General features: G+C 60.0%; 5 protein-coding genes and 2 long non-coding RNA genes across 19 annotated transcripts; 2 read left to right on the top strand and 5 right to left on the bottom strand.

The window, feature by feature from the left end:
* Positions 1-11,596: 11,596 nt before the first annotated feature.
* Positions 11,597-14,244, bottom strand: LOC116668125. Its single transcript, XR_004325206.1, has 3 exons — positions 13,297-14,244; positions 13,096-13,182; positions 11,597-12,810 (listed from the first exon to the last, which is right to left on the bottom strand). It is a non-coding gene; the product is annotated as an uncharacterized LOC116668125 (long non-coding RNA).
* A 16,962-nt stretch (positions 14,245-31,206) lies between these two features.
* Positions 31,207-41,228, bottom strand: ICOSLG (inducible T cell costimulator ligand). Of its 4 annotated transcripts, XM_032494558.1 has the most exons (8): positions 40,636-41,208; positions 39,189-39,428; positions 39,056-39,096; positions 37,799-38,158; positions 36,839-37,123; positions 34,512-34,676; positions 33,558-33,593; positions 31,207-32,785 (listed from the first exon to the last, which is right to left on the bottom strand). In XM_032494558.1, the coding sequence occupies exons 4-8, from the start codon at positions 38,130-38,132 to the stop codon at positions 32,664-32,666; spliced, it is 942 nt and encodes a 313-aa protein (XP_032350449.1). In that variant the 5' UTR covers positions 38,133-38,158; positions 39,056-39,096; positions 39,189-39,428; positions 40,636-41,208; the 3' UTR covers positions 31,207-32,663. The 4 variants fall into 4 exon arrangements, with proteins under 4 accessions (XP_032350449.1, XP_032350391.1, XP_032350549.1 ...); XM_032494500.1 differs by lacking the exon at positions 39,189-39,428 and having other exon boundaries at positions 40,636-41,228; XM_032494658.1 differs by lacking the exon at positions 39,189-39,428 and having other exon boundaries at positions 31,207-32,674; positions 40,636-41,192.
* Positions 41,229-45,895: 4,667 nt separating this feature from the next.
* Positions 45,896-59,155, bottom strand: DNMT3L (DNA methyltransferase 3 like). Of its 4 annotated transcripts, none has more exons than XM_032494312.1 (11): positions 59,050-59,155; positions 58,717-58,761; positions 57,996-58,075; positions 57,810-57,922; positions 56,882-57,053; positions 54,909-54,996; positions 53,707-53,795; positions 51,825-51,900; positions 51,160-51,264; positions 47,962-48,047; positions 45,896-46,243 (listed from the first exon to the last, which is right to left on the bottom strand). In XM_032494312.1, the coding sequence occupies exons 1-11, from the start codon at positions 59,153-59,155 to the stop codon at positions 46,019-46,021; spliced, it is 1,185 nt and encodes a 394-aa protein (XP_032350203.1). In that variant the 3' UTR covers positions 45,896-46,018. The 4 variants fall into 4 exon arrangements, with proteins under 4 accessions (XP_032350203.1, XP_032350266.1, XP_032350308.1 ...); XM_032494375.1 differs by lacking the exon at positions 51,160-51,264 and adding an exon at positions 48,484-48,549; XM_032494246.1 differs by having other exon boundaries at positions 45,906-46,243; positions 51,160-51,299.
* A 16,865-nt stretch (positions 59,156-76,020) lies between these two features.
* On the top strand, positions 76,021-85,919 carry AIRE (autoimmune regulator). Of its 5 annotated transcripts, none has more exons than XM_032493968.1 (14): positions 76,021-76,310; positions 76,809-76,983; positions 77,165-77,320; positions 77,671-77,745; positions 78,388-78,501; positions 79,228-79,370; positions 79,552-79,632; positions 80,530-80,642; positions 81,641-81,740; positions 82,294-82,476; positions 83,091-83,212; positions 83,351-83,501; positions 84,944-85,012; positions 85,586-85,919. In XM_032493968.1, exons 1-14 carry the CDS (start codon positions 76,161-76,163, stop codon positions 85,664-85,666), a joined length of 1,713 nt encoding a protein of 570 aa, XP_032349859.1. In that variant the 5' UTR covers positions 76,021-76,160; the 3' UTR covers positions 85,667-85,919. The 5 variants fall into 5 exon arrangements, with proteins under 5 accessions (XP_032349859.1, XP_032349799.1, XP_032349990.1 ...); XM_032493908.1 differs by having other exon boundaries at positions 80,527-80,642; XM_032494160.1 differs by having other exon boundaries at positions 76,176-76,310; positions 76,685-76,983; positions 80,527-80,642.
* A 6,074-nt stretch (positions 85,920-91,993) lies between these two features.
* On the top strand, positions 91,994-117,878 carry PFKL (phosphofructokinase, liver type). The gene is given in 23 exon segments (XM_032493847.1): positions 91,994-92,150; positions 98,541-98,614; positions 101,541-101,618; positions 101,842-102,031; positions 102,749-102,914; positions 103,503-103,547; positions 103,793-103,844; positions 103,846-103,902; positions 105,894-105,989; positions 107,033-107,125; positions 108,662-108,787; positions 109,591-109,655; positions 110,258-110,321; positions 111,511-111,657; positions 112,022-112,092; positions 112,611-112,698; positions 113,393-113,545; positions 114,971-115,135; positions 115,600-115,661; positions 115,885-115,996; positions 116,650-116,749; positions 116,824-116,929; positions 117,300-117,878. Coding segments are annotated over 23 exon segments (2,343 nt in total). The 5' UTR covers positions 91,994-92,065; the 3' UTR covers positions 117,448-117,878.
* On the bottom strand, positions 114,488-115,685 carry LOC116667831. Its single transcript, XR_004324929.1, has 2 exons — positions 115,580-115,685; positions 114,488-114,677 (listed from the first exon to the last, which is right to left on the bottom strand). It is a non-coding gene; the product is annotated as an uncharacterized LOC116667831 (long non-coding RNA).
* A 5,701-nt stretch (positions 117,879-123,579) lies between the features above and the next one.
* CFAP410 (cilia and flagella associated protein 410) lies at positions 123,580-132,551 on the bottom strand. Of its 3 annotated transcripts, none has more exons than XM_032493681.1 (7): positions 132,279-132,551; positions 130,843-130,861; positions 129,244-129,469; positions 127,922-128,151; positions 126,975-127,146; positions 126,134-126,224; positions 123,580-123,997 (listed from the first exon to the last, which is right to left on the bottom strand). In XM_032493681.1, the coding sequence occupies exons 1-7, from the start codon at positions 132,486-132,488 to the stop codon at positions 123,866-123,868; spliced, it is 1,080 nt and encodes a 359-aa protein (XP_032349572.1). In that variant the 5' UTR covers positions 132,489-132,551; the 3' UTR covers positions 123,580-123,865. The 3 variants fall into 3 exon arrangements, with proteins under 3 accessions (XP_032349572.1, XP_032349624.1, XP_032349688.1); XM_032493733.1 differs by having other exon boundaries at positions 129,423-129,469; positions 132,279-132,454; XM_032493797.1 differs by lacking the exons at positions 127,922-128,151; positions 129,244-129,469.
* Positions 132,552-135,648: the final 3,097 nt, after the last annotated feature.

Genomic DNA, 135,648 nt, shown 5'->3' with positions numbered 1-135,648 from the left:
TAGAGCTTGGGAGCGACACTCACAGCTGGCGGTTGCTGGCCACAAAGAGGGTGGTTTTTGGGTTCTTCTCTGTGTTCTTCTGTACTTTCCAAATTCCCCACAAAGTGCATCAGAAAGAACATCGCACATGCTGACAGCAGTGGAAAGGCGTGTCTTGAAGTCCACACGTCTGTGTTTGGAGTGTAGTCTGTCAACAAAAATAACCAGCAAACAAGCAATGATTAGAATAGAAGAGTTTTATCTGAGCCAAACTGAGGACGAGCCCGGAAGCCCGCTTCCCAGCCTCCTCCGAGAAACCGCTCCGGAGAAGCAGGGCTCCCAGCACAGCTTTGCGTCTTGTCAGAACAAAGAGCATTCGGCAAGTCAGGGATGTGTCCCTTCAAGGTTTCAAAAAAAGGAGCAGCCAGGCAGACGCAGCGAGTCAGCGCGGCCTCGGCACCCGGTGGGGTCTCATCACCGAAGGAGGCCCGGCACTGGCGCCCGGGGAGGGCGCTTCATCTGTGTTTTCAACACGGACCTTCTTTCCTTCTGGTCAGCGTGCCCTTTTCTGTGATAACTGAAGCCGATGGACGGTGCGTGTTTGACGGGCCGCAGGTGCTGTTTCGGTCAGCATCAGGTTCAAGGGCGCCCACGCACAAGCCAGAGGGCCCCCTTACGTCTCAGGATGTGAACGTGTGTCAAGTCTCACGGGAGGAAGACGTGCCCTGAGCACGGACCGGCTTCTGCTGTGTTGCTCTCTCCCCCCACCCCCCGTCGTGACTCCACGCCAGGGGCGCGGGCCCTTCTGCGGCCGTGTGGCTGGCAGCCGCCGTTCCCTGCGCCCTGACGGAGTGGCCCAGCATCTGTCGGCTCGCAGGACCCTCTCTAGAACCTTACAGAGAGGCCGCACTGCGCCACACGCAGACACAGGGCCCTGCGCTGGGCAGGCTCGCAAGGCCCGCAGGCCTGGCCCCACCTTCACTTGGGCTTCCTGCGACAGGGAAAACTTAAATAAGAAACCTGAGGCTGGGGGACTCGAAAGGGAGTTACTCACATTCCAATTTGATGGGCAGAAAGAAGATTCTAGGACGAGAGTCTTGGTGTGGCCAAAAGAGGAACCAAGACGCACCCCCCCCCCATGCCCACGCCCGTCTGGTCCCAGGAGGGGATGGCGGTGGCGGCACGGTGTGGGGCGGACTTCTGAGCCCCTGCACCTCTACGTGTGGGTGCATTGCACTTGTGTTCATGTGTGCGGACTCATGTCTCCTCAGAGAGACCCTGCTTTCTGCAGAAACCCTTCTCCGGGAGGGAGGCGCCCTGTCATGCGGCCCAGCTGACCAGAGGTGACCTAGGTGACCGGGGCTGGGGGAGTTCTGGACAGCAGCCTTCCTACAGGTTTCTTGTCATGAACCAGCAGGTTTGGCCCAGAGGCAGTGCCTGGGGGCCCTGTCAGCAGCCCCCCGAGACACGCCAAGTGCTAACCGGCCCCTCCTGCCCCTCCCCTGGACGAACCCGCAGCCCGGGTGCTCGAATGCCCAGGGAAGGCGGCCTGCTCGCCTAGGTGCCCCAGGTCAAGGGCGGCCAGATGTCCTGCTCTTCTCGCCAGGTAGCCCTGGCTCGGGGCCTTCGGGCCTGGAGGGGGCCCACTCACTTCCTCCCTGTGCCCGCGGCTTGCGCTGGTGGAATGTTCTCCTGGAAGCTAATCTCCACGTTCTGGGTGTGGAGTTTCCCTGGCAGGTGGCTCGGAGAAAGTAAACACAGCCGGGACTTGCCTGGAGGAAGCAAATCACCCCAGCAGCCAGTTGGGGCTTCCCTGTGGCCTCTGGCCAGGACCCACACTTTCTCCAAGTGCGCCCTCAAGACCTGGACTCGGGGCCTGTCCAGCCAGCGTGTTTGGGTAGACGGCAGGTTCCAGAACAAACCAGCGAATTGCTTAGTGCCACTGAGTAAAACAGGGAACGCGGCGAATTTCACGTGGCGTGTACTTCGCCACAGAAACAAGTCAGTCAGTCCGCGGAAGAACCACGGCACTGGCAGCTCGGCCTGCAGGTGGGAGGCCTGGCCCCACGTGGCTGGGCCTGGTCCGGGCCTCGGGGCCGACACCCGTGCTGGCCAGGCCACGGCTTCAGTGCAGCACAGGCCCTTCCACGCTCACAGCAGCTGTCGGCAGAACCCAGTTCCTTGCAGGTACTGGCCCGAGAGCCCTGTTTTCCGGTTGGCTGTCAGTCAGGGGCTGCTCTCTGGGCTGGAGGGCGTCCCAGTCCTTCCCTGGTGTCCCGCTGTCCCTCAGCCAGCACCAGCAACGGAAGACTCCAGGCTCCCAGAGGGCTTGTGTCCTGAGGCCGCGGCCAGATCCTCTCCCCGACGGCAGGTCAGCGGGTTAGTTGCGGAATCACGTGCTCAGATCCCTTGGCAGAGTGTCCTGCGATCACGGGAGCAGCCTCGGGCTGAGACCCCCCCAGTCCCCTGCTGACCTAGTGCTGGGGTTGGCCTGCTGTCCCTTCCACCAGAGTCCCATCCACGCCAGGGCTTTTCAGTCACGAGGGGCCCGCGAAACGCAGGTGCCACTTGGAGGTCTGGGGTCACGCTCCCGTGGTGCCCAGGCTGCTATCCACTGTGAGCAGTGTGTCTAGAGGTCACCCCTCCTGACGGGCGCTCTCCAACCCCCCCGAGGGCCCCACCTCATCCAGTCATCAACCTGCTCACCTGCCTGAGGACCGAGGCCCAGCCAGCAGCGGCGCCCCCGCGGGAGACAGGCCTCCGCCCCAGACGGGGAGGCCGCGACGCCGAGGGGCAGGAGCAGGCCCAGCGCTTCTGAGCACCCTGCCCCGCGTTTCAGGGCTGACCCTGGATTCCTTGCCAGTGGCTGCGAGCTGCCTTTGCGGCACCAGGGCGGCCAGCCGGGGGCTGTCGCTGCCCCGCTCAGTGGGCCGGCGGCGTTTCCTGGAGCTAATCCCGAGGTTGCGCTGGCCCCACCACAGGGTGACAGTAGAATTTCGTGTCTCGTGCTATGGTTCAACTCCGCAAACGTCTGCCACAGGGTACTCTTGCCAAACAGAGTTAAACTGGAGTCCAGAAGCCTTCAGAGTGAACTTGCAGCCGCAGGGATGACAAGGGATGGGAAAACCAGCTGCCAGGCCAACGCTGGCTGTGGGCGTTCCACATGACGCCGGCCTGGCTCCCTGTCAGCGCCGCTGGGGCGGCCTGTGCTCCAGGGACCCCACACCCGGGGCTGTGACAGATCACGTGCAGCCTGGGTTGAGTCCTCTCCAGGAGAGACCAGCTGTAGAAGATGTTCTTGGGCCATTTGGGAGATTGGAACATGAACTGAGGATTAGACATTACAAAAGAATTTGCCCTGATTTTGTTAAGCTTATGAAGTTGTTTATGGGAAAAATATGTGTATTTTTTAAGAGACGCAAACAGAAATATTTCAGGGAGGATTGGCATGAGGGCTGTGGTTTGCCGTCCGATTATTCAGCATGAATAAAGTAGCAAGAAAACATGCCAATAGTAAGGGTGAGATTAATGCCGTTAGCGGTCCCACTCCCCTGCCCCAACTGTGTAATTCAGAATGAAACTTCATGGTTTTGAAATGTAATAACAAGTATAGACTCAAGTGGTAGAAATAACCCATGGTGTGTGAGGTAAGATTAGGTGGTCCACTCTTTAGAAAGGAGGATATTTGCCTCTCCTTACAATTTCTGGAAAATATAATTTTTAAAAGATTGATAAGGCATGATGGTTAATTTTATGTGTTGGCTTGGCTGGGCCATGGTCGGTACTCAGACATTTGGTCAAACACATTTGGATGTTGCATTAAAAATTTTTTAAAGATGAGATTAACATTAAATCACACAGGGAACTATGTTCAATATCTTGTAATAACCTTTAATGAAAACAAATGAGAACAAATATATACATGTATCTGCATGACTGGGACATTGTGCTGTACACCAGAAATTGACACACTGTAACTGACTATACTTCAATTAAAAAAAATGAGATATCCCCAAGTTAAAAAAAATTAAATCAATGGACTCCAAGTAAAGCAGATTGCCTTCCAAAAGGTGGGTGGGCCTCGTCTAATCAGTTGAAGGCCATAAGAGAAAACAGATTGAGGTCCCTTGAGGAGGAAGGAATTCTGCCTCCAGACGGCCTTCAGACTTGAGCTGCAATATCAGCTCTTCCTGGGCCTCCAGCCTGCCCTGCAGACTTCGTACTTGCCAGCCTCCACAAGTGCCCAAGCTGATTCTTAAAATAAATCTCCTCCCCCACTTAGATCTATATACCAATATAGCTAGAGATATATCCCTTATTGGTTCTGTTTGTCCTGGAGAACCCTGATTCATACACAGGGAATGTTATAAGAAGCTGCAAATCCACAGGAAGGTGTGGAGGGATGTGGTAGGTCATGGGGGTGGGATGGGGACCAGTGCTCTTTCTTAGGTAAGCTACACCAAAGGGCTCTGGGGTGGGCAGGGGACCCTGAGAGTCTGGTACTGGCTCTGGATGTGATGGCCTCCACACCTCTTCCAGGCCTTACCTGCCATGTCACCCCTGTCTGCTATGAAGTGTGACCCCTGAAGGGCCATTGTTCCTGATAAGGTGGAAGAGGTTTAACTTTAGCAGTAGGTCTTTTGTAACATTCATGTTTTATTCACATAACCTACTTGAACTTAATTCTAGTGTCAATCACCTTGATTCCCCTGTCTGCCCATCACTGTTTGTGGGTCTTCATTTTGACTCACTGCTCATTTGCCCAGATAATTATTTGAGTTGGTTTTTCGGGTAGGATATGTTCTCAGTACAATTTCTGAACCCCCTGTATCTGAGAATTTTTTTCCTGCTGCCTGTACATGTGCAGAATGACCTGGCTGGGTACAGACGTCGTGGTCTGGAGCTGTGGCGCTGTGGCCGCCCTCTGTAGTCTCCTGGTGTTTGCACAGAACTCTTTTGCCCCACTCTGAGTGTCTTCCTTTCATGTTTTCTACTTGAAGATTCTCACCAGATTGTCATTAATTTTGTTTGGTACCAACAAGACTTTTTGTTAAATAGATTGAGATTGGTCTTCAGTTCAAGAAACTTTCTTCTACTGTGTCTTTGATTACTGTCTCTGTTCAGTTTGTTCATGTTTCTTCCTCTGAAAAAGCAAGTCTGCACCTGCTGAGGATGTGTGTCGGTGAGCCTGGGCCGGGGGGCAGGGCTGCTTCTCCCAGATGCACTCCACGGTCCTTACTTGTCACAGGTAAGCAGGCAGGTGAGGGTTCAGGAGCCCAGACCAGAGCCTGGCCACCGGGATGACCAGCTGTCTGGCTGTGGGCAAGCTATCTAGCCGTTCCCAGCCTCAGTTTCCCCACCTGTAGCAGAGGCGGTCACGGGAGCCCTCCGTCAGCTGAGCGGGAGGGCTCAGGGTGCTGTGCACACGCGGCCTCAGAGCTGGTTTGCTCATTTTTGCTGTTATTGTGACCACCAAACAGACGCAGAACACTCTGTCTCCTTGGAGGCCCCCGCGTACCCTTGGCTGACGTGCTTGGCCCAGCTTCCCTGGCCTGCAGTCTGCGGCCTCCTCGGGGGTTGAGGAGAGGGCTACTCTCTGAACTGCCCGTCCCCTGCCCAAGGCCCTGCCCTGCCTGGCCCTGACCTCTGAGCCGGGTGGGCGCCGGGCCCAGCAGGCCCGTCAGACCCCTTCCTCAGGAGTGTGGAGCTGCGGCAACCTGCCCAGCACGCCAGGACTGAGGGCGGAATGTTCTCAGACCGCGAGTGGTCCAGGTCCCCGCCAGGCGGACTCGCGCGTGGCCGGGGGAGGGGAGGGAGGGCGGCATCCAGCGCCAGCGAGGAGCAGAGACGAGGGCTGAGACCAGAGCCCGGGCAGCGGGCATCCCTGCCACCCACTGCTCCTGACCTTGGCTGGGACTCCCACCCCTCCTCCTACGCTCCCGTCTGCACCTGCCAGTCTGAGCTGGGTTCTGGGAGGTGCGGTCAAGCATAACCAAGAGGAGGCCCTTTCCCCACTCAAGTTCTCTGTCGCACAGAGGTTTCCCGGTCCATCTGGACGCAGGACCGATTTTTCACCTCTCCGTGCCTTCATGAGCCCCCCAGTGAGGCCCGCCCTCAGGCCGCCCGGGGGCAGACCGATCAAGGAGCTTCTGTTCTCTGAGTGCTTAGCCTGGGTTCTCTGCCTCTTCTTTCTTCACTCAGTTTTCTTCTTCATACTGACAGACGTCCTGCCCTTGAACTGTCCTTGCACTGCTAACGTAAACCCACTGGGTGGCCGAGCACGATGACTGGATACCTTGGCACCGTGGCTGATAGTTCTGCAGAACATTTTGGCAACTGTTTTATCCAGAATGTTTGCATCTCTGGACTCAAGTGAAATGGCATCATTTTCACACGCTACCGTTATGAAAGCTGTGTTTTCATACATTAGAGGAGGCTTTCCATCTTTTTCCTGTGTCTAGAAAAGTTTACACAAGATGGAAATATCGACTTAAAAAGTAAATAAAATTTAGCCGAATTTGAACTTCAAAGCTGAATTTTGCCAAAGAGAGAGCTTTAGCCACCTTTCTAATTTCTTCTCTGGAAGCTGGACTTGAAATGTTCCAGTTCTAGGACTGATTTTGGTCATTTTAGTCATTTTTTGGTCTGTTTTGCTAGAGAAGCAACCGTTCCCTCCGTGTTCCTTGGGGATGGGTCTGACTCCCTCGGTTACAGCCCCCACAGTCCTGGGGCAGGATGTGCTGCCCAGCCCGGGGTCCTGCCCACCCTCCTGCCGTGCCTCTGGGCAGGGGCCGGGCAGGGACCGTGGGTCCAGCTTGGAACCAAGGCCTCCCTTCGGATTACGCCTCAGTACCACGTGGCTGTGCTTACACGGGGGACGTTCTCACTTGGGAAGCAAACAGTGGGTTGGGTTTGCAGGGCAGTGGTGACAACAGATACTTTGGGGGGAGAGGTGACAGGGCATTGTCCCCCGGGTGCTGCCTTAATCAGCAGATGCCACTCCCGCCTCACCGCTGTGGGGTATTCTTCACCAGACATTATCTTGTTTGAAAACGAGTTCACCTGGTTGATCCAGCTCAGGGCCCAGCAAGCCTGGCCTTCCTAATGCTGGCTTCATGCCTTTTTAGCTTTTTATTAAGTTTAAATTCCCTTTAAGTTCTATTATAATTTAATGTGCCATTTTTCTTTTTAAGCATTTCAAATACCTGACAAGAAACATTTACACCACAAACACACCAATCCTCTTCAACACTTCAATTACTCTTTATCTAATGAATTAAGCTTATAACAGATCACGTTCACACACCCGTTCTGATACTGTCTTACAAGCTTAAATAGTTGAACAACTCTCAGCGTAAAATCGCAACTCTAATGGAAATCATACGTTATTCCTAAACTTACCTTTGAAGATAACTACTACAAAAAGGTTGAAATGGTGCATTCTTTCTACTAAAATTTGTTGTTGTTTGGCTAAATTATAGCTTAATGCTAACTCTGCTGTGTCTATAAAGAAGTTAATGATCTATAAAGCTTAACTTTTTATGATAAAAATAGTTATGTTTTTATGTGTAGCCCGTTTTTTAAAATTATAGTGTATATATATATATATATACACCATGACATTTACCATTTTAACCATTTTTAAGCGCACACTTCACCGCATCGCGTACACCCACACCACTGTGGAACCGCCCCCACCGTCTACCTCCAGGACTGCCTCACGTCGCAGAACTGACACACCACGCCCGTTAGACAGGCGCCCTGGCCCTGGCAGCCGCCGGCTCTCTGCTGGGATTCCACTGCTCTAGGGAACTCAAGTAAGTGGAGTCACACAGTATTTGTCCCCTTGGCGTCTGGTTCATTTCACTCAGCATAACGTCCTCCGGGTTCATCCACCTGGTAGCAGGTGCCAGAATTTGCTTCCTCTTTAAGGCTGAATGCTGTTCGTGGTGTGGATGGACCACACTTTGTTTATCCACCGTCTGCTGATGGACGATGTGCGAGTTCTTTTCCTTCCACCTTTTGGCTGCTGTGAATGTGCTGTGAACATGGGTGTGCAATTATCTGCTGAAGTCCCTGCTCTCACTTCCCTTGGGTATAGACCCAGATGGAGGGTATGGTGACTGTATGTTTAATTCTTTTGAGGAAGCACCATCCTGTTTTCCGCTGCAGCTGCACCATTTTACATCCTCACCAGTAGTGCGCAAAGTTTCCGATTTCTCCACATCCTCGCCTGCACTTTGGTTTTGTTTTCTACCGTTTGATGGTATTGTTGTTTTAATAATAGCCGGCCTAATGGGGGTGAAGTGACACCTCTTTTGTGTTTGCTTTTTTTAATGTTCACTGCATTTTTTCAAAACTCTTTTTTTGGGGGGAGAGGGTAATTGGGTTTATTTACTTAATTTTTTAAAAATGGAGGTACTGGGGATTGAACCCAGGCCCTGGTACATGTGAAGTGCACACTCTACCCCTGAGCTCGCTGTACCCTCCCTCCTTGTGTGGTTTTGATTTGCATTTGCTCCTGATCAGCCATATTGAGCATCTTCCCAGGTGCTTATTTCCAATTCTTTTTATCTCCTTTGGAAAGATGTCTATTCAAGTCCTTTACCCATTTTAAAAATCAGGGCCATTTGTTTTCTGCTGTTGAGTTCTAGGAGTTCCTTGTATATTCTGGGCACTAGCCCCTTAGATGACACGCAAATATTTCCCCTCATTCTGTGGTTTGTCTTTTCACTCTGTTGATAGTATACTTTGATGCACAAGAGTTTTAATTTTGATGTAAATCAAATTTATCTAGTTTTTCTTTTGTTGCTTGTGCTCCTGGTGTCAGATCCAAGAAACCGCTGCCCAACCCAACGTCGTGAAGCTTGTCCTCTGTTTTCATGTGAGAGTTTTACTGTTGTAGCTCCTGCAGTTTTGCCTCCGGTCCAGTTTGAGTTCATTTTTGTGTGAGGTGTGAGGTGAGGGTCCTACTTCATTCTTCAGCACGTGGACATGTGGGTGGGTGTCTTTAAGAAGATGTGGAAACGTTGTAGAAAAAAATGTGTTACAGCTCAGTGTTCCAGCTCAGTTGTGACAGCAGCCTGGATCCGGGCAAGAGACCAAGCAGCACTCGGAGAGTTGGAGAAAACTCAGGTTTATTACACCAGTGGGCCCAGAGGAGATAACACTCCAAGCTCAGGACCCGTCTGTCGGTTTACACCGGCTTTTACAGGCTGCCAGTTTACACTTTGTAACATCATATGCAAATAAGGTATAACAAAAGTTGACTAATTAGGAACAAGCTTTGTAGAAATGGACCAATCAAGAGTGAGAGAAATAACCAATCAGGAGTGAAGGAAATAACCAATCAGAAGTGAGCTCAGGGAACCAATAGAATTTTAGGGGTAAGTAAGCCGTTTCAGAAGCAAAAAGTGAGATAGAGCCTCTGGGCCAGGGAACGGGATGGTGCTGGCAGGAGAGTAGTGGCCGTGCCTGCGGGTCCTGCTAGTCTTTTTATGGGGCTTCCCGCCTCATTCCCCATGCTTTCCCCTGGACATTTCCCTCTGTTCTAGTCCTTCTTCTGGCCGGTTCTGGCTCTGGGATAGAGTGAATGTTTGATGAAGACCAGTTACTTAACCTTGGCTTGGATTTGTGAGTAAACACAGAGACGGACCCAGACATCCCAGAACACTCAGCTAAAAACAGTAAACACGCACATACAGATGGAAGTCAGACAACGTAAGCGGTCTCACTGGCTGCCGCTGTCCCAGGGCCCAGCGTGCTCTGGGCCGGGCCGTGGGAGGCGGGGTGAGTGCGAGGGTTCTAGCAGGTGCTCGGGCGGGCTGCACCCCGTCCCTGCTGTCCAGAGGCTTCGCCTCCGGCCCAGCCCCCGCCTCCCCCACCCCGTCTTTCCTTGGAGCCAGCAGCGCTGCCCACCCCAGCCTCCCACCGTGGCCGCCCTCCGCCCCTCCAGGTGGCCTTGGGAACCTCTGTCTGTTCACTGACCCGGTCCTGCTCAGTCTGCTCGTCACACGTGCGGGGCGTCTGTGCCCCGTGTGTGGTTGTGATGCGCGGCCACTCCCAGTTGTGCTCCCTCCCCTTCGCCCTGCTGGCCAGGCGGCTCCTCGGCTGTGTCCGGGTGGGGCTGGTGTAGACCATGCACGCCCAGGGCGAGGCGAGCCCTGCCCACACTGGGCGCCTGCATGCTGACTGCCCGCCTGGACGCCTGCAGTCCCCATGCAAAGAAAGGTGGGCTTCAGGGCTTCAGGAGGATGACAGGTGTGGGAACTGGCATTGTTTTAAAAGCTGGGAGCCCCGTGCAGCTCACAGTCCAGGTATGGCCGAGGTGTGAGGATCCAGAAAGGCCAGTGGTGGCTTCTGAACGATGCTTCTGGTTCCTCTTCCTCTCAAGGACTTGGATTGCCCCCTCACCACCAAACACACCAGCCAGGCCCCTGGACCTGCTGACCCGTCTCCCTCCTCCACACAGCTAGGCTGGGTTCCTGCTGGGCTGCCTGGTCTGCTGACCAAGCTCACTCTTGATGGCAGGTCGCCATTGGTCTCGTTTGTTACCCGGGACACCTGCACAACGCACAGCTGGCGTCTCTGGTCTGTGTGCTCTGGGCTCGAGCTCTGTCTGGGAAGCTGGGCCCTTCTGCGGCCTGGGGGCTGGGGAGAGGGCCTTAGGCCTCTGTGATGGGAGGACCTCCTCCCTTCCTGGACCCAGGGCTGAAAGACACCTCCCTAAGCATGTCTGTGACACTTCGGTGTGATGGCTTCCCAGTCAGTGATGTCACATGAGTGGATGAAGAGCCCGGACCCTGGGTCCCAGGTGGCTATGTGAGGGGCCTGGGCAGGGGACCCCAGTCGTCTGGGTGTGGTTAGAGTGGGGACACTCGCTGACACCCGGGAGCACCAAGCCGGCTGGCTGTGCTCTGACCCTGTGTGTGTGACACCATGGCAACACCGCACTGACCCTCTCAGCCATCTCTGCTCATTTTTCAAAGGAAGAAAGTAGGAGCAGGGAGGGAGTGGTGGGGTCACTGCGTCCTCATCCTCACCTGCCCCTCAGCCCAGGAGCCCAGGCTGCATTTCACGCCAGCCCCGTGGCCAGGAGCCCCTCCTGCCGCCCTCCCACACCTGGGCCTCCAAACTCCTCCTGGTCCCCACCTAGGTGAGAGCAGGGCAGAGCCACAGAGGGAAGGCGCCTGGTCCCTGAGGGGCCGCACGGGGGAGGCGTCCTGGAATGGACTCTGACCAGGTAGGGTGCAGACTTGTCTGGGGTTAAAGCACAGGCGCCTTCTCCAGTTCCCCCGGGGACAGGGACGAGCCTCTGCCCCGTCGGATGAGCCGGGGGGGTCGGGGAAGACTGAGGTGCGCACCTCCCCCCACCTCCCGTGTCTCCAGGTCCGTTCAGCACCCACAGCCCCCGCTGCCAGTGTGCTCCCCTGCCCACACTGATGGATGGTGCCACCTCCCTCAGCGAGCTCCTTGGCGGTCCCCAGTGGCCCATGGGATGACATTTGGGTGTTGAGGCTGCCGCTCACCAGCCCCCAGTCTCCAGTGCCCCCTCCCATCTGCCGGGCCCCTGCCCAGCCTAACAACAGCGGAGGTAACAAAGACCACCCAAGTCAAAGGCTCTTTATTCAGTGTTCCGGGCAGCCTGGAGGCGGGAAGAGCTGCGTGGGGCAGCGGGGAGGTGGGGGTGGACCAGAAGCGCGTCCCCTGTGACTGTTCAGGGTGTACACCTGGCTCCCTCCTGTAGGTCCTGAGCTGGAATCGGCGACAAACTTAGGGAGGCCGGCGGGCGGTCACGGGCCAAGCTCTGTCGGTTCTGGGCCGACTGTTTTTGCTTCCGGGATGGTCTCAGGAGGCAGCGGTCTGGCCTGGAGCCAGGGTGACTCACACGGCCACCCCGGCTGGTCCTGGAGGCGGCGGGTCGGCCACCTGGGCAGGTTGCTGAAGGCTGAGTCAGAGTCTCATTTTCACGTGATCTGGCCACTCCCGTGTGTACATGCAGTCTCCCACGGCCAAAATTTCTCATCCTAAGTTTAAGCAGTCACGTCAAGATGTAAGAGGTAACTGGTGGTTGGGGGCCGGCTCAGCGGTAGAGCGCATGCGTAGTCAGCACGCAGGAGGGGTTCATTCCCCAGTGCCTCCATTAAAAATAAACTTAGCTCCCCCCCCGAAAAATAATAGAAATTTAAAAATAAAAAAAAGCGACCGTGAAGTCACTCTTTTCAGCGTACTGCCGCGTGTGCTGCGAGCGCCGGGAGGGAGGCGGAGTCGTGTGGAGGCAACCTGCCCGCTCACTACACCGTGAACACAGAAAGTCATCGCTCTTCGTCTTGTCCCCGTGTTTCAGCAACGTGAAGTCCGCGCGGCTGAAGGGGACGCTGTTGGCTAAGGGGGGCCGCCCAGGCTGGTGTCCCTGGTGAGTGTGTGTGAGGCAGTGTTGGGTTCAGGTGTGTGAGCCCAGGAGTGAGCGTGCAAGTGCGTGCGCGTGTGTGCGCCGTGGGTGAGGCTCCGTGCTCACCAGTGATAAATACGAGTCCAGCAGGAAGCAGTTAACACCGCTGCTGCCATCAGCTCAGAGGCCCGGCTTCCCGTGCGGTCAGGGGACGAGGGGATCTGAGTGTCACGACGGCCGGTTGGGACCCCGGGTGGAGGGCAGCTTGTTTCTGTCGGCAGCACGAGTGGATGTGACTTCTGTCCAGGGCGGCTTGCCCACGTGGCCTGCAGGACGTTGTCCCACCCACTTGCGGGGTCAGAGCCTCAGCCTGGACCGTTGGCTGACCGGGCGCTTTTCCTCCCGTGGTGTCACACCCCCGGGAGGGGCACTGGCAGCAGCTGAGAAGGTGGGAAGTTAGGGTTGGGGTCTCCCTAGGGTCTGGCTCCCTGACCGCAGAGCATCACCTCCCCTCCTGGCCCCCCACACTGTGCCTTGGGAGACTCAAAGCACCCGGAAGCCCCAGAGTCCTGGGGACACTTGCAGGCCACCAGGGACACTGGAAGAGAACATAGGGGCCCCTCCCTGTGCCCTCAGGAAGTGCTAGGCATTGCTGCGTCCCCAGTTTGAAGGCCACTGGCCTAGAGAGGCCCCTCTTTTCTGGCCCCCCGGCCCCCCGGGCTCACCTGGCCCTTGGTACAAACTTCTCCACTGCACGAGCACCGGCTGGCAGCACCTTATACACAGGTGCACCTCCTCCGATGACCAGCATCCTGGGAATGGGAACATAGCATTCTTTCTTTTTGTAATTGAAGAAATATTATTTTATAATAACTGCACTTAATAAAACAAACAAATCCGAAGAATGTAAAAGACACTTTGTGTACCTTCTCCTCCCGCCTCAGGCTGGCCCGCCGAGGTGACCACCGAGAGCTCTCATCCGAGGGTCGTCTCTGGTAGCCTTTGTCCGTGTCGGTCTTCAAACCCTTTCCCAGGTAACTGGAAGCTCTGCAGACTCCATCAGGTCCCGTTGTGGAAGCCAAACATCAGTCCCCAGGGATTCGCACCTTCATCTCTGGGATCTGGGATTATGTCATCTGAGAGGGTGAAAGGGACTTTGCAGATGGGATTAAAGTAAAGGTCTTGAGAAGGGAGGTTATCCTCAGAAGGCAGAAAGGTCGGAGAGAGAAGTGGCCATGGAAGCAGAGGCCAGAGGGGGCAGGAGACGTGGTGCCGCCCTTGAAAGGCGGAGGAGGAAGCCGAGGAGGCCGCCAGAGAGAAAGCAGCCCTGGCCGCACACCGAGCTCGATTTAGGGCTTCTGACCTCCTAACTCCAAGATAATAGATTGGCGTAGTTTTAAGCCGCTCGGTTGTGGTCACTTACTAGCAAACTCATGCACAACTGTTCTCCAAATAACCATAAAACACGTTTAAGCAGCGTGAGACTGGAGACATCCGTGGAGCGGCTGCAAAAACTCACATAACAAGACCGCATTTAAGAAAAGCCACATTCAAAACAAGACGCAATTATTTCATAAGTAGCAACAAACAGCTGCAAATCCGTCTTAACAGACGGGTGGCCTTGGTCCAGAACCTTGACACGCATGTTTATTTTGCCACTTGGAAGAGTAAGAGGACTTTCATTCGAGCCGTGTGGTTAAGGAGGCTCCGGCGCCCGCTCTAGCTGGTGGCTGTGAGCACAGCCATCCGAACCCGGCCGCCGGCCCCGAGTGTCCCAGGAGAACGGGCTCCGGCTGGCTCCCGCTGTGGCGGCGCGGTCCCTGCGGGAGGGGACCCGGGCCCTGGGCGTCGGCTCGCGGCGGGGCGGGGGGTCAGGGGAAGGAGCAGCCCCGCTTGCCTCCCCTTCTGCCCCCACGTCACTGGGCTTCAGGGAGCCCCCAGCGAAACCAGCACGACGCAGGCTGCTCTGCACCCTGAGTCTGAACTCCGAGGAGCTGCCGGGCGTGGCACCTCGAAGAGGCACTCAGGCCTGGAACATGCCCATTCTCTCTAAACCTCTCGGGATCCCCATTCTTCACGGTGCTACCCCAGGTGGGCCAGCGTCCCACTCACAGCTGTGGGCCCTGTACTCAGCACCAAGGCCTGAGACTGTTTACAGGACGGAGCAAAGTAAACCAAAGTTCCACTTTTTTTTCCCCAAAATGTGAAATTCCCTTGGAATGCTGTTCTTTGTGGTGATGGGGTCTAATTGTTACCATTCCTGCTGCTTCTTACAAGAAAACAAAAATTAACCCAGGATGGTTTCTAAGACAAATACTGCAATCTTGCAGAGGAGACACTGCCTTGGGAAAGAGCTCGGGCGTCCTCCTTTCTTGCTGCAGTTCCTTCTCCTACTTAAAACCAAAAAAAATTCTCACATCCAAACCACTGGCCTACTCTGGAACGGAAGGCCCCCCCGACCTTCTGGGAGGCTTTTATGTATATATTTACCTAAAATTTAGTCTAACGGCAATCATCTAACCATCTTTTATTCTTTTCTATGAAATATCTCTGCCAGGAAGAATCCATGTACAAACTTGGACGGAACTGATTCTCTTACTGGCCAAATGGAAATACAGCTGCCATGTGCTCCTGGCCCATTCACTGAGAAGCAGTATAAACACCTTATTTGTGGTCTGAGACAGTCAATGTCATTTTTTCTTTTCATGGTATGACTTTTTGACGACAGGGACCCCCGAGGGTCAGCCATGGCGTAGCCCACACCGCCAGTCAACAGGATGGGGAGGGAGGGCAGCAGGGGAGGGGTGGCCACCACAGAGAGGGAAACCCAGGTTCATGTGGCTACTTCTTGGTTTACTGTTTTTAGACCTTATTTGCTGGCTTCTTGCTATGAATGATTGGATTTTAGCTCTTTTGCATCCTAATTTCTCCTCCCCATCCTCTCAATATCATGATTTTTAATTTATAAACAATGTTTGTGTTATTTTGATTGAAGAAATATTGCTTATAGCAAAGGCCAGTGGTGTACGCTGTCACACATCTTTCCCGATACTGCTTTATGTTTTTCCTGGCCTTTCCACATGCCTTTGTTTTTTTCCCTTACACTGTTTTAATCATACCCTCATTTTCCCCCAACTCTCCCTCACGTCAGGTGCATTGGTTTCCTCTGGCTATGTACTCAAGGGCCACAAAGTGGCATGGCTTAAAACAACAGAAATTTATTCTTTCACAGTTCAGGGGGCAGGAAGTCCAACATCAAGGTGCCAGCAGGGCCGTGCTCTCTTTGCAACAATGCTGAGGGAGGATCCTTCCTTGTTTTTTGCAGTTTCTGACAGTTGCCAGCAGTCCTTGGATTTCCTTGGCTGGAAGCCACATCAGCTCGATCTCTGCCTTCCTCGTCACATGGTCATCTCTCTCTGTCTGTTTGTCTCTCCTCTTCTTATAAGGACACCGGTCATACCGGGTGAGGGCCCGCTCTGGCCCTGTGTTGCCGCCCCTTAATTGGATCACATCTGCAAAGACGCTATTTCCAAATACAGTCACCTTCACGCTACCGGGGGCAGGGCTTGCACATTTCTCCCTGGAGGACACAACTCAACCCACAGTATCAGGGATCCTTTCCCATCCCCAGGGACTTCCTTCCAGAGCCCTCCATCCTCCTGCTCCGCGTTGAACTGGCTGCTCTCCACACCTGCTCAGAGGGACTGTCCTGGCTTTCCCAACACTGTCCCCATGAGCTGGAGAGACTGCTTCAGGGACCCACGTCTTTTTCTTTCTTGGTTTAATCTCCTCATTTTGCTAAAGTAGTGTCCTAAGAAAGGGTGTGTGGGCAGTGTGTTTTCTGGGCTTTTACGTGTCTGAAAACAGCCTTAGCCACTTTCGCACTTGACCGACCGTTTGGTCAGTGAGTGAATTCTCAGCAAAAGTAACCCCCAGCAGCATCTGGATGGACCACTCTGCCGACCCCTGCACCTCCAGCTGCAGACAGTCAGTCCTCACTCCTCCGTGGGTGACAGGTATTTTGTTCCTCAAAGATCTTTCAGGACCTCCTTTCCCCCCTTGATATTCTGAAGTTCACAGTAATGCATCTAGTGGGGGCTGTTATTATTGTTGTTCATTTTGGGGGGCACTTAAGTGGATCCTTGTGGCCAGGAGGTGGCCTCCCGGAAACACACCGAGCACAGCGAAGAGAGGGTCCCGCTCTCAGAGCCACCCAGATGGGCCGCCCGGCGCAGACCCCTGCTGATGCTCCTCCCTGCCTCCGAGTGTGGGCGCACCCCATTTAGGGCCTCCTCTGCCTCCTCACTCCTCAGTGTGGTGGCCTTACTCCTTGGGCTGCAAATACACCTGCACCTGCCTGCTTGCCAGGGACTGGGCCCCCGTGTTTCCCGAGTGCCCTGCAGAGCCGCCCCCCATCCTCCTGAGCTCTCCCCTCCCATCCCGGGGTCTCAGAGCCACAGTCCCCCTCCCAGGCCCCTTGGGTTCCTGCACAGCAATTTTTTTTTCTTTTGTTGTTGAGGGGAGGTAATTAGGCTTATTTATTTATTTTAGAGGAGGTACCGGGGGCTGAACCCAGGGCCTCATGAACACTAAGCATGTGTTCTGCCGCTTGAGCTATACTGCTCCCTGCGCAGCAGTTCTTGAAAATAGGGGCCCAACCCCCTCCCTCTGGCTGAGGCCTAGCAGGTGACCTGATGCCCCGTGTTAGGGCACCTGTAGGCTGAGGGGCTTTCCTGGAGGAGGAGGGGTGGTGGGCTGCCAGGGGACAGGGGCGGGGTCCCCCTGCCCACTGCGTCCCCGGGCCAGGCGGGGAAGGCCCCCCAACTGAAAATGCGCGGAGGGGCGGGAGGACAGGCATTTGCCCACCAGGGCGAGTCGGTTGCAAGGGCTCGAGTCGGGCCGGAGGACAGAGGACATGCTGCAGCGCCTGGTCTGGCTCTGTTTGCTTTGCCGGGAGCCATGTATTTGGAGGGACATGGTCCAAGTGTAGACTTGGGACCTGCTTCTCTGGAAAGCAACCCCCGTGACCCCGTCTGTGGGGCTTTCTGAGTCCCTGTGCGTGTAGGGGGCAGAGAAACGTGGATGGGTCTCCTGAAAGCACCTGGAATGTCCCTGGGGACCCCAGTCTGCTTCTGTCCATGGCCCTCCCTGAGCCTGCACTGACGGAGTGCCCGTCCCACCTGGACCGTGGAAGAGGCTTCAGGCACGGCTCCCACAGAAGCAGGGCTCCAGGTGGCCCCCAGGGACAGGCCAGGACCACCCGATTCCCTCCTGCCCCGGGGCCCGCATCCCGCCCTGGGGCCTGAGCACAGCGTGGGCAGTGGGCTCTGACTCCGCAGCCCCTGCGGGACAGAAGGCGCCTGTCGTCCTTCTCTGTGAGCCCACTGCCTCCCTCCCTGGGGGCCTGCTCCGCCCACCCGACGCCTCCCGTCCAGCCTGGTTCCTTGTTCCCTGTAAATAGGTGGTCATTCCCTCCTTCACCCCATCCTTCAGCCCTGGCCGTGAAAGGGAGGCAGCCCCCTGCCGGGCTCTGTGTTCCGAGCCAGGAGGTAGAGGGGACCCAGGTACCATTCCACCTGGGCCGGCGCAGACCAAGTATGAGGAGATGGAGCTGGGCGGGGGTCGGGGGAGGCCAGGAGGGAGCCACTTTCCTCCCAGGCCGGCAGCGAGGGCAGGCCCTCATCCTTGGACAGGTGCTGGCAGTGATGGCTATAGGGCAGGTGCAGTTCTGGGTGCTGGGGATGCAGGGTAGAGAGGACGGAGTCCAGAGCTCACGGCCTGAGGCAGATTCGCAGCGTGTGGCGCAGAGTGCAGTGGGGCTGGGAGAGCAGGTGCAGGGGGCTCCTCTGAACAGAAACCAACTGAAGAGGGGCAGTGCCTGCCGACCCCTGGAGAGGAGCCCATTAGGAGAGCAGCATGCGCAAAGGCCCTGAGGCAGGCAGGCCCTCTGGTAGCAGAAGGAACTGCGGGAGGCAAGGAGGAGAGGGCAGAAGATTGGGGTTGTGTGGTGGTGGTTTGGGCTTTCCAGGTGGGCCCCATGGGCCGCAGATCCCCTGTCCACAGCACAGCTTACCAGGTCCCCTAGGTCCCCCAGTTCCACCAGGTCCAGTGCCTACAGCACCCAGTGGCCAATGGGCATAAAAAGACATGTCTGTCATTCTGAGAGCCTAGACACAATTTTGAGGACTGAGTGTAAGGCAATCCGGAGCAAGCAGCAACGATTCAAAGACGAGGGGCCGTCCCCAGCTCCTCCTGGGGCTTTCGAGTCTACTCTCTTGCACGTTTACACTCTGTAAATGTTAGGTAAACGATAGCAATCCAGGTAAGTCTTATTTATGGACAGTGGGTTGAATGGTGCCCCCAGAGACACGTCCAGGTGCTCACGCCTGGTTCCCATGCATGTGACCTAATGAGACAGGTCTCTGCAGATGTCATCAAGGTAAGGCTTTTTGGGTAAGAGCACCCTAGATTTAGGGTGGACCCTGAAGCCAGTGACTGGTGTGTTCGTAAGAGAAAGGAGAGGAGATGTGAGGCACCTGGACAGAGGAGAAGCCATGGGAAGAAGGAGGCAGCGAGTGGAGTGATGGATTTACGAGACGAGCAGCCCCAGGACTGCTGGTAAGGAAGGAGCCTCTCCGGAGCCTCCAGAAGGAATCAAACCTGGGACACCTGGAGAGGACTCTGGTCTCGGGAACTGTGGGAGGGGAAATCTCTGCTGCTTTAAGCCTCCCAGTCTGTGTCTCAGGAGACTGGCTGGGATGTAGATGAATTCTGCTGGAGAGTGGGGGCGGGAGCAAGGCTGACTTCCCTCTGCCCAACCGTGGACCAGCCAGCTCCATCTATTCCTTTTCTCCCTGTAAATTTATGCTTTTTCACTCTCTTTTGACCTGGCTGGAACATCTTACCAGCTCCCCCACTAAATACGAGTTTAATAAAATCGTCAATATGCATTTATTGTCTGTCTGCTTCAGAGCCATGATTTGGCCTCTTTTTGAAGGCTGTCTTTTAACGTGGATGATTGAGAGATGGCCAGACAGAAGCTTCTGGATGTAAGATGCATCTCTTAGCTGCTGATCTGAGCACCTGCTCCACCCTTGATTCGTGATTTAAGAAAAGGAAAACTAAGTCAGAGTGGCTTTAACCCTGCAAGGCACGTCAGCTCTGGAACCAGAAGGAAATAACCCCAGCAGGTCTGCTTAGGTTTGCTGAGGCCCCGGACCTCGGCCCCCGAGGAGGAGACACACACGGGAGCCTCAGGAAACGGCTGTGGGGGACAGGGGTCAGGGGCCGGCTCAGTGGGAAGGGGCTGGCCTCCTAATGTGGCAGCCTGGCAGGAGGGGGTGCATCATTGGCCCCAGGGCAGCACTGAGGGCCGCCGGCAGGTCTGTGTCCCTGGTGGCAATGTGGGGACATCAGCTGGGGCATCTGGTCAGCCCGGGCCGAGCGCACTACAGCTGGGCGCCAAGCCGCCACCAGCTGCCCTCTCTTGCTGCACCCCTCCCCCTCCCCCACCCCGTCCCCCAGCACTCAGCCGCCGGCTCCTGCGGCCCAGGCCGCTGCCATCAGCAAGAGCAGCACTAGTAACTCCTGCGGGCCTCGGTGGTAGGCGGGGCTCAGGGTCACTCGGGGCCGGAGGCCACTTGTGACCTTTGCCCTCTCCTGGGGCTGGCCCTGTGCTGGGCCAGCGCGGGGCCCCGGTCACAGGGGCCCAGCCCCGCGTCCCTGCTCTGCGCCCAGCCCCCACCTGCGCAGGGCTCGTTCCCGGTGTTCCAGGTGGCTGCCCAGGCGTTGATGCGTCACCGCTGCTTCTGGTTCTTCCCGGGCGTGAACTCACACCTGCTCTTGCCCTAGGCTTTCTGGAGGGGTTTTCCAAGGTTGGGCGCGACCTCACCTCGGGGCCAGGGAGGCAGAGGGCCGGGCGATGCCTCCTGCTCGTGCTCCCCTTTCTCTCACTTGTTCATTGGTAGGGGCTTCGCCCCGAAGCTGTCTTGAAGGGCAGGTGTGTCTGCTCCGCGCAGAGCGTAAACAGCATCACCCCCACCGGTGGCCCGCCTGGTGACCCAGACCCTCGAGGGCAGGCAGCCCGGACAAGGCTGTTGTGTGGGGACGCGGCTTGGCCAACATCCGAGTTCTCACCTGCTGCGGTTTTGACCTGCGACGTCTGCAGACATTTCTGGGTTGTCATTCCTGTGGCAGATGCTGTCACCAAACAGTGGGCGGGGCCGGGAAGTATCAGAGTGACTGGGCCCCAAGCGTCCATGGTGCTGAGTGGGGGGTCCCGCTCTGGACAGAGCTGTGCTGACTTCCTCGGGCTGGGCTGGGCTTGCTGACATCACTGGTGTCTGCCGTTCAGTCTGTGAAGTGGCCGCTCCCACTCCCCCCACCCCCCGCCCCGGGCTATGACCAGCCTCTGCAGCACATCCCCCACTACCCCACTGTTCTCTCTTCCCAGCCCTGCCCGGGGGGCCTGCCGTCCGCGTCTGCCTCTGTGTGGTCCCTCTGCACCCCTCCCCTGGACAAGCTGCTCCCGGCCCTGCTGGGGGGCTTCCCTCCCTCCTTCCTGGCACGCACAGCCTCTGAGGGGACCACAGCGGGCAATGCTGTCAGTGCCCACTTCACTGGGTGCAGCCCGGCTCAGTCAGAGTCCCACGGGGAATGCCAGGCCTGGGTGACCCGCGGGGCCCAAACTGTCATTGTGCCTCCTGCGGAGGAGATGGGATCATCACATCAGTCCCCACTGGAGCGGCGGGGCAGGCTCTGTCTGGACGACGGGGCTTTGGAGCCGGGCAGGCACAGGAGGGGATGAGAGGCAGGACAGGGAAGGGACACCTTGGTGGGAAGCCTGGGGTAGGTGGGACCAGGCGCTGGTGGGGGCCAGGGACGGCCTGAGCCCCTGCAGAGGGGGTGCAGGGGGCCCGAGAGTCCGGCTCGTTCTGCAGGTGGCCCAGAGACCAGCAGGTTTGAGGTGGGAGCCCATAGCACAGCTGTGTTGCTGGAAGGTGTGTGAGGATGGACCAGGGCGGCCAGGATAAAGGCCCAGCCACGGGGGGTTGGCCCAGAGGTTGTCCTGGGCCCTCTTCCTGTTCACACAGGTGCAAATGCCTTGGGCCCAGGCACAGGATTCTAAATCTTGCTTTCTTACACGTCTCCAGGTCAGAAAAAAACTTCTTCCATCACCACGGAGATAGGCCTGAAGGGGGGTCAGGACCACAGAGACAGGCCCTGAAAAGGGGCTGGACCACAGAGACGGGCCCCGGGGGCAGTCAGGACCACAGATACAGGCCCCGAGGGGGCAGTCAGGACCACAGAGACGGGCCCCTGGGGGTGGTCAGAACTACAGATCAGGGCCCCAAGGGGTCAAAACCGCAGAGCAGATTTCTTGTGGGGGTCAGGACCACAGAGACGGGCCCCGGGGGCGGGGGTCAGGACGACAGAGCAGGACCCCACCACTTGCACGTGGTCAACTAATGTGGTTCCTGGGACCTCTGAGAGCCAAGGTCACTGACAGGTCATTTCCAGGCCTTTCTGTAGCTGAAGCCCAGGGCACTGGCTACATCAGATTACGTCAGATCACATCAGGAGTCATGGTCTGGGAGCAGATTCTGGAAGGTTTCTCAGGCTCCTGTGCAGCCTGGGAGAGGCTCAGGGCTCCCTCCTCCCTCTTCCCTCCACCCACCAGGGGAAACCAGACCATAGACTCAGAGCTGCCCTAACACCCCCACCCCCGCCCACCAACAGCGGTTAACCCCAGCCCTCCGGGCAGGCAGGCCTTTCCGATGCTAAGAACCTGAGATTTGAGACCTTTCCAACAGCTGGTGAGGGGGTCAGGAGAGGGTGGGCACCTCCCACCCTGCTTGCCTTGGCAGTGCCCTCCGACCCAACCACATGCCGCCCTCGCCCGACTGCCAGTGCCAGAACACCCCAGGGACCTGGAGCCTGTACAGACAGGTTGTGCTGTGGGAGGCAACACCCCTTCCCCGGAGATGGTTGGGCACCAGGAAGCACTCCGCCTGGCGCTGGGTGACCCAGGACCTCCTGGCAGGAAGAGCCCTCCTTGAGCAGTGGGCTGAGGATTCTGGCAAAACGACAGAGGACGGGAACACTGGAGGGAACCAGGGACAGTCACCACTTCAGTGAGTGAGCATGTCCTGATGGCTCCAAAGAAGTCCGCCAACCTCAAGACAAGCTGGGCCACCCCTTATATTGGGCTGTGGGTCAGTGGGGCCCCCAGCTCACTACTGGGCAAGGCCAGGCCCTCCGCAGTCACCCTCCTCTCCAAAGCCCGCGCCTCTGCAGGCCTCCCAGATCACCATGGGAGGAACATTCCTGGCTTCGCGGCCAGCAGTCAGCCCCGGCGCTGGCCCAGGGCACTCCTTCAGGAGATGATGGATGACTCAACCGGTGTCACCTCTCAGCAGTCACTGCTCCTCTGTGGTTGCGTGGGCGTCCAGGTGCCCAGAATGGATGAGTGAGTGAGTGAGGGAGTGGGGGATACACGGAGGAAGGTCTGGACACACATCACCACCTCAGAAGCCTCTGTGGGACACAGACAGGCCCCTCGACCCCACCCCTCCTTCATGCTCTTCCAGACCCTCATCTCTCTGACATCACCCTCTCTGCCTGGCTCCTGTGCCGCTCACCCACGTCCTGGGTGCCGGGAGCAGTTCCCGCCCCGACTGGGCACTTAGGGAACACGGTCCCCTCTCAGAGGCGGAAGCCAGCGTTCAAGGAGTGAATGCTGGATGAGTGAGCAGAACCAGCACCTGCGTGGCGCCCAGAGGCTGCAGTGGAACACCGCAGGAGCAGAGGAAGGTCCTGGATCACGGACCTCCCAAGAAGAACTTGGGGCCTCAGCTGATAAAACTGTGTCAAAAATAGAGGCCGTTAAAAACAAAACTTTTTTAACAAACTGATGGAAACCCCCTTTATCAAAAGGAGCTGCTGCAGATCAAGCCACAAAAGTGACGTGTCCAGGAGTCAAGGACCATTTCTCGAGCAGATGATGCCACCTGTGGGGATGTCCCCGGGAGGAGCTGTGAGCGAGGGGCTGCGGCTGTCCCCAGGGCAGCGCTCAGGCGGTCCGGTGGAAAGCAGTCACTCAACGGTCATTAAGAAGAAGAAAAAGACACTGACAATGTTCCTGGATTTGGCAAAGAAACGTTGGGCCCCAGGTGGAGGGTGGTTATTTAGAGAAAGTACCCTGGGCCAATTTGTACTGGGGATTTTTTTGGACAGAACAGCACTTTGCCAGGTAGGACATTAGGACAGAAAATGCAAGAACAGATTAAATAATTCAGGGAAGGTCCTGTGCTAGGAGCGGGCAAGAGAGAGCAGGGAGCTTACCTGCCCCCAGCCCTGACGAGTGAACGCCCTGTCTTTCCCACGGCAGTTGACAGCTCTCACAGCTGGCTGCAAAATTCCTGAATATTTAACCACTGTTTCCCACTTCCCAGGGTCTGGTGGTGCCCAGAGAGCCCAGCTGCAGGGGGAAGGCAGGGCCTCAGCCCATGGGTTGAGCCCACCTTCAACTTTGCATCCAGGTGTCCTGCTGGTCTTTGCTGGGCGCAGCCCTGCCCGTGGGCCCGGCTCAGTCACTGCCTTGGTCGCAAAGCCCCTGGGGCTGGTCTTCTTTCAGTAAAATCAGGAGGCAAGACCTGGTTCTGCAGCTCTGATTGGCCAGCTCCCCAATCTCAGAGGCACTAGCAGCAGGGATGCTCAGCGGGGGCCCATCCCAGGCCTTTGGACACAATGGGCCTGGTGAGGAGCTTTGCTGAAAGTTCCCAGAAAGTCCCAAGGTGACCTGAGGTGTGTGTCTGTCATCAAACCCACTGGGGGTCACCCAGGAGCCCCGGTGGTGCAGCGGGGACCTCTTGGGCACGGAGGAAGGGGCTGGGATATGGGACCGGAAGGATCCGCCGTCAGCGGTGCAATGGAGGCGGGGGTGGCGCTCGGCTTCCTCCCTGGGAAGCAGCCATCACGCGAGTCCCACTTGCGTGATGGCTTCCTCCCTGGGAAGCAGCCATCACGCGTGTCCCACTTGCGTGACATGTTATTAGGAAGCTGCCCTGCAAATGCTCCCTAGTCACCGTGAGGCTCCAGGAAGACACACAGGGTGGAACGCAGGAGCGCTCGGGTTTCAAGGTCCGGGATCTGCGCTCACTGAGACAGACGTGAGCGGCTCAGCCCAGCGGCTGAGCACCTGCAGCAGGGCCACCACCTCATCAAGGTCTGGACCAGGACACAGCCAGACGCTCCTCTCGAAGGGAGTGGGGGAGATGCCGGTCCCTCTCCTCCCTGCCCCTCCCACCACCCCCACTGGCTGAGTCCCGATGGAGGAAGGGGGCGGGGCCCGGGGACCCAAGGCCCCCCTACGCGCTCTTGTCCGAATAAAGGAGCCCGGAGGCTTCCGCATGGCATGCGATCAGGAGGCTGGCTGGAGAGTCAGTGGAGTGAGTCTGGCTATTCTGGAATTGTTTCAGAAAAAACTGCAGGTGTTCTGGAGTTTGATAGAAGCAGTTTAAAAACTAGTTTGTGTCCACAGCTAATCACACCCTTCGGTCAGCTGTGGTTTCTGTCTAAACCTGAACCTCTGTGTCTGCCTTGCGCCTGCGTGTGCCTCCCTGACCCACCTGCCACGGGGCGCGCGTCGGCAGGTGGTCTGGTAATCCTTACCTGCTGACCGGCTCGGGGCTTCGGGGGCCCTGTGGCCTGAGGGATGGACCATGGAGCGCCCAGGCTGCACTCCCGACAGGCTGCCCCTCAGGCCAGGCCCAGGGTGCAGCCCCAGGGGACAGCCCCAGGCCCAGTTCCGGGACGGATGTGACGTTCCCACTGGCTGGTCAGACACTCTGCAGCCTCTCTGGAGCACAGTCGAGATGGCACAGAGCTGGAACTGGCAAGCCGGGCACAGGATCTGAGCTGCACGCGTGGAGTGAGCCCAGCTGGCAGGCTGGCCGCCCCCCAGCCCTGACCAGAGGATCTGCCTCTGGAGCTGGGCCTGGAGGTCCCTCCTCACCTGCCTCTACCCCAGGGTGGGGCTGTCATAGCCCAGCCCAAGGCCAGCGGGACACTGGGGACGACAGGCTCCTGATACGTACCCCTTCCCCAGGGAAGCGCGTTCCACTGTGTGACGGTGCTGCCCCTACAGACTGCTGGCCTGGCCCCTGGAGGGGAGGAGGACCGCACGGTCACAACTGCAGACCTGACACCCTAGCAGCATCCTGTTATTTCCTGAGCATTGTATGTTTTTTGTCATTTGTCCTCACTGAACCCTCACAGGGCAGGCGGGCGGGCGGAGTGTGGCTCTGCCCCTGGTGGAGAGAACTGGCCGCCCGTCTCAGGCCCTGGCCCCCAGTGTGAGCTGCCCTCACTCCTCTCGGGAACCAGGGAGCACCCCCAATTCTCCGGGTTCTGGAAGGAGAGCCAGGTTAGCTCTGGGAAGCCTGCATGCGTCAGAGGATCCTTTCCGACGTGGCTTCTTGACTGTGAAAGTGGCACTTCCCTTGTTAGGCGTCAAAGGCAGACAGGAAGTCCGGGAGGTAGGTAATTAAGTCTGTTTCTTGGCCTCCCCTGGGGCTGAGTTTTATTCTGATTCTCTAGGACTGTGGGCCGCCGGTTGTCAGGGACGCCTCTGGCCCACGTGGGTGTGTGTGATGGTCAAAGCCTGGTTCAGGCACCCTCCCCCCATGACCCCCCGTCTGTCGACCCCGAAGCCCAGACCCTGCCCAGAGCATATGCCCACACAGCACCCACTCCCTCCGTGGAGAGGCCACGGTCCCCGAGAAGGGTGGCGCAAGTCCACTGCCAGGCCAGGATGCAAGCCAGCAGCCACCTCAAGGAAGTCCCTCCAGGAATGCCTCTTGAGTGCCAAAGTCACTCATTCTGATTCAGTGTCCTGACTCTTCCTACTGAAAAACAGTCCAGGATAATCCCTTCCTCAGTGCACGGCGGGTCCCCCTCTGCCCATAAGGTCCCCCTCTGACCACGGGGTCCCTTGACTGTGGGTCTCTCATCTACAGCCAGTGGCCTTTCCCAGATCTGGGGGGTTAACGGCTCCTCCAGCGCCCTTTGTTGTAATACGTTTCCACTAGTTTTTGCTTGATGCTTTATTTTGTCAGAGACGCTGAGGGGTTCTTGGGTTTATTCCATCATTAGGTGACGGCTTATAAACCACCTCTCCCCAGTTGGTGGATGTCGCTGTCCTCCGAGGCACAAGGTGCAGATTTCCCCGTCCTCAGCCCCTGGTCCTGGCTGGCCCAACCCTCTCCCCGCCTTCCCCGCCCCGTTCCCACCTGCCCCCAGAGAGGACATGCTGAATCCACACGGTGACTGAACTCTCTTTCTCCCCAAATGGTCTACTTGGAGTCCCAGGAAGTGGCTTTCTTTTTCAAATTTGGAGGTTTTATTGGAAGCTGAATAGAGAACCCAATCAGTTAACAAAACAAAAGTAGAAGGTTCCAAGATTATGACTGCAGACGCGGGTATAAACGGAAAGCTTCTCTGCAAGGCAGGTGCTAAATGCCTCCGTGCACACAGCCCGGGCGTGTCCAGCGGTTGAGGGCAGGTGTGGAAAGTCCCCAACAACCCCAGGTGCCGGCTCCCAGGTGGCCCGGGCCATCGGAGAGCTCATGCCTTCCGGTGCCACGGCCACCGCAGCGCTCCGGCCGGCATGTCACACTCACGGGACACAGTCTCCGCAGGGCGCGGCCCTCCAGCTCTCGGAAGCTGTGGCCGAGCCCCGGGGTGTCACTCTAGCGCAGAAGCTGCTGCACCTCCCAGGTCGGCACAGGCAGGCTGCTCCCGGGGACAGCGCCGTGCCCCGCCTCGCCCTGCTGGGCTTGACCCAGTTAAGTGAGGACTCGCTTAGGGTGCAGGCACTGCAATTTATACCCACCCCACTTTTTGAGAAGTGCTTTTTTTTTTTTAATTAAGTAACTTTCCTCACTAAAAACTGAAGTGTGGCCCTGAAGCTTCTTGATTTTGGAGTCTGGAGGTCTGGGGTGGGTTCCCGATGGTGATGTTTGGGCGAGGGCAGAGGCCGGCCTCCACAGGGGTGGCTGGCGCGCAGGGACCCGGGCCTGGATGATCGGCTGAGACAGGACTTGCTGGACCTCGTTCCCCAGAGCCCAAGCCCCGGCACCCGCATGGCCCCGGCGGCCCCGTGGGGCACCTTCCCCGTCACACCTCTGGTCAGTGCTTCTCCTTCGAAGGACTCCCCGCCCGGCCCTGTCCTCCACCCTCGACTTCCCCACCCCTGCCCGGTCCACGGGTGCAGCCTCCCGAGACCAAGAACTCCATTCCCAGCGCCCCTCCAGCGGGGCCGCGTCCAGAGCGCGTGTCCAGGGATGGGGGGCGGCGCCGCCCAGGCACCTGAAGGGCTCTGAGCCAGCGGGCAGAGAGCGTGGGTCCCAGGGAAGGCTCAGTACAAGGTGGGGTCCGCCCTCCCCAGGCTCTAGGGGGGAGAGCCTGCCTCCTCTCAGCTGCCCTGGTGGGCCCCAGTGTTGCCGGCAGCCCAACCCCAGGCCCAGCTGCTAGGAGCGGGGACCACGAAGAGGACGATGCGGGTGTCAGGGCCCGCACCCTAGACAAGGGAGTCGCGGTCTCCGCTGTGGTGCCCCATTGGATGCTCCTGTGGGGCAGGACCCCAACCCAATTGGGGTGGGAGTGGGGGCTCTCTCACTGGGCCCAGCTCCTGGCAGGTGCTCCCTTTGGTGGAGGTGTGAATGGGGCCGTCACATGGGGCAGAGAGCCTGCAGCTGCCAGACCGTGTCTGGGGTCCGCACCTCAGCCAGGCTGCAGGCTGGCACCCTGGGTCCCAGCCGGGACCTCCCCTCTGCCCCCTAGGAACCTGCCTCTGTCCCCTCCCCGTTTCTCCATCTCCTGGGCCCAGCACCTCTCAGGCTGCATTTTAGCTGAATCATGGTATTTGCTCCCTGGTGTCATTTTCTGGGCTCAGGTGACTGGGGAACTTGCTCTGGATCTGCTGGGAGCAGGTGTCACCTCTCCTGCCCCTGGGTCAGTGCATCTGGGACATTGCGAACCACATGTGTACAACCAGGCTCTCTGAGCAACCTTCCTTCCATTAAACCAGCAGCGCCCTGACTCACCCAGCTGCCTCTCAGAGAACAGACCTGGGCCTTCTGGGGGACCACTCCCTCCTCACAGCCCATCCTGTCCCTGCCGGGGAAACCCCAACTCTGAAGTGACAGTGCCCTCCCCCTTCCTGGGCGGCCTGCTCACAGCAGACTTGGACACCTGCAATCTCGGGGACAGGAGGCCCAGAGAACACTGAGAGAGGAGCAATGAATCACTCCCAGGGGAAGGGCAGGGCCTGTGCTCAGACCACAAGGCTGGTGCAGGGGGTTGGGCCAGGGAGGATGATAAGGAAGGAGGGCGCTGGGGAGGGAAGGAGGTGGGGGAGGGAGGACAGTGGGGGCAGGAAGGAGATGGGGGAGGGAGGTGGTGGGGGAGGGTGAAGGATCCCACTCAGTTCTTGGCCTGGATACTCCTTGGTCACCTCCCCCTCCCACAAGACCCAGATCAAGGTCTTCAGGAGCTGATCCTGGTGTGGCCCCAGTTCTGGTCCTGACTCGGGCGGCTGACTGCACAGCTCCTGGGTGTTGGAGCTTGTTCATATTGGTCTTGCAGGGGCTCAAGGCCCCCACCCCCGGCGGGCCACCCTCTGGTGGTGGAGACACCCGGGACTCCGGACACTAAGCCCCGTGGCCCCGGGACAAGGTCCCATCCTGCCACCATGGAGCTGCTCCACCCCCGCGCCATCACAGAAGCCCCAGCTGGCCGCCCCTCCCTGGTCGTGGCAGCATCAACCCAGATTCAAGGAAAGGGGGAAGCGTTCACTAGCGACAGAGGAGCCTCTCTCCTCAGGGGACCCAGGAGCCACTCAGGACGCAGCAGGCTGTGGTCAGACTGCGGCCCCGTGGGGCGGGCAGGGGGAGGGTGCTGGCGGGATTGACGTCAGGGCGGTGGGACTGCTGTGGGCCAGGAGGACGCCGCTGCTTCCCTGGGCTGTGGGGGAGGGGGAGTCAGTCCCCAAGGGCAGAGCCAGCCCAGACAGGTAAGCTGCCTTCTCCCTGAAAACGTCCTCCTTCTGAAAAGCCGGGCTCGCAGGGAGGTTCGGGTGGGATGTGCCTGCCGCGCCTCCAGCACCGCCTGGAGCCCCTGGGCCCTCTGCCCTGGCCAGTGCCCAGCAGCACGGCACTGGGGCTGGGGCAGGCGGGGGTTCTCTAAAGCCACAGCCTCCCTCCCCAGGATGGCTGTGGTGCCTGTGGTCACGGGGTGTGTGTGAGCTGTGGGGGTCGGAGGAGGCACCTGGTTCCAGCCGCCTCACCTTGCAGGAGGGAGAACTGAGGCGCTCCAAGCACACGGCTGCTGCTTCCTTCTGTCCCCTGCCCTGGTGACGAACCTCCCACCTGCCAGCCTGGGCTCTCCCTCTCTGACGGGTGTTGAGTGCACACCTACTGTGCTCAGGACGTGCAGCAGGGGCAGGAGCCACAGCACCCAGAGACCAGGACTCCAGCGGCCAGAGTGGCCAGGGGCCCCACCCCAGAGCAGTGCCAGCACCCCGGATTCTTGTACCCAGCCATCCCCTGACCTACGCCATTCCCTGGGGCTGGCCCAGAACTCTGTCTCCTCCCCTGTGCCCAGTGCAGATGGGGACGGGGACAGTGGCTCTGCTGACCCTGCCCTCCCTCAGGAAGGTGGCTGCAGGGATCCCTGGGACCACTGACCTTTGGGCAGGATGCCCGTCTGCGGTGGCTGTCCTGGGTGCTGGGGGACGTTGAGCAGAATCTTGCCTCCCACCCACTAGAAGACACAGCAACCCCCAAGACTGACCACCAAATGTCTTCATACCTTGCCCAGCACCCCCTGGGGGACAGGGCCACCCTGGGGGAGAACCGATGGGGCAGGGCTGGGTCGCTGACTGCAAGCTGAGTGGACCAGCTTGCCTGCGTGCTGACCAAGGTGACTGGACAAAGGCAGGCTGGTAACTTGGATTCTCAGAAATCAGGCTTCCGGAAACATCAAAACATGGCATTCACATGCTGTCTGCAACACAGCATGGGAAGCAGGCAGCCGTCCCCAGGCTGAGAGGGCGAGGGTGACCCGAGGGAGCCGGGTAGGCAGAGAGCAGTGTCAGCCCCCGAGGCCCAGAGGGAGAAGCAAGGGTCTGCTGGGAGCCAGTGGGGACACGATAACTCGGGGCACGGGACCTGGAGGGCGTGGCCTTGGCTGGGAGCCCCAGTCCAGGCAGAAACCACAAACGCGGGGTGGGAGAGCCCCTGGGCGGCCTCCCGGGCCCGGGCGTAATGGGGCAGAAGCAGGAGCACCGGCCCCGCTGCTTCCCCAACTTGGAAACCGCTCCTGATAGGAAAGCGGAAAGTCTCCCTGCAGCTGCCCCATCCTGCTGGACAGAGAACCCAGCCCCAGTATCTGCAGGGGCCCTGAGGGTCTGCTGAGGCCGCAGGCCAGGCCTGGGCAGGATGGTGGAACGGGCCCCTCGGTGCACCTGGCGTCACATCACAGTGGACAGAGGGGCCCGCACCCCACCTGCCCGCGCCCACCTGCCCGCGCCCACCTGCCCGCACCCCACCTGCCCGCGCCCACCTGCCCGCACCCCACCTGCCCGCACCCCACCTGCCCGCGCCCACCTGCCCGCGCCCCACCTGCCCGCGCCCACCTGCCCGCGCCCCACCTGCCCGCGCCCACCTGCCCGCGCCCACCTGCCCGCGCCCCACCTGCCCGCGCCCACCTGCCCGCGCCCCACGAGGGCCCCTGGGCTTCTTGCTCTAGAGGCCAGTGAGTCAGCTTTCTGGGACTCTTTTGAAAACAATGCATGTCTTGTAATGCTTTCATGTTAAAAGTCTGAGTAGAGTCCTCATCACATTTGTGGAAAAGCCGTGTGAGGGCCTTGTGGTGCAGAAACTCATGAAGGGTTCCCAGAAACACATCTTGGCTCAGGCTCTACACTGAGCCGGCCTCGCCAAGTTTGCCGCGAGTCTGGGAAGTGCAGGCCTCCCACACCCTGCCCTTCGGTGCTGAGCGACCAGGGGCAAAACAGGCTTGTTTTCCTGGGGGGTGCGCCTCCTTTGTGGAGCCTTCCAAAAACAACAAACTGCTAGATTCAATCCAGGAACCAACATGGAAACCGTCTGGGTGGGGTCCAGGCCCCGGCTGCACGCCCCCGTAGCCACTGCTCCACTCCAGTCACTGGGGGGACCTGGTGGGCTCCCAGGAGCCCAAGGTTTGAGACGAGGTTTTGCCTTGAGACTGTGCAGGTCCTCATGGGAGATCAGCAAGGGGCTGTGGGCCACAGGGCCGGGGGCAGAGGCCGCCCAGCACACTTCGAGGGAGTTTCTGCTGCATTTGGAAGGCTGCCAAGTGCCAGGAGAACAGCCCCATTCTGAAGGACCACGATGACCACCTGTCCAGGCCAGTGTCCGCTGGAAACACGAGCCTCAGCCCCGCCCAGGCTGGGCTCCTGCCTCTCCAGGTGCGTCCCCCCGGGACGTCCCCAGCACAGATGGCTGCACAGCCCAGCACAGACATTGAAAAATTTCGTTGTGCTTTTGAGGAGGAAAACCTAGCTTTTGACCAAAACAAAAGAGGTCGGGTTTTCTTCCCGGTGCAAATGCCCTAGAAGAACATGGATTCCGGGCAGTCTTCAGTGTCCACCACTTCCTGCTTTAGGTCCCACGTGACAGACTCCAGGGCCCTGTGCCTTCAAGGCGGAGGTGGGGCACGAGCCTGAACAGCGGAGCCAGCGCGCAGGCCACTGCAGCAGGACTGACCAGCCCAGCCGAGGTCACCCCAGATGAGGGCAGGCGTCCTCTTGCCTCTTTCTGAACCAGATGCCCTTCCTCCGGCCTCGGACACTGGTCCCACAGCGCGAGTCCAGGGTGTTGAGAAGAGCTGCGGGCTCTGGGGGGCCGAGGGTGGGAAGGAGCCGTCACAGCCCTTCTCATTCGGTTTGGCAGTGAAGGAGGGAGCCCACTTACTCGGGGGTCCGCGTACCCAGAGCTGCTGGCCTTGGGAAAAGGCCGCCCGCTGGGATCAGGGAAGCGCGCAACACGTGCTCCTGGGGTCCGTGTGGTCCTTCCAGGGAAAGCCCTGCCTGTCCCCCCAAAGCCGGGGGGCTCCACGTCCGTGCATCCCAGTGCTAACGGCGCAGACAGTCCCCTCTGCCCAGCCGGCCAGAGTCACTTCCCAAGCTGCCGTCCGACGTCCCTGCTGGGCCTCTCCCGGGGCCCTGTCCAGGCCTGGGGCTCCACTCTTGTCACACGTGCTCTTGGGAGGAAAGAGGGAGAGGGCGTGGGTGGCAAGTCAGCTCACTTTCACTTTGGAGGCAGAGGCTGATCTCAGGACTCAGGTTGGTGAAAACAGAGGGACTGGAGACGCCTGCACACAAAGCGCTTCCTGTGACTCTAAGGTCAGGCAGGCCCTAATTTTTTGGTAAGCTGTGTTCCGGGGTTGTCTGAAACTGGCTGCAGGGACAAGTGAATCTGCTGCGGCACCAGGCGGCCATGTGACTCGGACTCACCTGGGTGAACAGGTGTGCAGGTGCCACTGGCTGGGCTGTGTGCGCCCTGGGCCCACCCTCCCCTGACGGCCCTTCTCACAGGTGGGGAAGCAGGGCTCTGGGAGGTGCGGCCACTTGTCTAAGGTGTGGAGCCCGCCAGTCGGACTACGGAGACCCTCACAGCCCACGGCATGTGCTGGTGGGAAGCCCAAACTGAAGACCCTGTGTGTGAATATTTTCCCAAATTGGGGCGGGCGTCTCACTGGTCTTTGCTCCGGGACTGTGAGGTGCTCGCCTGCACAAAGGGTGTGGACTCGCAGGAGAACCCACAGTGGGCCGGGGTGGGGACACGATGGTGGGAGGACGGAGAAGGTGGGGGGCGCCTGGGGTTGTGGTCCAGGAAAATCCCGTGGCACACATCAGCAAGTACACCAGAGACAGGACCACACGCCAGGAGGGCCAGTGGGCCACGCCTCCCCCTGGGTTCCACTGTGTCTCTGGACCTGGAAGTACCTACTTCCTGCCCATCGAGTGTCACTCGTGCTGAAAGGCGGACACGGGGAGAGCCGCCAGCCCAGCCTGCCCGGGCCCCCAGACCCCCCGGCCCCCCGCACCTCCTCCACAGGCCTCCTTCCCTCTTGGCAAACTCACCGGTGACTTCCACCTCTGGCCTCGAAGCCTGGGCACCTGTTGGAACAAACCAGAAACGCTCAGGGTGGGCAGTGAAGAAGGAATGCACTGAAGACCGCAGGGGCCTCTGCCCAGCAGCCCTCCCCACCCCGCCGTCTCCAGCGGCTCCCTGCTCAGGCAGGACGGCAAGAGGCAAGCGTGAGAAGCACTTCAAGATGCTCAGGGCACCTTCAGCGGCCTGGCAGCGTTGGCAATGGGGCTGTGGGCGGTGGGAAGTGTTGCTGGGATGATGGAATTAGCAGCCAAGCCGAAACTGCAGGGCAGCACGGAGAAGCCCCATCCCGCTGTGCTATGACTCCTTAGTCCAGCTGAGCTCCCCGTCCTCCACTGCCGGGGGTCCAGGAGGCGACCAGCTTCAGTGACAGGACCTCTGGGGACGCCTGCTGACCTCCACCGCCAGGCTGGCCTGGGGAGACTGCGCTGGGCCCCGCCATTCCCCCAACAGGCCCGGGCCGGGCCCGGGCCAGCACGGCAGGCCCTCTTGTTGACATCTGGGTGGTCCCAGGGTCCACGTTCTGGATTTTTCTGCTCCCCACCATGAGCTCTGCTTCCTTGTTTAGCATGGTCAGTACCCATACTTTCTGGATCCGTCTTTGTGTTTGGCCAGAATCCAACAGACCGCCTTGAAGGGATCCCAGCGGCTCAGTGTCCACAGATGCCCTGGGTCCTGATCTCTGTACTCAGGGGCCGCGTACCCTCCCCAAACCTGGGCGCCTGCCCGCCGAGCCAGGGTCGTGGGGACTGGGGACGCACACCCAGAAGCGTCGGTGTGGCCGCGCGCACGCGCGGTACCACAGGGAAACCATGCCTCCCGTGAAAGAACGCCTTGCAGAGCTTGAGCAGGTCCTGGAAAAGGGCCGCCCCTACCCCGACGAAATAAATGCTCGCCGCCTACAGCGCAGGCCCCTCGGATACCTGCGTAGCTCCGGCTGGGGCACCTGCTCCTGCACAGCCAGCCAGTGGCCACAGCCACGACCACGGCCAGCACGGCCAGGATGCTGGGAACCGCCCCGCCTCCCCACTCGCGGGTGCCATCGGCTGGGTTCTCCGTGAAGCTGTCCTTGGTTCCGGTGAACATTCCTACAAGAAAGGAGAGTAACCCCCGACTTAGGGCCACCAGGAAAAGGGGGTGTCTCCACCTGAAGAAGCCAGCGCTAAGGGGAGTGCTGACCTAGCGGGCTTCCTGCTGGCGTTCTGTGACTCTTAAGCTACGAGGCTGATGGAGAGAAGGGCTTTCTCTCTCCGACGGGCCCTCGTCTCTCCCTGGGGTGTCACCCTCCTCCCCTACCTGTGTGACCTGTATTTGGAGACCACCTAAAGCCCCACACCTGGGGAGGGGCATGGCAGGAAGCGGAGCCTTCCTGGCTTCCTAAATGTAATCAAATTAATTAATTTTTTTCTCGCTTAATCGCTGGCTTTAAAAAAATCACAGTGAAATTCACAGAACATAAAATTAACCATTTAAAAGTGAACAGTTGGGTGGCATTTAGTACACTCATGAGGTCGCGTGGCCATACCATTATCTAACTCTGGAACTTTTTCACCGCCCCAAAGGGAAAGCCCCTGCCCGCCAGCAGCCCCTCCCCCTCCCCCGGGGACTCCAAGCTACTTTCTGCCTGTTTGGATTTCCCTGTTTTGGACATTTCACAGAAATGGAATCACACACCGTGTGGCCTTTTGTGTCTGGCTTCTCTCACTGAGTATCACGTTTTCATGGTTTGTCCACCCTGCTATGTGGCCTGTGCCTCACACCTTTTCGTGGCTTAGACTCCACTGTGTGGGTGGACACGCTGTGTCCATCCCTTCATCCATCCCTGGACACTCGCGTTGTTCCCACCTTTTGGTTACTGAGAACAAGCTTCAGTGAGCATTCATGTACAAGCATTTGTCTGAGTCTCGTTTCCAGTGCTCTTGGGTTCACACTTAGGAGTGAGATTGCTGGGCCACGTGCTACCTCTGCTTAGCTTTCTAAGGAATCAGCAGTTTCCCACAGCGCTGTGCTGTCTCACGTCTCTCTGGCAGCGCACGAGGGAGCCAGTCCTCCTGTCCTAATGTCCGAGTACTTGGCCCCTTGGAGCGTGGTTCTCACGGGCAGACAAGCAACAGCTTCCTCAGGCAGCTTGTTTCAAATGCCCCGTGTTTCTCCAAACCTGGAGAAGCCACGAGCCAGACAGTGGCTAGGCCTTCCAGGCACTTTAGAACCATCTAGAAGCTTCTCCACGTGTCCTGATGCCCAGACAGCCCAGAGGTGCCGATTCAGAGGCTCTGGGCCCAGGGGTGGGTTGACAGGCTTCCCAGTTATCCCACAGAGCAGCGGGGCCAAGACCACAGCCCCAGAAGAGCCTCCCGGTCCCCTTCCCTTGCCGCCTGGCTGCTCCGCTGGGAGGCAGAGGTCAGAGGCGGGCTTTGGTGCAGCCCAAAGACCGTGACTGCTGAGCCACAGGGCTGCACCCACATTCCAGGAAAGAGAGTGCCTGGCTGCAGGAGTTGCCGGCAGCTGGGGTGCGTCCTGGCATGTGCCGTGGGTAGGCTGCGGGGCTGCACTTGGTGAGATGCGATGCCATCACCACCGTGAATTCTGACAGTTTCTGGACAAGGATTTCTGTGTGTCTTTCCATGCTGCACTGGGCCCTGCAGGTTTGTGGCAGGTCCTGATAGCTCCCTGTCTTCCTCCTGCAGGAGGCAGGCCCATGGGCCCCATCCTGCAGCTCTTCTGCTCTTCCTGGAACCCCGCCCCCATCAACTCAACACTGGTGACAGGGACACACTGAGAGCCTGTGGCTTCTCCGAGGGAGTCACCCGCCTGCACCCTTCCATGGGGAGGCCTGGGCCAGCAGTCAGGCCCAGCCGGACCCCAACACGGGGGTGGGGGGTCCCAGGTTCTTTGGAGCGGGGGGCTGTGCAGGGGGTGGCTTCCACCCTGATGCTGTTCCTGCCTCGTTCTGTGACTTCTGAAATGATACATGACCTTTCAGAGCCTCAGTCCCTCACCTGTGAGATGGGTCACCAAAACTGAGCCCCGAGAGTGAGGATTAAGTGCCCTGAGTGCCCAACAGTTTCCTGCCCTCAGTCGCCGCGGTAACGCCTGCCTCCCACCTCCTCCCCATTTCAAGCCCCCTTTCTCTTGCTGCCACCGAGCCAGCCTGCGAGGGCTTTTGTCTTCTGCCTGGGGAGAGCCCCCCAAGCCATTCCCAGCCCACAGCCTCGGGCAGGGGTCAGCGTGCAGACCCGGGGGACCCTACCTGTCCAGCTGCTGACGGTCAGGTTCTGGTGCAGCAGCACGTTCTCTATGCAGCAGCCCACGTTCACGCTGGGTGTCCGCCCGAGCCTCAGGATGCTGACCACGTCATACAGGCCCCGCTCGTTCAAGGACACGGTGCTGTTCTGCAGGGCCGGGTCCAGCAGGCTGTTGTCTGTCCTGTTGATCCAGTACACGTTCGGCCTCGGGTAGCCATTTGTGGACGTGCACGTGAGGGTGAACTCCTCATCCTGGGACGGGCCGCTGACCACAGGCATGCTGTAGTTCGCTGCCAAGAAGGAAAACGGGCTGAGGGTCAGAAGCGGAGGGGTGCATGGCGCCCAGGGCCGGGTTAGAGGGAGGCGGCAGTCACGCCCTGACCCCGGAGGAGTAGGGGACCAAGGCCACGCGGTCTGGGGAGCCGCACAGGTCCTGCTCTGCCCAAGAGTCGCCCTTCCCGCCCACGGGGGCGCTGCTGAGCCCAGCAGGCGGTGACTGGCACCCACTTCCTGCCCCAAGGAGGTTGGCCTCCCTGGAGTCCAGTGACAGAGAGCTGGCAGTTCACCTGAAACAGACACAGCCCGTCTCCCCAGAACTATGCCCTGAGCAACTCCGAGGAGAGGCTCTAACTGTATTCCTAAATTCTGATCTCATTTAGTGCCTTATAGTCCTCCCTCTTCATTTCATTAAAAAAATCTAGTGGGAGTTGAGCTGGAGAGCTCAAGGCAAAGGCAGTGAGATTGGGGGCTGCGTGCGAAAGCAGCTCACGGAGAACCTCCTCATGAGCCGAATGGTCTTCCAGCCACTTCGGCTTTGCGCGGGTAAACAGGCGCCCGCCACAGGCATGGGGGTGCTCTTTACGGGAAGACACAGCTGAGCGGCCTACAGAAAATGGGTCTTACTGGTACTTCTTCAGGGACATGCGGCGGCGGTGAAATCAGCTCTGCCCCTTCCGTGCTCTTACCTGCCACGTGCAGCGTGACCACAACTTCCAAAATCTTTTTTAATTCTAAGGATTTCCGAAACACCAGGCAGTTAAATTTCTGTTCGTCCTGGGGGGTGATATTGCGCAGGTGGAGAGAGAAGTCACCCCGCTTCATGCTGTCCAGGGACAGCTGGGCCCGGCCCTTGTAGTGGTTGTCGCTGTGGCCAGCGGAGTTGTTCCCGGAGAGGTAGTAAGTCACCACGGAGTAGGTATTTGGTTTGTCCGGGATTTGCCAGTAAACATAAAGGTCATTTAAATCGAAGCTGTTTCCTTCAGGGTAGACACAGCTGAGCTGGACGTCGCTGCCCACCATTGCTCTGACCTCCTGTTCCTGAATCTCTGCAATGATCCAGAAAGTACAAAATCCATCTTCCACAGGTGACTCCTGGCTTCAGAGTCACACTGTCGGGGGGAGGGGAGCCTCTGGGCTGCAAGACTCAAACACCAATTCTGACTCATCTCACTAGGAAAGGAATGTGTATAGAAGATGCACATAGGAAAGCCATGCTATTTTAAAACTTTGGACATCTGCTGCAAGCTGCTCCAACGTCCTGCCCAGTGTCAGTTCTCTGCCCTGGCATGGGATGCCAACACTGGGAGAAGCAGGGATGTGAGAACCTAGGGCTGCTTTCCACTGTTTCTGCTACTTCTTGGGACTTTATAATGAATTCAAAATAAAAAGGGTTCAAAAAAATTCAGACATTTTAAAAGAAAACAGCAGCTTCTCAACAACATTCGAATGCAGCCTGCACTGCATTGGAGAAGGCCCAGTGAGGTTTGGTGGCCTGTTATGACCACTTGAATGCCCGCAGGGAAAGTGACCATGTCCCCTGACCCATCACCCATGGGCTGGAAAGCTGGTCAAGGCCTTGGTCTCAGCTGTGGTGCCACATCCCTGTTCTATGCTCTTCTGGAAGCTGGTGGCTTTGGGGAGTGAAGGGGCTGGAGAAGCAGGCTGCCTGGCTCCTGGCTCCTCTGGAAGTGGAGGTTCTAAATCACTGGGGAGGAACTGCACTCTACTTCAGACACGAAACAGAACAAAAACCACAGAGTCCGTAGGAGCGCTCCCCTCTGTGGCTTTCAATCCCACACATGACTCTGGTCTTGGGGCCCAGCTTTCTCAAAAGGGCCCCTGGAAAAGCAAGAAGGGCAGTGGGGAGGCCTGCACCCCACGGACCTCACTGCTCAGCACTGAAGGGATTGGAAATCTCCCGTAAGAGCAGCGACCGCACTTACCGGCTCGCAGGCCGCAGAGTAGCAGCAGGAGCAGCTCAGGACTGGAAAAAAAAACAACCCAAAAGGCAGGTGAGGCCCACTTCTTCCAAATGGGAGCAGGAGATGGTTCCACCCATCATGGAAACGGGGTTACCTCCACAGCCAGCCAGCGCATCAGCCGAGGCTCCCCGGGCATCCAGGGATTCAGGGAGAGGAACTAGGACCACCACTCCCTGCCCAGCACGGGAAGTCCCACGGGGCTGGCGACCCCTGCAAGGGACCAGCTCCTATGTTGACAAACTCCCCTCAGAGCGATAGTGAGAGTGCTAAAGGGCACTGAGAGGAGTCACCAACCCCTCGGTGGCCTGGCCTTGCAGGGATGGAGTCCAGGATGCTGGATAAAATCAGAAAAAACCCACTGTTGAGGTGCTGACAGCAAGAGCATCATTTAAAATCTGAGAGGTAGAGGGGACGTAAGATGCTCCCCCATCCCATCCCATCGCCCCTGGCAGGGTCTGGTGAGCTGCAGGACAATCTTCCAAAGGAATAGGATCAATCTGAAACCAGATCTGGTGGCTCTGCCCAAGCTGGTGGGCAGCTTGGCACTGGGGCCAGCAAGCCCCTCTCCCCGCCCCCAGGGTCCTGGAGCCTTCAGTCTGGGAGCCTCTGAAACTTGCACGCCTCAGCCTAGCCAGCCCTGCCTGCAGGCCTCCCAGAATGCGGTGTCCCCTGCCCCACCTGTCACCACCCTGCCCAGGCCCCGGCCCCTTCCTCCCTGGGTCAGAGGGGACAAAGCACAGGCAGGGCCACCTGCTCTGGGGTGTGGGTGGCGAAGGACAGCTGTGACATGCCAGCACTTTACTTTCCTTTCTTGCAGGAATAGTCTTTACCTGCACTTCTAACTGGAGAGACTGGGCGGTGGGACCCGGGGCTGAGCAGGCTTCTGGGCTGTGAGGGTGGGGACACCTGAGGATGGGGAACCTCACCAGCTCACCAAGGAGGGGCACCGGCTGCCAACCCTACAGCGTCCCTGAAGGGGCCTTGTGGCCAAAAGCTGGGAGCAAAGTTGTCATCCACCTCCTCATCTGGCGGGAGACCAGGAGCCTGAGCCTCCCCGTTTGCCTTTGCTGAAGCAGGAGGGGGAATCCCAGGCGCTGGGCGAAGGGGGAGGGATGTCAGCAATCGGTGGGCACCGGCTGGCATTCGAAGTGAGTAAGAATGCCCTTGACACAGCCTGGTCACCCCCTTGGTTCTTCTGGGCGACTCGCTGGGGGCGGGGGCGGGGGAAGGAAGTGAGCGTGGGTCGCTGTCTCCTCTCCTTCCAGCTGCTTTCCCACCCTCAGCAGGGACCCGCCCCCAGCTCGCCCGCGCGCTGCCGTCGCCCGGTCCCCGCCGCTCTCCCCGCGCCGACCCTGGGCCGACACCTCCTCCCGCAGGTGGCCGCGCCTCCCGCGGCCCCGCCGGATGCGCCCGATGCTCCCCGCGCCCGGCGCCCCAGCGGCGCGGCCAGGAGGGTGGCCCTAGGCTCGGGGCGCCGCTCCCGACCCGGCGCCGCCGCTCAGCCCCCCGCAACCCCCGGGCGCGTCCGCTCGCCCGCTCACCCTCTCAGCGGCATGGTGGGGGCGGCGACCTCGGGCAGCGCTGATCTCGGGCCGCGGGAGAACTAGGAACAGGAGAGCCCTCGGGCCGCGGGAGCCCTCGGAGCGCCGGAGGCAGCAGCCACCGCGCTCCCGCCGCGCCTCGGAGGCTCTGGGCGCGGAGCTGGTGGGGGCTGAGCGCCGGCCCGATCCCGGCCCCGGCCCCGCCCCCGGCCCCGCCCCCGGCCCGGTTCCTCCCGCGGCCTGGGCCGCAGGCGGGGCGCGCTGGAACCGAAACTTGGACGCTGACTCCAAAACCTTCAGCCCTTCCCACGAGAAGGTGCCAGTCGGGCCCTGAGGGGCGCGGGGCGGGGGCTCCCGGTCCACCGGGCTGTAGGTGCCGTGGGAAGTTGAAGGCAGGAAAGGCCCCAGGGAGGGGGACGGCCAGATGTGCCGCGAGAGGGCCCGTGGGAGGCTACGTGCTGCCCCCCAGTGTCCCGCAGGACGTCCGCGCCCCCAAACGCCCCGGCTCCGCCTGCGCCTGTCCGCCTCCGAGTCCTGAGTCTCTGCCCCAGGCGGGGCGGGGCTCAGTGCTCTCCCTCCCGGACCGGGACCGGAGTCAGGACCTCTGGCCCTCGGTGAGGCCAGAGCCCCACGGCTGTCTGGGGATGGATGAATGTGAGAAAGGAAGGCGGGAAGGCGGGCAGGCCGGCTCCCCTTCCCAGCCAGCCCTAGATCTCCACCCCTACCTTTGCTCCCTCATCCCTTCTGGGTCCTGGGCCACCCGCCGCAGCATTTTTGCGTATTAAAGGCTCGAAGAAGCCCACGCGTGGAAACCAGTTCGTGTGTGCTCCTCCAAGCTTGTGGGACTTGGCACTCTCGTTTTCTGGCCTGGAAAAAACTTTTTTGAGCCTCAGATCAAAGGGCAAACGTGCCGTACTCTTCCTCCCTCCCACCCCTTCCAGTCCACTGGGCCTCCTCTCTGCGAGGCCCAAGTCAGTCAGGGCTCCCCTTCTCCCCTCCCACACCGCCAGGTAGGTGACAACGAGGTGACGGGGTGGAGCCATGGGGAAATAGGGTGCCCTCCCTGCAAAGGCTGCCCCTGGAAGGGCCTGGGCTCCCAGACACCGCACCTCAGGTCTGAAGACTCCTGTCGGGTGGAGCAGGCAGGAGAGGTGTGTCCCACTGCCCAGGCTGAGGGGGATGCTGAGGTCGGCCTTTGGGAGGGGGAGAGGTAGGGTGTAAAGTAAGGGCAGAGCCAAGGGGAGCCCCCCTGTGCCCAGCCACCTCCTGCATGCTGTCATTCTTTCAACAAATATTTAATGCACACCCACTGTGTCCTGTGCAAAACACTAAGGATAAAGGGTTAAAACAAGAGAATCTCTGCCCGGTAGGAATGAACATTTCTGTGAGGACAAGAACAAACAAGACAAAGAAGCAGAAAGGATAAGCTGGGAGCTGGGGATGCTTCTGAGGGTGATGAACAGGAAGGGCGGGGCTGCAGGTGACCAGAGGGGTAGGTGGGCATGCAGTTCTAGATCCCAGGGGCTTCACTCCTCCACGGTCAGGCTGGGGGATTGAGCAGTGGGCATTCAAAGAGGCCAAGCGGGGTCTGCCCTCCCTTTCAGTGAGGGGCAGGGTGGAGAGGGACAGGGGTTTCCGGCCAGGGCTCCTGTTCGAGTGTCCAGTGAGGGCACAGTCTCAACTTGGGGAGAGGGGACGTGATAAAGGGGGTGGGAGATGGGGAACGGGAGGAAGACTTGGCTAGGAGAGCCTGGTGTGGACATAAATCACAGAGCGGGTCTCAGGAAGCTCCCCGTTCCCAGAGCCAGAAAACCAATGCTTTGTCTTGAACGAATGTAATTAGCAAGTATTAGAGCCGGGGGTGGGGGCGCTAGAGGAGGGGGTGATAGTGATATCGGTGGCCTTAGATCCTCTCCCCCACGGTTGGGCGCAGCTGGCAGAGGAGGACCGTGTTTGCGTTGCGGGAGGACCAGCCCCTCGCATTGCTCACAGGCGAGGAGGAAGGGCGTGCTGGGGCGGGTCCAGTCCCTCCCGCGGACCCCGGGTTCTCTCTGATTGGACAGGCGGAGGGCTGCGCTGCACCGATTGGCTGACGCCTGGGTTGCACCCCACCCCACCCCCGCTCCCACGAGGCTCCCCACTCTACCCACCGGGATGGGGAGCAGGAAGGGTGGCTCTCACACGCAACCTCGGGTTATTGGAGAGGCACAGTCCTGGGGGCTGGGGAGTCCCCCTCGGTTAAAGTCTCCTTCAGAGAGTGTGCCCGCTCACGTGGAGGGCGAAGGGAAGGTGACCAGTCGGTGTCCAGAGTGCTGCCCTTCAGTGAAGCCGGGGCGTTGCCCCACTGTAGCACAGAAGGGAGAGCGGTGGGCCCTCGAGCTGGTGGGCGCTCTGGGGGAGGGGCCAGGCTCTGGTTCCTGGGCAGCAGTACTGGCCCAGTCCTCCGAGGGCCAAGTGCTGCTGCCAGCCCCATCCAAGAGTGGGGACTGTGGGCCCAAGGAACCTGCTGTTTGTTGAGCAAGCAGGGAAGTGGTTGGGAATGCAGCTGGGCTGGGCTGGGACATCCTGGGGCGGTGGGGGAGGGAGCCGCTCCCAGAGTGGGCCCAAGACCAGCCCCAGAAACCTCAGACTGGCAAGTGCGTGCTGGGTCAGATCCCAGCTCCACTCCTCAGGAGCCATGTGATGACAGGCAAGTTACTTAATGCCTCTGTGCCTTTTGTCTTCCCATTTGTGAATCGAGGACAGTTCCAACATCTTCCTCCTAAAGCAGCTAAGTTAGTCTGTGGTTACTACGAGGTAATGCACACAGTGCATTCGCACTGACACTGGCGTCTGGGTTACAAATACAGGGGCTTTCAAGACAAAGGAGCAGGCAGAACGGCCCTTGGAGGCTCCTTGTGGCTGAGGCAAGATTTTCCTCTCTCCCCTCACCGCGACTGTTTCTCAGGCTGTGGGGGTAGGGGAGAAGCCCACCTGGGTGACTATCAAGATGAAGACCCCATCACCACAAAATTGGGGCTTAAAACAACAGAAACGCATCCTCTCAAGTCCCAGAGGCTGAATGCCTGAAACCAGGGCTCCTCCAGGGGATGCAGGCCAGGGTCCTTCCTTCCTCTTCTGCCCCGGGTGCCCCAGGCATCCCTTGGCTTGCAGCAAGTCTGTCTCCTCCGGACGGGGTCAGGTCTCCCTCCGCCTCCCCTGATGAAGACCTTTGAGGTCACACATGGTGCAGCCCAGTCTCCCTGTCTCCATCTCATCCCATCAGCCAAGTCCTTTTTTGCCATGTAAGGTGACATTCACGGTTCTGAGATTTAGGACAGGGACATCTTTCTGGGGTCGTTATTTAGCCAACCACAGGGGCTCACAAAGGACCCTTGTGGGTAAGATTAAAATATTAGAGGGAGACTGTAGAATGCTTGAGAGAGTGCTGAAGATGTAACACTGGGGTGGCTCTGGGCCCCTGCATAGGAGCAGGCTGACAGAGGGTGGACCCTGCCGATACTGGGTAGCAGCAGCTGGAGCCAGGCTGCCAGGGCACAGCCATCACCATGCCCCGCCCCGTCAGCTGCTGACACGAGCACGTCTTTGCAGTCAGCTTGGACCCAGAGCGTGGCCTCCTAGGAGGGTCTCATCCATGTTCCAATGCTCCTGTCCCTACCACCCCTCTATGTTTTCTGGGGCTGCCATGACCTCAGTTTCATTACAGAACTTTAGCCCCTGGACGGGAGACCTATGACATCAGAGCCCAGGATGGTCCTCTGTCCACCCTCAAGAGAAGGTCACATGGATTCTATGAGGACGTCTGTGTCAGCCAGGGCTCTCCCGAGAAACAGAATCAACAGGATGTAAGTGTGTGTAGACAGAGAAAAAGAGAGAAATGTACTTCAAGGAATGACCCGCGATAACGGAGGCCTGATAAGCCCAAATTTGCAGGGTGAGCTGGCCACCCGGAGGCCGGGGGAGAGTTGTGTTTGGAGTCCACCGCAGTCTGCTAGACAATTCTTTCTTGCTCAAGGGAGGTTAGGCCTTCCGTGGCTTGGGAGAGGCCCCCTGTACCCGCCTGCAGTTGATAAACAACAGAAACATACTGGTATCTGGCTGGTGGCGGGTCTGGCAGTGGGCGGTCGGGTGCCGCGGGGTCGGGTGAGGGCCCCTTTCCTGGTCACACGCTTCTCGTGTGTCCTCACGTGGGCAGGGCTGAGGGAGCTCCCGGGGGCCTCTTTTCTAAGGGCACTAAGCCCGTTTTGGAGTCACCTCTCCAACACCCCCTCTCCTGATACCATCACCTCGGAGGTTAGGATTTCAGCAGATGAATTTTGGGACCCAGACGTTCAGACCACAGCACCCACCCACGTTACGGAGGGTGTAATCCGCTTTACTCAAAGTCCACTGATTTAAATATTAATCCAATCCAAAAATGCCTTCACGGAAAACACGGCGATAATGTTTCAGCAAACGTCTGGGCACCTAGGCCTAGCCAAGCTGGCACAGAAGATTAACCAGCACAATTTCTATTCTATTTCAAAACATGTTTTTTAAAACCGTCAGAAGGTCCAATTTCAACCCCACCCTTCTTCCACGTACTAGCACCGGTGCTAGGACAGTTACAGGGTCCCCCGTTCCCAGGGGGACGCCAGGACAGTGGAGTCTGTGCGCTCGTCTGAGTCTGGATCCCTTTGGGAGATTTCCTGACTCATCTGGGAAGACCCTCCGGGATTCATCACAAGTGACTGGAAACCAGCTCCAGTCAGCGCTCTCCAGTGGCCTGTCCTCCAGGGAGCCCAGGCGAGTGGGCTTCCTGCTTCCTGTGGGCAAGTCCCTGTGGGTCAAGGAGGACCAAAATTCACAGGTGGACCTGCACTTGGCCCCTGCGCCGCCTGTCCAGCCTGCCCTCCCTTTGCACCAAGTCGATACCCCACACTTCGCAAAGGTTTGGGGTGCTTCGTGGGGCTCTAATCAGGGAGAGTGGTTTTAACTGTCACAGCAAACAGCAGTCGTGGCCGCATCCGCTTCGTACACAAGGGAACACGTGTGGTCGTAAGGGCATCTGGCCCGTCCTTCCCAGAGACACTCCCACGTCCTACAGAATAATATAAAGGCTGTGCTCACACACACGAACACCAAAAAGGGACCCATAACTATCGTAACAAAGGTATTTTTAACTTCTCAGCCAGCACAGAAACGTTTTCAGCAGCACAATACGCAAAGTAACATCAGCGTCTCGTCCACAGTCAGACCCGAGGCTCCGCTCCACCGAAGGGCAGGCAGGAGGCCCGCGGCGCCACCCCCAAAGGGGCGGTAGGTCTGTAGCGACCACAGGAGACCCAAAGTTAAGCAAATAAATAGTAATTTGAAAAGGAAAAAAGAGACTGTGTAAGGAAAGTTATCTTTGTTCTAGGAAAAGTCTTTTTTTGTTGCTGTTTTCACAGTATAATGACTCATTTGTAAAGAGGAAGTGAGCTCTGTTGAAAAATACTTGAAATATTCTCTCAAGGGGAGGAAACAATTCTTCACCAGCGCGGCTGGCTCCTGGGCGGGGGGCTTCGCTCTCTGCCTGTCCTGGGCCAGCAGGGCTAATTCCTCTTGGGAAACCAGGGCCGAGTGCCTGCTGTAAAGGAGAGAGGGGCTCAGTGCCCACCCGAGGGCCCCGCGGGCTCCGGAAAGGCCGGGACGGTGGGCGGGGAGGGCCCCTGGAGAGGGGCGGGCGCCAGTCTCACTGGACTACCTGAGGTCTCTGGTGGAAACGCCCTTAGGAGACCTCACACCTTCTGTGAGTCTTTTCCCCGGTGGTAGAAAGACAAGCATGACCAGGGTCCTCACATCTCCCGCCTCCCCAGGGAGGAGCCCATCCTACAAGAAGAGGGCACAGAGGGTCCCCAAGGACAGACCACTGGCCTAGCTCAGCGGGTCCTGCTTTCAGTGGGGCGAGCCCCCCCTCCCCAGAGCAAACCCACAGAGAAGGGAGGCGGGACTGTGGGCAAGGCCCGCTGTGTTCAAGGGTGGTGCTGCCCAGTGCGCCCGCGCCTGCAGGTCCCGGGCCACCTGTGCTGAGGACTCCCGCAGGGACCCCGCGTGCCATGTATGCAACCCTGGGACTCAAGGCGCCTGGACGTGGCACCAGGCACCTCGCTGGAGTTGGGGGACACTTCTTGGCTTACTTTGGGGGAGTGAAGGCCACAGACGAGGGACCAGAAACAGGCAGTGCCCCTCCGGGCACTCTCCCCGCCCGCCTCCCCGGGGCAGCTCCACTGGCCAAGGGAGGACCAGGGCGGGCGGTCAGCAAAATAGTCCCTGCTTCCAGGGAGGGTGGGCCTCCCTCCTCACGCCTGAGCCTGAAGGGAAGCACCTGCTGCGCTTCTGGGAACAGCCCCGCCTCCTCCAAGGGGGAGAAGTGGGCGGGAGAGCGACCCCGCGGAAGGGGCGGAGTGACTCTCGAAGCTCCTGAGAAGATCACATTTTGGAAACCTCCTCCACCTCGCTCCCGCCACCCCCTCCCCACACACAGCGCCAGCGGGACAATGCTGGGATCGGGAGGTGCCGAGAAGAAGTTTCCAGAAACTTCCTGTCGGGAGAACACACGACTTACTGTCCTGTAAGATGCAGTCAACGTTGGTTCAGCACAAGGGCAAAGGCCAGACACGTGGGGTTTGGGGGAGAAGATGGCCACCTGCCCAAGGGCTCTGGGGGGACGGCACGTGGCAGAGACAGGACAGGAGGGCCAGCGTGGGGAGCAGCGGGGTGGCTGCTCGGGGCGGTGAGGCGGAGGGGGTGATCGTGAGGATGAACAGTCTTGAGAATTCTCGGGAGGCAGAGAAGGGTGTGTGCGTGTGTGTGAGGACCCAGGGCAGGCACGTGTGAAGGGCTGGAAGCAGCTCAGTGGCGCAGCCCAGAAGTGCACGGCGGGGCGAGCGTGAGGACACAAGGCTTGTGTGAGCGCGTGCTGTGTGTGTGTGTGTGTGATGAGTGTGAGCGGGTGTGGGTATGTGAGTGTGTGAGTGTGATTGTGCAGGGAGGCAGGTGCTCTAGTGGCTGGGGAGGGCGTCCCAGGACCGGGGCAGCGAGCCTTGCAGCCCGTGTGCAGGAGTTCGTCCAGAGGCGAGAGCCTCAGAGGCAGCAGTGCAAAAGCAGGGGAAGTTCCCCAAGTGGGAAGGGGGCACCCCAACCCAGGGCTTGTCTAGAATTCTTGGGGTGGCCCCACAGGCCCCCAGACACAGCCCCCTACCTGGACGCAGAGGCTCCGTCCCCTCAGACTTCTGACCCCAGTGAACCCGCCGCTGGTCAGCCCCCCACCCAAGCCTCCCGGGGCCTCGGGTGCACAGGAAGTACCTCCTCACGGCGGGGATGTTGCTCCACACGTGCACGGCGTTCTGGGTGGTCCTGCCTCGGACGTGCTGGATGGTCACGGGGTCCATCTGAGGGATGAGAATGTTGGCGGTGAACTGGGGGACCCGGACCGTAACCTCCACCCCCACGGCGCCCACAGGCCTCGGCCACCATGGGCACCATCTCTGAGCCCTGAACACGGGCCCCAGCCTCCCTGGACTGTCTTCTGGTCCACATGGCTGACATCTCACATCTCTGTTTTTGTAGTAAATCACCTCATGAGGAAAAAAGCTGACATAGTATTGTAAGACTTTTAACTGGTAGATATTTCATTCCCAAGGGCACATGGCCCAGGGACTCCCTACTCGCTCCAGAGCGGAGGTGGGTTCCCGTGAAGACAGAGAAGTCCTGGGTCTTAGAACCAGGGGAGTCTCGTCTCAGGGAGATGAGAGGCTCTGTGGGCAGAGAGCAGGGTTTCCTAAAGGGCTGGTGCTTCATGGGGCCCGTGGGGAGTCCAGTGAGCACCTGGGTCCTGGTCACGTCTCCCCGGAAAGCACCGGCAGCCAGGGGAGGAAGGGCTAGTGGCAGGAGCTGTGGAAAGGATGAGGGCAGGGAGGAGAAACTGAGGCCACCCAGCTGCCAACACTCCACTTGGGGTGGCCTGGACTCCACCTCCCTGAACCGTCCCCGACACATCAGCCTCCTCCTGTGTCCCGACGCCTGGCCGGGAGGAGGCTCACACCGGGACGGACCACCAGCTGCAGAGCAGAAAGAGGCAGGTCCTGTATCGGCACGTCTCGCTGGTTCCCTGCCGTCAGCGGGAACGAGTCCACAGCGCGGTGGGAGCGGGCACAGGACAGGTGGAGCTTCTCTTTTGCCGACTCCTGGTTTGGGACCCGTTCTGATCTGCCAGACGTGCTCACAAAACCGCCAGTGTCTTTGCTGTGCTGCGCGTGTGCTGATCACTGCTGCCCAGGGTTGGCTGGGCTCGCGATCACCCAGGCGCAGATGTTTTGATAAATGCTGCACCTTACGAAGCTGGCCCTGACTGCTGGTATGTGGCGACGTGTCAGTATCTAAAACGGCCAGGCTTCATAAAAAGGAGAAATAACCACAGACACGCGGATGAAAGTACGAGAATCATGAGGACTTCTTGCCCGGCTCTATAGGAATGATTTGTTAACTTTAACTTAATGGCTTATATTCTGGGAAAGCACAGCTTACCAAACTGACCTCAGAAAAGGCTGAAAACCTTAACAGATTAGTTCCCACAGAGGAGTTACTCCCACGTAAGAACAGCGGCAACCACAGCCAGCTCAGACGACGTCCCGGGAGAGCCCTGCCAAAGGCTCGGGCACGTGTGCGAAGCACGCTGGACACCGACACCCAAGCTCAGTAACGGTGGCACAAAACACTTCAACTAAAAAAAAAACGGCACGAAACAAAACAAGAAACCTCACATACCCACCTCTGTCCTGTTATCAGAGCAAAAATCCCACATGAACTGCTGTTCACTGGGAGTCAGCAGTACGGCAACACAACCGTGTGCCGTGACTAAGGGTGTTTTCCAGGAAGGCAAGAACAGTTGTGCCTAGGAAATCTGCTAGGAGATCACAGTCAGAGCCAGAGAAGAAGTGTAGTTACCTCCAAAGACATAAAAAAGAACATTTGACAGAATCCAGCAATTACTCTCAACAGAATAACTCAGAAAAGCAGAAATCCAGGAGAACTTCTGGAAATTTCCTTAACACAGTGGACTGTATCAACTTTGACCTGAAAGCCAGCAACAGCTTAGTAGAGGAAACACTGGAAACATTTCCTCGAATGTCAGGAACAAGACAGGCATGTCCCGTCACTCCTGCGATTCAACATTGTCCCAGAGGCAGCAGCAACGTGTGACAAGAGACAGACATTCGAGGTACAAAATGAAGAAGGAAAAACAGTCCCTGTCGGCAGACGACCTGCCCCACTCCCTAGACAGGCTGCTGAGCCATCTGCAGGTCACTGCCGGCTACAAAGTAGCCCAGGAGGGCGACCAGGTCGGGCTAGCAGGGGTGGAGCAATAGTTTCTTACGCACAAATCAAAACCAGTTGACACGGATGGGAAACCCCCACTGCAGAGGAGGGAGGAAGAACCCTGCGGCGTCTGGGAGAAGGCGAGGGAACGCAGAGAGAGGGGGCCGCCCGTGGGCGGGCGAGGGAAACGCAGCGCAGCCCGGCCAGGCGGGGCCTCGGGGAACACCCTCCCCGGCGGCGCTGCACCCCTGGGGACCGCGCCTGGACCCTGCACCCGCACTCCAGGCTCCATCCCGCAGGTGTGTCCCCACGCGCCCCTGCCCTGAGTATCCTTTGTAACGGCATCCCCCTTATCCGTTAGTTGGAACAGGTTCAATGCATTTTCCACGTCCACACAAAGTAAAACCGCACAAAGCAAGACGGATGCAATAAAACAAAGACTGGGGAAGAGCCGTTCGGAACGGGAGGATTTCCCAGGGAAACGCTGATTGCCAAAAGCCGGCCGCAAGGCAGCGGCGCGGGCAGCCCCGTGCGCCTGTGAGGACGTCCTGGAGGAAGCCCAGGACCCGAGGGCAGAGGTGGAGGGGGTGGCGGAGGTGGGGGCGGTGGGCTTTGGCGACCAGTTTATGAACCCTTGATCGTGGGGAGCCGTCCCAAGAGGAGGGGACACTGGGCCTGGGCTGGGGCTGCCCTTTGAGTGGGGGGGTAGCGGGCAGGGACGGGCCTGGTCAGCCCTGGACAGACTGGTCACTGAGCTCGCACGTGAATGCTCTGATGGTCAGGACTCAGACAGGAGGAAACAGCAAGGCTGTCGGTGGGTGTGAGTGCGTGTGTGTGGTGTGTGCCAGTGCCCTGTGCCCTGTGCGCCGTGGGGTGTGAGAGTGACTGACGTGTGTGCACACGGGTGTGAGTGTGTCACTGCGCGCACTGCGTGCTGACGTGTGAAAGTGCACAGGGCGTGTGCGCAGATGGCGTTGGGGGGGGGAGGACACGAGCCCCGGGGGCAGCGTCCTGAACCCAGCGCAGCCGGGAGGCACCCTTGGGAGTGGGGGTGGGGGCTCAGTGGTGCGGTGGCCCTCGTGCTCCCCACAAACTCTGAAAACTCAGGCCTCGGGGGCAGGAATCTAAGGGGTGCCACCCCCACCAAGGGGCCGCTGGCACCCCTGGGCCCTGGCCCGCACACACCTCCAGGAAGCGAGTGGCCACGGCCCGGTCCTCCTCGGTCAGCACCAGATTGTCCACAAACATCCAGAAGAAGGGCTGTTGGCTGCCCCGCCGGGGCCTCGCGTACTGCAGGACACGGTGGAACTGGAACAGGTACCACCCTGGGGGGGGCGTGCGCGTGCGTCTGGGCTCTGCCCCGGGGGCGGGGGTGAGGGGCCCTGGTGGGGCGGGGTGACTGCGGTGCGGCCAGCCTGGGCCCCGGGCGTCCATCTGCTCCCCAGGGCAGCCCCGTCCCCACAGAGGGCTCAAGGGCTCAGGGCTCCCTGTCAGCTGGGGCTGCAGACCCAGCCTCACCCAGTGGGCCCGGTACTGAGACAAGGCAGGTGACAGAGAAGCCGGGCAAGCACCTCACAGGGATACCCAGCTCAGCGGAAGGAGGGTGGGAGGGGTGCCAGGCCGCCCTGGGGTGACAGACATAGTCATCGTCTCGGGTAGAGTGATGGCTTCACAGGGTGCACACTTCAAAACCACCAAACTGTACTCACTGGAGACAGACAACTTCTGTGGGTCTGTGACACCTCAGTGCAGACGACCTGCCACTTCTGCCCTCCCTGAGGAGGGCTGGGGCGATGGGAGGGGGTGGGGGACAAGAGGCCCCGGAGTTGGAGCAGACTTAGGTCTCTTACCAGGGGGGTGGTCGCAGGTGTGGCCAAGGGGGGGTGTAGAGCCATAGGTGAGGTCGAAGGGGCCCCATTCCTCCACCTGCAGGAAAGCACGGCGGCTCAGGAGTGGGGAGGGGTCCCCCAGGGCCCCACACCTTGCTCATCTAACCATGCGACTTAGGCTGACCCTCAGCCCAAAGGCCCCTGGGGGTCGGGGGTAATGAGACCCTCCGGGCCAGACCTGCCCGTGTGCTTCAGGGGACACACGGAGCCGGCTTTCCCATCTGGGAGAGGACAGCCCTCCGCAGAGCCCTGGGAACCTGACCGCTGACGAGTCCTTCGCGCCAGGTGTGGCCCTTACAGACCCCGCGGAACCGCGACCCACGGGCCCCCAGGGGTTCATGGGGATTTTGTGTGCTGCTGGGAAATACTTGACAGGCCCCCGACAGGTCAGCGCTGCCCAGCAGCGGCGCCCTTGAGGGGCGGGAAGACCACCGAGGTGGCCCAGGGGACCCCGGGGCTCGCTCATGACGACTCTAGCCACTGTCGTTCTTAAAAAACTAGTCAGAGACCCAAATCCTGGACCCCTGGTTTTCCGACAGCACCCCCTCCAGAGCAGACCTGGCTTCCTTTGACGCCCCACCTCCCACCACAGCACTTGGCGGAAGCCTGCACTCAATGTCCACCCCAGCCTTGTTCCCCACGTGGCAGTGGGTTGTGACCCCGCCCAGGTGCGCTCCTGGTGGCACCTGGACACCGGGCTCTGTCACGGCTGGCTGACGGAGCAGGCCCGGGGGTGTCTGGGTGGGGAGGGGTGCGGGGACTAGAGGAGGTGGGTGTGGGTGTGGGCTGGCGAGGCCTGCACCCCAACACTGCAGGCCGCAGGCTGCCGTGCTCCCCTACCACCCCACGTTCCCTCAGAGGGAACACCCAGTTCTCTGATAGGGTCTTGCAGTTCTGCGGCTCGGGGAGGCCTCCTGTCACCCTCACGTCACGTCTTAACCATCCTGCCCTGCGAGGGAGGACCTTGCCCTGGGTGGGGGCTGGCGGCGTGCGGGGGGGGCAGGCTCCCGAAATGCTTCGTGGTGGGACGTCTGAAGGCGTGGGGGGAGAGCACAAAGAGGACTGTCCTGGCTCACGGCAGGGTGGACCAGGGGCGATGGGGGCCGGGGATGCTGCAGGAGGCTTCTTCAGGCTCCGGGCCAGGCGGGGAGCAGAGCTGTGAGGCCTCGGCCAGCATCCAGCGCAGAGCCAACCCCCACGTTGGCCTTTTCCTTGCTGCCACCTCTCGATGGCCAGCACTCCAGCCCCTCAGACCCTCTGCACGTGGTTGCTGGGCTCTGGGGACAGTGGGCTTTAATCCTGGGGTGAGAGGCTGTGCCCATGTTGGGGGCGAGAGACCAGGGTCCTCCTGCCCTGAGGCCACGGGAGGAGGCTCCGGCCTTTTCCCATCTGCGGAGACGGCTCGAGGCCGAGCTGGGCTCTGGTGAGTCATTTTCAGGCAGGACAGCAGGAACTAGCCTTCCAGGGCCCCTGACCACTTCGCAGCAGCACCCAGAGGACGTGTGCAGACAATCCGCAGCTGTGGCTTCCCAGACTCAGCGTTCTATTTCAGAAGGAGGTCTCGGGGCTGCCCTGTCATCACAGGGGGTGGGACTGGCCCCTGGATTCCAACAAGCCAGACAGGAGGTTTGGCCAATCGCTCTGCTGTGGGCTGTGGGCAGCGTGGGAGCCACAAAGGTGTCCTCTCACCTTGCCCACTGTGGGGGCCAGTCCCTGCGAGACCCTCCCACGCCGGACCTGCTGGGGACCCTCCCACCTCCCCGTCCCCTATCCCCGCAGCACCCCTGGGACCTCTGGCACATTGCCCTCCCCTTGGTGCCTGGAGGAACACAGCAGTACTTACGTCCCTCCTCACCACGTCGGTGACATCATCCAGATGTCTCAGCCTCCCCGGCCCAGAGCCGCTTTCCAAAAAGCCCAAACTCGTCAACTCTGGGTGGGGAGCAGAGGGGGCACAGGAGGGCTAGTGCTGGTTTTGACCCCACGCAGAATCAAAAGGCCAGCACTCGATCGGAAAACGTGCCCCTCGTTAACGAGCAAACTTCATCTTTTCAACGACCAGGCAGGGGTAAGCAGCCACCTCCACCGGGACTAACTTCAGAAAGTCGAGCCATTTGTTGCAGAACCAGGGTTCCCTGGCTGCGGTGCCCCTCTCTGGGTTAGGAAACCACTGGTGGTGGCAATCCACACGACGTCACCCAGCCAGGCTGTGTGGCACCACTGGGCCCCGGCACAGGAAGGAGCCTACAAACTGAACTAGTGATGCGCCATCCAGGCAGGGACTCGAAGGCCGGGTGGCCGTGGGCCGTGATCCCTGGGTTCCTTCGGGCACACGATGTGCCTTGCTCTGTGCGTCCCAGGCCCCAGGTCCCTCACACGGGTGTGCATGAGGCGCTGGACCACATGCCACCGGGCACGCCACACAGCCCTGGAAGTGGGTAGATCCCCACCCCCCATTCCATTTGGCCAGAGACTAAGGAGTATTTTCATGGATTCTTGTGTCTGCTGGGCCGAGAAGAATCTGTAAGATTTCCAAAGGCACCAGCAGGTGGGGGTCTGCTTGGGGCCGGAGGGGCAGGACACCCAGGCAGGGCTGGAACGCAGCATGTGACCGGCCAGGGCAATCCGGGACACTGGGGGAGAGGGAGGGTGCGGAGAGCCCTGCAAGGTGGCCAGGTGTGTGGAGGTGTCTGGGGCTGGGTGGCCGTGGGCAGAGCGGGGCCCAGGTGCTGTCCTAGGCAGAGCCCTGGGCCCCACGGGCCTCATCAGGCCCCCACGCCGCTACCCTGCCACCTGCGCCTTCTCTCCACGGCTCCGCTGCTGAAGGGATGAGCAGCCAAGTGCTGCAGCGACACCCCCCCAACCTAACACCTCTTGAAAATGACCCTCAGGCCGTCTTCGTGCTCGGCGCCTGGCTCTAGACCTGCAGTGAGCGCGACACTGGGGATGTCCCCCCCTCCCCAAACACGCACACCGGGTCCTCTGGGGTCTCGCTCCAGGCTGACCCATCTTCCAGGGTGAGTCCTCGGACGTCACCGCACTCACCTTTCTTGATGTCCCCAAAAAGGGACAGCACCCGGACTGGCTCTCTCTTCCACACAGGCACAGTTTTGTACATCTCAAGGGGACTCTTCTATTCAAAAAAAAGAAAAAAAGAAAGGATGTTCTGATGACTACGTGGTCATAGAGCCCGTGAGGGACAAGAAGAATTCTCTCTGGCCGAGCAGAAGCATCTGCCCTGATGAACAGAGGGCACACCTGCGGGGCGGCTGCCCCCAGCCGCGCCCCCTCCGGAGAAGACTCTGCCCTCCCCAGGCCATCTCTAGCAAAGGAACCGCGGGTTCACAGGTTCGCAGGTTCGAGGGGGTGTTCCCGATTGCGGAAGAAGAGAATTCCACCCGGGAGAGGCCGCTTCCCTTGTGTTTCTAAACACGCTCAGCAGTGGGATTCACCCGTCCCTCTCCGTCCCCTCTGTGGGCTCTGAACAGGGCCCATGTCACCCAGTACTCCCAAAGGAAGGCTACCAGTGTCAGGCCGCTCCCAGGCCAGGACTGAGCCAGCACCTGAGTCCGGCCACGGAGAAGCCAGGCTGAGGACCAAGGAGCCGAGAAGGCCTGGGGTAACCCAGCCTCTCTGCAGGACACCCGGACCGCAGAGACCTGGGGGTCCATCTGCGAAACAAGCACCCCCAGAGCCCCCGCCCCCCAGGAGGCTGCCCTGGGGGGGTGCCTGGCCTCTGGGGAGCCCGGTGTCGAGCTGCGGATGGGAGACCAGGCCTGAGCCTGTCTGCCTGCACCGGGGGCGCGCAGGACACCCTGAGCCACTGGGGAAGGGTCTACCCAGGGCTGGAGCAGATGGACGGTGCCCAGCCAGGTAAGGGTGGAGGAGCCAGTGAGCCCGGGGTGGCGGGCAGGAGGTCTGGGGCTACCCAGAGCTGTGGGGAGGCGAGGAGGGCAGGAAGGGCCTGGCACAGGTGTGGCCCTGATGGACACTGGGGACATACGTCCTGGTTCCCACGGCAGCTGCAGGCGCAGCGCCTCCTCCCCCTGGCGGCCTGGCCCTGAGCTGTCGCAACAGCAGGTCTGAATGTCAGCTCCCATTGCTTTCAGTGGGGAGCTCTCCTTGCAGTTTGCCAGCGTGGAGGGTGGGGGAGTGGGGGAGGTTTCTGCCACTAAATGGACCTGAAGACACTCCACTGGGAGCAAGGCGCCTTGATTCTGACAAGCACCGTAGAGGCACCTGCTCCCATCCGGTGTCAGGCAGTGCGGGACAGTGGGCCCACCATGTGCCCCTGTGGGTGGGTGGCCAGCAACGCCGTGCGGTGACTCTCCAGAACCAGCCTGGCCGCCAAGCACAGAGAAGAGATCCCCAGGCCAGCACTGGTTCCATGCTGCCCGGGTCAGCCCACACCCCTGCCCATCACCTGGCCACCCTCCCTCTGCGTCTGTCTCCCAGGTCCCCCTCCTTAGGTGACACCAGTTGTTGCACTTCCTGTCCCCTTGATCCAGGATGACCTCCCTCAAGACCCTGTTTGCAAACTAGGTCCAGTTCACAGGTACCAGGGGTTAGGACTTAGATGTATCTTTTGGGGAGGACACAGCTCAACCTGCTTTGATGAGCCCACAGCCCCTGCCTAGCTCCCGGCTCCTGGCCTGGACCCTGGAGAGGTCCCACATCCATGATGCTGTCCGGGCTGGACCAAGCTGACCCTGCGCAGGGTTTGCTCCCAATTGCCAGACTCCAAGGCCCACCTCTGCTGAGCCCCTCCCCTGCCGCCTACAAATGCCTCCTTCCAGGCTGGGGAGAAACAATTGCCATGCTACAGTAATTTTTAGCAGATAGACCACCTAGCGGAAACTGCTCTCAAAGAGGAAGACACAGAAGTGCGTTGGCTTAAAAGCCTTTAACTTCACCACGTGTCCAGATGAGCGTTTTGCGGCCAGTTGCCAGAGAAACTAACAGAGCCAGGGCCCGTGCCTGCGCCCTGCCCTCGAGGCCCAGCCGTCCGCGCGCCTCACCGCCTCGCGGTCGTAGAAGGCCTTCAGCCACCCTCGCCACTTCCTCCTCCTCTGCAGCAGCCCGCTGCGGGGGAAGGGCAGGCACAGGAAGCACACCCAGTTACTCATGGCGTGAACTCTCCCCGACGTCCCCGGGCCGACCAGCGTGTCGACGCACTCGAAACAGTAGCATCTAGAGTCGGACAGAAAACCACGGCGACAGGAATGGCGCTGCCGCCACGGCCTGGCGACAGCCTGGAGCATCCTCAGGCAGAAGTGAGCCCGCTCCTTGCCCTGAGCGAGCGGTGGAGGCCACACTCAGGCTCAGGGAGAAGACAGAGGTGGCATGTGGGGAGGCGAGTCTGTGGCCAGGGAAGGGGACCTGCCCCTCTTAGGGACCTGGGGAGTCAGGAACCCAGCCATCTGCAGAAGACAGCGGGGAACCCGGGGCAACAGCAGATTTCAGAGACGCCCCCAAGCCAGCTATCCTCCTCCTCCAAACTCCGGAGCTTGCGGAACCGGGTCAGGTCTCCCAGTAAACCCAAATCCCTAAGGTAGGGGGTAGATTTGGGGTGGAGGAGGGTGGCCCGGAAGGACTGAGGGGAGGGGCCCACAGGTGGAGCTTGGGCTGGTGTGCAACGGCAAATGAACATGCCCTGCCTGACCCCGGCTGCAAGGGGCGCCTGTGATCCAGGGGGCAGCTATGTCTTAGTGATAAAAACAGAAAGAAAAATCACAAACAGCTTTTGACACCTCCCTCCCATAGGTCAAGGCTCTACACCAAATGAAATGTTTGAGACGGAAACTGAAAGCTTTGGAGAAAGTCATCCTTTTAGGGGGAAATCCCCCTGCGCTCCTGGATGCGGAGCCCGGAAGGACGGGAGTTTCCTAGGCTTGTGGGCAGCGGTCCCTCACCCCCCCGCCCGGCCCCCGGGCACCGCGGCCTCACCGGGTGCAGTCGGGGTTTTCGCAGATGAGCAGCGTCTCTCCCGCACAGCAGATGGAGCAGTAGGACTGGTACCCGTCGTCATCGTACAGGAAGAGGCACTCCAGGAACTTGTCCTTGGCGAGGGCAAACCAGGCTGCCTCCTCCGCTCCGAGGCCTCCACGAAGCCACCCTGACCTCCCCGCTTACCTTGCATGGAGCACACATCCCTCCCTCAAACAGAGGGTGCTGCGTGTGCACCTGGAAGCTTCCACAGCAGATGCACATGTCTAAGGTGGAAAAGCACAGGGCGCCGTGTCATGATACCGTCAGACAGAGACACAGACACAGTAACCAATTTAACAACAGAAGTGCAAGACCCGTGCAGCGAAAACCATAAGCCGCTGTTGAAAGAAATGAAAGATCAAACAGACGTGACGCTCATGCATCAGGAGATGGGGTATCGTTCAAGCGGCAAGCCTCCCCAGAGCAGTCGGCAGATCCCTCTCAGAATCCCAGCGGCTTTGGTTTTGTTTGTTCTGTTTTTTTTTTAGAAATTGACAAGCTAATCCTAAAATTCATATGAAAATGCAGAAGATCTCACATAGGCAAATCCACAGAGAAAGAAAGCAGATTCGTGGTTGCCTGAGGCTGAAAGAGGGGAGGTGGAGGGGTGAGGAATGGGAGTGACTGTTAATGGGGAGCAGTTTCTTTCTGGGGGTGATGAAAATGTCGTAAAACTGGATTGCAGTGTTGGCTGCACGTTATCTGTGAATACGTTAAAAGACACTGACGTGCACACTTTAAATGGAGCATTGGGGGCCGCCGGGGCGGGAGAGGGCGTGAGCTGGGCGCCCGCTGCCTCCTCCCAGGGATGGACACCTGGGCGAGGCTGACAACCCTTTGCCTGGGCCGCCGTGCGGCCTCTCACCTTCTATGTCTCGCTGGTTCACCTGGACTTCATACGCGACAAGATCTGAAAAAGAAAAACAGCAGCCCTCCTCCGCCTGTCTCCTCATTTAAATGGGTGGAGAGGCGAGCTTCACGAGTTGATCTGCTGGCGTCGCAGGAGCCAGAGGACCACCGCCACCGTCTCCTGCACCTCGAATATCCGTGCTTTGGGGGTGGGGTGGGGACGCTTTGGGTCAGGCCCTCCTGCTCCTGGATGACGTGTGAACATTGCAGAAGCACGGAACCCCAGACGCTGCCCGGGCCTGGGCTCAGCAGCCTAAGCGGTAGGCCCAGTTCCTGAAGGAGCCCTGACCTCTGCGTGACCTGGGTGACGGAGGGGATGAGAGCTCGCTGGAGCCCACCAGGATGACGTCCATGCTGTGCTCCGCCTCCAGGTCCACGACTAGGGCAGCGGCCATGGGACACAAACCAGGAGACAGGACACGCACGAGAGAGGGAGAAAATGGCCCGTCAGCCTGTCTTGGAGCCTCTGGTCCCCAGCGTGGGGACTGAGTAGACCGCCCAGCTCGACCCCTACCCGCCTCCCACGGTGACACCTCCCTGTCCCAATCTGGGAGGTGAGTGCCCACCTGGAGAGGGGGCTGGCTGGATGCCCCCACCCAGGCCCCCGCCACAGTGTCGGTCAGGTGGGCCGCTTCTCCCCACAAACGGGAGAACAGAGGGCGTTACAGGGCCTGAGGCACGCCACCCCCCTTGTACCTCCACCTGTGGCTGTGGGCCCCTCAGCCAGGCCGATGTTCCTGCCTCCCACACTGTCCCCCAGGCCCCAGCCTGTGGGCTCTGGGGCCGAACCCTCAAAGGCAGGAGGCTGGGGAGAAGGAGAAAGGGCCTCATGGATTTCACAGGGTGGCGGCCACCGCGCCCCATCCAGGTGTCCCTGCTGGGTCAGGGTCCGAGTCGTCCAGGGTCTCCAGACTCAGGGTCCCAGGGGAGGAGAGGGCCATGGAACCGCAGAAAGGGCTTTCCAGAAACCAGCAGGAAAGCGGGGTGGTGGGCTGGCCGGGTTGGGGGACGCAGAGTGGGGGCAGGGTCCCCACGTGACGTGCGGGGGCGGGACAGGAGCGGGGGAGGGGGGAGTGTAGCGGAGCCTTTAGTGCCAGAAGGTGTTGGGTGGAAAGGTGAGAGGTCATGTGGGGGGTGCTTCTGCTGGATGGGGGGGGGTCAGGGAGCCCAAGGGGGTGAGGGGGAGGAGATTCCTCAGAGTGGGGAGGGATGAAGAGAAGAGATCCGTGCAGGGGAGGGGGGGTCTTGAGGGTGAGGGAGGGGGGCTCAGTAATGGGGCGCTCAGTGCGGGGGTGGGGTGCTCAGGGGCGGGGCTAAGGGCGCTCAGTGCTCTGGGCAGGAGGGGAGGAGGGGCTTAATGCGGTGGGGTGGGTCAAGGGCAGTCAGCGGGGCGGGAGAGGGGGAACGGGGAGCGGGGGTGTTGGTGGGGACCCGGAGGAGGCATAACTCCTCTCTCTCCGGCTTGGGTGTGGGTTGAGTCTCCTGACATCCTCGTAAAAATTTCACTGGGAGGTGGGGGGAGTAACTTTGCTGACAAACAGCTCTGCTGGCTAGTGGTCTGTCGGGTTGACAGTCCATGCCCCAGATACCAGGAGATGAGAATGCCTGTCCCCTCTGTGGGCTCCCTCCCCACCCATAACCCTTGCCTCCACCCATGGCAAAAGCACCAGAAAATTCCAGAGGAGCGACAGCCACCAGAACACCTGCCCAGGGCTCCTCAAAACTGTGAAGTTCATCAAAAGCAGAGAAAGTCTGAAAAACTGTCACAGCCAAGAGGAGCCTAAGGAGACTTGTGGACTAAATGGGACAGAGAAGGGACATCAGGGGAGAATGAAAGACGTCCAGTGAGCCACGGCTTAGTCGTGTCAGGAATCGGGTGTCAGTGCTGCCTCATTAACTGTAACAAATGTATCACACGGACGCAAGACGTTGATAGTAAGGGAGACTGGGTGGGGGCTGTGGGGGTTCTGCATCAGCTTTGCAGACTTCCTGCAGATAAAACCTGTTCTAAACTAGTTTCTGTTTTGACAATGCAGTATAATGAACTACAGTCACCATGTTGTATGTTATGTCCCTAACATGATTGACTTATTTTTTACCTGGAAGTTTGTACCTTTTGACCCTCTTCACTCATTTCACCCAGCCCCCAGTTCCTACCTCTGACTGCCACCTTCTCTGAATCTATGAGTTTGGGTTTTTTTTCCTTCTTCTTCTTAATTCCACATGTAAGTGAGATCATATGGTATTTGTCTTTCTCTGACTTACTTCATTGAGCATAATCCCCTCAAGGTCAACCCATGTTGTCACAAATGGGAAGATTTCACTTTTTTTTCACATCCCATTGTGTGTGTGTGTGTGTGTGTGTGTGTATACATACACATGGCACACTTGCTTTATCCATTCATCCACTGGTGGGCACTTAGGTTGTTTCCATGTCTTGGATGTTGTAAATACGCTGCAATGAACAGGGCTGCAGATAGCTTCTCAAAGTAGTTTTCGTTTTCTTTGGATGAATACCCAGAAATGGGATTGCTGGATCATACAGTAGGTCTATTTTTAATTTTTTGAGGAACCTCCATACTGTTTTCCACAGTGGCTGCACCAATTACATTCTCACAACAGTGCACAAGAAGTCTCGTTTCTCCACGTCCTTGCCAGCAGTTGCTGTCTCTTGTCTTTTTGGTGAGGGCCATTCTGACAGGTGTGAGGTGGTATCTCCTCGTGGTTTGGGTTTGCAATTCCCTGGTATTAGTGATGCTGAGCACATCTTCTTGTTCCTGTTGGCCATCTGTATGTGTCCTTTGGAAAACTATTTATTCAGATTCTTTGCCTGGATTTTATATCAAATTGTCTGTTGTTCTGCTGCTGAGTTGTATGAATTCCTCATGTATTTTGGCTACTAACCCCTTAGCAGATGTAAGATTTTCAACTATTTTCTCCCATTCAATTCATTGCCTTTTCATTTTGTTGATGGCTTCCTTTGCAGCGATGGAGTTTTTAGTATGGTCAAGTTTTTTGTTTATTTTTGCTTTTTTGTTGCCTTTGCTTTTGGTGTCAAATCGGAAAAACCATCACCAAGACCGATGTCAAAGAGTTTACCATCTATGCTTTCTTCTAGGAGCTTTATGGTTTCAGGTCTTACACTCAAGTCTTAAATCCATTTTGAGTTAATCTTTGTGTGTGGTGTAAGATAGTGCTTCAGTCTCATTCTTTCGCATGTGGCTGCCCAGTTTTCCCAACACCATTTATTGAAGAGACTGTATACTCGTGGCTCCTTGGTGGTAAGTTAATTGTCCATATATGTATGGGTTTACTTCTGGGCTCTCTATTCTGTTCCATTGATCTATGTGCTGTTTTTGTGCCAGTACCATACTGTTTTTTAAAATTTATTTTTACCTTTAAGCCAGTTTTTATTGTTTTTAATTAATTTATTTATTTTACAACGTTATTTTTTAAATTGAAGTGTATTTGATGCACAGTATTATGTTACAGGTATACAATATAGTGACTCGTGAATTTTAAAGGTTATACTCCATCATAGTTACAAATGTTGGCTGTATTCCTACGCGGTACAGCACGGCCTGGTAGCTTACTCTGTACCCGCCAGTGTGTGCCTGTTAGTCCTCCGGCCCCATCTGGCCCCGCCCCCTCCCCCGCCCCTCTGGGCACCGCTCGTTCCTTCTCTACGTGTGTGAGTCTGCTGCTTTTCTGTTACACTCACTAGTCTGTTGTATTTTTTTCGATCCCACATGTAAGTGATGTCTTACAGTATCTGTCTTTCTCTGGCTGACTCACTTCACTCAGCACAGTGCCCTCCGAGTCCAGCCATGCTGTGCACCAGAAACAGATACAACATTGTAAATCAACTGCACTTCAATTAAAAAGCAAACAAACAACCAAAGAGCCCATTGAAAATACGGGCAGAAGAACTGAACAGACATTTTTCCAAAAGAGAAGATGCAGATGGCCAACAGGAACATGAACTGAAAAGCTGCTCAACATCACTAATACCAGGGAAATGCAAGTCACAATCACAGTGAGACCCCGTCTCACACCCGTCAGCATGGCCAGCATCAGAAAGAACGCAAATAACAAAGGTCGGCAAGGATGAGGGGAAAAGGGAGCCTTTGTGCACTGTTGGTGGGAATGCAAATGGGTGCAGCCACCATGGAAAACAATATGGAGGTTTCTCAAAAACCTAAAAATAGAACCACCCTATGGCCCAGCAGTTCCACTCCTGGGCATATATTCAAGAAAAACAAAAATATTAACTCAAAAAGATACACACACCCTGCTATTAACAGCGGCACTATTTATAACTACCCGGAAGCGGAAGCACCCTAAGTGCACGTGAAAAGCTGAATGGATTGAAAAGCTGAATGGATAAAAAAGCTGCAGCATGCATATGCAATGGAATGCGACTCACCCATAAAAAGGAATGTTATTTTGCCATTTGCGGCCCTTCTTTCACATTTTTTTTTCGCACTTCAAAACCCAGAATTTTATAGCTGGCATAAACATTTCCATTGCACCAAAACCAACAAAATACCTAGAAATAAACTTAACCAAGGTGGTTACTTATACTCTGAAAACTGTAAACCGTTGACGGAGGAAACTGAAGATGATGCAAAGAAATGGAAAGATATCTTGTGCTCTTGGATTGGAAGACTCAACATTATTAAAACAGCCACACCACCCAAAGCAACGACGGACCCAGGGCACCGCTGTAAAAGTATTCATGACATTCCTCACAGCACTAGACAAGCAATTCCGAAGTTTTATGGAGCCATAAAAGGCCCCGAACAGCCAAAGCAACCTTTTGTAGGGCTTTTGTTTTTTTTCCCTCTTTCTTCTTTCTGTTGTCTTTTCTTGTGGTTTGATGACTTAGAGAAGGTCCTTCAACATTTGTTGTAAAGCTGGCTTGGTGGTGCTGAAATCTTGTAGCTTTTGTTTATCTGTGAAGCTTTTGATTTCTCCCTCAAGTCTGAAGGAGAGCCTTGCTGGACAGAGTGTTCTTGGTTGTAGGTTTCCCCCTTGCATCACTTTAAATATACCGTGCCACTCCCTTCTGGCCTGCAGAGTTTCTGCTGAAAACTCAGCTGATAACCTTGTGGGAGTTCCCTTGTATGTTATTTGTTGCTTTTCTCTTGCTGGTTTTCATATTTTTTTCAGGTTCTTTCTCTCTCTCTTCTCTTTCTGGGACCCCTATAATGCAAACATTAACGTGCTTCATGTTATCCCAGAGTTCTCTTAGACTATCCTCATTTCTTTTCACTCTTTTTTTTGTGTTTGTGGACTCCTTCCACAGGCTTTGGGATTGTTGTTTTCTTAGCTCTGGTACCTGCCCCTGGTGGATGAGGCTGGACTAGAGGCTTATGCAGGTTTCCTGGCAGGAGGAGCCAGCACCTGCCCACTGCCGGGTGAAGCTCGGTCCTGGACCTCTGGTGGGTAGGGCTGTGTCTAGAGGTCTTTGTGGCTCAGGAATTCTGCTGATGGATGGGGCTGTGTCCCCACCCTGTGTGTTGTTTGGTCTGAGACTTCCCTACAGGCTGCTGGGTGGGGCTGGGTCTTGGTGCTAATGATCCAGTCAAGATCCTCAGCCTCCAGCAAACTCATGTAGATGAACACTCCCGGAATGTCCACCACCAGCTTTTCTGTTCCCTGAGTGAGCCGCAGCCGTCCCCCACGTCCCCAGGAGACCCTCCAAGTCCAGCAGGCAGCTCTGGCCCAGGTTCCTGTGAAGTCACTGCCTCTGCCCTTGGACCTGGTACACGTGAGTTTCTGTGTACGCTTCTCAAGAGAGTGGAGTCTCTGTTTATCCCAGTCCCGTGGGACTTCTGGAGTTAAGTCCTACTGGCCTTCAAAACCAGATATCCTGGGGTCTCCTCTTCCTCCCAGTGCCAGAGCCACAGTCTGGGGAGCCCGACGTGGGGCTTAGAGCTCTCACCCCCGCGGGAGGGCCGCTGCGACTTAATTGTTCTTCAGCTTGTGGGTCGCCCGCCCTGGGGGGTATGGGGCCCAATTATGTCTTGAGCACACCCCTCCTACCGTCCTGCTGTGGGTCCCTCTTTATGTTTCCAGTTGAAGCAGATCTCTTTTGCTAGGTTCCAGCCTTTTTCCCCCAATGGTTGTTCAGCCGTCAGCTGTTGTTTTGCTGTAGTCACAAGGAGAGGCGAGCCCGTGGTCTCACCACTCTGCCATCTTGACCAGCAATCAGTACCATACTGTTGTAATTACAACAGCTTTGTAATAGAGTTTGAAGTCAGGGCATGTGATACCTCCAGGTTTGTTCTTTCTCAGGGTTGCTTTGGCAATTCTGGGTCTTTGTGAGGCAGGAGGGCAGGGGGCAGGGCACAGCCATTCAAGGAATGACAGCAACTAACACCAAAGCTGAGGAAGATTCAACTCTCACTAGGCCTTGAGGATTAAGACGGCAGGAGGTCTGACTTCTAGCAGACCTTGAGCTTCATCATATGCTCAGTGTAGCGTATCAGCATGATAAATAGCATGCCCGCGGGCGCCAGGACAGCCCCAAGGCCGACCACCGAAGGTCAGAGTGGGTGGGGGCCCAGCCCCTGGGAGCCCCAGCCCCCTCCCCAGGTTAGCTGGAGTAGCCCTCCCACCTGCAGGTGTGAAGCTACCGAGGGTGAAAGCCAGCAGCACCGCCCCTCCCGGCCGCCCCTCCCGCTCCCTCCCCTTTGGAGGCGGCCGCACCCTGTCTGTGGAGCGAGTGCCTGCTTTTACTGTAACCTGGGCACCCACCCCCCACACCTCATGGCCTTTCTCTTGTCTTTTGAAACAGGCTACACTCTATACAGCATGTGTTTCTCTAAATAAATCTCCAACTGTGGCTCACTCTTGAATTCTTTCCTACGTGAAGCCGAGGACCTGCCATCGGCGGGGCACGTCCCACGGGCTGAGCTGAGACCTGGGACTCGGCCCTCCTCACGCTTCAGGTCCGTTTTTCCTGCATCATTTGTGTTTCTACTCAAACTTTAGGATTCTCTTTTCTGGTTCTCTGAAAAATGCCATTGGAATTTTGAAAGGAGTTTCATTGACTCTGTAGGTTGCCTTGGGTGGATGGACATTTTAACAGTATTAACTTTTCCAACCCGTGAGTGTATCATTCTAAATACTTTAGAATATTTATTCTAGTTTTTAAAATGTGTTCTGTTTTTTGCTGAGGGGAGGCAATTATATTTATTTATTTACTTGTTTTTAATGGAGGTGCTGAGGAGGGAACCGAGGGCCTCGTGCGCGCTAAGCATGCGCTACACCACTGCGCTGTACCCACCCCCAGAATGTTTATTCCAAAAGAGTTCATTAAAACTCTTTCCAGTGGAGGGAAGCGAACGCTGATGATGACAGTGAAACCGCTTTCCCCATGTCTGAGCACCTTGTCTTGGTTGCTTTCTCCTCCTTTTGTTTAGTTTAGCTTTGCTTTTTAACTTGGACACCAGATTAAAAATGATTATCAGGACCAGAGTGATTGGGGTGCAGGCCCAACCCCCCAACCACATCACCTGACCCCCATGTCGCGCAGCAGCCCCACCCTGTCCATGTTGTTCCCTGACAGAAAGGGATGTGGGGATTCTGGGGGCCCCTTCCAGCTCTGAGGAAGGGATGGTCGTCTCGCTGCTAGACGTGAAGAGCAGGGAGGGCATCCTGGGGGTCAGGAGCGCTTGGTCTGGCAGCGTGGAGCAGAGGCTCATGGAAGGTCCCAGAGCGCGGGACGAGCACTGCTGTGGCCCCAGGACATCTGGGGCAGATGCCTTCCTGTTGGAGTCCCGGGTCCTGCAGGCGCTGCTGCAGCTTGGCAGAGACCAATGTCGTCTGGGGGGAAGCACAGAAAGAGGCCCATGTGGTTTGGAAACAGGTCTCAGAGGAGCTGGCCTCTTGGTGACCAGCTCGGTCTCCGAGGCCACCATCAGCATTAGACCCTGAGATGTCAGGCCACTCTGCTGGCGATGTGCACCTGTCCTCACCCACGGACCCCCCAGGCAGCCTGCTGTTCACACCATGGGAGCAAAGGGCGGGACGTGAAACGGGGCTCCATCTCATCTCCACAGGGACCACTAGTGAGCTAAACCTCCCCCTTGCCTCGCACCCAGCAGCAGCCGCACCCCGCGAGTGGTGGTCCTGAAGCTTCCTGGGCGAACCCCAGCCCTGCCCCCAACAGTCCAGGCTGCTACGGCAGGACATGTGCAGGGCTGGTGTGGGCGAGGTGAGGACCCATTGACACCCCTGCACGAGCCCCCACATCCCTAGGGCTACGGTGGGCACGTGGTTAGATCCTGCCTGGCCTGGTGGTCACACCCAGGTGGCCGCGAACACCCTCTGTGTGCTGGCCTGACAGGGTGACCCACAACTTGATCCCAGTTGGGCTCACAGGACCAAGGGCATCCTGACTCCAGTGGACCTCGGCCCCCTGCCCCGCTGGGCCTGGCAGTGGCCACATACAACCTGGGCAGAGACCATCCCGGTACCAGGGCACTGGCCAGGGTTCCTGGCACTGGGGAGAGACACCCCCAACCCTGCTCAGCCCCCATGCCGTCCTTCCACATTCCTGCCAGGCCCCCAGAGTAGCAGGGGGTCTCGGGGCCACCTCTCGGGCAACTGGGAAGGGTTTTCAGGCGTGTGAAGCAGGGAGGGGTCTGGGAGCCGGTGGAGGGCCGAGTCTCTCCTGGGACGCACACTGGCGGGGGACATTGGGACCACTGTCCCGAAGCCACATCCCGGAAGCGACAGGCATGCAAGCGAGCGTGGAGGACTGGGATTCAGGTCTGTCCCTTTTTCTGCAGACACCAGGTGTGGGCTCCTGGCTGCTTGTAGGTCTTCTGGGCAGAGGAGGTGCAGAGACCGCCTCTCCTGGGCCGTGGGCCGTGGGCCATGGCAGGGGAGGGGGAGGTGCAAAGCTCTGTGTCCCCACCCAGAGTGGGCTCGCTGACTCCAGACCCTCATGCTTCCACGGGACAGCAGGCTCCTGGGACGGGCTGGGCTCCGTCACCTTATGTTTCTGGGGCTGATTTCCCCAACCTATGCTTCATGCATCCAACTCCACGTGCAGCATTCATAAATGTACCTCGAAGGGAACAACCTCTGCTGAAATAGGTTTGGGGGAAGTGGAGGGTTAAGTGGGCACTTTTTTCCTGCGGGACTTATCAGAGCCTTTATGCAGTGATGGAAACTGTGACCCTCCAAGCAGGGGAAGGTACACAGCCCAGCCCAGACCGTCCTGACCACGGCGCCCTGTTCCCAAGGCTGCCTGTGACTGTGCTGCCAGAGCATGGGAGGAGCTGCGGGCTGTGGCCCAAGGCTGGACACGCCGGCAGGTGGGCTAGTCGGGCTGTAGCACCAGCACCCCGGGGCCCAGGGCTGCGGCAGCACAGGCTGATAACCCGCCGCCTCCTCCTGACCGTGGGGGGTCCTGGCCCCTGCGTGGCAGACAGTGCCCTCCCACCTGGAGTGTGTGGCAGGGCAGGGGAAGGGAACACGGCGACCCAGAGTTTCAGTGGCCAAGTCGGGTCACGTGACCCATCTCCACTGGGGTGTGGGGGTGCTTCTCACGCTCGCTGAGGGAACGCATGGATGGATGAACCAACACTCATCCTTCTCCTCAAAACAGAGCAGTGGGAGTTAAAGAGAAATCTGCCCTCGCATGGGGCTTGACCTGCAGAGGACCAGGTTGTGACCCACTCGTCCTGAGGCTCTGGTCTGGCCCCCCTGCCCCCACTGCAGCTGCCTTGACCACTAATGACGCTTTGCATATGCAGGGTGAGCAGGTAGCCCTGACAGCTGCGAGCCGGCCCGGCCTCACGGCCAGGTCTCCGTGTACTCCTGGTGGACATCACTGACCTCACAGAGCACGGCCTCGGACAGGCCACTCCGTGTGTGACTGTGGGAGTGGAAAGGACTAGAGCCTTTCCCAGTCCGCCTGAGCAAAAAAGCAAGGGCGTGAGCCACCCACAAAATGACCAGACGCCCCCTCCCCAGGTGACTGCCTCTCCTCTGCCGCTGGGTGTGAGTCCTGAAGATGCCCAATCCCAGAACCGCTCCCCTTCCCATCAGCACCCCATCCACGGCTGCCACAGGGGGGCCTTGGGAGCAGGGCCGCCGGCCAGGACCCTGGTGTCTGGGCCCTCGTTCATGGTGGCGTCACCGCATTCATGTCTCTGAGAGCGTGGTGCTGACCCACCCGCTTCCTCAATCTAACCTGCTGTTCCTTCAAGCCCACTATGCCAAGATGGTCCCTCGACGACACTAAGGGAAGCGCCATCTTCCACCTGTGCGTGGGCTATACGCTTTTACAGGCCGATACTCCAACGCGCCGAAGTAGATGGTGGCGCAGTGCTGGGTTCCAGCCCTGAGGTCGGGCGGCGGAGTAAACCTTTCATGAAAATCAAGTCTCTCCTCTCTGTTTCTTCCTTTTTCTTTTTTGACTTGAGTGTTTGTCTTTTTCTTATTGATCCAAGAACTCTCTATATTAAAGGTATTAACTCGTACCTCATCGTCCCATGTCACGAATGCTGATTTTAATGTTTCCGTACATCTTTGCCCACAAATATCTTGCCTTTGTTGCACCTGTCATGGTTTTCACTTTCCTGCCATACTTAAAAATTTCCTCTCCACCCCAAGATGATACTAGCCTTCATCTTTATTTTAGCATCTTACTTCACTTTTTAACTTCTGTCTTCAGTCTAGTCAGAATATTTTCTGGTGTTCGTCATGACTTTTGTGCTGATTAGCTGCTCTGAGACCATTTATTGACGGAGCCATCTTCTCCTCCCTGCATCCCACGTGACGTCTTCGTCACGTGAGCATCCTCAGACGTGTCTGGGTCTCACTCCGGAGGTCTGCGTCTCTCTGCACCAGCCCTCCTGCCCTCCTCACTGTAGTTTTGTAATACGTGAGCTATCTGGGGCAGCACCATCCTCTTCAAAAATGTCTCCTCTCTTGTTCATTCATCTTCCAAAAGAACATTAGATGCAAGTTCTAAAACCTCTTTAGTAATGGGATTGGAACTGCATTAGTTTTAGGAAGCACTGCCTTTTAAAAATGGAATTAAGAAAATAAATCATGGTGTACCTTTCTGTTTCTTTTTAAAAATTATATACGCCAATTATACTTTAATAAACAGATACAAACAAATAAGTAAATAAATAATAAAAATAAAGTAAATCAAATGAAACGTGGGCACTGCAGGCTTTTTCCTATCTTTATTTCTAATTATCTGATATTTTGATTGGTATTGTGAATATTTTCCATTATATCCTATTTCTTCTTTTTAATGCACAAATTAACACAGGCACGTTATTAAAATTCAAAGCACATTCGAGTGTACAGATTAAACAGGGAACCCCCATCTCACCGTCTCTCTGCTGCCCCAGGGCTCACATCTGTTGTCTTCTTCCAGGTAGAGAGGTTTTCTTTTTCTTTCTGGGAAAAAAAAAAAGATATGTCATGCAAACGCTGATCTAAAGAAAGCTGGCATGGCTACATTCATATCAGATAAAGTTGACATCAAAACAAAGAAAATGACCAGAGCTTTGACAACTGACCCTTTATCATCATATGATAAAACAGTCAACCCACCAAAAAGACATACAAGCCTAGATGTGTAAATGCAACGAACAACAGAGCAGCAAAACATGTGAAGCAAAACTAATAGAACCTGAAGGAGAAAGAGACGACATCCCGCTCTCAGCCCACGATGGAGCAACTGGACAGAGAGAAACTCAGCACCACCATCGGCCAGCAGGATCTAACCACATTTATAGAAACCTTCACCCCAGACAGCAGGACACACATTCTTTTCAAGTGTCCACAGAAATACATCGAGCTAGACCACCTCCCAGGCCATGGAGCAAGCCTCAACAGAGGTGGAAGAATTGGAACCATACAACGTGTGTTCTCCGATCACGTGGAGTCAAACTAGAAATTAATCCAGAGATAACAGAGAAGTCTCCAAACACTTGGAAACTAAACATCACACTTAAAATCCATGAATTAAAGAGAAAGTCTCAAAAAATACATTGAAAAATGAAAACACAACCTATGAAAGCTTGTGGGATGCAGCTAAGTCAGTGCTGAGAGAGAGAAGCTCATAGCGCAGAACGCGGATATTAGAAAAGAGGTTGGCACCCTATGCCCGCACCTCAAGGACTGTGAAGAAAAGCGAAATAAAGCCAGAGCAGGAGCGAAAGACAGGGAAGGTAAGCAGGAAAAAAAGAGTTGAAAATAGAAAAACAACGGGGAAAACCAATGAAACAAAGAGCTGGTTCTTTGAGAAAAAAATTTAAAAATCAGTAAACTATATCTAGTATGAGAGACCAAAAAAAGAGAGAGAGAAGACACAAATTATTAATATCAAAACAGACACAGGAGATGTCACTATCGACATCAAAAGGGAAATGAGGGAATAGTATGAACAACTCTACACTCATAAATGTGACAACTTTGATGAAATGAACAATTCCTAAAAAAATACTGCCACAACTAACCTGATATAGAGTAAATAATTAGAATAGCCTGTAACTATTAAGGAAATTGAGTTTTTAATTTAAAAACTGCCCTCCCCTGGCCCCCCAAAAATCTTCAGGGCCAGAAGGTTTCACTGAGGTTTCTACCAAATGTTTTAAAAAGAAATAAAACTAATTCTACACAACCTCTTCCAGCAAATAAAAGAAGATGGAATACGCCCTGATTCACTGTATGAAGTTAATAGCACTGTGATACCAAAACCAGACGTACAGTCAGAAAAGAAACCTATAGGGGTAATAGACAAATGCATAATACAATTGGAGATTTCAACATCCCTCTCATGAATATAAATGCAAAAACCCTTAACAAAATATTAGAAAATCAGATTCAACAATGTATATCGTGACCAAGAGGAATTTATTCCAGGGATGCAAGGCTGGCTCAATATTTAAAAAAAAATCAATCCATGTAATCTGCCATATTAACAGGTTAATGAAGAAAAATCATGTGATCATATCAATCAATGTCAAAAAAGCATTCAATAAAGTTCAGTACCCATTCATGATAAAAACTCTCATGAACGTAGGCATAGAGAGAACTTCTTAAATGAAGAGCATCTACCAAAAGCCTACAGCTTTCCCTCTAAGATCAGGAACAAGGCAAGGACATTCACTTCCATCATTTTTGTTCAGCATAGTGCTGGGCGTTCTAGCCTGTGCAATAAGGCAAGAAAAGGGAATAAAAGGCATACGGATTGGGAAGGAAGAAGTCAAACTGTTCCCATTTACAGGTGATGTGATTGTAGAGAATCTCGGGTTCTGTAACAAAACAAAACAAAGTGAAAACACCCCTAGAACAAATAAAATGAATTCAGCAAGGTTGTGGGACATATGATGTACGTGTGAAAAGTTATCTGTAATTCTAAGTACTAACGATGAGTATGTGGACACCAAAATTAAAGTTAAAAAGCACAAAACTTCTTACACCTGCTCAGAAAAACTAAACACTTAAGTGTGGGTCTAACAAAACGTATGTAGGACTTGTGTGCTGAAACTACAAAACACTGGTGAAAGAAATCACTGAAGTTCTGAGTAAGTGGAGGAACATGCAAACATGGCTTGGAAGACTTGGCATAATAAAGATGCCAATTTCCCCCAAATGGTCATTTCTATCCACATCCTAGCAAGAATTCCTGTAGATAGAGACAAGATTATTCTGAAATTTATATGGAAAAATCAAAGGAGCTAGAATAGTTAAAACAATTTTGAAAAAAGAATAAAATGGGAGAAACTGGTCTACTGGGTTTCAAGATTTATTATTTAGTTACAGTAGTTAAGTGAGGTGGATGGATGGACAGACAGAGATTAATGGAACGGAATAGAGAACCCACAAATAGATCACAGAAATATACCCAATTGATTGTTTTCACTAATTAATTTAAATTGTGGTAAAATACACACAACATAAAAATGATCATTTTAACCATTTGGAAGTTTAAATTTCAGGAGTAATTAGTGCATCACAATGTTGTACATCCATCACCACTGTCTATTTTTAGAACTTTTTCAGCACTCCAAAAGGAAACCCCATACTCATTAAGTATGCATGCCCCCATCCCCTTCCCCCACGTCCCAGAAATCTGCCTTCTGTCTCTAAGGCTCTGCCTACTGTGGGTGCTTCACATAAATAAAATCACACACTGAAGGCCTTTTTCGTCTGGCTTACTTCACTTGGTGTAGCGTTTTCCGGGCTCATGCACGTTGTTGCATGATGGACCTCACTTCATCCATTCTTCTGTCGATGGACATTGGGCTGTTCCCACCCTTTGGCTGTTGTGAATAGCGCTGCCATAAACATTCATGTACCACTTCTTGTTTGAGTACCTGTCTTCAATTCTTCTGGGTGCACACCTGGGAGTGGAATTGCTGGGTCACACGGGAACTGCGCTTACCTCATCGAGGAGACACCAAGCATTCTCCCAGCATCACTCCCACCACCAGAGTGTGAGGGTCCCCGCTTCCCTGCATCTCCTGACGCTGACGCTGATGCTTGTCATTGCCTGTGTTTTGCTAATAGCCATCCTAGTGGGTGCGAAGTGTTACCTCACTTGCTGATATTTGGCATTTTCCTAATGATTAATGATGTTGAGCATCTTTTCTTGGGGAAACTGCGGTCTGGAGAGGGTCACACACCCAGCTGGAGGACAAGAGGGTGCTAAAGTCCTGGTAGAGAGTCACTGAGAGACACCCGCTCCTAGCCCCACCCCCGGGAGGTCCTCAGGGGCAGGCCCAGAGCCTCTCCTGCCCTGCTCCTCCAGCTGAGGCCTGGGCTGGCGTTCCGAGGCCCCCCGAGGTCATGCCGGCTCAGGACTCCTGACCCCTGGGAACCCAGCCCCTTCAGGGGAGCCACACAGACTGAAGCAAAAGTGTCCACGCTTCCTTGAGGGGTCAGGAGCCAGCAGCCAAGGGGCAGGGCCCCTCCAGCCCTCACCCTGACACTGTGGCCTCGCCCCTCCCCCCCCCCCGAGCACTTCCCACAGAAAGCACTTCCTCCTCCTTCTAAGCTGGTGATGCCTGCCACGACCTGGGCACCGAGGGGTGTCCTGAGTGCTGAGATCTTGGACCTGGGCACCATTCATCCAAGGCCATTTTCTAGCTTTGTGACTTTGGTCAAGCTCCTTAATCTCTCTGTGCCTTAGTCTCCCCATCTGTAGGTTGGGGGTGATAGTAATGCTGACCCAACAGGGCAGTTCTGAGATTAAGTGAGTGCAGTTGCCAAGTACTCAGAACAGGGCCCGGTGCGTGGTGGGGTCTGGTATGTAAAACCACCACGCGGCAGGAAGAGCTACTCGCAGGCGAGGACAGAGGCTCTGAGATGGCACTGCCAAGGGGCAGGCAAGTTGCTGCCCCGGTGCCTAGAGGAGCAGTTCAGGCTCAAGCCCCCCGAGGCAGTGACCTGGCTGGAGGCAGCACTGGCCCTCACCCTGGCCGCTGTGATCGCGGGCCACCTCCACACGTCCCCCGCTCCAGGTCGCCTGCAGGTAAGGGCTGCCTGGAAACCCCCAGGGTGATGGAAAGTCCGGAACTCTACAGGAGCCTGTTTGCTAATCTCCAAGAAAGAGGCTGAGTGATGTCCACAGTGGCCAGGCCCGCCTGACAACCTGGGGACTCCTGTGAGGGGATGAGGCTTTAGGAAAGTGAAGTGCAGACTTCCATTTTCTCAGCAGTTTTCACTTCCCTTGAGCAGTTGGCTTGTGGCTAAGGTGTCCCTCTCCCGCCCCCGATGACCACTCAGCCCCCAGGGAGAAAATGCACCGGGTGCAGGGTGACGCTGGGTGATGCCAAAGGACCCAGGGGCTCTGGGCCGGCCACCCCGAGGCCAGAAGCATGGCTCCCTGGTCCCCTGGGAGCCTCTGTGTGAATCTGGGGACCAGCTGGCCCAGCGGGTGTCATTAGCGGTGACAGGAAGTGACCAGGAGACCGGGAGCCCAGAGAACTCAGGAATCCCACAGGCGCTGAGTGTAGGGCTGACTTCGGTTCACGCTTTCACGTTTTAACAGTAGATACACATGCAGGAGAGAACAGGGAAGGCGGGTTGCAGCTGCTGGGCCCTGGGCGGGGAGAGGACACACGTCTCAGCTGTGAAGGCCCCCTCCTCCTGATGCGGGAACCCTGCCTTGGTTTCCCCATCTCCAGGCCTGGGCCACTGACGGTTCAGTGCTGAGCACTGGGACTGTGGGGAGCAAGCCTGCAGTGGGGGGTGGGAGGCAGAGACATGAGGTCCATTGGCCCCCACCCGGTGGAGGGGGCACTGGCAAGGGCTGTAGGGGTTGTTATCTCAGGGACCAGGACCTGAGTGTGGAGCTCTCTGGCAACTCAGGGTCAGAACAGGCTGGTTCTCTGGTAGAATGTTCTGGGGACTGACACAGGAGAAGGGCCCTGGCACGGCCCACCTCTGGGGCGCTGGCTGCAGTGTTGAGGGTGGCAGCTGTGGACATGTGGGACTTGGGGACCATTCCTGCCTGTCCTGCCTGCACGTTCCACAGACACGCGGGGGGGCCTCCCTGGGCTGTGAGCCAGACAAAGACAGGCTCCCACAGCGCATACTCAGGCCTGTCTGCCCACGGGGTCAGCCGCCTTCTAGAAGCTTTATTTTCTAAAACATCTGGAGGAAGTCGGGGGTGGGCTGCTGCTGGGGACTCCCAGTGGAATGTGCTCATTTTAAAAATGAGAGGACTGAGGCTCAGAGAAGGAAAGCAACTGCCCGGCATCACCCAGCCTCCAAGTGATGCCCAGAGCTGATCGCGCTGACGCGCGCTAGTCCTAGCCCAGGTCCTCCACCAGGCAGGCACCCCTCCACCTGACCCCGCCGACAGCCCCCGTCTTGGGACCCCTGAGCAGCTGCTGTGGCGGCAGTAGTGTCCCGGCCTCTCGGAGCTGCCCCTCTGGCGCCTGAGGCCGGGCCCCGGGTGAGGTGAGGGGTGCCTGTCCTGGCTTTTCCCCATTTGAACAAGGCCCTGTGGGATGCGAGCCAGAACCGCATGTACGGAATTGAGTCGGGTCAGGCCCCATTCCAGAAGCTTCTTTACCAAGAAAAGAAAAGCCAACAGCCTCCGGCCGGTGCAGACGCGGGCTGGCGGGAGGATGGGGCCGTCTCGCGCTCAGTCACAGGGAAGTTTCCGTCCCCGCCCGGGAGGAAGCGCCCTGCGCCCTGATTGGCTCGGGCTGCGCGGCGCTCGCCCGCTCCAGGGACAGCCCGGTATAACAGGCGCGGCCGCGCTCGGCCCCGCCGGGCCGGCTCCTCCTTCCCGGCCAGGTGTGCAGACACGGCCCAGACGCCCCGCAAGTCCGGCGGCACCCAGAGGCAGCGGGATCCCAGGCGGGGAGAGGGGGCCCCAGCCCCGCGTCCCCGGGCCCCGCGATGGCGGGCGAGGCCCGGGCCGGTGGGGACGCGGCGCTGCGCCGCCTTCTGAGGCTGCACCGCACGGAGATCGCCGTGGCCGTGGACAGTGCCTTCCCGCTGCTGCACGCGCTGGCAGACCACGACGTGGTCCCGGAGGACAAGTTCCAGGTGGGTCCCGTAGCAGACCGGAAACTCCAGAAACGCGCGGGTAGTCTCCCCGCCCCAACGCCAGATGGACCCTCCCCGCCCGGGGCCCCTCCCCTCCCCCGCTCTCCCGCCCCCAACGCCCCTCCCCGCCCCCAAGCCCCAGCGCCCGGGGTATGGTCCCTGCCCCCAAGGCTGCAGCCCACCCATGCCCCACCCACCAGCCCAGTGAATGGTCTCCAGGACGTGTTACGGCGCCCAACCCCCAACTCCCCCAGATCCCCAGTGCCCCTTCTGAACCCTCCCCAAGCCTCCCTCCAAGCTGAGCAGAGTCCCTTACAATGAATTCCAGGTGCCCCCCCCCGCCTCACCCCAGCACCCCTATTCCATCCCCACAGGGGCCCCAAGCCAAGGGGATGGACATAGGTGCCCAGGTCTCCAGCCGGTCCCACAGTGGAGGCGGCAGGAAAAGGGATGCCAGGGAAGGGCAAGGCCGGGACCTCATTCCCACCATTGCTTCAGGAGACACTGCGTTTGAGAGAGAAGGAGGGCTGCCCACAGGCCTTCCACGCGCTCCTCTCATGGCTCCTGACCCAGGATGCGGCAGCCATCCTGGATTTCTGGAGGGTTCTTTTCAAGGACTACAACCTGGAGAGATATGCCCGGCTGCAGCCCATCCTAGACAGCTTCCCCAAAGGTGGGGCGCTGGGGGCCGGGGCGGCGGGAACATCCCTGGGCCCTGCTGGACTGTGAGAGGGAAGGGATGCGGTGTTTTGGGAGCCCCTGGACATCACCCAGACCGTCGTCGTGGGTTCTAAGAGGCAAAGGGCTGAGGCCTCACCTGCCTGAATAGGGAGTCAGTTCTGCACGCCCTGCAGATGTGGACCTCAGCCAGTCCCGGAAGGGGAGGAAGCACCCGGCCGGCCCCAAGGCCACTGCACTGCTGCCTAGGCCCCCCAGCAAGAGGAAGGCCCTGGAAGAACCACGGGCAGCCCCGCCAGCAGCCCTGTCCCCGAGGGGCACCTCCAGTCCAGGTACCCAATTTGATCCCCCAGGGAACTGGACATCTCCTGACCATACCCCCTTCCCTGACCGGCTCCAGGGGCATCTGTCCCTCCTGCCTGGCCCAGAGCCAGCTTGGGAGGGGTCCATCTTGGTACTTGGAGGGCACCCTGGATGAGCCCGGCAGCCCTTGTTGTCCCCAGGCCCTGTGAGCAGCCAGGTGGGTGGCCTTCCTTTTCCCTGACATGGACACCGAGCCTGGAGTCCGGAGTCTGGAGTCCGGGAGGCACCACCCTGGCGCTTTCCCTGCACTCCCAGCTTTGGCCCCAGCAGGCAGAGGAGGGCCAGCTGTCCTGCTCCCTGCTCCCCACTCCCCTTGCAGGCTCCCAAGCCAAGGCCAAGCCAGCCAAGAAGCTGGAGAGCAGCGCGGAGCCACAGCGCCTCCCATTGGGCAACGGTGAGCCAGGCCCAGGTCGAGGGTCAGGGGCCTGTCCTGGGAGCTGGGACCCTGCTGGCCTGTTGTCTCACCTGGGAAAGAGGGGACACCTGGGGTCACCCTGCCTGTGCCCATCTGAGTGCTCCAGTCTTCAGAGCCAGCTCAGACTCTGCTTCCTCCAGAGAATCCTCCCTGGTCCCTCGGGAGACACAACCTGGCCTTTTTCTGTCCCCTCATTGCCACAGGACATGGGACCCTAGAGACCCTGTCCAGTCACCTGGTACTGAGCTCAGGGCAGACCCCGAGAACTCTACTTTCCTCCCAGCACAACCCAGGGCCACATGCCAGCGTCCCCCCCCTTCACTCCTGCCCGCTGTGCCCAGTCGGTCACACACCACACCACGTACCTCACACCGCACACACTAGACCACACCATATACACGTGTGCACGCATGCACACACACACACACACCTTGGCCTGTCTTTACACTTAGACGTGGACTGTCTGTCTGTCTCTGTCTGTGTTTTGAAGGGCTGGGCCCCCTCCCCGGCCTACCCTGGGTGGAAGGAAAGATGAATTCTGCCACCCAGATGCCCTCACCACCCCCCAGTCCATCTTCCCAATTCATGACCCCCACCCCCATTTGATGCTCCCTTCCCCAGGAATTCAGACCATGTCCACCTCAGTCCAGAGAGCCATGGCTGTGTCGTCTGGGGACGTCCCGGGAGCCCGCGGCGCCGTGGAGGGCATCCTCATCCAGCAGGTGTTTGAGTCAGGTAGACACGATGGGGAGGGGCTGCCGGGGGTCCCCATCCCCCCAAAGCTCCCTGGTAGCTCCAGAGCAGCTGGGACAGGGACAGGCTGCTTGGGTCTCCCACCCTAGACTGCTCCTCCCCCACCCACCCCTGCATCACCCCATCCTCTACTCTCTGCACTGGGCACCCACCGGGGACACCGAAGACACTGGGAGCAGATGTGGGTTCCACCAGGGACGGTCCCAAGGACCCTGTAGTAGTTTCCTAGAGCTGTTATGAGCAATTGCCATAAACTGAGTGGCTTAAAGCAATAGCAGTCCCAAAACTGAGGTGTGGGCAGGGCCACACTCGCTCCCTTGGGAGGCTCTAGGGCAGACTCGGCCCCACCTCTCCCAACTCACGGTGCTGCCGGCAGCCCTGGTGCCCTGGCTTGTGGTCACATCCCTCCAGCCTCTGCCCCCGTCATCCCAGGGACTCCTCCCCAGGTCTCTCTGTGTCCTCTTCAGCGTCCGGCGTGAGCCCATCTTAACTAGCTACACCTGCAAAGACCCTACTTCCAAATAAGGCCGCATTCTGAGACTCCAAGTGGACATGAATTTGGGGGACACGCTCTCCCCAGCAGAGAATCTCTCCTGTGTCCAGGATCCCGGCCCCAGAGCTGTTGGGGGGCGCGGGTGTGTAGGGCGTAGGGGAGGCACAGCCAGCGTGGAGCCCACGGGCCTCCCTGCAGTCAGCATCTCCTTCCAGGTGGCTCCAAGAAGTGTGTCCAGGTTGGGGGGCAGTTCTACACCCCCAGCAAGCTCGAAGGCCCCGGCGGGGGGAAGAACAAGACCCGCAGCGGTGGCCTGAAGACCCTGGTCCCAGCCAAGGGGACCCAGGCTGCTGCCCCCGTAAGCGCTGCCCCCACTGCCCCTGGGGAGGCCTGGCCCTTGGTCCCTCTCCTCCAGCACCCACGGGGTGGCAGCGTCACCTCCAGGCAGGAGCTCTGCTGGAGGGCTGGGGGCTGCACTGAGGGGCACTCCTGCCCGGACTGCCTCCCCTGTTGGCGACCCTCCCTCTTTTCCCTTGAAGGGTGGAGGCGATTCAAGGGCAGGCCCGCGGGACAGGGCCCTGGGCCTCCCTGCCCTCCTCGGCGAGCCCCAGCTCCACCAGGTAACACCCAGGCCATCCCCACGGTCCTGAGCGTGCTTTTTGCTGCTTCTCCAGGGCCCTCGCTCCAGTGACTGAGGACAGAGGCTAGGCTTCTGTTCACAGGGTGGCGCGCTCTTTTTTAATAGCAGTTTTTTTCTGATAATGAACAACTGTAAGCATTCACACGAGTAGAGCAGGCGAGTTCCCCTGGGCTTTTAAAACCACGGCGTTCGGTCCGCGTGCCGGTTGGGCATCTGGGTGGGACGGTGGCCCCTGCCTGGAGCCCAGAGCCAGGAACCCAACCTCTTGGGCTCTCCGCACCGCTTCTGAATGAGGCGGAACTGGCCACAGGTCCCGACGCCCCTGCCAGGGGCTATGCTGGGCCCCGGGCATCCAGGAACAAGCAAGACCCGTGCCTGCCTCCAGGAGCTCACTGGCTGATGGGGCCCTGGGCGGTTGTGACAATGAGTGTGCCCACTGCTGTGTGGGGCTGCCCAGCCCTGCAGTCCCGGGGGGCTTCTGAAGGAGGTGGCAATCGGAAGGGCATGGCAGGTATCATCCAGGCAGGGGCGCAAGCAGTCCTCGGGCGGAGGGACAGCGGTGCTCAGGGCTGACAGGAAGGCTGCTGGGCGTGTCCCTCTGTTGTGCGTGGGAGTGAGGTGTGCAGTCTCGGGGCCACCTGGAGCACAGGCACCCACGAGAAACCAGGCTTTCTTAAGGACCGTTCTTCCCAAAAGGGATGGACCCAGGAGGTGTTTGGGGGTAGTCTCATGGGTGCAGGGGTCAGGAGGAGCCCCGGGGAGCAGGCGTTCAGGGTGGAATTTCAGGCACTGGCCAGCAGGGAGCAGGTGAGGGGACATGAGTGTCCCCAGCCCGGGCACCCCCCAGAGGCTGCCTGTCTCTTGCCTGCGTCAGAAGAACGAGGACGAGTGTGCGGCGTGCCGGGACGGCGGGGAGCTGATCTGCTGTGACGGCTGCCCCCGCGCCTTCCACCTGGCCTGCCTGTCACCGCCGCTCAGAGAAGTCCCCAGGTGAGCCTGGCACCCAGGCTGCCCCACCCGGCTCCTCCACCCGCTGACCCTGAGGGGGAGGCCGCCCAGAAGTCTCTCGGCTCCACAGATGCGCAAGGAGGCCCACCTGGGCAGGGCCTGGGTTCAGGTCACTGGGCAGTGGGGCTGGGGCCCGGGATCTTCCCACCCCACCTCCCTGCGTGGCCGCACTGTCCTCCCAGCCTGGTCAGCAGGGCCCCGGAGGGCGGCCAAGCAGAATGGAGGCCCGGGCCAAGGTGTGGCCATCCCGCCCCATCTCACCCCACTCTCCCCAGCCCTAAGAAAAGTCTGACTCCACGTTGGGTGGGGGAGCTCAGAGGCCACAGATCTTCCCCTACAAGGGCCAGTGGGTGTCCACCCTGGGCCCAGTGCAAGGCCTCCTGACTCTACCTCCCATGCCCCTGACCTCTACCTCCCCAGGTCAGGGCAGTCTGGTCTGCGGGGTGGAGCGCCGGGTGGGCCTCCTAGTCCGAGCCCTGCCCGCTCCCTGCCTGACCTTGACCAGGTCCCATCCCTCTGTGCTGAAACAAGGGGGTTTGGCCGGGGTCAGCCCTCAGCTCCCATTCTGCTGGGCACCATCCCCCTATGGAAACGAGGGTGGGTCCCAGGGATGCAAGCAGCCCAGCCCAGGGAGGCCCAGCCGCAGGGCAAGGCCCATGAGAGCCAGGCACGGGCCACTGCCGGTTACTGGGGGTCAGGAATTCTGGAGGCTCATCAGAGAAGCACTCGGGACAGGCCACGTTGGCGAAGGACACCCCACCGGGGGTAACGTCCCGGCCTCCTTGGCTCTCCTGCTGACTGGCTGAGCAGGCCCTTTCACTGCGGCTCAGCCCACTTCCCTGCTGGGCCTCGGTTTCCCTACTTGTGAAGGGAAAAGGTGGCCTGAAGGAGCCTCAGGCCTCCCCTGTGTTGTGGGCTGGGGAGTCCACTGTCCCCTCTGCCCTGCCCCGCATGTCTCTGGCTGGTGACAACACAAACAGTGGGACCTGGAGGTGCTCCAGCTGCCTCCACGGGACAGCCCAGCAGGACCTGCCCCGGACCGAGGAGCCCCGGCCCCAGGAGCCGCCCGCAGCGACCCAGGTATGCCAGGCCTGCTCCCAGGCCCCTGCCCCCCCCCGGTGCCCTGCCTCCCGGCCACTCCCGCCCCAGCGGAGAGCCCTCGCCCTGGCTGGTCTATATCAGTTTGACTTTATCCTGTGGGGCTGAGGAGGCACCGGGCCCTGGGGAGTGGCCCTGACAACGGCCCTGTTTCCCAGTACTCCGGTCTTGGGGATCTCAGCTCTGTCACCCCATACTGGACTCATTTTGACCACTTATCATACTCTCCAAAAATGTTCTACACATTCTATTGTCACAAAACCATGAAGGATATGGCACGTGCCCCAGTATACGCCGCGTGCTCACCCTGACAGGCTGTGAGGGCCACAGGGCTCCTGTATTTAGATGGGGAAAGGGTCAGGGACCTTGCTGGGGGCCACAGAGCCAGGAACTGCACCTGGGTGTTTCCCAGCCAGCGTGGGGCTCCTTCCACAACTCCAGCCCCTGGTTCCCAGGGTCCTGTTGGTCGTTAACTCCTGGGTGGTGCCAGGCAAGTCCCCTGTGGCCCCTCTGAGCACTGACCCTTTGGTTCCAGGTCCTCCTGGGACTGAGGTCAGCAGGAGAGGAGGCAAGGGGACTGCCCAGGGAGCCCCCGGATGGAGTGGATACTGCTGTCACCTACAAGCATGTGCTGGTCCCACCTTCTGCAGCCCCCCTGCCTCTGCTGGATCCCTCGGCCCTGCGCCCCCTACTGTGTGTGGGCCCTGAGGAGCAGCAGGTGAGGGGGTGCTGGGGTCGGGTGGCTGTCTTCAGGGAGCTGAGGGTCCACAGGTGCAGCCAGGCTAACCTGAAATAGGAGAGTGATACACAGCGGGTAGGAGGTAGGAGTCGGGGGTGGGTCAGGGGTCAGGGGTCAGGGCTGGGGGGAGGCCCCTGCCAGGAGCAGCCACGCTGGTCACTGGGAGAGCGGTGGGTCCTAGAACAAGGTGGGGGCTCTGAGGGCCAAGGGGAGGGGGAGGGGGCTTCAGGAAGGATTCCAGTGGGGGTGACCATTCTCTCACCACACCCCCTCACTAAGGCAGAAGCCCCAGGTCTCCCAGCCCCTCTTGCTTCCTCTGGAGTGGAGCCCTTTCTGGGACCCCTTGACCAGCCCTGAAGGCGGTCTGAGCCCACCAAGGGGGACCGAGGTCGGGGCCCCTGGTGTCTACAAGCAGCAGCTGAAGGGTGCTGGGGTGCCCTTAACCTCCCCAGGCCAGGATCCTGAAACCTCGCCCCCCACGCTCTGCGTGCCCCTCCCTTAGTTCAACCCCGTCGGGGTCCGGGGGCCTGGGGCCGAAGGCGCGGGTCGGCCCTCCCCCTGACCCGGGTCACCCCGCCGTGGTCTGTCCGCAGGGCGCAGTGCCCGGAGCTCGGTGCGGCGTATGCCTGGACGGCGCGGACACCCTGCGGTGCGCACAGTGCGCCGCCGCCTTCCACTGGCGCTGCCACTTCCCTGCCAGCGTGGCCCGGCCCGGGTGAGTGCCCGGGGTCCGAGGAGCGGGGAGCGCGGGGGCGGGCCGGCGCCCCCCACGGCTCTGCGAGACCCCCCACCCCCTCCCTCCGCGGGCGCTCGGGCAGCCTCGCAGCCTTGCAGCCTCTCCTCCGCTCGCCAGGGCCGCCCTGCGCTGCAGATCCTGCTCGGGAGACCTCGCCCAGGCCCTGGCCCCGGCGGAGGGGGCGTCCGCCGCGAGCCCCGCCCCGAGTCCTGCCCGCCCGGTTCCTGGGACCCCCAAGCTCAGCGATGCCGCCGGCCCTGGGGCGCAGGTGAGGTGGCTGAGGGTCTGGGGAGCACGTCTCCAGGGGAGGCTCCGGGCTCCAGCTTGGCGGGTGTGCGCTCTGTTTCCTGCCCATGTGTTCGTTGTGTATATACAATATTTTTGTTTAAATCGACTCGGTTTGACAACTTGTATCTACTTAAAAAGGAAACTTTCCTGAGCAATAGTGTCTACGACCGTCTCTGGTTGGATGCAGGCCTGTCTCACAATTAACCCAGGCCCGGAGCTCCCCTAACCCTCCAGTACCCCCTACCCCCAGGTCCCCTGAGCCCCTCCCACAGCCCCTCCCACAGCCCCGCCGGCCGGAGTGCCCTGCGCAGAGAGCGCGTCCTGGGGGTGAGGGTTGGGCAGGGGAGAGCGGGAAGGAGGCTCCACTCCAGATATTAACCATCCTGACCCCAGTCCTCCAGCAGCCTTGGGCCCCGGGGACCTCCGGGCGGAGCACTCCAGCCTCCTTTCCTGAGCAGCGGTCAGCTAGTCCGGGGCCCCCTCAGAACCGGAGGTTGGGGCTGGGTGGGGGGTGTCCGGTGTGGCTCCCGTTCCGAAGCCTCCGGAAGGTGGCGCCTCTTGCTTTCACAGCCTGCAGCAGGGGCCTGCCTGACCACATGCCCACCCCGCAGAATCCTGGGAGCGGGGCCAGGGTGGTGGTGTCCCGCCCAGCCTGCGGCCCATCCTACTTCTGGCTCTGCCTCATACTCCCCTGTGCACTGTTGGTGACAGGGCGCCCCAGGCATTGAGCGTGAGGGCCACCAAGGCCCTGCCCGCGAGAGGGCTCACACCTGCAGGCATCCTTTTGGAAGCTCCCTCCTCATCCCAGCCATCTGCACTGTGCGTGTGGAGCCCGCGCCCAGGGCTGGGGGCCCTTGAGGGGCTGGTGGGAGTCTTGGAATTGGGCAGCTTTTGAGCCCAGCAATTTCAGGTGGTTCCACCTAGTACAGGCTTCTCTCCATCCTAGCTGATGGGGCTGGGGGAGCGCCCATCCCTTGCCCTGGCCCCTTACTAAGGGCATGGGTGGCCCTGGCAGGCTCGTCGGATGGCTGAAGGGCTGGGTCGCATCAGACATTTTGCTCTTGGGGCCTCAGAGTTCCCATTGGTGACAGGGTCCCTTCCGGCTGGTCCTTTCCCCAGAGTGGGTGGAGGCGGGCCAGCCTGAGGGCCTTGGGCCTCTACCTGCCAGGAGTGGCAGGGCCTTGGGAGGCAGCCCCGAACTCACTGATGCTCACTCTGCCTGGGTCTGCCTCTCCCGCTCCCTCCCAGGGGGCTGGATGTTAGAATTCAGTTCGCAGGGGCTGGCCTGGAGAAGCACACGGCCTCCCGCCGCCCTGGGAGGGCCACTGCCCCCACGTGCCTCTACAGGGAGTCCTGCCTCCGTGGGGATGTCCCCAGTACAGGTGTGGAAGTGGGGTAATTTCCTCCCTTTCCGGGTTCCAGGCGGGGGACGATCCTGCTGGTCATGAGCCGGTTCTGCACAGGGATGACTTGGAGTCCCTCCTGAGTGAGGTAACGCAGTGCCTGGCCTGGGCTACACCTGCCCTCCCCGCTCCTTAGGGGGCCCCGCTGACTGTGGGGCCCTGTCCTGTGTGGTAGGCTGTGGGTGTGCAGGTTGCAGGCAGTGCAGGTGTCTTTAGAGACCCCAGGGCACAGGAGGGCCGGGGGTGACCAAGGTGCCAATATAGGTGGACAAAGGGGGCACCCCCGTTCTGTTGGAATATTGGGCATCCCTGTGGCTCCCGCATCCTGTTGGAGTGTCAGGCCCTGCACAGAGCTGGGCAGAGGGAGCGAAGGAGCTGGCCCTGCCAAGCCACCGGGGAAGAAGCCACCAAGGAGGCAGCACAGCGGTGGTGGCAGTGTCCTGGGCCCTGGGATGCTTGAAGGAGCACTGATGAGGAGTGCCCCCTGACCAGCACATCCTGTGGGGCCTCGGGCCTCGGTTTCCCCAACTCTGAATAGGAGGCTTGGGTTGGAGGGCACCTTCACATCTCGATGTTTATACTCAGGTGGCCCTGGAGGCCAGGGTGGGCCGGATGCGGACCCCTCCCCTAGAGAGGCCCCGCTCTCTCCTCTGTCCCACAGCACTCCTTTGACGGCATCCTGCAGTGGGCCATCCAGAGCATGGCCCGCCCGCTGGCCGAGGCACCCACCTTCCCCTCCTGATCAGGGACTCCCGGCCTGCAGGCAGCATGGGAGGGGGAGGCGAAGCCCCAGAGCAGACCTCACCCTCACAGAGGCAGCGACTCTGCTCTGAAAGGGACAGAAGGGGACGTGCTCCCTCACCTCTGGCAGCTGCCGGGTTAGGACTAGGAACTGAGTTCAAGTGCTGTTAACTCTCAGCTTGTCAACAGCCCTGTCTTGGCAGCACAAAGCCACCGTGTGCACTGAAATAAAAGTCACTTCTGTGTGCTCTCCAGTGGGGTGTGTTTGTTCTGGGGGGTCAGTGCCCCTGTGTTTCTGGTCCCTGTCGTGTAGGCTGAGCTAGCCGTAACGAGAAGAGAATGCCAAGCAGGAACCCCTGTGCCCCAGCCTCTGCCCCAGCACAGCCCTGGCTCCATGTGGTCCGGCCCCGCCCACCCCTGCCACCCACCACGTGCTCCCACCTCCTCTGTTCCTCAAAGGGCCAAGCCCATCCACACCTCTGGGCCTTTGCACAGGCTGTTCCCTCTGCTCAGAGTTCCCTACACCCTGTGCTTCGCACATCTATTTTTTCATCCGTGAGATCTCAGTTCCAGTGTCACCTGCTCAGTCATTTATTCAGGAAACCTTTACTGTGGCTCTTCTAAGTGCTGAGCCTTGGGGTCCCAGAGGGACATTCCAGTGACAGATCACTCACCAGGGGAGGGTGTCCACAGACAGAAACAGGAAACAGGACGGGGTCAGGTGACAGGGGCATGGCGGGCTTGGTCGCTGTGGACGGCCCTGTGCTTATCCTTCTCTGCCCGCCACGGGAGACAGCCCATCAGAACTGAGTTCTTTCCTCACAGTGTCTGTCCCCCTGAGAACGGCCACCAGGGGGCCCAGTGCCCTATCCAGTCCTTGGCTGAGCTCCCAGGACCTGGCCCGGCTGCTGGGTCAGTGTTGGTGGAGAGATGGCTGGGCTGTTGTAGCCCCCCACCTGCAGGGACCCCATGGTAGAACACCCTGCCAGGTGGGGTCAGAGCCCTGGGGAGGGTGGGGAGTGGCCGCTGGCCCCGCTGTGTGGGGGCCCCAGCTCGGGACTCAGAGCCCTCAGGTTCCCAGGCTTTACCGGCTCATTCAGCCCCTCTGGAGACCCTCTGTGCTCAGCACATGTGAGGCAGCCCCTTGGGAGGGGCTGACCAACGCCCTCCGGTGGGGCGTAAGTGCCTCAGGCCACCAGGTCTAGCATTTGTTCAAACAGGGACCCACTGATGAGGACACGCCTGTCACGTGAGCGAGCAGGCAGCTCTCCCATGCCCAGCTGGGCCAGGCGGGCAGCAGGGGGACAGATGGCAGCGGACAGCAGTGCCAGGAGGGACGCAGCAAGCATGGATGTGTGCGGAGCGGCCCAGAATGGCGGCTGGATCGTGTCTGTGGATAAGGAGGGATCCAGAGTGGGGGAGACCAGAGACAAGAATTGGGAAGGAGCACCCCAAGCTGGGTCCGCTGGGGCAGGGTGGGGGGTGATGGAGCAGGAGTCAGGGGACGGATGCCCGCTGACTCACAGCTGGGAGCCGCCTCTTCCCCACGGATCCTGGCTGCTGTCTCAGCCCCGGCCCCCCCCCATAGGATGACGCAGGACTGGATGAAGTTTGCAGAAGCCGGTGGGGGCAACGTGGTGGTGGTGGGGCAACGTGGTGGAGGGTGACACAGTGGGGGTGACACGGGGGTGACCTAAGGGGTGACATAGTGGCAGTGACATGGTGAGGACCATGGCAGTGATGGGAGATTTGTTGGGGAGCTGGCCCAGGTGAACTCAGATGTCACAGACACCCTGCCCATCATTGTCCAGGGCCTCCTCTCAGCCACTGCAGCCTTGGCACCACTGGGTCTTGCCTTGGGTTCCCGGGGGTCTGGAGACCATCGGAACCCCTCTACAGACAGGCCCACGGAGGCCCTCCCCTGGGGCTAGGCGCTCCCACTGGTGGCCCAGTGGCTTCCAGTACACCCCGTGTCACTCCTCACATTCAGGAAATGTCACTCAGGAGCAGTCCTGAGTCCCGTCCGTGGTCTGTGGTGTGCATGGAGGGATGGAGGAGGCTGGGGAGGAGCCGTGTGCCTGCATCCTCGGTCCTTCACTACCTGCCGCAGCCTGAGCTCGTAGGCACTGAGTTCATCCCGTGCTCTAAGCACAGTGGGTGATGGACCTGCTGTCCTGCAGTCCCTGGGCTTCTCTTTGCTTCTTGGGAGCTGACCGTCCATCAGCTGCTCCTGTCCGTCTTTCTGTGGGGTTAGAAGTTGGTCTTGCTGGTCCAGCACCAGATCAACGTCTGGCTACGTAACACCCTGAAGCATTTGTCTGCCCAGCCAGGGGTTACATTTGTACATCCCGTCTGCAAAGCACGCAGAACCCACCGGATTCGTTTCCTGGGCGCTGTGACAAAGCTCCACAGATCAGGCGGCTCAAAGGACAGACACATCTTCTCCTAGTCCTGGAGGCTGAAGCCCGAGGCCCAGGTGCCGCAGGGCTGGTTTCTTCGGAGGCCTCTCTCCTGGGTGTGCAGATGGCCGTCTTCTCCTGTGTCCCCACATGGTCGTCCCTCTGTGCATGTCTGTGTCCTAATCTCTTCTCATAGGGGCACCAGTGCTCACCCTAAAAACCCCACTTACCTTAATCACCTCTGTGAGACCTTCTCCAGCTAGGGCTTCAAGTGTGAATCTTGGTGGGGTGGAGACACCGACTCTCTCCTTGACCACACTCAAGTCAGCCTCCTCTGAGTCTGCCTGACCTTGGCCTCTGCCCTTGGTTTTTAGTCAGTTTTAGCCAAAATCCTGCCAAGTCAGTTTAGGGGAAACCCCCGGCCTTGGAACCCGCCCACTCTCCGTAGCTGATCAGTTTCTCACCTCCAGCTGGCTAGCCGAGCCCCCGGCCCGCCCTCCAGAGGAGTCCCGGGATCCCCTAGCCTCGGTGTTTGCATTTAGTAGTTTCCATCCACCGGCTCCCTCTTGCTCTTTGGCCATAAATCCCCTGCTTTCCCTGTTGTGGTCAGAATTGAGCCGGACTCCTTGCCCCCGGTGCAAACCTCATCACCGTGGTCCCCCTTGAATAAAGTTCCTTACCACGTCAGCAAGTGTTATGAATACCTTTCTCCTGAGCAGGAACAGGATTTGGCCAACCGATAACACCAACCTCACTCTCTTCATCCACTGGAGGCTGGCAAAGGCCTCACTGACCCGCATGGACTCTACCATGTATCACCACAATTTAACACCTATCTTGTCACCCTCTGGGCTTGTGTTTATCATTCTTATTGTCTGGAGAACAGCCCAGTCTGTGGGATTAGCTCTCAAAATGTTCCTGAGATACTGAGCGTGCAGTGCACTTTCAGAGCCGTACCCACTAATGCTCCAGCTCCAGCCGGCCTGGGTCACCCCTGAATCCTTTCCTGCGCGAAGCCAAGGACCCACACTTTGCTGGCCGTGTCCCGGGACTCAGCTGAGGCCTGGGACACTGCCCTCCTCATGCCGCACAGTCTTTCTCCTGCACCAACCTCGGCACCTGCTGTTCACTTGTGCCCTTTGTAGGTCAGCCGCTTCCCTGCGTTCTGGGAGCCATTCTAGCAAGTTATCGAACCCAAGGAAGTGTGGGTGACCTGGGGACCTGTCACTTGCAAATGGCCTCTGAAGTGGGGCCAGTCTTGGGGGACCAAGCCCTTAACCTGTGGGATCTCTGCTGACTGGCCAGGGAATTAGTGTCAGAATTGAATTCAATCACTGGACAACGAGTTGGTGTCAGAGAATTGGTTGGTGTAGGGAAAAACCACACACAGTTGATGTCAGAAAGCATGAGACGTTTTCTGGGCAGAGACGTTGGGCATTTGATCATCTCCTGAGAGCTAGAGGGCATCCTGGGTTTGCTTAGCAGCAGGGAAGACAGATCAGCCCTCTCCCCACCATATGCCCGCCTAACGCCTGGGACCCGCCCGCACCGCTGCCCTGCTGACCCAGCGTGTTCTCAGGACTCGGGCAGGCATCACCCATGCCCTCCCCAGGGGGCCTGTGGTGGTTTTAAAACATGTCAACACATTCTTTGATACTCATCTTTCCAAGAGGTGGAGCCTTATTCCTCTCGCCTTGAACATGGGCTGAACTTAGTAACTTGCTTCTGAATAATGTGCTGGAGTGGGAAGGGATAAACCAGGAATTCGAAATTTGCAGCTCTTGGGGAGTGAGGGAAACATTCGCTATCTTGATTGTGGTGGTGGTTTCATGGGTGTGGACATCTATCGAAATTCATCAGATTGTACACCTGAAATATGTGGAGTTTACGGTAGAGGAACCACACCACAATAAAGAGGTTAAAAACATTCTTAGCAAGAAAAAAAAAAGAGGCTAGTATATAATATAAATCCTCCTTTCCAACTTTCAGACTTGTAATTTCTTCTTCTTCTTTGTGCTGATTAATATCAAGTAAAAATGGCTTTACCAGGAAAAAAAGAATGTGCTGGAAGTGCTGGGCATGACCCCGAGAGTAGGTCATAAAAAGCACTGTGGCTTCCCTTTGGATAGCTCGCTTTGGGGAAGCCGGCCTCCACGTTGTAAGGACACTCAAGCAGTCTTGTGGCAAGGCCCATGTGGAGAGGAACTGAGGCCTCCTGCCACCGGCCACCTGAGGGCCACCTAGGAAGCAACTGGTCCAGCCCCAGGGGGCCTTCCGATGATGCAGCCTCCTGAGGTCCAGAGCCACTCCCACAGCCCTGACCCTCAGAAGCTCTGAGATAATAAATGTCTGTCGTGGTTGCAGGCCTGTAAGTCTTGGGGTACTTGGTCCCACAGCAGCAGGTACCTGGTACTGTCAGCTCCCAGGGAAACGGGCCAGACTGTGGCCTGGAGACCCTGCCACTTCTCCAGGACCTCCGTCCCACGGTGGTGTCTTACCCACGCTCTTTATCTGGATGTAGTGCTTGTTCGAGTTCTCCCTGAAGTCTCCTTACAAAGAGCGGGCTATGCTCACACTCACCATTTCCTGGACCCTCTCCACTCCCCTTACCAGTCCTGCTCCTCCGCTATTTATGATTATTTCATGCAGTTTCTTGGAATTTTTAAAAAAAGACAATTAAAAAATGGCTCCTGTGTTCTTTATTTATTATTGTCATTGTTTCTGTTGTTATTTGTGACAAGAACACTTAACATAACGCCTACCCTCTTGGCCAGGTTTTAAGTGTACACGACAGAATCATTAAGCAGGCACTGGGCTGGACACTGAGCTCGGGGACGCACTCATTCTGCAGAACTGCCACTCCCCCCCCGTTGACTAACACCCCCCCCCCACTTCCCCGCCCCCCACAATGGAATATTTTTAGTAAACTTTGTATTAAAGCATAGCATACAAAGAAAACCGCACAAATCACAGGCGATCAGCTCGCTGAATTTTCACAAAGCAAACACCTGGCTCAGCACTCAGCTCAAGAAACAGAGTGTCACCCCACCCCCAGCCCCCTGCTGGGGCTCCTGGGACCCGCCCACTGCTAGCCCAGGATGGAGGCCTTTCCTTGGAAACCCCAGTTTGGCTCAAAGGGACTCTCCCGCCAGCAACCAGGCTTCCTGAGGGCTGGGGTCAAGTCTGTTCTGGTGACGGGCTGGGCCCCCCCCCCCACCCCCACCCCCAGCTAGGGGGCCTGGATCAGGGGAGGGGCTCCAACCCTCCGAGTGACTGATCCGCTGACCATCCGACGACGTAGAGCCCACACTGTCCGGACCCAGGTCCCCACCCACCTCGCTGCCCCGTGTGCAAGTTTTCCACGGGTCCAGCAAGTACTTACTGAAGTAATGTATAAATGAATGAACGAAGCCTGGCAGGGTTTCCTCTTAATTCCTTTCGCATCTTAATCGTCCACCGCTCTCGGTGGGCCCTCGGTTAAAGCTTGAGGGCGGTGGCTGGGGGGCCCTGAGTGGGTAGGGCTCCTGTGGCTCCAGCAAAGAACAAAGTTAAAATAGACCGGCGCCTAGAAGTCCTGCCAGACGCGGGGCAGGCGGCGGTGCGCAAAGGGTCGCGTCCGGCCCCCTCCCCGGGCCGTCCCTCCGGTCTGGTTGACACTCGACTGGCTCTGCCGCCGGTTGTGACGAGCAGACCTGGACAGCTGGACTGCGCACGCTCCACGAACGCGGTCCTGGATCAGACCGAACAGGTCTGGAAACTTGAACTAAAATTCTGGCTCAGTGGGCCCGAGGCCCAGGTGCGGCCGCCGCGGACGGCCAGGTGGCGGGTGCGCGCCCCGGACCCCGGGACAGCCACGCGGGCGCGTCGGCCCCGCCCCGCGCCCCGCCCTCGTGGCCAGCGGTGACCTCACCCGGCGCCGGGGCGGAGCGCAGGGCGCGGGGCGGGACCGGCGACAGCGGCGGCTCGGGCGGCAGAGCGAGCGCGGCCGAGTCGGCGCCGCCATGGCCACCGTGGATCTGGAGAAGCTGCGGATGTCCGGGGCCGGCAAGGCCATCGGCGTGCTGACCAGCGGCGGCGATGCGCAAGGTGGGCGAGGGCACGCGGCCGGTCGCCTGCGGGCGGGGGTTCTGCCTGTCCCCAGGGCCCTGGGGCGCGCCCGCCACCCTCAGCCGGGGCCTGCGGCGCGCGACCAGCAGGTCCTCCTGCGGGGCTGCGCTTTCCGCCGCCTCCTCGTGCCCATCCAGGTCCCTGTCCCGAACCCACCCGGACGAGTCCGGGCCTGCGTACGTGCCACCCACCACGGCCTCTGCGCCCCGCCCGCCGGGGGTGTGACTGCGCGGCCGGCCGTGGCGGGACGAGACGCTCTCAGCGCCCCTGCCGCCCCGGGCGCTGCCCACACCCCTTCCCCGGTGGCTGTTGTCGGGAGCCCATTTCCTGGAGGCAACGCCAAGCGGAGGTCGCTGAGGTTCTGAGCAGGTCCCCGCAGGCCTAGAGCCCGCTCTTCCTGGTTCTGAAGCGCAACCTGGGGGCACAGTGCTTCCCCCAAACCACCGCCTCCAGGGTGGCTCTGGGGCATTTTTCCTCAGTGCAGACCTGTTCTAACCGGGCTTGTACAGGGGAAGCCAAAGATGGCCTTCCCGGTGGCCTGCCCAGCATCCTACAGCCAGGACCTGGCAGAGCTGGGTGAGTGCCCCTCTTGTGGGTCTATCCTGGCAGCCCCCTCCTGGGGGCCTGACTGCTGCTCTCCAGTGCCTCTCTCTGGGGATGACCAATGTGGCACCTGTTGGGCCTGGGCCTGGCCACACCACACACCTTGAACCCCAGGAAAGACCTTAAGTAGCCCAGGGAGCAGGCCTGGAAGAAACCCAGCCCGCACCCTTGGGCTGCACGGCTGGGCGGGGTCTGCCTCCTTCCAGATCAGGAGTGTAGACACACACCTCCTCTCCCTGCCTCAGGCCCCAGACTCCCCTGTTCCCCACTCAGAAGCGGGGAAGAGGTCAGAGGGGAAGAGGTCGGAGGAAGCGGCTCTCACAAGGGGCAACCCAGGTGGGGGGACTGAGTCAGACGAGTCAGCCACTGTCTGCATCGCGGCCTGCTGCGAGGCGGGAGGCCTCCCGCGGGTTCGAGCTGAGCCCTCTGGACCTGGCAGGGCGGGCACTGTGCTCTGCTGCACGTCCACAACCCCGCATGGCCAGAGCACTGGCTGCCTGTTGCTGGGGGATGACGGCTCCCTCTCAGAGCATGGCCAGTGGGCGGGGCCGCGGGAGGAGAGCTGGTGGAGAAGGTGGTCTTGCGGAAGCATCATCCCTGAGACTGGATCCCGGGAAGTGAGAGGGCTAGACCCGCCTCTCCAGAGAGGTCCTCTCGGAGGCAAGGCCCCTCTCCCTGCCTCGTGCGGCTCCGGGTCTCCACCCCAGGCTGCCAGACCCCAGGCTGCCGTCTGCACAGGGGAGACAGCAGCGCTGGAGGGAGGGCTGGGCTTGATGAACAAGGGCGTGTAGGCAGAGGTGCAGAGGTGCGGAGCCCGGTGGGCAGGCGTGCCCCCTCCCCCCTGCACAGGCCAAATAGGGTGAGGGAGCGTGGAGGTGCAGTGCTGCCATCCCGGCAGGTGGGCCAGCTGAGGGCAGAGCCTGTCTGACCTGCGGGTCTCCACTTGGCCAGCCCTGCCCTGGAGCCCCACACAGAACAGGCAGTGCTTCCTGGATGCCTCGGAGTGTGGCCGTCAGCGTACCACCGGCTGGGCTGACCAGCAGCCACCTCACCTCCTGCAGGTGTCCTTGCTTCCCTATTCCCCTAGCGGCTGTCACCATGATTTTCTGGTTGGGGCTTTGAGAGAGGAGGACTCCGCCAGCTTCCCCAGTTTAGGGCTGGGACCGAGGCCTGGAGGAAGATGAGGGCCAGCTAGCTCTCTGCGGGGTAGGGAGCCTTTCTGGTTTGTAAGTTCTGAAAGCCAGCCAGTGGGTGTCTGCCCTGGGCCCACTCACTCTTGCTTGCACCACTCTGGGGACCTGGCTCCAGACGGTGGGTTCCCAGTTTGCCCTCAGGGGTCCTCAGTGCCTTCCAGATAAGGCTGACCTTTTGGGACCTGCTGGTGCCACATGGGCCCTCCCTTGTGTGCTCTCCCATGTGGGTGCGGGGCCGACAGCAGCTGCAGAGAATGGGTATCCACCCTGATGTGCGCTTGCCTCCCAGATGCTAGTCTGCGTTTGTTGGAACGAGTGAAAACCAGCCAGCCTCATGGCATGGAGGGCCAGACCCTATCCTGGTTGGGCCAGCCTGGACCAGCTCTGTGATTTGACCCGAGCACTTCCCTCGGGCCCCAGTTTCCCCTTCTGTAAGCAGTGGGGAGAGGCCAGGATGAGCCACCGGACAGGTTCCTTCCAGCCAGCCCAGAAGCCATGTCCTCTGCCCTTCCTGTTGGCCAGAGTGCCCATCTGTGAGTTGAGGAAAGGCAGTTGTTGTTCAAGGATGTTACTTTGTACAAAAGTGACTACAAGGCTGTAAAACAGCCCAGCTCCCCCTCCATTGACCCCCTGGGTCTTGGCCCTGGGTGGCCCCAGCCCTGTCCCTCAGTAGCACCCAGGACCGGCCTTTTCCAGGCTGCTCAGTGTAGCTGGTGATGGCCTGTGTTTGCAGGTGAGGGCTCCCTCCCCATCTTGTCTGTCCCTGCCTGGCTCTGCGTCTTCACATCAGCTGACAATTAGATGCTGACCTGCTGGACCGCATGTCCTCTCAGGCTCACCTCTTTCCTGTCCGTTTGGCTTTTCCAGAAGCTAATTGTGATGAAAATTCACCTTAGGGACAAACACGTCCTCCTCAGACATCAGTTTGTGATGTCAATTTCCTCCAGCAGGAGGTCCTCAGTTGCAGTCTCCCTGGCCTGCTGGAGGGTGAGGGTGACGTGTTGAGGGTCAAGGGTCAAGGGTCGAGGCGTGGTCCGTCAGCTGCAGCTTTTCTCCTGCCTGCTCCTCTGACCCTCGGGGCTTATGGCTGCTGCCCAGGGTTATTTCGAGAAAGAAAAGCAGATTAAAGGCAACTAAATAGGCTCTTTTAAGGAAGGCAGCTTACAGTGAGGTTTACTAGGCAAGGAAACCCACGCCCTTAGGCCTCTGTCTCCATGGCAGCTGGTACAATTCCTTTCCAAGATTTGAGAGTGTAATATGGTCATTTGCTCTCTGCCACGAGACTGCAAACAGTACCTTAAGCCTGGGGCCCTCTGCTGTCCTTGGGGCTCCGGACAAGGCCTCCAGGCTGGCTAGTGGGATGGCCATGACCTCTGGTTGGACGGTGGCCTGGGTCTCCTGGCCGCTGCCCCCCCTGTCCCCACCCTCTCTCCTCACCCACCCGGAACTGCTGGCCTCCCTCCTGCTCCCAGAGGCGGGGCTTGGACCTTGAGCCCCAAGTGGCCTCACCCCAGCAGATACCTGAGAGTGAAAAGCCTCGGCTGGCCAAGGCCCAAGAGGTGGCCGGATGCTTCTGCAGGACCCAGAGCCTGCTGAGGGGCGCTGGGGGGTGGGGGCAGCACTGCAGCTGTTTCATCTCATCTGGCAGGGGCCGCGAGGGCAGGCAGGGCCGGGAGGGCAGGCAGGGCAAGGAGGGCAGGCAGGGCAAGGAGAGTGCAGCTCACAGCCCCCTGGCCTCAGGCAGCAGGACTTTCGGCCCTTCAGATTTAGGTTCTGGGGGCAGCCCAGCTGTCTGGGAGTATGTATGTGGGGTGCACTCTCTGGGCTCCTGCCCTTAACTTCGATTTCTGCAACCCCACTTCCATCCCTTTGGGAGATGAGAGACATTTATGCTTTCTTTAGAAATGGGATTTTCTTGCTAAAGGCAGGTGTGTAAGCCATGGGCATGGCCAGCTCAGGGTCCGTCTGGCCTCTGTGCTCCACTGACCCTGGCCCTGCCCTCACCTGCTGGGATTTCTCATCTGCAGAATGAGGATAGTGGCAAATTCCCCAGCTGACTTCCCAGGAGCTATGTGCCGGGAGCCTTGGGCTGGAAGCTGTGGGCCGTGGGCCAGGAGCCGTGGGCCGGGAGCCATTGGCCGTGGGCAGGGAGTCATGGGCTGGGAGCTGTGGGCCGAGAGCTGTAGGCCACGGGCCGGGAGCTGTGGGCCGTGGGCCGGGAGCTGTGGGCTGTGGGCTTGGAGCCCTGGGCCAGGAGCTAGGGCCGTAGGCCGGGAGCCATGGGCTGTGGGCCAGGAGCTGTGGGCCTGGAGCTGTGGGCCGTGGGCCTGCCCTGGGAGAGGCTCTTCCTGCAGAGCTCTTCCTGAGGTTCTCACTGCTGTCCAGCCCTCAATGCCTTGTCTGAGAGCTGCTCACTCCCTGGGCCCTGCCTCCAGGCTGGAGACAGGGTGAGACTTGTGTAATCAGGGTAATGGTCGAGAGTCATCGAGTTGGGGTCACCATGTGGACCACGCATGCTCTAGGGATCCTGTGGGTGACAGCACTCCTGCAGGATGCCCAAGCTGCTAGGAACTGCCCCTCCACCAGCTCAGGGGGCCCGGAGGGCAGGTAAGGGCTTTCCCAGCCTGGGGACAGACCACAGGATGTGAGTGTGGGCTCTGGGCCAGGCCTGCGGGAGGAAGGCGGGGGAGCAGGGGTGGTCCCCGGGGCGAGACTGAGCACAGGTCACCTCTGTGATCGGACCCCCAGACCTGGCATCAGAGGCTGGGACCTGGGGTGGGTGGCCTTGGCCAACTTTCTTCCTCTTGAAGACCAGTGTCTGTCCTGCCCGTCCCACTGATAGCTTTTGTGACAGGAAAGGTTTGAGGCAAATTGCCTCCAGCTGCTGATTCCCAGGCCTCAGCCATGGCCCCCTGCCAGGTGGCAGTCAGGGTGGGGGCTGGGCCTGCCCCGGGTGCCCGCACAGGGCCACCCACCTGGCATCTGACCTGGTATCTGACCTAGCATTCTCTGGGCTTGAGGGGGCTGCAGCTGTGCGCGTCAGGCCACCTGGAGGCCCCGTCCCACCCTCAGACAGCAGCAGGGGCTGCCGCGTTGGGCTACTGCTGGTGCACCTGTCCCCCGTGGGGCCGCCCATGGGGCTTCCTCGGGTTGTGCCTTGTGAGCCCTACTATGGGCCAGGCCCGCGGGAACTGACCTGCAAGGAAACGGGAGTGAGGTTCCATTGGACTCTTTTGAGTATTTCTTGTGAGCTGCGCTCTCTTCCTGCCCCACGATTGTCTGTCTTTCCAGGAAGCCTATACTGCAGGGTAGCTGCTGTAGACAGGGGCTGGGGCCAGGGGTCAAGGAAGCGAGGTGACCCCCGAGCCTGGTGGCCCCGGTGTGCATGAGGCCATTTAGCTGACTGCCGGAGGCCGCCAGACCCCCCCCAGTGAGGCAGGAAGCCCCATAAAAAGACAGGCAGGGCCACTACTCTCCTGCCAGCACCATCCGGTTCCCTGGCTCAGAGGCTGTATCTCACTTTTTGCCTCTGAAACGGCTTACTTACGCCTAAAATTCTATTGGTTCCCTGAGCTCACTTCTGATTGGTTATTTCCTTCACTCCTGATTAGTTATTTCCCTAACTCCTGATTGGTTCATTTCCCTAACTTCTGATTGGTCCATTTGTAGTACTTCATTTGCATGGAGCTCACTTCTGATTGGTTATTTCTCGCCCTCCTAATTGGTCCATTTCTACAAAGCTTGTTCTTAATTAGTCAACTTTCCTTATACCTCATTTGCATATGATGTTGCAAAGTGTAAACTGGCAGCTTATAAAAGCCGGTGTAACCCTACAGACGGGTCCAGAGCTTGGAGTGTTAACTCCTGTGGGCCTTTTGGTGTAACAAGCCTGAGTTCTCCGTCTGTCCGAGGGCTGTTTGGTCTCTCGCCTGGATTCAGGTAGCTGTTCACAACTGAGCTGGAACACGATATTCGGCAACACCAACAGTCCCAGACCCTAGCCTTAGGGGGGGGGGTGTTGTCCTTCCTTGTTCTATGAAGGCCACTCTCCAGGCCGTGGGGCAGGGGGTTTATGGCCCCAGGGCCAAGGGACACTGACTTTCAGGTATCCCCTGAGCTGCCCCCCAGTGTGGTGGCCCAGAGTCCAGCAGAGGCTGAGGGTGGGTTTGGAAGGCTGCTGCCCCCTGTGTCCCACCTGTCTCCTCTTTCATCCTGGGGTCGTACACCCGACTTGCTGAGATTCCCCCAGGTCAGGGTCTGGTCACAGGAGTAGGAGGGGTGTGGTGCTGAGCAGCAGGGGCCACAAGTGAGCACGAGGCAGGCTGAGGCCAGACACAATGTGGCAGGTTTGCACCTGCCTGTTCTCCAGACTCTGGAGGAATCCAGTCCAGGTGGGGACCTTCCTGGGCAGCTTATTTCCAAATGCTTGGAAGCTGGAATGACACTGGGGTGGGGTTCGCCCTGTGCTGGGCTTGGGCTCCTGGCTCAGTGTCCCCTGAGATGCGGGGAGCGAAGGTCCAGGGCCCCGACACCCCAAGTCTCCACTGACGGGCGTCTCCCTGCTCCCTCGCAGGCATGAATGCCGCCGTTCGAGCTGTCACGCGCATGGGCATTTACGTGGGGGCCAAGGTCTTCCTCATCTACGAGGTAAGGTGCTGGGTGGGCTGCGTGCTCTGGCCGGGAGCAGGGGGAGGAGGGGGGTGAGGCGTGGGGGAGGGAGGAAGGATGGTCGATCCTGTCCCAGCACAGTCATTGTCATTGTTCAATCCCTGAGGCCCAGGCCCAGAGAGAGGCTGGTCAGGACAGACGGGTGGGGTGGGGCCAGCCCTGCTCCGGGATGGTGGTGGGGAGCCCGCCCTCCAGCCTGGGGACTTGTGGTTGGGTGTGTCACTTGAGAGAGGAGGGCATGAAGCTGCCTCCTGGGAGGCCCGGGACCTCACCCCGACCTGATCCCCAGCCCTCTCACGTCCTCATTACCTAAACCTGAGTTTGCAGTTACCCTCAAACTGTTTACAGCAAGTAGTCTCCTTGCATAAAGCAACAGAGTATCATTGTTCCATCTCATCCTGGCCACAGATGCTGCCCACTTTGCTTTGTATCTCCCCCAGTCCCTCCCCCACAAATCCCTGTCTCCATTTGGGGCACACGTATGCGTATGCGTGCGCATGCGCGAGTACACATGCCCTAGAATTCTCTTGTGCTTTGTACTTTGTTTCGTTGCTTTACTAGAATGTAGTGAACCCCCTACTCTGCTCCTTCCGGAGCTTCCCTCCTCCCACCTTGGGCGTGTCCGAGTCCTGTCCCTTTGCCCTGGCCCAGGTCAGGCCCTTCCCCGCCAGCCCTGGCTGTACGGGGCTGCCTGAATGTTCTGGAGGCCCTACCCTCCCACAGGATCTGGACCCTCAGACCGGCTTCGATGGCCAGGACCCTGCAAGGCCCTAGGTCATGTTTGGGAAGCACTTATCTTCAGAGTCTCAGGGACCTGTGGCCTCAGGAGCTGGACAGGTGGGACCCTCGCCCTGATAATGGTGTAGAACCTTCTGGAGGACAGGGTGAGATTCTTCAGAGAGTGGCCTAGTTTTGTGGACAAGTGGCCTCCAATCAGGGAGGGGAGGGCCTAATGCCCGGCTCCCGGAGGTCGTACACATGTGATGGGGCATCCCTTCACCTCCCTGACCGTCCATTTCTTCTTCTTTGAAGTGGGGAGGTGAGGGCACGAAAGCTAGTGCAATGTTGAGAGTAAAGGCACTTTTCACAGCCCTGACCCTGAGACGGGCTCGGTGAATGGGGCTGTTTTTATTCACCTGTGGCTTAGAGCTCAGAGATCAGAGCTGACACAAGGCCGGCTGCGGGAAGGGCGCTGGGACTGCAGCCCGTTCTGAGGCTGCCAGGGTTCCTGTCCAGGCAGGAGTGGAGAAGGCAGAAGGAGGGGAGAGGGGAGAGGGGAGGAGCGACACAAAATGGATGGAGGTTCGTGAAGACATTCTCGAAGTTTCCCGGGCCAGGAAAGGAGGGTGTGTCCGTGAAGCTTCGACTCCAGCTGGGAGACCCCTAGCTTGTCGGGGTCTCTGGGGACTGCCGGGGTGCACAGTGGGGCTGGGGTCGGGCTGCCCCGTGCGCGGGCTCTGTGCCCAACCCTGGGGCTGCAGGCAGGACAGCCCGCACCGGGCCGTGCCTGCTGTGGGGCTTCAGGTTTTCTCCCGCTTTTCCATACGGGGAGGCGGGGGGTGGTGTTCGTCCTCGTGGCCGAAATCCTGACCAGAGGGAGAGGGGGGACGAGGCCTGGCCTGAGTTGGAGAAGGTGGCTTGATGGTCCTTCAGGTGGAGGGCCGTCCTTTGGCCCCGGGAACCTTCTCCGAGGCCTGCTTCCTACCCCCTCCCCCAAGGGCGGGAGCATCTGCCCCGCCTGCCCCCAGGCCTCGCTGCCCAGGAGCTGCAGGCCCCGTGACCGAATGACAAGGGTGGTAGGAGAGAAGGTGGGTCACAGAGCAGATGCCCAGAGCCGAGCCCCAGGCAGCAGCGGTGGCTCATGGAGGGGTTGGGGAGGCCTGCGTGGAGGAGGCGGCCTTGCTCATCTCGGCTCGGTGGTGCTGTGTCTTCTCACCATTTGTGAAAGCGTGTGTTCTGTCTCCAGACTGTATAAAGAACGCCTGCTAACAGAAAGGGGTCAGGAACACGATAGACGAGACAGGCAGGGCGCTGGGGCAGCCTGTCTGGCCGAGGCTGTCCAGGGGGCCATAGGGAAGAGGCTCAGGGAGAACCACCTGCAGGGACCACACACAGCCTCCATGGTGGAGACCAGCACAGCCTGGCTCCGTGGGGCTGAGCGCCCAGAGGCCCCACCGCGTTGCCAATAGGCGAGGAGGTCATCTCAAGCACGTATGGCCGTGCCGTTGGTGGCTGGTCCCACACCCAGCAACCCAGGAGCCCTTTCCTGCGAGACGTGTGTCTTTAGCAGCATTATTTCCAATAGCCCCAAACTGGATCCCTTGGGAATGTCCATTGACAGGGGACAGATCAGTAAACGTGGGCCCGCACAGAGGCCTCCCGCACGGCAGCGAGTGTAGACACTGCTGCCCACGCCCCTTGGGGCCTCGCAGACACCGGCCTGGTGAGGGGAGCCAGACACAGAGCGGGTGCTGCGCTGTCATTTCCGCATCCAGTCAATGCCCTTGGGAGGTGGGCTGCGGGCGCTTCTGTGAGGGGAGGTCCCGGCAGGGCAGGGGGCCTGCTGGGCTGCTTCTGTTTCCATCCCTGGCGTGGTGGCCCGGTGTGGCTCGTGGTCACTCATCAAGGGGGCTGCCCTTGACAGGAGTTACGCTGCATGGTAAACCGTCCTGCAGGCCCTGCAGAGGGGCTCCGGAAGGCCCGTTTGGGGGCCCCCGTCTCTCCCTTGATAGCCCCTGACTCTGGGTGACCCGGGCCCTGGGGTAGAGGGGCCTTGGCGGTCGGGGCCCCTGGGCCCACTTCCTGCCGGATGGGGTTTTGGCTGAGGTTCCACCGGTCCTGCTTCCATCGATGGTGCTGTCTGGTTGCTGTGTGCGCCCATCTCATGCTGTCCTCTCGGTTTCAGGGCTACGAGGGCCTCGTGGAAGGAGGCGAGAACATCAAGCCGGCCAACTGGCTCAGTGTCTCCAACATCATCCAACTGGTGAGGCTGTGGTTGGTGACTAAGAGGGAGACACGGACACACACAGGACAGACCCAGAGGGACACAGACACGCCCAGAGACACACAGACACACAGAGGGACACACGGACACACACAGGACAGACCCAGGGGGGCACAGCCCTTCTGGGTCCCCCAGTCCCCGTCTGCCCAGTAACGGGATCTCTCTGGTCCCCGCTGGTGCAGGCTCCCTCTCCTCCATGCAGGGCGGCACCGTTATTGGCAGCGCCCGCTGCAAGGCCTTCACCACGCGGGAGGGCCGCCTGGCTGCGGCCTACAATCTCGTGCAGCGTGGCATCACTAACCTGTGTGTCATCGGTGGGGATGGCAGCCTCACGGGCGCCAACATCTTCCGCAGCGAGTGGGGCAGCCTGCTGGAGGAGCTGCTGAAGGAAGGTGGGTCCGCATCCGAGCCCGGACAGAGCGCCTTTAGCTGGGGAGCAGGCAGGAGTGGAGGCAGGCAAGACGTTGCCTGGCTGCCAGCTGGGAGGAGGGGTCCTGTCCTGGCCCAAGGCCGGGTCTACCCTAGACGGCTCCCCGAGCTGAGGGCCTGGTTTGGCGGGGAGTGAGGTCAGTGAGCTCGAGGCCCCGGGGTCTCAGCGTCAGGGACCCGCAGGCAGTGCTGTCCCCCTAGGGCTGGATGGCAGCTCCCAGGTGGACTCACCAGCGCTAAGTGTGATTCCTGGATGTGGGTTACGGACTTGCCAGTTTGCAGAAGTGTAATAGTTAAAATTTAATAACTTTAGACACAAAGTTCCAGGGTCTTTGGGTTGGAAAGTGATCTCTTGGAGCTTGGTCAGTTCCGTGCCACTCGTGGGGGACCTGGAGACGAGGGGTGCACTCTTTGAGGCTCCCCGGAGGTCTCCTGGTCAGGTGGTGAGTCTGCACTCGGTATCAAAAGTTCAGCTACTGCCCCCGCTGCTCCCCTGGCTCCCCGGGAGTCCCACTGCTGGACCTGGGGAGGGGGACCAGAGCCTTAGGACCTGACCAGGCTGCACTGCTGGGTGGGCTGGGGGTGCGGATCGGGGTAGAGGTCTCGAGCTGTGTATGGTGGCCGAGGGAGCCGGGTAGGAGCGGTGAGGCTGCAGCCCACCCCGGCTCCTCTTTCTCCAGGCAAGATCTCAGAAAGCACGGCTCAGACCTACTCGCACCTGAACATCGCTGGGCTGGTGGGCTCCATCGATAACGACTTCTGCGGCACCGACATGACCATTGGCACAGACTCGGCCCTGCACCGCATCATGGAGGTCATTGATGCCATCACCACCACCGCCCAGAGGTGAGCGGGGCCCGCAGCACCCAGTGCCCGGCCGCCGCCCGGCAGGCGAGCTCAGGGGCCCGTCTCCCGGTGAAGGGGCGAGGCCGCTGCTCTGCGCTGTCTGCGTAATTCTGTCTCTGGGAGTCTGTACTGACTACCTACCTGGCTGGGGGGTGATGCATAGTGGGGTGAGCACAGGGGCTTGGGATTAGGGTCCCCAGCCTGTCAGGCTGCCCCGAGCCCCAGCAGTGCAGCCGGCTCTGACAGGCTGCCTACGGCCCTGGGGCCGTGGTGACTCCGCCAGGGGTCCCCGGCTAGTGGCTGGTGAGGCCAGCCCCATGCAAGGCAAGAGGCTTTCAGCCTCAGGAGCAGGTCAGGGAAAAGCAGCCTGAAGCCGGTTCTGAGCCCGACAGGTGGCTCTTGGTGCAGAGGCCTGGCCGCCCTTGAGTGACAGAGGCTGCCTGTCCTCGGGCTGCTCCCTTGTCCTTGGTGTCTCCTGGGCATTCCCTTGGCAGAGGTGGGGCCGTGGGAGGCCCGGACTCGCAGCTCAGCTCAGCTCAGCTCAGCGGTGCTGGGCACTGATGCCATCTGCCCTTTCCGCGTCCACAGCCATCAGAGGACCTTCGTGCTGGAGGTGATGGGACGACACTGCGGGTAAGGGGGCTGCCCTGGTGAGCTGGGGGGCCCGTGGCTTTGGGGGAGTGGGAGTAGAGGCTTGGCACCTCCCTGGTGGCTGGCACATAGCAGGTGTTCACTTAACGCTGTAGGTGTGAGAGCTGGGGGTGTGGGGAGTCCTGACTCTGGGGCTGGATGCAGCTCAGAGATGTACCTCCCCCGAGACCCAGGGTCCGGAGTCTGTGGCCCACCCCACTCAATCCCCATCCCTCCTGCTCCTCCAGGTACCTGGCCCTGGTGTCCGCCCTGGCCTCGGGGGCTGACTGGCTCTTCATTCCCGGAGGCCCCCCCTGAGGATGGCTGGGAGAACTTCATGTGCGAGAGGCTTGGTGAGGTGAGCGCTAAGGTCTCTTCCCAGAGAGCAGGTGTCCTGGAGCAGTGTCACTGGGATGGTGCGGCCAGCTCTGGCTGGGCCGTCTTCACTCTGGTTCAGCAAGCACCTGCAGGTGTCCCTCTGGGGGCGGCCCCAGTGAGGAGTGGGGATGGGTTCGGTGCTGACTGCGATGCACATGCCTGGGGGCCCGCCTCCGAGGGCAGAGGGGGCCGAGAACACTCAGGCCACTGCTCGAGGCTTGGCTCTGTGTGGTCAGTGTTGATGCAGGGGAAGGGGCAGAATCAGGGATGTGGTCAAGTTGGCTTCCCAGGGAGGCTGTGATCACTGAGCCTGAGCTGGGGGAGGTGGCCTTGTGAAGATGGGCAGGCAGGGACAGGGACAGGTGGCTCCAGCTGAAGAGACCCAGAGTGGGCTGTGGAGGCAGGAGTGGGTGGGCGGCTGAGGCTTCATCCAGGGTGGACGGGCAGGGTGCCTGAGACGGGTGCCTGGGACGCGGCTCTCTGGGCCCCTCGAGGTGGAGTTGGGGGCTCTGGGACAGAACAGGCAGGTACTCTGCCCTGGGGACTCCTGGGACCCCTCAACCAGGGCAGGGGGCCCCTCGGCTAGGCCCGGGCTCAGCGGTAGACAGGACGGCCATGACAGGGTAGGGGGAGGTGCTGCCCTGGGAGAGAGAGGTGCCTTCAGATGGGGGGGCCAGGGGTTTGAGAGCTGTGATCTGCATTCAGGGCAGGGGAGCCCCTGGGATTGTGCACCCAAGTTCCCACTGAGGCCCAGTCTGGGGCCCTGAGGGGCTGTGCCCACCCACAGTGTCCTGTATGCCCCGGCCCAAGGGCACACTGAGCATGGAGGCTGCCGGGGGCTGGCCCCTTTGTTTTGAGTCCTGGGAGGTCTGAGGGGGCGGGGAGGCCTTCTGAGGGAGGCGGGTGGGCGGGGCTGGGGCCGGCCCTGGAGCGTCCCTGTGGCCAGGCGGTGGCACCACTCCCATCCACTACCAGATGCTACTCTCCCCTCCCCCCAGGGCTGTGCATCCCTACGCAGGGCAGGGGAGGGGCTGAGGGTCTTTACCGGCTCCTGGAACCTTCCCCAGTGGAACCAGGGGTAGGGCTGAGCCGAGCCGAGTGGGTGAAGCTGGCCAGAGGCCCCTGCCCTCCCCTTGGCTGGAGTCCTCGCGGCCCAGGCGCTGGGCCCGGTCCTGGCCCTGATGCCCCTGGCTGACCTCGGCCTCGGCTCTTTCACTGCGAGCTCTGGGCCGAGCTCCCTGGAGGCGGCCTGGACCCAGGGCTGCACACGCTGGCTCTTGCCTGCTCTGTGTAAGGCCCTCAGGACCTCCCTGGGCTTCCCGGAGCCTCAGGTTCCCCACCTGTTACGTTCAGGTGTCACCCTCTGCCCTGCTCACCTCCTGGGCTGCCGAGTGAGGCTGAGGGAGGTACAGGCTCTTCTGCTCCGCCTGCAGCCCTGTCTCTGGCTGTCTCACTTCACTGCACCAGCGCCACCTCCTCCAGGCAGCCCTCCACCCCCCCGTTCCCCCTTTCTTCGCACCCAAACCTCGTAGGAGCTGCTCTGACCCTGTCTTTCTCTCTAAGGCTCTTCGGGTGCTGTGGGGCAAACGTGGGGCTGGTGGGTCAGAGTGACACCCTCAAACGTTTCTTGAGGAAATAAGTAAGAAGCTCTTTAAAATTCCCAAAAAGATTTGTGTTTGCAGCAGGTAATAAGTAACGCTAATTTGTTCACCCCCAGCTGATGTAGGGCGCCTTCCCTCAGCCGCGGGAGGGGGAGGGGGAGGAGGAGCCCCCCGGCCCCCTGAAGCTCCCCCTCCCCAGCCCCACCCCCGGGAGGGACAGGGGGTCCTGGCTCCCCCATCGCAGCGCACCCCTTGCCCCTGGCCCACATGACCCCTGAGGTGGGACCCAGGGAGGGCTTGCGGGTGGCGGCCATGTCTGGGGCAGGTGTCTTCAGGCGGGTGGCTGAGCGCTGGGGCGTCTCTGACCCAGACTCGGAGCCGAGGGTCCCGACTGAACATCATCATCATCGCGGAGGGCGCCATCGACCGCCACGGGCAGCCCATCTCCTCCCGCTACGTGAAGGACGTGAGTCGGGGGCCCGGGGTGCATGGGGTGGACGGGGCCTCAGTAGGGGCTCCCTTTTATCTCCAGTCCCCAGGTGCTCGTGCTGGGGCCCCACCCCTGGCTTCCACAGGGAGGAGGCTCCTGGGAGGAGTTTCCTCACTCCCAGCGATTGCCAGATGTGGGGTGGGTGCACTGGGGCTCCCTGAGAAGCCCTGGGCCCCCAAGGCTGAGGTGTGGCCCCCACCTGTTGGGGGCCCCCAACCCTCCGGTTCCCAGTCTTCATTCAGAACATTCCCCACCAAAAGCCTTGTCCAGTTCTCCAACAGTGTCCCAGTGACAGGGTCCAGCCCCTACTGGCCCCCAGTGACAGGAGTGCCCACTGCCTATCTGGTACCAGATTCACAACAGAACAACTGGGTTTTCGGGGAAGCCTTTCTCCCTGTGACCAGGTTCTGCCCCAGGGCCCTGGGCCTGCATCCCAGAGTGAGGCGCAGCCCCGGGAGCCTCTGTGCCCTTCACTTTGGCCGCCCGTCCTGGCCTTGCGTCCCTGGCCAAGTGCTGCCAGGAGCCGGCCCGTCTGCCGATCCCTGTGCCTTGGGCTTCGCGCTGCTGTGCCTGGCGGGGCCGGACCTGCAGGGGCTGCAGACCATGATGTGCTCCCGCAACCCACACACGCGTGGGCGCACACACTCACAGCTCACACGGAAACACACCCCCACACGCTCGCACAGAAGCACACACCCAGGTACACGGAAACACACTCAGACTGACGTGGAAACATCACGTTCACACAGGAGCGCACACACACACGCGCCTGTGGAAACACATCCTCAAACTGACACAGAAACACACGTCTGCACAGTCACGTGGAACCAGGCGCTACACACACGATGTACAGGTGAACCCTGGACTGACTCTGTGGGGTCCCTGGGGGGCCAACATCCCAAAATCCCTGAGGCAGTGTTGGGGAGAGGATCAGAGAAGGTTGGGGGCCATGGGGTGGCAGGTCGGTGGGGGTGGGGCAGCGAACTCCAGGACCCCCATCTCTTTGTCCCAATGAGCAGCTGGTGGTCCAGAGGCTGGGCTTCGACACGCGTGTGACGGTGCTGGGCCACGTGCAGAGGGGAGGGACCCCCTCGGCATTTGATCGTGTCCTGGTAGGTGGCCCTGGGCGTGGGTGCATGGGTGGGCGTGGGTCCACGACTGAGTGTGAGCGGTTTTTCATTTTTGCTGGTGCTCTTGGGTGAGACTGAGGCCCGGTAGCCGAGGCCCTGCCCCTCTTGGTGATGGCTTTGGCTGGTCCTGGAGGAAGGAGGGTGGAAGGAGCAGCGGGCCCCGTGGGTCTGACGTCCAGTTCTGGGTCTGGCCTGTGGCCTGGGAGCCTTGCCTCTCAGGGCCTGGGTGCTGGATCCTGGCTCGAGTGCCTTCGCCATCCTGATTACTGGTCCCACCTCACCCTCTGCTGGGTGCGAATCACGGTGCAGCCACAGGGAGATAGGGTCTGGAGCCAGGAGGGCCCCAAGGTGGTAAAGGGCCTGAGCGTGAGTGCTGGTCACCTGGGGGTGGGGGAGCTGTGCCCGGGCCACTGTGCTGGTGTGAGGCCAGACGACTGGCGTGGGCCTGGGGGAGCTGCTGGGCTGACCTTTCCCAGGAGGCCTCAGCTCATCTTCCATCCTGCGTGGAGCAGTGGGGACACTGATCTCGGAGGGGGCCTGTCCAACCTGGCCAGTCACCCTCTGCCCCCTCTGTGAAGCCCCAGGGTTGCATTCAAGGAGCCTCCTGAGGGGCCTGAGACAGAGCGGCCAAGCGCTGGCCCTCCACCAGGCCTGGCGCAGGGATGTGGCTGCCGGGTGCCAGAATGGGTCTGGGGCCTCCCCTGGTGGCTGGAGATCAGCCTGGCCTGCCGGTTTTGTGAATGCTGGTGGAGACCCCCGAGGCCTGGGTCGGAGACAATGAGCCATCAGAGGAGATGGGCCCAGTGCTGGTCCCCAGCCCAGTCTCGGGGGCGACACCAGCACACAGTGGGTGCATTAAGGAGAGGAGCCGTCACACGGTGATCCCGGGGTACACAGGAGCTTGTCTTCCAAGGCTGTTCCTGACGCACAGCTGACCAGTTGGTGCCCAGGAGGCGGGGGTGAGGCCAGCGGGCATGGCCGGAGGCAGCAGACCGGCCAGCTGTCTCACTGAGCAGAGCCGGTGCTGTGGGCCTCGCTCTCTCCTGCACCTGTCTGTTCCCGTTGGCTGTGCTGGGACCTGTGTTTGGGTTTGTCCCCACGGAGGGCAGTCCTCACCTGTTTAAGCTGCCTGGCCTGCTGGCCCACGCCCAGATTTGCGCACACGCCAGGGCAGCAGTGACAAAGGAGCCTCCAGCGAGGAAGGCTGTCACAGCGGAAAGAACTCAGCTCCAGCCCAGCCAGCCCAGCCCAGCCCAGCCCAGCCCCACGGCGGCAGCTGGGGTGCGTGGCCACGCCCTCCTCGTGGGGCTGGCTGAGGCCCCCTGAGATGGTGCCCAGGGGCTATCGTGAGGGATGGTCACTGTAAACGGTGCTAATTATTTTAGAATCTTCTAGCGTGTGTGTGATGGGGTGGGGCTCTGAGAGCTGAGGGCTTGTGCGTCTGCCCGGGGCCCTGTGCACGAGGCTGGGAGTAGTGGGTGCACCTGCCTGAGCCCTGCCCTCCCCCTCCCCGCGCAGAGCAGCAAGATGGGCATGGAGGCCGTGATGGCGCTGCTGGAGGCCACGCCCGACACGCCGGCCTGCGTGGTCAGCCTCTCGGGGAACCAGTCGGTGCGGCTGCCCCTCATGGAATGTGTGCAGATGGTGAGCACCAGCCCGCCCGGGATGGGGGCTCCTGAGGGAGGCTGCCCAGGGCCTCAGAGCTCGGCTGTGCTCTGCCCCTACCCCCTGGAGCCCCAGAGCTGCAGTCCCTCCAGGCCTCTCAGGGCCCTGCCAACAGGCCTGCTGCGAGAGCCCCTCCCACGCATCCCCCTCGGTGTTACTGGAGCGGGCCGCGCACGTCGCCACCTCCTGTCGTGCCTCCACCCAGGGGCCTCGGTGTCCAAGGCCTGCTGTCCAGGTCGGGGAGGGCGGTGTGAGCACATCCCCAAGGTGCTTCCGAGGTGCAAACAGCCCCAAGGGAGATGTGGGTGCTGCAGGGAACCTGGGGGGTCTGAGGTGGGGAGGGCAGCCAGGGGGAACTGGGGGGGCCAAGGGAGAGCCAAAGTCACTTAGCTTCCCAGAGTCGGTGGCCTGGGACAGGCCTTGCAAACTAGGCAGGGGTGCACTGGGACCAGGATGGGAGGGCAAAGGGGGAGCGGGGGCCAGAGCCACTGGGACATTTGATGTGATCAGAGCAGGAACCACGGGAACGCAGAGAGGAGGGGAGGGCAGAAGGAGGCTGAGAGGCTGGCGGGGTGGGGATGCTGGCTCCCACTCTGCAGGTTTGGGGGGCCCACAGCTGGGGCAGAGCAGCCTCACTCTTTGCTCCTAGGAGGAGTGAGGCCCAGGGATCCCCCCTGGGGAGGGGAGGACCCGGCTGCCCAGCTGGTCTGTGACAGGCCCTGAGGTGGGCTCAGCTGTGGGCGCCAGGCCACCTCCTCCAGCCCGCGCTTCTTTGCTTTCAGACCAAGGAGGTGCAGAAGGCCATGGATGAGAAGAGGTTCGACGAGGCCATCCAGTTGCGCGGCAGGTGAGGGCCTAGTGGCCCTGGCGCTGGGCGGCTGTCTGCTCAGCGAGGTCCCTGGCAGACTCCCGCGTGGCTCGCACAGAGCCGCCCCTGACAGCAGGACACGTCCACCTGCGGAGCTGGCGCTCTGAGCCCCTCCTCCTAGGGCACGGGCCGCGCAGCGTGAGGTGGAGCGGGAGCGACGAGCCCGACCGTCCCTGCGCGGGGAAGCAGGCAGGCTGCGTGGATCCACCGCTCAGGGCAGGGCCTGCAGGGCGGGGGTGAGGGACATAGCACAGGGAGTGACACGGAGCGCACCTGGGGGGAGGGGGAAGGGGGAGTCCCGCAGAACGAGGCAGCGGAGGCTGTCCTGGAGGTCGGCTGGCCTGCAGGTCTGGTTCCCGTGGTTCCCGTGGTCATGCTCCCCGACCCCACCCAGGCCGGACGCGGGCACCTGCTTTGCTGAGAGGCATTGGGAGCGTATGTTCCCAGGGGTCTCCACCGCCCAGCGATGGCGCCCAGACGAGGGTGGGGATTGGGGCTGCGCCGAGCCTGGCTCCTTGGTGGCTGAGCTGTGCTGAGCTGTGGGCTGTGGGCTGTGGGCTGCATGTCCGCTTCCTTTCCAGGAACTTTGAGAACAACTGGAACATTTATAAGCTGCTTGCGCACCAGAAAATCTCCAAGGAGAAGGTGAGGCGGGGGTTAGGGCCCACGCTTGGTTACGTCGCAGCCCCTTCCCGCCTGCGTGGCTGCTGGGGTCTGCCTGCCGCCCGCACCCAGGAGGCGGGGAGCTGGCCGGGCTGAGCTGGGGGCCCTCCCTTCTGTCTGGGGTCTGAGCGCTGTGCGGAGAGGCAGGCCTGGCCTCTGCTTGACCAGCAGGTCCCAACAGCCCGCGTCTGGCCTGTCGCTCATCAAATGGCTGAAGGAGACCGTCAGGCCCACTGGCTGGTCTCTGGACAGGAGGGAGCTAGTGTTTACGACGCTTTCCAAAAGGGCTGCAGCCTCAGGAAATGGGCTCTCTTCACAATCAAGATGACAGCAGGGTTCCTTTCTGAAATCCCCAGGGACAAGGAAAGGGTTCTATCAAGACAAACTTGGGCAGTGGGGTCCCGGCACCCCCATTTATCCTGCAAGCTGATCGGGTGGGCGGCAGCTGGTCTCCACATCCCCTCCCAGAGCCGGCTGGGGCGGGACCACCCCCAGGGGCATCAGGGCTGGAGTCAGGCTGCCCGGCACACCTGGCTGCCGAGTGCTGGAAGGGGCTGCGTGTAGGGAGGTGCGCCGTCTGTGCCGCACACGTGCAGGCGCTGAGGAGCAGCAGGGGGATGGTTGTGAAGGAGCCCGCTGGTAACTCTCACGTTGATCCCGGGCTGAGGTAGTGTGTTGAGTCTATCAGGTTAAATCAACCATCGTCCTTGCGTCAGCATCACCTGCTTCCTCGCGTGTCCTTGGCCTGGCTGCGGTGGCCCCTTCCCTCTGCATCCGTCCTGCTCCTGCAGGGCTTTGCTGGGGCGCTGCCTCTGACCCCTGGCGTGGGGTGGTTGCTGAAAGGCGCTGACCGTGGCCCGAGCCCGCTGCCGCCCCATGAGCCGCGCTTGGCCGGCAGTGGCCGGTGTCCGTCCCCTGCCCTCGGCCGAGGGCTTTGCGAGTTATGAGCTGGGCCTGCACTGTAGCTCATGAGGTCTTCGCCAGAGCCTTGTGGAGTCGGGAGGACAGGGGTTTGTCACTCCTGGGGGTGGTCCAGTCACTGGATGGTGTCCAGGCTGGCACGAGGACCCGGGCCCCCTTTCTGGAAGCTGCTCTCTGCTGACTTCTGTCCTGGCCAGTGGTCCCTCCCCAGCCCCGCGCTCACGCTCCCGTCTCCTCCCCTTCTCTGAAGACCAACTTCTCCTTGGCCATTCTGAACGTGGGCGCCCCTGCGGCCGGCATGAACGCGGCCGTGCGCTCGGCAGTGCGTTCCGGCATCTCCCAGGGCCACACGGTGTACGTCGTACACGACGGCTTTGAAGGCCTGGCCAAGGGTCAGGTAGGTGCGGCCGTGCTGAGGCCGGGCTGGGGACCAGGCTTGCGGTGGTGGGGTCTGTGTCTTCGGTCGTTTATAAGGCAGTCCTGGCTTGTTTACGAACAGAGACCAAGAGGCTCACGATGTGGGCACACGGGGAAAAGCCAGTTCAGCGCCCTGGAGGGAAGGGGGAGGGGGAGCAGCTGGGTCCATGTTGGTGGTGCCTGGACCCCGAGACCCCGCTCTGACCTGGGGTGTGTCGGTCAGTGCCTGGCACGGCCTCTGTCCCTCCAAAGATGAGCTCTCCCAGAGCACAGGTGTGTCACCTGAGGGGAAGTGGGCGAGTGTCCCCAGCTCGCCCCCCTGAAGCTCTGCCTCCCTCTTACAGGTGCAGGAAGTGGGCTGGCATGACGTGGCCGGCTGGCTGGGGCGTGGCGGCTCTATGCTGGGGACCAAGAGGTGAGTGGCTGGCCACCAGCCGAGGTCCCATGGCCACCGTGGGCATCTGAGGGTGGGAGATTCCACGTGCAGGCTCAGCCAGGTGGGGGGGGTGGGCTGCAAGGGAAACCAGCTCCCTAGCCCCGGGCTAGGTCCGTTCTGGCCAGTGGCCTTTCCAGAGCGGGACACAGACCCTCCTGCTTGGGGCTTCCGGCTGAGAGCTCATTTGAGGTCGTCTGTGTAGAGGAAGGCTGCTCAGGTGTCCCCACGCCTGCAGGAGGCACCCTCCCAAGGGGGAAGTGGAGCTCCAGCCAGGTTGTCTGGAGGGCAGGGAGCAGTGGCCAGCGCCCAGCGAGGGCGCCTGAGCTGGGTGCCTGGCCCTCTGTCCCACTGCCCCCGGTGCTTCCATCTCCAACCAGCAATCACACCGCCATGTCCCCGGCCTGCTTTCTCCTACGGTCAGACATGGCTGGATGTGTGTCCTTCCAGCTGGCCTTCTGTGCTGACACACACATCCATCTGATTTACCTCCCTGGCAGGACGCTGCCCAAGGGCCTCATGGAGAAGATTGTGGAAAACCTCCGCACGTACAACATCCACGCCCTGCTGGTCATCGGTGGCTTCGAGGTGAGGGGCCGCCGCAGGGGAACAGGTGTGGGTGGAGGGGACCCAGGGGCGTGGGGCCCTTCAGGTGGCCCCCCCGGAAGCCCCATGTGTGGGGAGTTACCTTGGACCAGCTGGACACATGGGGGCCACCAGGGTAAGTGTGGTGTGGGCTGGGGAGGGTTTTTACCCTTTCTTGACGGCTTCACAAAGTTCAGATTAATGCCGGGGGTGGGGGGTGGGTAGGGGGAGCAGCAGGGGGCGGGGCAGCTCTGGCCACAGGAGGTGGGGGTGGGGCAGCCTGGGTAGGGGCGCCTCCGTCTCCCTCGCGGGAGGCGGTGTCCTGCAGGGCTCTGGTGGAGTTCTGGGCAGCGAGGGGCGTGCGGGTGTGATGCTGGTGCTTCATCAGCCCTAGTGGGTGGCATGTCAGCTCTCGTCCTTTCTCGGAGGAGTCTGAGCCGACCGGTGTCGAGGCAGGGCAGGTGGGCCCCCTTCCCATCCTCCTGGGGGTCTCACAGCCTGTCGTTGGCTGCAGAGCTCCCAGTCGTGGCCCTGGAGGTGGGGGCAGGTGGGTCCAGACGCCCAGCCCCGGGCACAAGGCAGGGGAGCAGGACCCAGGGGGCCTCTGGCCCGGGAGCTGGCCATCCCCTCCTCCGGCCTCACCCCCAAGCCCAGCCTCTCCAGGGTGGGCCCTGAGCTCCCTCCCTACCGCCTACAGGCCTACGAGGGGGTGCTGCAGCTGGTGGAGGCCCGCGGGCGCTACGAGGAGCTGTGCATCGTGATGTGCGTCGTGCCCGCCACCATCAGCAACAACGTGCCTGGCACTGACTTCAGCCTGGGCTCGGACACTGCCGTCAACGCCGCCATGGAGGTGGGCCCGGGACCTCTCCGCCCACACGGGCTGGGGGCAGAATGCGCCCAGAGTGGCTGCCGGGGGGTTGGGGTGTGGGGAGTGGGCAGAGCCCGGCTGCCCCCCAAGGCTTTGTAGGAGGCAGGGAGGGGCGTGCCTCGGGGGTCCCCAGGGTGCAGGGGCGACGGCGGTCAGGGCTGCAGTTGATGTAGTTGAGATGCATAGTGGCGTGGACGTCGGGCCACGGTTCTGTTTGGTGAAGCAGCCGCACGTGGCTCTGGGGGGAACCACAGACTCCGGTTGTGACGGGGAGTGGGAGGGGGAAGTCCCCTTCCTGGAGAGGTCCCAGCAGGCCGACAGCACCTGGGCTCTGTGGGCGTGTCCCCAGTGCTCTCTACCCACTCTAGACCTTTCCTGACCCCCCGCCTGTGACCCCACACGAGCCCAGCTTCTGCCAGCAACTCCGTACTGGGGGGCCTGAAGCTGGAAGGGGGTATGTTGCTCAGGCAGGCTCTGCATGTTATTAAAGGAAAAAGCACAAATAAAACAAGAGACTAGAGGAACCCCCCCATCACCCACCCACAGACCCCATGCTCCTGCAGGGTCTCCTGTGGATTCACGCGTCCCCTCCCCGACCTGCACCGCTGTGGGTCGCGCACAGCGCCTCCCCCTGGTACTCCTGCCCCTCCCCAGACAGGGGAAGACAGTGTTCAGGTTAACTTGCAGCTCTGAGTTCTGCTGAGGTTGAACATTTTCCTATTCGTTTGTTGCCCATTTGTGGGGTTCTTTTGGAAACTCTCTTTCCCACCATTTGCCTAATTTTCTCTGGGCACATTTTCTGTCTTATCTGTGAGCCTTTTTGTATCTGTAGGTTCTGGACCTTTTTGCCATAATTTTAGCTGTTTTCTTCCACCTTGCTCTCCGTCTGTAATCTGGGGTTTATCCCTAGTTCAGACACCAACAACCTGCTCATCTGTTTTATTTCTTTCCTCAATTCTTCACCTGCTGCTGTAATTTCATTTTCAAACGCGGAACCGCTCAGTTAGGATAGTCACCAAGTGTCGTGGCGTCATTAGCGTCTGCTGGGCACTCGCCTCATGTGCCTTCTGGTCTTTTGTTTGAGACCACCCTGCAGTGGCAGCAGCCTCTTTCCCTGTTTGCGGATGAGAAACGAGGTCTGTTGTACCCCTGGCCCGAGGTCAGGGAAGGCTTCCTGGCAGCGTCCCCCGGCCTCCACGCGCCAGGTGCCAGCGGCACCCCCTTGTCCTTGGGGACAGAGCCACCCGGACTGAGGGCCCCATTCTGTGTGGGCGTGCGGAGGGCGCGTGGTGAGGCTGTCCGGGCCGCTCTCGATGGTCAGTTGGCTTTGGAGAGAGACCCGGGTCCCCGCTGCGCCATGCGGCTCCCCAGACCCAGGGGAGGGCTCTGACCGCCGCTGGCCCTTAGAGCTGCGACCGCATCAAGCAGTCGGCCTCGGGGACCAAGCGCCGTGTGTTCATCGTGGAGACCATGGGGGGCTACTGCGGCTACCTGGCCACCGTGACTGGCATCGCTGTGGGGGCCGACGCTGCCTACGTCTTTGAGGATCCTTTCAACATCCAGGACTTAAAAGTGAGCTGATCCCCCGCCCCCACCCCCTGCTGCAGACCACCCAGTGGGGCTGAGGGGGCCGTCCTCAAACACCCGGGAGCAGGCCAGGCAGAGGGGGAGCCCAGGCTGAGGAACCGCCACCCAGCAGGCGGGGGGTCGGCTGCCTGCAAGGAGGCCCAGCCTGTGACCCCCTGCGCCCATCACCCCCCCACTGTGCAGGCCCTCCGCCCTGTGGCTTCCGTGGCCTCCCAGCCCTGGCCTGCCCCACCCGGCCTCATGGTCCGGCCACAGGCCCCCCGCCCCACCCCTCACAGTCCTTCCAGGCCTACAGCACCCCCAACCCGCCTGCCCCGGACCAGGCTGACCTGGGTCACATTGCCCCCCCACCCGTTGGTTAGTCTGGAAAATCCCACAGCCTTCAGGTTGGTGGGGTGCAGTTCCAGCTGCTGCCCCAACTCCGCTCACCCCAGCGCCCGCCCCTGCAGGCCAACGTGGAGCACATGACCGAGAAGATGAAGACGGACATCCAGAGGGGCCTGGTGCTCCGGTGAGGCGGCCGCGTGAGCCCCGTCCCGGCGGGAACTTCCAGACCCCAGCCTGCGGGCCAGGGCTGCCTGAGGGGCGGCTGGGTGGGGCAAGGCTGGGGCCTTGGGGAGGGGTGGGTGGGTTGAGCTTTCCCGAGAGCCTGTGGCCCAGCCCAGAGGGGCTCAGCGTCCGGCGGAGACCTGAGCCGGCTGCCACTCAGCTGGGGCCCCCCTTCCTCTTTGCAGAAACGAGAAGAGCCACGAACACTACACCACGGAGTTTCTGTATAACCTGTACTCCTCCGAGGGGAAGGGCGTGTTCGACTGCAGGACCAACGTCCTGGGCCACCTGCAGCAGGTGCGGGGTGGGGGTGTGGATTCGGGAAGGTGGCCCCTGCCCCTTCTGGGAGTGGGCCGGGGGTCCCCAGAGGACGCGGCAGGATGAGGACCCTTCTCTGTGCCCCTCCTCACGGGGCACCTGGCCGAGGTGCCACTTTTGCCTCATAGCCAGACCAGAGTCACCCCACAGCACAGGCAAGGAGACAGAGGAGGCCTCCAGACTAGGACGGGGCAGGGCTGGGACCCCTGTGGCAGCCTCCACCTCACAAGACCCCTCCCCTTCTCCGTCTCCTGGGGGCCCTGCAGGAAGCCTATGCTGTGGGATCTCCCAGCCAGAGTTGTGTGTGCCCTCAGGCCTCCCCTCTCCCGGAGGTCTTTGCTCACTGGGGGTGGGACCTGCCTGTCGGATGCAGGGGCCCAAGGAGGCCCCCTGACTCAGTGAGTAGGCACCCCACTGCCTGGCCTCTGGAGGTGGCTTTCAGGCTGGATTAGGGGTGGAGAAAGGGGCCGAGGTGCTGCGGACCGAGGGATGGGGTGTCAGAATTGCCCAGGGGTGCTCGCCTAGGGTCCTGCAGGGCCAGGTTGCTGGGCTCGTGCCCAGGCTGGAGCTGCCTGTGGCCCGCCGCCTCCCCAGCGAAGGCCAGACCCTGGCCTCACCCACTGTGTTTCCAGGGAGGGGCTCCCACCCCCTTTGACCGGAACTATGGTACCAAGCTGGGCGTGAAGGCCATTCTCTGGATGTCCGAGAAGCTGCGGGCGGTCTACCGCAAGGGTACGTGGTGAGGGGTGGCCCGGGCGGACCTGCCCTTGGCAGGGCCCTGGGCCAGCACGTGCCCCTGTCCACAGGGCGAGTGTTCGCCAACGACGCGGACTCAGCCTGCGTGATCGGCCTGCAGAAGAAGGCGGTGGCATTCAGCCCTGTCACCGAGCTCAAGAAGGACACTGACTTTGAGTGAGTGCCTCGAAAGAGGGGTGGCCCACGGGGCTCAGCCCTCCCTGGGGTGGGTGTGCCAGCAGAGCGGTGTGGCCACACTGGAACCCTCACCCCACAGGGCCATCTCATCCCCACGCCCAGGGCTGACCCCAGGCCCCACCCCTCCTGACAGGGCAGGTGGTGAGGGGTCAACGGATGATCAGGTCTGAGGGCACACGCAGCCTGGGCATCCAGGCAGGACAGGGACCCCAGACACCACCACTGACATCCCTCAATGCGTTGGCAAGGGCCGGCGTCCAGGTGTCCCGGGAAGGGATGTGCGGCCCGGGTTGGGGCCGCAGCCTGAGGAGTGGCCCCTCCCCCTGACCGCCGCCCCCCCCGCCGGCAGGCACCGCATGCCCCTGGAGCAGTGGTGGCTGAACCTGCGGCTCATGCTGAAGATGCTGGCGCACTATCGCATCAGCATGGCCGACTACGTGTCTGGGGAACTGGAGCACGTCACCCGCCGCACCCTGAGCATCGAGAAGGGCTTCTGAAGTGCGTCCACACCTGTGTCCGCCTCCCCACTCCCTCCTTCCCTGGGTCTGCGGGCAGGCAGGCGGGGGGCCGGCGGGCGGCGTGCAGGCCTGGCTCCGGGCTCTCACAGCTCCAGTCCCATCCTGCTGCCCCTCAGCTCTCCCCCAGGACAGAGGACCTCGGGCACCCGCTTCCAGTCCAGGGGCATGTGGGGGCGTCTGTGGACACTGCTGCCCCAGTGCCTCAGGCCCCCATGTGGTCCATGCCCTCATTAGCCGTGGGGGGGCTGGTGCTGGAGGCTCTGTGCACGTGGGAAGGGGGTCGTGCCCCGTGGGCCCCACTGCGATCCTGCTCCTGGGTGTACTGGCTAAGCAGAGCTTGTCACTTTTTCTAGAAATAAAATGCCCCCGACTGTGGAGTGCTCGCAGACTCGGGAGCAGGGCCTGCGGAACCTGTGCTGGTTGATAGCCCCCACCTTACACGCACAGGTCTAGGGTCCACCTTTGGCCTCAGGACTGGGCTGGGTCTCAGGGACATGCGCCTTCTGGGGCCACACTCCCCTCCTAGGACCAGCAGCCCCACCCTGGCCATGGTGACCTGAGCCCCCTTGCCCTGTCCTGAGGGGTGACAGGCCTGTCCTTCCTCCATCTTGGGAGGCTTTCTGAGGCTGGTTCCCAGGCCTGGAGTCTGACACGGCACGTTACCCCAGACAGCCTGGGCTGGGGTCTTGGGGCAGGTGGCTAATGGGAGCGACCGTCCCAGGAGACACTGTGGGTGGTTGAGGGGAGGGGAGGCAGCCAGAAACTTGTCACCTCTGTGGGCTGTGGGCTGATCCCTTGGAAGTTCCCAGGGTGGGGCAGCATGGTGCCCACACCAGGGCCCCTGGGAGGACAAGCTGGATGTCAGCCCCGTGGTCCGCGCCTGGCGGGTCCCTGTCACCCAGAGCTGGCTGCGCATCCACGTCTGTTCCCGCTGGGGACCTAGGCGCTTAGTCCAGGGCTGCTCTGGCCTGCATTCCTGCCCTCGGGGCCTGCGGAGGTCAGGATAGGTTCTGGGATCCATGGGGCCGATTGAAGGTCCCTGAGAAGGGAGTGTCCTGGTGGGGCCTAGGCTGGCCGGGCGGCTCCCTCCGTTTCGTGCTGCCCACTTGTCCCCACAGACCCTGGCAGGGAGCTTGGCCACTCCAGGGGGCAGCAGGCCTGGCGGGGCGGATCCTGCGCTGGGGGCACGCCAGCCTCACCCTGTTGCTGCGAGCTTGGGGCCCCTGGGTGCCCATTTCTGGAGCTGGGCCCCTGCGGTCTCACTGCCTGCTACGAGCAATGGGGGGGGTGTCCTGGGGCAGGCCGAGGAGGGACAGTCCCCCAAGAGGCGGAGCCTCTGGAGAGACTAGAGGCCAGTTCCCAGGGCCCAGAAACCTGGGTGTGTGCCTGTGTGTGAGCATCCCTGTGCACGTGTGAGCCCACGTGTGCACGTGTGAGCCCACGTGTGCATGTGTGTGCGCGCTCCCGTGGGCTGGGAGGCTGAGCTCGGGTGGCAGGGACCCTGTCTCGTGTACCACCGTGTCCTGTCCTTACCACGCATCCACATCCAGCCAGGATGCCATGCCGGCCCAGGTGCTGCCCAGTACCCCTGGACCCCTGCAGTGCTGGGGTGAGGCCCTCCCAGGGCACCCAATGCCCAGCCTGGGGAAGGAGGTGGCGGAGCTAAATTTCCAGGGGTTTTGGACTGGATTTGCTTAAATGTGCCGTTTGGAGATGTGGTAAACAGTGCAGGCCCCAGCCCCTCGCTGGCCTCTGCCAGCTAGGGCATGTCCTCCCAGGCCTGCTGCCGCCTTCCCGGGGCCACGCAGCCCTCCTCGGGGCGTGCCCACACTGGGCACACAGGAGGCTGCCTCCCAGGCTGGAAAGAGGGACATGGCGGAAGGGTGTTAGCAGCCACCCATCCTGTGGCAAGGAGGCCAAGGCAGAGGCTGTGGCAGCTGCAGGAGGACCTGGGTGTCAGGGCCCAACCCTTGCTCAGCTCCTTTGTCACCGCTTCCTCTTATCAGCCAGCCCCTGGGCTCCCCAAATGAAGGGTGTGGTCCCACCTGGACCTCAGCTCTTCTGAGCTCCTGCTGGCAGAATTCTGACGGCAGCAAGAAGGTCTCTGAGCCCAGGGAGGGGAGCCCTCAGCTGCCTCAGCCCTGATCCTGTGAGGCCTATCAGGGAGGGCTGGGGTCACCTGATTAGGGCAGGCCCACCATGACACTCCCTTTTGTTAACTCAGTGAGCTGATTAGGGGCCTTAACTACATCTGTGAAACCCCTTCACCTTGGCCATAGAAGGCAGCATGTCCCTCATGTTCACAGACTGCCCTCTCCCACTCAAGGTGGGGTTCACGTAGGGTGTACACACCAGGGGTCCAGCAGGACCTTGGGGCCACCTGGGATCCCACCCCCCCCAGACAACAAGCCTGAGCCTCACTTGCAGGAAAGCATGTGCCCAGCAGTTTCTCAGAACAGGGTGGGGGTGGGGTGTGAGGCCAAGGGCGCAGCTGAGGGAACATGGCTGGGGAAGGAGGGGAGCTGCCGGCCCAGGAATGGGGTGAGCCAGGAATTGGGCATCACTCCCCGGCTGCCTGAGGCCAGGGCAGCACCCTGGGAGGGGCCGAGTGGGGTCTGCTGAGCACTGCAGAGCTGGCCAGGTGTATACGTGGTCGAGAGAGCAGAGGCAATGATCCCACCTGCCCTGGGAAGCAGCCCAAACCCCACGGTTCCTACAGCCCCCATTCAGTCCTGCTGGGCTGGGGCCGCCTGGCTGGGAGGAGCAGGAAGACCTGAACCCAGAGCCCCTCTCAACCCTGATGACCGCTTGAAGCCCAGGGCGGCCCTGATGGGCAGCTCCCCTGAAGCCACCGTGCCCCGTGTGCGGGAGGGCGAGCCCTAGGGCCCGCTCCAAGCCTGGTGTCCACTAGGGATGCAGCCAGGGCAGGCCGACCACAGATGCATGTTTTCCGTCTCAGTCCTCGCGTTGTCTCACCAAGCGAAGGCTCCAATTTCAGGCCCTGGAAAACACTGCTATTTCTGTGAGCTTTGCAGGGAACGCCGCCCAGGAGTCGTCTTATGGGGGTGATGGAACCCTGAGCAGCACACACCCAAGCAGACGCTTGCGCGGTCAGTTTAATTGGAGCCCTTTCCTGTACTGCTGGCGGCGGGGCTCGGCGGGTGCTGGAGAGCATTTCCGGAAGGCTGCCCCAGAGGCTCCAGCGCACAGGTGCACGCACAGCACGACTGCGGGGTGGGGGCCCACCCCTGAAGGCCTAAATGTGGGGGGGGAGCCCCTCAGACACGGTCCCAGCCCCCGACAGCCCGGCCAGGGGACATCAAAGCCTCACGCAGCACGTTTGCCTCAGTCGGATGGTCCAGTGAGGGGAGCTCACGTGTTGGGGTGCTCACTTTGCAGCCTCACCCATCGGCCGCATGGGGGCAGTGCAGTGACAATGTTTCAGCTTTCCTACCTGTTGACATCCTGAGGGCTGGCTGACACAGACACTGCACCCCTGGCCAGGCTGGGAGTCACAGGTTTGTGTTTTCCGACTCTGCCTTGCCTGCCAGTCCCTGTGGACGGCGTGGGGGAAGCTATGGCCGCCCCCCTCCCTCCCGTGGTGCTCTTACTGGCAGCTTTTGCCCGTTTATGTAGAAAGGATATTTCCTCCTAACAAAAAGTGACAGCCTGCAGGAGCAGAAGGATGCCGACTTCCCAGAGACCAGGTCCCTTGTTGAACAAGGGTGAACTCAGGACAGGGACAGCGGGGCTAGACCGAGTGCAGGGTCCTGTGTGCCCGCCGTCCTGGCTGGCTGGGCGGGCCACAGGGGCACAGGGGTGCAGGCAGGCCTGACCCTCATGCGGGCCTGCACAGGCCAGCAAACCAGTCCCTTTGCTGGGAGGGTGAACGCGTGGCCCACATCTCACTCAGTGAGGCCACCGTGAGTGTCCACTCCTAGCTGGGCTGGGTGATCGCCACAGTGGCATCCTGCTCAGTGTACCCTGTGTTCCCGTGCCCTGTGGGGCCTTTGGAACCGCAGGCTCCCCAGGAAGACACTGAATCCCGGGTCCACTCCCAGAGTTGTGGAGAACCACTGTCTTCGGAGAAACCTGGCTGCAAAGATTCCTTGTTTCTTCTCTAATTTCCGAAGTGATTTGATTCAAGAACCCCCACAGGGAGCCTGTGAGCACACCACAGCCCCCTCTGGGGACGGGGACCCCCACGAATGTTTCCCGAGGGGTGACCATCAGAAGTTCCCGTGTCCTCCTGCAAACAGGGCGGCCCTGGGCACGGGGGAGATGAGCAAGCACCTCCCCCCACCAGAAGGCTCCTTCCCCCCAGCCCCTCCTGAACGTCACCCCAGAGGGCACTGCGCTGTGCCTCTCCCCGGGCTCGGAGCTCACCTCCTGACCTGGGGGTCGGGGCAGAGAGGAGGGTCTGTGGCTCAGGGTTGGGGTCCCCACCCACCCAGCAGCTGGGCACGTGGGAGGCTCCAGTGAAGGGGCAGCGGCCACCTCCCACCTCCTGGCTGTGGTCATGCTGTGGCCTGGCCCACTCAGTGCCCCACGTCAGGTCAGGACCAGATGAGTGCTGCATCCTGCAGGGCAGCACACTGGCTGCTGGCCCGGGTGACCTGCCGGTGTGGCCTGAGACAGAGCGACACCCTTGTTCCTAGGCAGCAGCTTCGTAGGGAGAACAGGACACGTCTGGCTCGCCTCTGGCTGCACCGACCAGCATTTCAGCTGAGCGACGTGCCCTGGGTCTCGGGCCAAGAGAACACACACACACGGGTGTACTGCCAGCGCCCACTCTGCTGGGGAACCCCGCCTCCAGGGTCACCTGGGGGGACGGTCAGAGCAGGGATTGCGACGCGACCCTGTTAAAAGACTGGAGGCCCCGGGATCCAGGCCAGGCCGGATCTGGGTGTACTGTTCTCGTTCAGCCTGAAGGCTTCAAAGGGGCACCGGGAGAGCAGGCAGGTGGGAGCGGAACCAGCAAGGTGGCTGGAGACTCTGGGGAGGGAGTGGTGAAGGCGGAGGGTGGGGTGGAGGCAAGGGGCTGAGGTGGGCAGGTCACCCCATCAGGGGTCCAGTTCAAGGGTCCCGGATGGAGGCGCCCCAGGTCATGGGGCGGGGGGAGGTGGATGCGAGCTGTGCCCAGTGGGTGGGGAGGGGGAGGGTGTTGACGCAACATCACCACCCCCGACTCATTCACAGCAAGACGGGCTTCACTGAGAGTGTCTGGACCCCACAATTACAGGAGAAGGCCTGTGCACGGGGCTGGCGGCTGCTTGCCAAAGGTGCCCCGAGTGGGACGTCCCCTCTTCCCGCCGTGGGAGCTTGCCCCCTGCCCTGAGACCTCGAAGGGCCCCACAGGTGGCGCACTGCCTTCCCCGGGGTTCCCACGAGGCCGGTCTGCGACTACCTTCCACCTCGTGACGGCTGCCCCAGGAGGAGTGCTTCTCCACCCAGCCGCTGGTGGGCTCCCAGGCGCCTCTGCCCCTGGCTCCTTGGCACGCTGTGGTCAGTCCCCCTTGGGTCTGTGCAGCCCTCACACACCTGACATGCCCTTGCCGGACACAGACGCTCCCCGACGGCAGGGCGAGGGGGTGGAGAGACACCCGCTCTGCCACAGGCCCCGCCGTCCAACCCAGCAGGAGCGGCCCTCCCCAAGCGGCTCGCAGGTCACCCTCCTCCCCTTCTGCTGGGGCACGGGGGGGTCACCGCCCACAACCTGGGCACCACGGCAAGGCTGCGACTCTTCCTAAAGGAAGAAACGTGGGACAGTCTCTGGAAGGCTGTCCTTTCCCACGCAGCTGCTTCTCCCGTGGCCATACCTGGGTCCCCAGGCAGAAGCGCGGCCTGTCCGTCTGAACCTTCTCACACATGGGCAGCGCAGACCCTCTGCGTCGTGCTGGGCTCCCAAAAAGGGAGACAGAACGCCCCCAGAGGTGGCAGGCAGCCTGTCCCTAAGGCTGACGTTGTTTTGGGAGCCTCCCACAGTCCACAGACATCCATCCCGTGGCCGAGCCAGAGAACTGACACAGAAAACACGCCTGAGCGACGGCTCTCCCCTTTACCAGGAACGTCCAGGCCCCGCCTGGCATTTGGGAAACGTCTGCTTCCAAATCAGACTTTGGGAAAACATTTATTACGGAGAGTGGCCGCCAAGTCCCCCTTCAGGGAGGCCACGGCAAGGTGGGCCCTGCCGCCAAGGAGGGCACAGGGGCGGGTCCGCCCACTGGCACCTGCCTTCCCCGCGGCCCCCGTCCACAGCGAGAGCTCTGCTGCCTGAGGACGCAGCCCCGTGTGCTGGGGCGAGGCCACGGCTGTGCCTCCAACCCCCAGGTGCTCGGGAAGATGCTGGCCTTCAGCACAGGGTCCTGGGAGGAGGGCCTGGCAGCCCCGCCCAGAGTCACTCCACGTCCTCCTGCAGCTCCTGCTTGTGCAGGGCCTGCAGCCTGCAGACCACGGTCTGGTGGACGGCCTCCAGCCCCTCACTGTCCAGTTCCCGCAGCAGCAGCAGGATGGCTGTCAGGATGTTGTTCTAGGGGCACAGAGGGTCACTGGCTGAGTGCCACGCCTCCCAGGTGGGCTGCCCACACCCGGACGCGTGGGCCTGGCCAGCAGCATGCGTGCATCTCGGCCGCACAGCCTTCAGGAGGGGGCTTTCCAGGCAACGGATGGAGACTTGGGAGGACTGAAGTCACAGCCGTGGCACTGGGAGGGCGCCCACTGCCTGCAGCGACTTCCTACAAACTGACCTACCTCCTGCTCCAAGCCCCGAGGCCCAGAGAGGCTGAGTAATGGGCCCTCAGTCACACAGCTGCTCAGTGACAGGGCAGGGGCCAGAGCAGGTGCTGGGCAATGTGCTCAGACGCGCACGTGCTCAGGTGTTTACGCACAGGCATCCACATCTCTACACCCGCTTTCCACCTTCACTCGAGCAGGGCAGCGTTACAGTTTCTACTAGGAAACTTGGGGGAGGATTTTGCATGAAGGAGCTCCTTGAGCCGATCCTCCTTCTGGAGTGAGAAGACACGGCCGCGAGCTGGAGCGTGCACACACACAGCCACGTGACCATGTCCGCTCAGAAGCCTGCCCAGGGCACTAACCCCTGGCCACTGCGATGCCCCAAGGCTCCAGCTCCCTACAAACCTCACTGCCCCGGCCCCCCAGGCCCCAGGCCATCAGCACCTTGCACTCAGAGGCCTGCGGGGGCTCGCTGCCCCCCTGGGCCCCAGCCTGGCTAGATCCTCGAGGGCAGGGCCCTTCCGTTCTCTGCTTCTGGAGCAGGCGTCCCGTTAACGGGTGTAATAGTCTTTTGTCTTTATGGAAAGCACAGCTCTGAACCAGTGTTTTCAAGCTCTGGCCCACTCTCCTGTGCAGACACCCCATGTGCAAGTGGGGGTGGGGGGAGCTTCAGGCCTCATCCCACCTACAGGGCAGACCTGCCACCAGGATGGTATCCACTTCGGGGCTCCTCCTGTAACGTGTGCAGGGACCCTGAGCTGCCCCACGCACCACCTCCCTGAGGAGAGTGTGGTCCCGAGGCGACAGTGATGGGCTGGACAGGGCCGGTTGGGGAGACCGGCCTCAGGTCCAGCAACTGCTGCCTAGACTGGCCTTCAGCCTGTGGTCACAGCTGTCTGCAGGCCCGTGGTGACACCTCCAGGTGGGGTGGCCCTCCCCAGGACTGGGGCCTCAATCCGCCCCCTCTGAACCTCCCATGAGCTCCCCGTGCATTTCAAGTGGTCACTGACATAACAGGTGAGTCCCAGCCCGTGGCTCTGGGCAGCCCCCCGGACTGTGGACCCCACCTGCATGAGACCATGGGTGGGTCCCAGCACCCAGCAGCTCTGGTCAGGCAGAGCCAGCTGCTGCAGCAGAGGCTGGGGGGTCACGGCCCCCCAGACCCCGGTTCTGCTCACACAGCCCCCCATCCCACGTGACCAGGCGGTGAGGCCCCCCATGCTCCCCGCCAATGACCCGCTTGGGCTTGGGCTCGGGAGCCCCTCTGGCTCAGGAACTGGAGCCCAGCCTGCTGGGGCAGCAGGGGCACCCAGAAAAGCTGCTGTGTGCCAGTTAAGAGGACGCACCTGGCGAGAAGTGGCCCCGTCCTGCTGCCCTTGATCCTGGAGCAGGGCCATCCCGTGAGCAGGGAAAGGGGCCAAGCACAAGCCAGAGTGGCGCGCGTGGCAGAGACCTTGGCGGGATCGGGTCTTCGACAACGTCGCCCAGCGGCCCCGTGACCAGCAACTGCTGTCCCTGCAGGGAGCCTCTGGAGCCGCAGGGCCTGCGTCCCGGTCCTTGCACGGTGAGGCCACCCCGCCCTGGCCAGGAGGGCCCCCACTTCTAACGCCAGGCTGGAGGCCTCTCTACAGGCAGCACTCTCCAACTTTAGGTCCTGCCACAGCCACGCTGCCGAGCCCAGGACGGGCCTCACATGGGCCCTGGGGGCAGTGGGCGCAGGGAGGCCCGGCTGCACACTCAGGCTCACCCTCACTGGCCACGTGCAGCCAGCCTGGACCTGGAGACATACACTGGACCCGGACGGCCTGCTTCCCACCCTCCGGGGCCTGGCTGTGCACGGCCTTGTGGCGTCTCCAGCCACTGTCCCCCGCCCTCAGCCCGCAATTTCCACATTCCGGGCTGGGGAGCCAGCGGCCACCATGATACTCACCCTGTTCTTGAGACTGCTTGCGGCCTCCCTCTGTGAGAAGGATGGAAATCGGTCCCGGGAAGGGGGCTTCAGGCCGAGCTGTCCCTGGACGCTGCTCGGGGGAGGACAAGGGGCGTGAGGCCCGAGGAGCTCGGGGCCCCAAAGCCGCACCTTTCACACAATATCCGCAGGTCCAATCCCAGAGCCACGGAGAGTCTCACTCCTCAAAGTGGACCCTCACCCCATCCACAGGGACTCCCACTCTATGACACTGTCTCTCGAGGGATGGGAGCCCCAGACACGAGGGGAAGACAGGACTCACTTCTCTGACCCACAGGGTAACCTCCCTGCACCCAGAGCTCCAGCCCCAGACACGGAGAAGGGCCTGCAACTGCCCCTGCTGGCCATCACCCACGGGCCCTCGACGTGCAGGAGAGCAAGACAGGCGCGGTCATCCGCTAGTGGACACTCAGCCAGGGGTCTGCTGTGAACAACAGTCTCCACCACCTTCCCTGCATTTAGTTTCTGCTCAGAAATGTCCGTGACAGTCAGTCAGCTGCCCTCAGAGGCCGCCAAGCCACAGGAGGTGTGCCGTGGGTCAGGGAGGGCTCTTCCTTGGCCAGCACACCCCGCTGGCTCTGGGGGTCCCTGAGGCTGCACAATGGCTCAAGCAGCCACTGGGCTTCCCTCCCGCCCTGCTGGCCCTGCATGCCCGCTAACCTACTGCCCTGAGTCCACAGTCCCCGCGCAGGGCTGGTTCCACACTCACACGAGTTCCCTGCCCTGGGCCACGGACACCAGGCTGGGGCCACCTGGATACCCCCTCCCCTTAGTCCTAGAGGCACAGCCATGCTGACCCCACCTGGCCTCCTCCTCACTGAGGCTCAGCAGGTCCTGTGACGTCTCAGTGGTGGCGTCCATGGTGCTCAGCGCATATGACAGCTCGGGCTGGCCGTTCCCCGTGTCCTCCTGGCTGGGGGCGGTGACCTCCTCTCCCTCTATCAACGCTCGGGACACCTCCTCCTCCGTCACAGCTTTGGGGGGTCGGGAGAGGGACAAAAACACCAGTGGCCTCGTCACCCCTTCAGTGTTCAGCACAGACTGCTTCAAAGAAGAGGTGTCTGTCTGTGCACCTGATGGCCGGCTCCCTCAGAACAGAGCCGGGTCCCAACACGGTTGCATCTCCGCCCTGGCAGGTGCCAGTGACTGCTTGCAAAGCTAAATTCCAGCATTTGCCAAAAGCCATAGGGAACCCTGCCCCAAATTGAGACAAATTTTAAAAAGGAACAGAATACGCTGTATTTCTTCTATTTCATTCACATACGGCAATTTCTCCTGAAGTCTGTTTATATTAAAGTTGTTCATCTGGGAGAAAATCACTGTGTAAATAAGACAAAGGTCAGGAACCAGCACAGAGAGTGTCAGCGACGAACCAGAGAAAGGCACAGTCCCCGGAAGCGGGCTGGAATCCCCCGAGGCGGGAGCGCAGGACGGCCCACACACTTGGCCAGCTGCGTGCCGTGGGTGCCGGAGGAGACGCAGGTGAAAACGGCAGGGAGGCGGCGTCTCCACCAGGATGGCAACCCCGAGCCGGAGGGCGAGGGGCGCTGGGCACCGCCAGCCCTGGGGACTGGCAGTGACGCGCCCCGGGCTGCGTGGATGAGTGTCGAGCAGAGGGGGCGTGGCAGGTGGAAAGGAGGCGCCGCAGCTCAGCGCCTCCAGGGCAGCGCAGAGAGACGCCCTGGCCGGGCGGCTGAGACCCCCCACCCCGACCCGGGCCGCGCCAGGCGCCTGCCAGGGGACACGTACCCTGGTTGTCGAGCTTCTGCAGCTGGGGCAGGGTGCGCAGCACGGTCATGCGGTAGCGGTGGGGACACGCGCCGCAGCACGGGTTCCCCGCCAGCCAGAGCACGCGCAGGCGCGGCAGGCCCTTCAGGTGGGAGAGCTCGGCCAGGCTGGCGATGCGGTTCCCGCGCAGGTACAGCTCGCTCAGCTGCCGGCAGCGGCTCACCGGCTCCAGGGAGGAGATGCTGTTGACGCTGCACGGAGGCGCCAGTCAGCGCGGCCGGAAGCCCCCGACAGCGGCCCGGTCCCCGACACAGGCAGGGGCACTGCCCGGCCTGCCCCACGGCCCCCGCCCCAGTCAGAACCGGCCACAGGGGCTCAGGGTCCAGGAAGGTCCCAGGCTGGGACAAAGCTCTACAGGGGACGGCCTGCAGCTGCAGGTGGGAGCAGCAGCCCCCACCCCGTTCAGGCCTCGGGGCGTCAACATGGGGGTGCGAGGTCTCCCCCTTATAGGACAGGAGGCTGAGGCCGCCCAGACACACCCCTGTGCCTCACAGTGAGTAGCAGCCAGAAAAACCCATGGCACACGTAAGCTCCACGTGACTAAGACTTGAGCACTGACCTTCCAAACCCCGTGTGCACAAAAGACACAGCTCCGGGCTTAAACCATGAACATGTCAGACAGGACATCACCCAGCCACCAGGCAGGGACCCACAGGCTCCAACTGACAGAGCGGCGTCATCACCCCCCCACACACACACACCCAGACAGACCGCTGAGAACACCCCACCTCACAGGTGGGGAAACCGAGGCCCAGACCGGAGCCTGTCGGGGTGGGCTGGGGGTGCGAGAGCACGAGGTGGGCGGCAGGGCACCCATAACGTGACCTCAGAAGACGCAAAGAACGAGCAGAGGGCAGCTGGGGACAAGCAGGGTGGCTGGCTGTGTGGTGAGAAGGGCAAGTCACAGGGGTCCGCACAGAACAAGGGCCACCACCCCACAAGCAGGCGAGTCCCGGGACCTTCTGAACTGCCTGCTTTCCTTGCAGACCTTCAGGCCCTGTGAGGGTTTGCCTGTGGGGACCTCACCCCAGCCTCTGGCAGCACAGCCCCCGCCCTGGGCCCAGAGTGGGCAGGAAAGAGTTCGGGGGGGAGGGTGCGCCTCCCTCCCCCTGACCCCCCAAACTCCCCAGCGGCCTGGAAGTCCAAAGGCAGTATTTGGTTCATTCAAGGTTTCCTTAATTTGTTAAAATGCTAACGACTGTGGAAGAGGAGAGCGTGACGGCCCTGTGATGCGGGGAAGCTGGCCGAGCTTCGGGGCGGACGCGGCCACGCGGGGGGCTCACCAAGGGAGACAGGCAGGGCAAGCAGGGCGAGTGCCTCCCAGGAAGGAGGGCGGGGCCGAGGGGCTGCAGGCCCTGGCCGGGACTCTGGGGCGACTAGCAGCCTGCGGGAGGGATCTGGGCCTTCTCCTCCTCTTTAAGCCCTGGTGACTTAAAAGTGACGGCCGGTGGGTGTTGAGTACCTGAGGGTGACCACTTCCAGGCTGGGCATCTCCCGGCATATGGAGATCTAGGGGGAAGAAAGCGTGGTTGCCGACATCGCTGCTCAGGCGCAGCGGCATCACACCTCTCCAGCAGCCCACGGAGAACCTAGCTGGAGCCGCCGGCAACCCCACGTCCAGGGCCTGAGAGGGGTGGCCTCCTTCACCCCAGCGGGAGCACGCACAGCTCTGCCCCACGCCCCTCTGCAGCCTAGACATCCCCCCAGCTGATGGGAGAAACTGGCACCGTCTCTACAACTTTAAACAGCACCATTACCACCAAACGCTGCAGCCATCGACACGGAGCACCCCTAATCTCAGATGCCCTCAGAGGACATCAGCAAGGGGCCGCAGTGGACAGAGAGCCTGTCTTCCTTCTGTCCCCGACACACACACAGAGAACAAAGGACAGAAGCCCCTTCTTGCCAACGGAGCTATGCCAATAGGGAGGCGGGCCTAGAACTGGGTCTCAGACCACAGTAACACTGACTCAGTGGGAAAGAGCGGTGGGGCTCAGGCTGATTCACGAAGCCCCCCAACCTGTCAGGTTGATAAGCGGTGCAGCCCCAGTCTGTGTGGCTGCCAGACGCCAGGCACGGAGTCACACGGGGCCCCGACCTCAATAAGCTCGCCCTCTGGCCAGGATGCTCATACTTGCAACACAAGTGTTTTCTGCCACGGTGCTGCTTTGTTTTGTTTGTTTTCGCTGTTAACATATGCAGCATTTCAGTTAGAGTATGAAGCGGAATCAGCTCTTCTGGACAGCCCAGCCACTCAGTGTTTCCAACTTTGTTTTTCAGGAAAGGTATAGTTCAAGTTACAAAACAGAAGTCGCTTAGAACCAACTGATTGGCACCCAGACTGTGTGCAAGTTGGGGACATTCATCCTAGGAGTGAGAGAGGAAGGGGGCGGCGCATTCAGACTCACAACTCAGTTCAGCTCCGCACAAGCTGCGCCCCCACCCCAGCCCTATCTCTTCCTACCGTTGGTGGGGGCAAGAGGGAGGACAGGGTGAAGCTGGACTGACCAAGAGGACTTGCTGAAGTGAGGAACCTCCTAGGGGACGTGAAGTCCAGGAACCTATAAAAAAAGACCCCAAGCCAAATGCACTGCTCCTTAAAGGAAACCGAGTCCCTGGGGCTATTCCCCAGGTCAGAGCAGGTCTGCATCTTGGAACTGCTCCCTCCTCTGCACAACATAGAGGCCCTCCATCCACATGAGAATGTTTGAAGGAACTTCAGAATAAACTTGGATACTACAGAACTTTTCTTTTCATTAGCAGCGCTGCCCTACAAAAACTGCTAAATGAACAAAGCAGACTGGGGCCAGGATCGGATGAGTGAGGTCCGGTCACCTCTTGGGGACCAGGGACCATTTGGAGGTGATCAGCACAATACTTACATCTGTGAGGCGGCTGCCCCTGGGGAAAGAAAAGACATACATACTTTTACTTTGTTAAAATTGAATACATAAATTTAAAAACAAAAAAAAGTTCCAACAATTAATGACAAACGTCTATAAACTTTAAGAGTCTCTGATTTCAAGGACAAAGTAAAAGCAAGCTTTCTCAGATAACTGACAAAGGGGCCCCAAATTGTTTCTTAGCTGATTTTGGACAAAACTATTTGACACTAGAGGGCTACTTCTCAGACTGAGGAGGGGCAGAGGTTGCGCCCTCTGAAGCACACAAAGATGTACTCATTCTGAAGGCTGCTGCATAGAGGGATAATTCCCTCACTAATGTAGATAAACAAGGGAGCCTTTGTAAGAGGCCAAGTTCAAGGGCTCAACATGCAACTTATGAGACACACTTCAGAAAGCCTGAAATAGGGCTGTTGTTCCTCCCTGCTGAGCGGAAGGGTGACCTCCTTGTGCAGAACAAAGACGTGCATTATTGAAAACAAAGGACAGGGATGTTGTGGCCAAAATACCAGATGTGCAGGACAAGGAGAAAGGCTTTTTAATGAACAGGCAGAGCTCACTGCAGTCAGTCTGCTGACACCAGTGGGAGGAAGGTCTGCTTCTGGCCGAGTGCCCCACTCCCCACCTGCCCAGTTTACAGAGGTGCGTGGAGCCGTGTTCTGGGTTCCCAGTGACCCCGTGTAGAACTTGCAGGTTTGCAAGCACTTCTGTCTTTCCTTGGCTCAGTTCAGCCTGGCTGCCCTGCCTTGGATCCTGCACTGACCCCACAGCACCTGTATCTTGACCTGTCACCTCCCAGACAGCGAGTCACTCAGGGACAGCCCCCACACCTCTGCCCCTGGCAGGTGGGCTCAATTACAAAAACATTTACTGAAGCATTACTTTGGAGTCTCTGCTCCCTTTCTTTACCCTAGAAATAGTGTCAATCATCTTGATCTCCCACCTTATTGCTGGCAGTTTCAGAAATGAGACTGTCCACGGAGTGCACCATCTGCCCCACCAAAGCTATCTAGAAGCCAAACAGCCAGCCTTCAACGTAAGTCCCAATATTTCAAGCAAGGAGAGGTGTGGAGCCTTGTGTGAAACACTACCACTCAGGAGGGGTGCAAATTCTGGGATGATCTTTGTCCAAGGCCACCTGAGCTCACAGCACCTCTGGAGCAGACCGGCCTGGGGCAGGGGCCGGGAAGGGGAGGTGGCAGTGCCCCCTCTACCCCGAGCCCCTCTACAGCCTCCGCAGACCCTCCTCGGTCCCGCCCCAGAGCAGCGATGCCGGGCAGGGGTCCCCGCTCCAGGGCGGGGGTGCTGGGCTGGGGTCTCGGTTTCTCCGGCAGCTCTTCCTGGCCCTACTCCAGGGAGGGGGTGCTGGGCAGCGGGGAGGAAGCGCGGGGGCGACCACGGCCTCTGGGCCTCACCAGCAGTTGAGCTTCCGCACGCTGTGCAGCTCCGAGGCCTTGGCCCGGGACAGGACCATCTTGCGCGTCAGCTTCATGGCGGAGCGCCGCCGGGACCGCAGACCCCGCCAAGCTCTCCAGCCACCCGCTACCTGGGAGGGTGTCGGCTCCGCGGCGGCGCGTCTCTAGGGGGCGGGGCCGCGTCGTCAGGGGCGGGTCCTGGCAGACCATTGGCCACCAGTGAGGCGGCGGGCAGGCGCGTGCGCACTGGGGCCGCAGGGCTCCCGCTCCCCTGCGTTGGCTTCGCCTCCGTCCGCCGCGCCCCGGCCCTGGGGCCGCGCGCCTGGTCCCGCGCTTGCTGGGCGTGGAGACGCCGGGCTCTGACGTAATTCTGCTGCGACGGGGTGGGACCTGCCCCCAGCCCCCAGCCCCGAGCGTTTGGAATGGTGGGCTCTAAACTGCCCTGAATTACAGAGATTTAAAGCATCGAGAGGAGACAGCCAGGGCAGTCCCTAGGGCTGTGTTGACCCCCTGCCCCTCAGCATTCAAGGCAAGGAGGCGGGGCCAAAGGTGCGGGCCAGCCGCGAGACCTCACGAGTACTGGAACATTTTAGAAGTCAGAGGTTACTTGGGCGGTGTCCGCTGGAAAAAAAGGGCGTCTTAAAGGCTGAGACTTGTGTTTTATTCATGGCACCCTCCTGAGGACTCGGGCTGGGATGCGGCCTCCCGGAGCTCCGAGGGAGCTCTGAGGGACGGCCCCGAAGCGGCAAGGTAGAAGCCAGGATATAGGAGTTTTTGCAGCAAAGACCAGGTGGTTGGAACATCAAAAAATGACTGTTAACTGAAGAAAACGAGACCTCTCACGTCAAGGGATTTAGCACTTTTCTGTGTGGGAAAGTGCAAAGTCTGGGCTCTTAGAAATTGTTCCTTTGATGTGCACCTAGCTGTCCAGGGCCCGTGTTCTGTTCCTCCACATCCTGAGTCCCCTCGGGGGCACCGCTGGGGGTGGCTGCAGAGGCCGGGCTGCCCGCTTGTCTCCCTCCTGAGTTCCCTTGGCTCACCGGGGCTGTGGTCATGGGTGATGACCTGATGGCCGCCGCATCCTTTGTTTACTGACATGGCAGGCAGCTTTTCGTTCACAGCAGCACGGTACATTAAGACAGGTATGTGGGATCTCAGACCTGTTAGAGGCGACAAGACCAAACTTAGCCTCCTAGGGGAGCTCTCTCCACTAGGCCCTGGTCCTGTCTTTGGCCTGCCCAGCCCAGTCTTAGCAAAGATCCTGCTAAGTCACCCCCACCTTTGGTCTCTGATCGCCCTCATCATCTGATTAAGCTCCTCGTTCCCCCAAGTGGTATCTGTCTTCTTGGCCTGTCTTTAGCAACATCCCCTGCCCTTGAAGTCTCTTAGTAACTTTCTATCTATGGACCCCTCTCTCATAAACCCCCCTTTTCCTTGTTGAACTTGGAGTTCAGCCCAGTCTCTCTCCTCTAATTGCAATAATCTGGAGTAAAGTCTTCCTTATCCTTTTAACATATGTCAGAATAACTTTTTCTTTCACGGAGGTCAAAGGTTGCTTTCCCAGGACATCACAGCAACATCTGAAGCCCAGGGTCCCGGAGGCTGATGGAGGACCTGCCTGTAGGAGAGGCCCGTGGCAGGACGAGGAGTGGTGATTCAGTGGGGGAGAGTGGGATTTTGCTATAGGACCTTCCATCCCATCCAGCCCCACCATTTTTGTCGTAAAAACGATGTAAGGAATTGGAAAAAGAGAAAAGCACTCCCACACAGTAGTTTAACAACTGCTGTGCGCTCTGTGTTTTGTCCTGGGCGCTGTGTTTTGCTGGGACATGCAGTGTTGTGAAGAGTTTATCAGTCAGATTCTCGCCCTGAGACCCATCTTCCATGCCTGGGTTCTGCCTCGGGGTGCGTGGGCCCAGCAAGAGTCCCAGGTGAGTGGAACCGGGTGTGAGGGGGGTGTGGGGCAGGGCGCAGAAAGCTGGAGCACAGGTGGCCCAGTCCCCCATGCCGCCTCCACCATTGTACCAGTGCCTGTGGCCACACGGGGGCTCCTCTGATCAGCTGGTAAGGGTGGCCTGCTCAGGGTGTGGGTGGAAATGGACAGAGCTGCTGGATGTCTCTCTCAGGTGGCCTTGGAGGACAGAGGTGAAGGCTGATGCCTGCAACGGCCAGGTGTTGGCCTGGGACTTGGTTTGACCCCGCTTGCAGGTCCCTAAGCCTGTTACTCCTTCACAAATGCCAGCAGGAGACTGACTCCTGGGTCAGAGACAAAAGTCAGTTTATTCCTCATGGCTTTGGCACATTTGCATCAGTTCCCTAACCCCTGAGTTTCATGGGAGTAACGCAGGGGGCTCGGTGGATGCTTGCTGCACACGCTTTCGGGTGCACAGGAATACCAGGAAGGAGCAGAGGGCTCTGGCTCCACCCTTTTCCAGCAAGCAGTGAGCAGTCCTCATCTTGGTCTAGGGGCGATGTTCCCTCAGCTCTCACGGTTACCAGCTGTAGGAACAACCCGAGGAAATGGCTTCACAGCCTTGGCACATAAGCAAGATGCGTAGGTGAGCAGGAGGTCCCGGGCCCCACGTGGAGCGCCTCCTCCTCTGCTCTGTGTTGGGGGAGGGCACTGACCACAAGTGGATTCACGGGAGGGCAGGAATGGCCTTACCCTCTGATAGGGGGCTGGAAAGAGGTAAGACTGGAGAATTGGGGACAAGAAGGTCTGGAAGAGGCACTAGGGTGGGCCATAGTGTGAAGATTCTCAAACCCCACACTTAGGCCACTGGGGTGTCCAGCACAGATGAGACGCTGGACAGCCTGGGAGGGCAATGCCTTAGCTACCTGACGGCCATCAGCCTCTGTCCTCAGCCAGTCCAGTGCTAGCTGGTGATCAGGGAGGGGGAGGCCATTGCGGCTTGGACAGAGGGACGGGGAGACGGGACTGAGATGCACCTGGGCAGGACAGACACTCTCTCGTTCTGGGTTTGGCTTTCCTTCCCGGGGCCTCAGCCAGCACCACGGTTTGAGGGCTCACTGCAGTTTGATCCACCAGCACAGGGTCCCGTGCAATAGGCAGCTGATCAAGGGGCCAGAAGATCCTGAGAGATCTGGCCCCTGCCCACCTCCCCTCATTTCCTGCCACACTTGCCGGCACACTTCACCAGCCACCATGGCATGCCTCTTGGTCCTCAGACACACAACTTGAGTTCACCTCAGGGCCTTTGCACCTGCTTGTCCCTGGGTTCAGATGCCATTCATCAGATTCTTCCAGCTCGATCCATTACTTCCTCCCAGCCCAGCTCAGAAGGGCCCTCCAGCCTGGCCTGACACCAGCCCCGTTGTCTCCAGCTCCTGCCCAAGCCCCGCCCCCCTA

Source organism: Camelus ferus, chromosome 1 (genome assembly GCF_009834535.1).
Source record: "Camelus ferus isolate YT-003-E chromosome 1, BCGSAC_Cfer_1.0, whole genome shotgun sequence".
NCBI lineage: Eukaryota > Metazoa > Chordata > Mammalia > Artiodactyla > Camelidae > Camelus > Camelus ferus.
Note: the sequence above shows the minus strand (reverse complement) of the source record. Positions and strands in the feature narration are given on the sequence as shown.

Coding starts and splice junctions, on each gene's coding strand:
- ICOSLG (XM_032494500.1), bottom strand. Junction 37,124..37,798: donor GGTCACGCTGCACGTGGCAG/GTAAGAGCACGG, acceptor CCTTCTTGGCAG/CGAACTACAGCATGCCTGTG. Junction 33,594..34,511: donor CCCCAGCCGGAGCTACGCAG/GTATCCGAGGGG, acceptor TTGTTCCAACAG/GTGCCCAGGCTTCGAGGCCA.
- DNMT3L (XM_032494246.1), bottom strand. CDS start 59,155: ATGGCCGCTGCCCTAGTCGTGGACCTGGAGGCGGAGCACAGCATGGAC. Junction 58,076..58,716: donor GAACCAGCGAGACATAGAAG/GTGAGAGGCCGC, acceptor TTTCCACCTTAG/ACATGTGCATCTGCTGTGGA. Junction 46,244..47,961: donor AACATCCCCGCCGTGAGGAG/GTACTTCCTGTG, acceptor TCTCCTTTACAG/CAGGCACTCGGCCCTGGTTT.
- AIRE (XM_032493908.1), top strand. CDS start 76,161: ATGGCGGGCGAGGCCCGGGCCGGTGGGGACGCGGCGCTGCGCCGCCTT. Junction 77,321..77,670: donor GAGGGGCACCTCCAGTCCAG/GTACCCAATTTG, acceptor CTCCCCTTGCAG/GCTCCCAAGCCAAGGCCAAG. Junction 85,013..85,585: donor TGGAGTCCCTCCTGAGTGAG/GTAACGCAGTGC, acceptor TCTGTCCCACAG/CACTCCTTTGACGGCATCCT.
- CFAP410 (XM_032493681.1), bottom strand. CDS start 132,488: ATGGTCTGCCAGGACCCGCCCCTGACGACGCGGCCCCGCCCCCTAGAG. Junction 126,225..126,974: donor CTCAGTGAGGAGGAGGCCAG/GTGGGGTCAGCA, acceptor TCCCCCGAGCAG/CGTCCAGGGACAGCTCGGCC. Junction 123,998..126,133: donor CAAGCAGTCTCAAGAACAGG/GTGAGTATCATG, acceptor CTGTGCCCCTAG/AACAACATCCTGACAGCCAT.